Here is a 144,179-nt window from a genome sequence, read left to right as displayed (position 1 = left end):
AATGGTTTGGGTTGGAAGGGACCTTAATGATCATCCAGTTCCAATCCCTTCTGCCATGGGTGGAAACACCTTCCACTATCCCAGGTTGCTCCAAGCCCCATCCAACCCTGGACACTTCCAGGGATGGGGCAGCCATAGCTTCTCTGGGCAACCTGTGCCAGGGGCCTCACCACCTGCACAGGCAAGAATTTCTTCCCAATGTCCCATCTGTCCCTACCCTCTTTCAGTTTGAAGCTGTTCCACTGTGTCCTGTCACTGAGGACCTTATCAAAACTCTCTCTCCAGATGTCTTGGAGCCTCCTTCAGCACTGGAAGGGGCCATAAGCTCTCCCTGGAATTTTCTATTCTCCAGGCTGAACAGCCCCAGCTCTCTCATCTGCTTCTGTAAACACTTGCAAAGCTCTGCTTGCAGGAGGCAGTTAAAACACCAGTGTACCCACTTTGCCACCAGACGGTCCCCCTGAATGTCTTAGGATGCATCTTCTCTGCATAACCCCACTGCTGTTCAACCACAGGGACTGGACACTGCCTGGCAGATGCAGACTGGAGGCAGCCATAACAGGGCAATGCTTGTCCCGAGCCATGCTTTTTCACTTTCAATTTTGTTCTTTTTCTAACAGGCAACCACGTCCCATTGCAACAACCAGGTGAAAGGTGAGCTGGATGTGCTGGGAAGTGGACGGGCAGGATGGCACTTAGTGTGACTTTCCAGAGCATCCCCTGATTCCTAAGTGAGGTAAGCTGTCACAGCCTCTGTTCACCCCCATGACCCTGCAGCCTAGCACACTCTGGTGGGTCCAGCACAGGGTCACAGCATGGCAAAGCTGCTGTGAAACTGCATCAGCCTGAGGTTTGTGCTGAGGCCAAGATGTGGGAGGATGAGGAGGATGCCAGCCAGCAATGGCCTTTGAGCTGTGGTTAGAGTTTGTGTCCCTAGGACTTTCCACACTCATTATGAATATGTGACCAATTGTCCCTGAGAACAGCCCATGCTTATTTTAGCACATTGCCACAGAGACCACTAGTCTTGCCATTGGATTTTGACTTGCAAAGCATCATTATCTGTGTAGTTACTCTTACAAGCAAAATATCACCTACTGGACTCATATGCTATCTGCCTGCCCCAGCATCCCTTCTTTAACAGGAGTCAGGACCAGGCACTTCAGAAATTCCATAACAGGTCATTTACAAAATCCTGACTATAGATGAGGCTTTGTCTACACAGAAAACTAGAAAAGTCACAAGGCAACTTAAAAAAAACCTGCAAATGCCTATGTCCATGAAACTCTATTTTTCTTTTTTTTTTTGAGGGGGTTGATTTGTTATGTTTTGTATTGTTTTGTTTTGTTTTTCAGACAACAAGCTACATGAAATGCTGTGTGGTGCTGCCAGAGTATTCACCAAACTTTTGAAGGACTAGTCACAGAAAACATTTTGCAGCATTCATAGAGCTCTAATTACTTTTCAAGGGAATCCAAATAAAATGTAACTTCCCTGCTGATATTAAAGAGAAGATGCTGTGTGTGCAAGGTCAGTCCCAACTGCCTCACTTGCATCAGAGCTGTCCCAGTCCCACATACCACACTCTGCAACTTTAGAAATACACTGACTACATGCTTACTTTGGCCACTTCTCTTCTAGTATTTAACAGTTCTGAGGTCAGTCAGGTTGTTCCTGAACAGCATTCTTGGAGTGTTTTGTGGGTATTTTTTTATTAAATAATCTTTCTATGTTCCCTTACTTTAAAGTGATCTATTTTGTCTATGAGGGCATTGTGCTCACCTTCTGATCTTCATGCTCTCCATGTCTCTCTCCCACACACTGCAAAACTCAGCAGGAGATGACCTTTCTCCTCACCAGCTGTCAGACCTGGCTGGGGTTTCTGAACAGAGGAATTATTGCCTTGTGGGGCTTTTCATTTTTTCTTCCCCATTTATCTTAAAAATAAACATGGACCAAATGACAAAAATTCATACACTACCAGTCTGTGCTGCAGGCAGTTACACAGTTACAGAGACTGGAAAACACGTGGAGTGGGGATTGATTAAAATACAGTGGGCCAATGGCACTATGCACCTTATTTCTTTCACAGATGTAGTCCTAAAAGTATTCTAGGACAGGCTTGAGAACATGGTGATAATCTTTTATTTATAGTGATTAAATTGTTAACATGATGAAAATATATATTCTTGTTTCTGTGTGGTACTGCTTATTTCCAAAATCTCTCTTTTGGTCAGGAGATATTTTTATTACTAGCTTCACTTACAGTAGGATCAACACAGATGAAGTCTAATAGGCAATGCCAAGATACAAATTGGAATGGAAACAGGCAAAAAAACAAAAACAAAAACAAAAACAAAAACAAAAACAAACAAAAAAACCCCACACATATCTTTTAAGTGAGAAACTGAGGTATAGAGAAATCAGCTGTAGGTACCAACAACCTGAAAGCTCTCTCTCGAGTTAATTTAAAGAGTTCCACAAAATTTACTTAGAAAATATGCTGCAAAACAGTGAATTCAGCCTTGATTTTCAGAGTCTTAGATTCTTATATCAAGAAAAAATAATTCCATTTTTTAATGCAAAACAAAATTAAGAGAGAAGAACATTTTTACTGCCAATGGAAATACTTCTATAAATATGATATCATATAATGATGAACTAAACTCTGTCTAGATATGTTGGATAAAATCATGACACCGATTCAAAAATGTAGTAGAAGAAGATAGCAGACGCTTATGCTTATCACCTTATTCAATGTTCTTTCTGAGAATATGCTCTGGATCATGTTTTTAGCCGGTGGTTTTTGTGACACTGAGCTGGAAACTCTTCATAGGTTGGTGCTGTGTCTTGGTAAGCTGTGCCTCATGATGGCTTGCTGTTTGAGAAGGTAAGACTTTGAAACAAATCACAAAAACAGACAAGAGACTGAAAATAAAAGCCCAAGAGCATATTACCATCTCCACTCTGTGGAGTTGGATTTTTCCAGGTGATATACCCAACTTGTAGATCAGAATTTGTCTGCAGAGGAGAAGAGATACAGGCAGTGCTGGACTGCATGAAGTCAGTGGTCAATCTCATCCAGTATGTCATCTGGCAGAGACCAAGGAGGCATCAGAAGAAGGTTCAAGACCTTTCTCTCATGAGAGAACGTTCCTGCTTTCCCACAGAAGGTTAAGGTCTTCTCAGTCCTGGATGTATAAGGATTTATTTCCTTTCTCTTGCTCCTGTTGAAAGAAAACTGTTCTTTACCGTTTAGAGTATTCTGCAGACTATCTGGTGAATAAGGAGCTTTCATCACATAGACACAAAAATAGAGAGAGTTTTATGGGGTGTGTTTCATTCCTATTGGGTGCCCACCAGCCATGACTACTGCCCTTTGGGCCACACAATCAACCTCCTCACTCATGAAGATAAATGTCATATCAGCCCTGCAGTAAGCCATCATCTATTCTTGAGAAACAAAGAGAGTATATAGCATGACCTTCCTTGAAATATTGGATCTATTTACACGGGTTTGCGTGGACCACATTACTTATGAGTCACCAAGGGGAAACTGAGCTCCTTGTAGATAAAGCGATCAGTGCAAACCACTGTAAATAAATCTGAAATTTCGATGAAGGTCGCACTGTGTCTGATTTATACTTCAGCACCCTATGAAATAATGTTGACCAGGTAAGTGGTTTTCAATTATTTTTTTTATTCACATAAGAAAAGGAAAAACAAAACAAAACAAAGAACCCCACCTTTTTTGCAGGATAAGGGACTGCTCTATTTTAAAGTGCATCTGGTTAGAGAGATGACACATGCCTAGGAAGTAAGTTATTATCTGGCATTAGGCTAAATGTTCCTGGACCTGATTCTGCCACCCTAACTAACCAGGATGACTTGAATGGGCATACAGGGCAGAGAAACCCAGCAGCAGCCACAGATGATCCTTACACAGTTTGAAGCTCCATTTTCCTGATTAATCTGTACCTTTGTTTTCATTATTAATCCCAGCATAGGCCAAGCCTGAGTGAAACTTTTGCATCACTAAAGAAGGAGCCATGATAAGCATAGGCTTTTGGTCTTGCAAGGTAAGAAAATGATCAGAAGCCCTTTTATCAGAGTGGAAGTCAGGAATGTTGCTTCTCTCATTAATCTGCTTTGTGACCAGCTTCAATTTCCCTTCTAGCTTTCATCTGACCTGTCTGTTAAAGCAGACAAGCCCTTGGTATTGGAGGAGACTAACTGATGCAATTTAGGAGCAATAATATGAGGACTCTATTTTAGGTTCTGGGAAATTGATAGGTTTTCTACTTGCTGTCCATAATGTCACTGGAAGGTAAAAGTGGAATCTACTAAGTGAACTTAATCACGTTTTTTGTCCTTCTGAGCCTCAAAATGCATGTTTTAGTGTTCTAAACAGGGTGAAATAAAAATTATTTTAGAGCACCTAAGCTTAGCACAGGAGGAAAAATATGTTGAAAATTACAACAAAGTTGTACTTGCCTGGACTGTTACTCATTCTCACAGAAATAAGTTTTACTTAACACAATAGGAAGTCAATATTCAGGAAGACTGAGAGGGTCTTCAGAGACACTAAGCAGCCTCGGTGATCACACCAGATGAATTCAAATCTGACAAGGACAATGATGCTCTCTGGAAAAAAAGTTGGAGTTACTTCATGACTCTTCCATAATCTCTGGAAAACATGCTTTCTTTAAAATTTCCTGGAAAATATGCCCAGCACTCAAACTTCAGCCCAGTTTTTAAAGTTCTTAGTAAAATGATCTGAGTTAGAAGCTGATCTGAACAACAGTCTTTCAGGGAGTCTGGCTACAATAAGGTTTTTCTAAACCAGACTGAAATTTTAAAAACAACTTGGTTAATTTAAACCTGGCTGAGACCAGCCTTTTGCCAACCTCAGCAGTTCTGCCACACCTCAGGACCTTTTATCAAATCTATGCCTCAGCAAATTTAAATGCTAGTTTAACTGCTGTTGTTAGTTAAATGACAGTTAATTACATCCTTGTAGCTCAGTTTAATCGTTTTAGCAGACGAGTACCTTACACATTGGACAGGACGTATCTGAAATGTCTCCAGGAAAGCTGAGTCAGAGCAGCAGCTTTCCCTTCACTGTGAAACTACCTTTCTGCCCCACCAAGGGCAAACCTGAGGATCCATCAGCCCTCCAGTGCCATCCTCAGGCACAGGAGGTGTCAGCTGGGCTGGTCCCTGCCTTCTCAGGGAAAGGATTGAGAACAGCCTCATGGCACACTGGACTGGCCGAAGCACTGGAACAGGTTCTGTGAAGAGCCGGTGGATGCCACAGCCTTTGAAATGCTCAAGATAGGTTGGATGGAGCTCTGAGCAGCCTGATCTAGATGAAGATGTCCCTGATCTTTGCAGAGGTGTTGGACTAGATGACCTCTAAAAATCCCTTTCAACCTAAACAGTGCTGTGATTCTATAGGATTGGAGAATGAAAAAATTGTTGAAGTAGAATGATCACATTAAACAGGTGGGGGTTTTTGCTGTTATTAACACCATTATGATGATGTCAGTTCTTCTCACAAGCACCAGACAGGAAGAAACCCTAAGTTGTCCCAGCGCCTGTCCAAACTCCAATCTACATCCTAGAAAACTGCCACTTAAACTTTACAGTTAAATTAGATTGAGTAATTGCTTTTTAATTTGAGTGTAATGGCTTTCGAGTAATTGCACTGCAAAACCATCTATACAAAATATTAAATCACATTTTTATTTATTTCATGTGGCAGTTGATTTTACTGCCTTCTCTCCACCCAGTTTTATCAGTAGAGTGGTGACCCTCAAAGACAATTTGAGAAGTGGTACAGCCTTGGAAAGGGCTAAATCCTAGCAGAAGACTCTCGGAAACTCACTGTAAAGCTCTCCCATTCTGTTGCTCTACAGACCCTGCTTCACCATCTGCCTCATGAATTAGATTTTTTGTTGCTGTATTTCACAGATTTAAAAATATGGTTATTATGATCCATAAACCAGCTTTCACAGAGATTATTAATTAAGTCCCAAATATTGTACCGATGTGCTTCATGAAATATATCTCCAACGTCAGAGCACTGCTGCTGTTATGATCCATCTGCATAATATTATCTCAGAGTGCTTAAAGGCCCCAAGTTTTTCTGCTAGGGATGGGGGGGAGTTTTGTTATCCCTAGTAGCAGTTCAAGAAGTAAAACCTGGAGCCTTAAAGTCAGGTGGGTGAGATAAATTGAAACGGATCTTATTGCTCCCAAACACCCTCCTGGAAACAATGGCATCTTGACATTTTATCAGTCACTCATGCGGTCATTCTCAGCGGTATCAGCCAGAGCTTGAAGGATAGAGCCGTAAAGAAAGGATTGTCAGCCATAAACATTCCTCAAAACCATGAAAGCCACAAATGAAAGCTTAAGTAATGGAGGACGGAATACCCTTGATATTTCAACAATTACCTGCAACAACAGGCTTTGTTCAGAGCCCAGAAGATTTTTTTTTTTTTAAAAAAAGCCTTTAGTTGTCATGGCCAGAAAGGGGGGTGGGGGGGTGCGGGGGTTGGGAATTGGAGAAAATAAAAAGAAAGCATAAGATGGAGAAAAAGAGAAGGATCAAAAGCTCTGCTGTGAAAAGATAATCTTGAGCGGCTGCATATATGAGGAAGTTTATAGAAATTTTTCATTTTTAAAAAAATCAAGATTTACTGTCAGATATTAGAATTATTAGGCTGGTAGTGAGATTTTTTTTCTTTATTTTTTTTTCTCTGAGAGATCATTAGAAAGACATTCATGCTGCTGGGTTGTAATCTGTCGGTCATTTCTGATGTCAAATTACAAAAGAAAAAATTACACTTGCGACCACATGGCAGTTTGAAGGAGCTTCAGTAACAGGCAGAAGTGAGTGAATGAAAAAACAAAAGTGAATTCAACCTCACTACACTTCAAGAAAAATATGATATTTATGTGCAAAATTTAAAAAAAAAAAAAAAAAGAAATCTAGTTTAAAATAGTCTTTGCAACAGTATCTTTGCAATTTAGAGTTCACAGCAATAAAGTAAAATGTAGTGCTTGGTATCCAAGTCAAACCAAACTATGAAGGCAGCAAACATGAAAGGTTAAATGCTCTAGAAATTGCATTTGTAGAGTTTCTCAACTTAGGAGATTAATAGTTACTCAAAGCAATGGATAAATATTAGTAAAGGACCATTAGCAGGGAAAAACACATCAGTGAATCAGAGCTCTCCAGCTTATCAGATCAATTTTAAACAGGTTTATCTTGGACTTTTCCAGCACCTTAATGAGGAACAAATTGGTTTTTTACCCCCTTTTGTTTCCTGACATTTTGTTGATTTTTGTTGTTTAGTATATCCAACCATTAATACAAATGGGTCAGTAGTATAAGAGTGTTAATTCCCTCTCCTTGCAGGCTCCTGAATACCACAATTTTATGAAAGTTCCCTTTTATTATTCTGCTCATGGTCATCAAAAATTTAAGAACAAATTAGTTACTATTGTTTAATGTTTCCTACAAAGGAAGAAAAGACCAAGTAATGAATGTAAAAAAACCCGGAACCACGAGACTAGCTTTTTTTGCCATTTATATATATACATATATATACACAGACAAAAATAGGAACAGCTAAGCTGCAGTTTGTACACTAGCATGAGTAAACCTGCGGCCAGAAAAAAAACAAAAGAATCATACAGTGTGGTTGCAAGCAAATATTGAACAAGGCAATTGAATAGGAAAGTTCTATTTTAGCTTTTAGATCTCTGAGAGGTTTTAAAAAACAAAACAAAATTAAACCAAACCAAACAAACTAAAACCCACCAAAACAAGTTTAAAAAAAAAAAAAAAAGAGTGATGGAGAGTGATATTTAAAATACAGTCCTTGCTCAAGCAACAGAATGCACTCATTATACTTTATTAATGGTAGAGCAGAGAGCACAGGAAGCGCTCTCTGTTTTAACAGCCCACTTGCTCACGTAGAAACCTGAGTTCATTCAAAACACTCCAGGACATGCCTGTGGCCCCTCACTGTCATTCCAAAAAACTGCAGGTCCCCATAAATCTTAGACAATTTCTGACATGGTGATGTGGATCTCTTAACCACCAAAGATTGTCTCAGATGATTCAAAACACCCAGGGGAAAGAAAGTGGAATTATCTTGGAGAGCTAAACCATCCAAGACAGGCAGACATCTGCCTCTGGGCCAGGCATCTCGTTGACTATTGACTTCTGTGGGTTTCAAATGACATTTGGCACCTAAATGCTTCTATGGAGCTGACTACAGGATCTTTTTCCCTGGGGTACCTCTGTCTGGAGTTCATAACATTGCTCCGCAACCTGGGGGCTGGGTTTTGCTCCTGACCAGTTGAGTAAATCTTGATGATCCATTACCCACCTTTGTTTTCATTTGGCATTGTATGAGATTGGTGTATTTAAATCACTGCCTTCGAGGCTGAATTTCTCTATGCCACAGTAAACAGAGCCCAGACACCTTTGGACACTGTTAAAGGCTGAGGTAACAGATTAGTTTCCCCCGCCTTTGAACAGTTTGTCAATTTGGAAGGGTGCTGGAAGCTGTTTATACCCTGAGGCATCTCTGAGATGGAAAGTAGTTACCTTGTGGACCTGTAAAATCTGATGGAGAAATTTGTCCTCACCTCCATCAGCCCTTGTATGTCTCCTGGGGGAGAAACATCATGCAATCCCCTTCTACCCATGGACTTCACAGACCAGGGACAGCTGCTTGTTCTCCTTGGCCATATAAACATGCCAGGTATATATGCAAAAGTCTTAGTCTACATAAAACATAACTTTTCACCAAAAAATCCTAACAGGTTCTGACATTAGCAGGTTTTTTTATAAATTATTTTGACATTGAAGGTCTAACAGGATAATTCAGAAATCTGTTTATACCAATTGCAGCTGACAACCATATAAAGCTGCCCTATACATATTTCTTTTATAATCAGTATTGTCTAAGTTCTGCAAAGAATGATGTTAGGAAGTTTAGAAGTTTTCTAAACTGAATTTCTTTCAGATTCACGTATTCATCCCATTTTCATGATAAAAAAAAAAAAAAAAAAAAAAAAAAAAAAAAAAAGAGTTCTTTTTATGTGAATACTTCCTGTTTTATAGGGAAAAAGCCAGAGTTACCATGAGATTAAATATTGCAGTAGCAGTCTTAGCAAGTTGGAATACAAAGCAACACTTCTACTTCCTCCAATGAAATATGCATTTCATCTTCCACAAAGACTTGTTTCTTGCTAGTCTCTGTCAGCAGGAGACATCAACATAACAGTGTTTTGCTGACCTGTGAAAGAGCTTCTGGTAACCACTACTCAAGAGCTCCATTAGGATGGAATCATTTAAGCTGATTCTGTAACAATGTGAAACTTTTGTAAAATGAGGTTAGGAGGTTGATGCATTTTATATAACCAAATGCAACCATTTTGGGCCTGAACTTGTAAGCTGCTGAATAGTCTCATCTCCTGTTAATGTCACAGACATGCTCAGCATTTTATGAGATAAATATCAATGAAATCCAAAATCTTAAGATAATGTTTTAGTTACAGTAATAGCAGGGAAAGTGCATAGGAATTTGAAGGCATTTCGAAAATAAAACAAACAAAACTCATGGTATGTTTACTTGTTACTGATGACAGTTTATAGTTAAACATTTGCTTTGTTTTGCCTTGCGCTCCCTTACCTACCTTCCTCTTTAATCTGGACTACCTCATAGAATACATAGTAAAGCTAATCTAATTCATGACTTAATATATTTTTGACACTGTTCCTCAACCAATCACCAAGTATATTAATTTGTTAACAGTTACATGGGAAGTTTATAATTTAGTCACATATATAAATGTACTGAATACTGTTGCAAACTGTTGAGTTCAATTGCCTGTAACTGGAGGCAAGTTCCACAGCCATATTCCTTTACATAACATGTAAAAATTTTATCACCTTTTTCAGGCTAAATATATTAATGTCTAGTTTATCCCTATAAAAAAGATTGTGGTGATACCATTAATGCCTATGGCATCTGAACCCTTAGAGGTTTTAAGATTTTTTGGAAGATGTTCAAAATTGCCCATTCCCAGTGACTGCAGCAGGCCTGAACAGATCTACCAGGAAGATCAGAGTTAGGATACTTCCAAAAATTCTATCAGTGCAAGTAGAAACAGTACTGCCAAGAAGCAGGTAAAATTATAGTTTGTGGGAAGTTATAAACTATTTCCCAAAAATATCCTTTCATCTTGAAACTTCTAGTACTTGAACACAGAGATCCCTCCTCTTTCTCAGGCTATTTATCATTTTTAGAGGCTATAAATTATACACACCAAGCACCAATTTTATACACCAACAACCATAACAATGCAGTTGCAAAACAGAACACTCTGAAGGGTATGTTCCCCTTTCAAAAAGGATAAGGAAAAATAATAATGCAATGTCTAGGTCTGCAGTAATGTTTTCTGTTCAAGGATCTCAAACTGTTATAAGGGAGTCATTAACCTCATTAAACAAATGTGAGACAGGAATCTAGCCATTATCTTCACTGCTTTCCATGAAGAGGAAGACTGGGGAGGGTATCCTAACATTTGTGCACCTTAAGGGTAAGTTTTACAAATGTTTTCCACTCTTGCTATGACTGGTTCAACTCCATCAGTTTTAAGCAAATTCAGGAGCAATATATTGATTGTTCTGAGCCAAGACAGATTACATGATATATAACACGCTGACAACAATGCTAGATAGATCAGGCTCCTAACACCAACCAACCGACTGTTGTTAGTATTGACATGAAGTTAATTCATTGGGAGGAAAAGCAGTACTACAGAAATCAGAAGTGCACATCACCACCTTCTCTCAAGCCAGGGATTAACTGATGGAATTTGGGATCTTCCATCGCCTGGAAAGGAGTATGACTGTCTCAGGAGAGCTGGTCACAACTGGAAATGGGGAGTCACCTCAACTCCCTGCCAAGGGGGACATCCTGAGTGAAAAGGGCTGAGCAGCAAAGCCAGGGCAAGCAGGATGCTGCACCTCTTTTCCTGGATAGCTCTTAGCAATCACCATTTAGCTGAGTTCTGGATCACAGATCAGAGCTAACCTCCCTCTAGTCACTGAAGAATGACTGTGACCTAGGAAAGATCCACACTTTCACTCTTGTCTATCTGGAGAAGCCTAGAGCTGAGCTTGGCAGCTGAGCTTTTATTATATTCAGGAGCAACTCAGTCAGCAGCATATGGAGCACTATTCAACCCACCCAAAAGTGGGTATTGAAGTCTGAATGATGAGCTGAATCCTACCCTGTTTTACATTGCTGTTGTCAGGCATCCATTTTTTCAGATACTGAGATGCCAGAGCTGGTTGTCTCAATCTTTTCCCTGTGTATTTATAGTCTGTGTGACATTTTGACTCCTGTTTTTGCTTTATTAACAGTATTTTTTACAGGTTTTGAAACAGTATCATTTACAAAGTTTCCTGGAAAAACAGGCCTAGGGAAGAGCAACTGGTGCCTAGGGAGGCTCAACTGGTGCCTTGGGGTCATCAGCACAGAAACAGAATCTAAATAAGCTGTATCTTCTGCCCCCAGATCACCAGGCATCACCTCCACACACAGAAGAGTGTTTTCCACCAAGAGTTGGCTTATTTTCCAGATAAAGTCTTATCTGAAATGTCTCCATGGCTGTCACCAGTCACATGGTCTCCATTTGAAAATCATTCAGCTTCATTCTGACGCAGCCACTGCAACAAGGAGGTCTTGCTATATTGCTGTATTGCTTATCTTTCAACTTTGCTAACTTTTCTCTTTTTAATATTACATCTATATTCTTAGGAGATTACCGATGTTGTATATTCAAACAGAAATACAGAAACTAATAAGACATTTCCCAGATACCTGAACAACTAAGACATTTCAGATAGAACTCAGGAGGAAATGTCCACTTTTTGCTTTGCCTCTTAACAATTATAAAGGTCAGTCTTTGTTCACCCTTGCTACCAAATATATTTCATGAAAAATGCCAGAACTTCAGCTTATACAAAAAGTCTTTCACTTAACTATTTTCACTAGCTTTTAGTTCGATAGATGAGGTGAGGATATTTAGGGAGTCTGAGGTTGAGGGATGTGAGACATCAGTTCCCCAAACTCCAGCACAGCCATTGTGGTAAGAGCTGAACATGCCATGAGTCGGAGCATCCCTGAAGTGCTGAACAGGCAAGTGAGACAAAAGATGACTAAGGAAATGTCCACAGAGGCACCTGGCTAAAGTTATAGGAGAGGCCAAGGGGAGAATGAAACATGGATCACAAAGTTCTTGTCTCCTACTAAGTGCTCTTCCCACAAGGTGAAAAGGACTTGTGAATTTATCCATTCTATTTCAGTACCTGTCACCAGATGAGACTTTCCTACCTATTTTGCAGACTAATTATATAGTTTTAAAATTCTTGAGGTTTCATCTGGACTCTTAGAAGGCAGAATGAGATGCAAAACAAAATGAGTTATGAGCAGGAAAATCCAATTGCTTTACTCTTTCAACAGTGATGTTCACAGGAAACACATGTGTTGGCTGATAATTTTCTGGGGAAGGCTAAATCATAATTTTGCACCATGCTCTTAAACAAAAATCCTTCTCTCCTTCCCACCTTCCAAGTGCATATAAAACTCAGAAGTGTGTAGTCTTAGCTCTTTGTAAATATGCCTACCTGGGATATGAATTCAAGTTTGAGCATGTGCTTTGCTTGATCTGGAACTCACTTTGCCAAGAGGATGCAAACATTAACATGTAAGTGCTGACAGTTCTCCAATGCCATTTCCACAAATTCTCCTCCAGGGACAGTTAAATAATGAAATGACTGAATGGGAAACAACGCTAAAGCATCTCAGCTTACAGAACCACAGGATATGCACCATACATACATGGATGAATGCTGAAATGCTGAGAACATTTAGTAACACAGATCAGACTTTGGGAATCCTCATGCTTGTCTAGGCTAACTGAAGTGTAAATCTGGGGTAAATGGAGCAACAGTGATGCAAATTGTCATAAGAGATTGAGAAGCAGACTCGGAGTTCCTACCATCTACCTACATGATAGGAAAAAGTCTTCATCATCTCTATATCAAGGCATATTTCTTGATATTTCTCTTTTGAATGCCTACTCTGCTGTTTTAGTGGTGCAAAAATGCAAAATATTCATCTTACATTTTTCACAGCTGACTCCCATTCTGTTAATTCAGTTATGCAAGGCTTGACCCAAATGGTGCCTCTCTGGTTTGTTTGGGTTTATTTTATTACTTTGCTGATATTGGTAGGCAGTCTTTATGTCCAAGGCTGTCAGTGAACTGAGTTTGATCAGGCAAATCTTTACTCCCAAGACCATGCTGCTGAACTAGAACAGTGGAGTGTATTCGCCATTAAGTGCATTAAGCTAAAACAGCATAACAGTATGCAGCATTTTAGACTTGTAGCTTACAATTTCCCCTCCTACCCATATCAGGGAGATCTATTATCCTGCAAGCACAAGATTTTTCTTTTCAGTTCCTTTCCTGTTTATTGATAACATGCTATTAACCATTTCAGCGACTGCTAGGAGTTGAGCTGATGTTTGCAGAGGAGTATCTAAACTGATTTGAAGACTGTCTTCCTCATACTGTTAAATATTTCCTAAACTTCTTTATGGAATAGTGTGGGTTCTCCCTTATTTAGCAGGTAGATTTAGATCTCTCTAGCTATATGGGGACCATATACCACTAGGAATCCGTATATGAACTCTGGGTCTTCTCAGACACATCAGGGTCTCCAAGTTTGAGGAATTAATGCTTGTTATTTAAAAGACTTACTTCAGCTTTCTCTTCAGCAAAATACAACAGAAGGACCTAAAGCCTTGTGCTGCAGTCATTAGGCTGTGTCATCCTCCTCTCCTCACTTAAAAGCTCCTTGGTGTCTCCTCTCTTCTCAGCCAGAGAGTCGCTCTAATTCAAGAAAATTACATCAGTGGCCCGATTTTCTTCTCTGGGCTTTAGATATAACACATCTCTTTTAGTAACCCAGTACTACCTTTTTGCTATCAAGCAAGCCAAAATTTTCTTTCTAATATGATACACGTTGTTCTTTGGGAGGTTTTCTGATTTTTATGACAGACTGCCCACTTGGACCCACCTTTATCAACAAGAGGCATGAAAGGGTCTTAAACCCCTTGAAACCAGCTTAAAAGGGAAATGCTTTTCATACAGCAGCTCTTCAGTTTTCAAATGGTTCTTGCTCATTGTACTTTGATCCTATTGATGCTGAATACTCTCTTGCTATACCTCAGTGTGATATAATAGAAGGAACACCATGTGGTAGTCTGTAGAAAAGTCGATTAAACTAGCAGACATAAAACTGCAAACAGCTTTTACGCGTCACTAATGGACTGGGACCACTTGGCTTTCATGATAGCTCAGAAAACTTTACACACCTGAGGTGCTGTAAAAATGAGTAACAGTTAAAAACAGGAAGAAATGTAAAGGACAAGGTGCAAAGATAGATGGCTTTTGACATGAACTGTTCAACAGTGTCAGACTGTGGTCTGTTTACAGGTACAAACAAAATGAGCTCTTCTTCTCATGGGAGAACTGCCTTTATCCCAAACGTACCCTGGAAACTTGGTGATCAAAAATTTGACTATTAGCAGAATCCCTTTCCATCTGTTAAAAAAAGGCAATGTCTTTGGTCAACAGGGACATATAAATTGTAGGTTCAATGTTTGGCTAAGGATGAGACTTTGGACTTCTCTCAGACTTAGCAGGAACATTGGTCATTAAGTATGTCCCCACACCATGTTTAGCTCTGGCCAGTGCTGCCTATCTTTCATTTTCAAACCCTCAAGGCTTTTTGTCTTGTCACCCTGTTGTCACATGTAATGTCTACATGGTGCTGTCTCTCCTTTTAGGTCTCAGGACTCAGAAGGACAAAAGTTCTGCCAAGTCCTTTTCTCCTCCCCTCAACTGGCAGACACATGGGCTAATTCTCCAAGACAAACTTAACAAAGCAGTATCAGAGAAATGACAAATTTCTATAAATAATGCTGAATACTGCAAATGATATGCCTGAAAAATCACTTGATCATTAAACAAGAGAAGATGCCTTCTGTAAAATAAATAAATCATGAAAAGAGAAGGCAAACTTGCAATTTAATATTCATAAGGTCTGAACTGCTCAGGAAGTTCTTGGCCAAATGTGAAGACACTCTGTGTATCATGCACTTTTGACAGATGCTGTCCCCAAAGAAAAGCTGAAGCCAAGTCTGACACCTGACTCATACCAACAGGGAAGACAGAGAATCTCCAATGCTGGGTCAACTAGGCAGGAGACAGCAGGGTTTTTTATGGCAAAATCTTTTGACTGTCATAAATTTTCATGCTCTATACCTCAATACCATGATGAAAGGCGATGGATTAGATCCATTTGTCATTATTAAGATTCTTGCTCACAGTTGGAGGAAAAAAGTTAACTTGCAGACAGTATAGCTCAATTAAGTTGAAACCACACATCCTAAAGAAAACCAACCCTAATTGCAGAGCTTTAACCTAAAATGAATCAGATTTGGTCTTAACTGACTGAGCACCAAAATGTATATTCTATTATTTTTTATCTTGCTGTGGTAATTAATGTAAGAAATATTTCATGCCAAGTTAACTTCGCCTGTAATGTCCTCAGATTAAAGAAATTGGAAATAGCACCTCTGTCAGAGTGGTTGCACAGTGTTCTCATCCCCTGAAAGAAACCTAAGCTCTGCTGATTAAGAAGACTTCAACGTTTGATCATGAATTATTGGATATTGACCCATCATTTAGTCAGGGCTGCAGACTGACTGTCTTGAGCTGAAAGCCTTGGAATCAGATCACATACAGGGGGAACAGCTCTCCAAGCAAAACTTCTTTCTCATCTAAATCAAGTCTACAAATAGCAACTCACGTTTGTCAGACATTCATCAAATGTGACATGCTTCATGGAGCCAGGCCACAAAAACACAGAAATCTGTCATAATAACCTCATGCAAGACAGTAGATGGTCCTGATGCTGTATGACACGCCAGGGAGCAGATATCATGCTTCCCGAGCAGGTGAACGTAAAACTCAATCTTGTAGAAAGAGAAATTGTCACTCATAAATGGGGGGAGGTGGGAAAAAAAAAAAAAAAAAAAAAAGAGATTATCTGATCCAATTAAAGTGTATATTCGCTACAGGTTGCAGAAATGCTGACACACAAGGATTGATCCTGCTTGAAGGTGGTGCATGAAGCAGCAAGCCCCAAAACTGGGGGCTATTGTTCTTTCTGAACCCATGAGAAGTAGCTGCTAAGCCCAGGCACGAAAGTTCTCCAGAGATAGGTACCTCAGCCTATCTCTTAAAAAAACCAACCCAAGCCATTTTGTGATTCTATGAAAACTCTTTTGTTTTCATTATTGCCATCATTAGGGAAGAAACCCTAATGATTTGTTCCTTCTGAAAATGTGCTCTTTTTTAAGAGGAAATTTTGTCCCTTCACCATTCTTCCTTTATATCCCTTTCTATTTTCAACCTCCTACTATCCCATTTTTCCATAATGAAAACAGAGCTAAAATTAGGAAAAAAAAATTAGAGATTAACACTTTCAACAAAATTTTCACAACTAAAATCTCAAATAAGCAAATATTAATCTGTTTTGGAGAGACAAAATAGAATTTAAAAAAAATCTTACTTAAATAGATTTAATGGAAAAATCCTATAGCCAGAAACAAATTCATTTATTTTCTTGTCCTAAAAGAAAAGAAAGATGGATGGGTTTGGTTCACCCAGTGAGTGGTTCAAGAACCCATTGTGTCCAGTTGTGTCACACCCACACTCACGTGTGGATGTTTCTGTGCCTCAGACAGTATAAAATGATACCTACATTTATACTACTAAAACTGTATCCCCTTAGGTTAAATTACATCAATTTTCCTTGTGTCAGTTTATTCACCTTCAAAAAAGGAAACTAATATGTCTTGTGAATGCTTCCAAATTCCTATTTAATTCATTGACAAAATTATTGACTGAAAATATTAAAAGACAAAAACCTACCTATTTAATGTATTGATACATTTTCAATCAGTTGATGAAGCGATGCTATACACCAGAGAAATATTCCAACTGAGTGGCCAGAAAGAATGCAAATCACATGGAAGAAATCATGACTGCTGAACTTTGACTTATGCCCTTTAGCAAAATAGGTAACTGCTGAAGTAGGTAATAGCTTATGGCTGATTTTCTCATTAAAACAATAGTTTGCAGATAGAAAATATTTCCCTTTTGATGGTCAAGTTCTAAATTACTGTGACAGACATTTCATTGACAGCCTGTGATGGTCAGAGATGGTTTACTGCATCCAGTTTACGTCCTGGATGTTGCTGTCTGTGAGCTTGAACTTACAAAAATCTCCCAAAACTGCAAGGCACTCTGGAAAAATCTGCACATTGAACTTCACGCAGCCACATCCCTCTTCCTAACACAAGACTTATGAGATATTTTATACCATGACAAATAAGTGATACAAAACGCCCCCCTGGATGGTTGAGAATTTGTACCTGGAATGAGGTGCTTCATGATTAATGCCCTGTGAGGAAGATTTTATAAACAAAAGATTATTTTGTATTGCAAATAAATGGGTCTGCTAAGTGCTGTCTAATCCCCTCAGGTACCAGTGGTCCACAGCTCTGAGAAAAATGCATTTGTGGAGCACTTAGTGTCAAGAAACCCCATCTCTTGGTGCCAAAGGGTTAAGAGGCTCTCCAAATCAGAGACTCATTAAAATGGGCCATTACTGACAAAAGAAGAAGCCACAAGACTCCTTCCCCTCTTCTGAGCCAGGTTAGCAGGAGGAACCAAAGAGCATAATATAGGTTTGAGTGCACATAAAACAATAGTAAGCTCCATAAGGAATGAGGATTCTAAAGTAAATAGAATAGTGAAAGCCAGCAGAGGCAAAAGTTAACTTAATATAAAATACTTGACTCTCAGGTAAGGCATTAAGATGCTGTTTTGGCAGCCAGAACTAAAAGCAGGCTTGCTGAAAGGGTATTGGCTTCAGAAAGAAGACAAATACAATCCTAATCCCATTTTCCTGCCACACGCTGGAGACAAGTGAAACCCAAGGGGGAAATTCTTATTACAGCAAATAGGTGCAAGTCCACAGGAAAAAATTAAGGCAATTTGATGATTTTCCTTTCAAGCATGAAAGGTGGATGAAAACAGAAGGTTATTTTTAAATCCAAACCACAGTATTTTGTGTCTGTTAATATCATTGCCGAAGAATAAGGGACATAGGAAAAGAGTCCATAATGAACACAAGTTCATTTCACTGGCACAAAGCCAGGACAAAATAACTTTTGTTAGACAAGCAGTATTAGAAAGTCTAATGCCAGGAAGAGACATTTTTCCTTCTTCCCATCAGGGGCAGTGAGACCTGTCAGTTCATCCACAGCTTTCCAGGTGAAGATGCAAACCAAGGTAAAATCTGCTTATCCCTGACTTTGCTGGCTAAGGAATATACAGCACAATATTGCTCAGTTAAAAAAAAAAAAATCCTTTACTGTGTGTTTCACGTTCCTTCTGATTTATTCCCCTGCAGACAAAAGAGGATTAGGCATAATCAAAGTTTGCCATCAGCATGGTACAGCATACCTGTACCATTCCACAAATGAAAGACCTTGAGCTTTGTGGAAAATACCCATACTGTTAGGTGGGCATCTGCTTAACTCTTACAGACTTTTACATGTTTTGAAATGCTCAGGCATGCCAGGACCTAGCAGTATTAAATCTTGCTTTTGTAAGTGGAAAAAATTGCAATCCATGCCCTGTTACAGTGAATTGACTGTACAGATCAAATTATATCCTACCCAATACAGGGAGACAGATATGCTCCTGAATCTTGGGCTCAAATGCTCACAATTCCCTTCTGGCATCTGGCATGCTGCACTCCCACTGTTGATTTTGAGGATGGAAAATAAATACCACCCTCTCCAAATGCACTGTGGTTTGGGTGTACAGCAACACAGGCATGATGAAGTCAATGAAGATTGTACCTGGGGCAAAAATAGCAAGTTTGGGGATGAAATGGTAAATGTCAAAAATCACATCTTTCTTTGATGTTAGAAAAAGTGGTTTCTTGGCTTTTTTCCCCCCATTGTAGATCCAGATGTCTCTCCCTGTTGAGTGAGGAAATCAAAGCAGACTACTCTGTCCAAATTGCCGTATGAGCTCTAAACACATGTGGCTGCTACAAAAGCATGTTTGACAAGGAGAGAGGATCTGAGGACTAGACAGATGCTGGGGGAAAAGAAACTGCATCTCAGACACTGGAAGAAGGAATTTTACCCTTTTAGATGATAGAGGAGTCAAAGGGATGTAGTAGATGAGATGAGAGAATTGGTTTGGAAATTTGCTCTGTTGTTTCTCAGAGGTCACATGGGTGGGGAAACATGTCCAGTCCTAGGGGCAGACTGTGAATTTAAGGCTGAAGCTGTGCAGAGATAATTCGCTGGAGGAAAAATCAATTAAAATTCTGAAACAGAAAACATCACAGAAGTTCATAAACAGACAGCATTTAAGTGTCTCTGTCAGCAGATACTCTGGATTATCATTTGCTACCTCAGATAGCAAAAGAATTTACAGCCAATAAATACAACAAAAATGCCCTATCACAACAAAATGTTTATTCTTTTTGTAATATTGCTTTTCTTTGACAGCACCTAATTAGAGCACTGTTTGATGAGAGATCTATATGATTATCTGCATGCATATATAAACATTAATATAAATAAACATAAAAGTATCTATAGATAAATATATAAATATCTTTACTTGAAGGCATTTAAGCCAACATCAAAATATATCCTCTTCCCCAGCAGCGTCAACAAATAAGGTGCATATTTCTGAAATTTTAGTTGGTTTGGATATTAAGATTTTTTGTACAGATTTATCCTCATTAATTTTATTTATTTAGTTATTTGCTGAAAATTAGATCTTGGTCACCCTTGTATTTCTCTATAGGTGAAAGAGAGAAAGAGATTAAGTCTTCTTTCAGAAGGTGACTCTGCTCTCTTTTTGGGTTGAATCACCCTCTGGAGGTGCCTATTTCATCCCTGCCTAAGTCATCAATATTGGATTGCTTCTTACTTAGCATGCTGACTTAAAATTCTGAAATTAAATTTGATGCCTAATTCAAAATTCCTTGATCAGTCAAATAAAATAATGTTTCCTCTTATTAGAGGCAGATCAGTAGAAAGGTTTTTGAGGACAGTGAATTAAGCCTGGTTTGTTCAGTGGTTGACCTCACCTTGGGACAGGCATCTGGAACTGGTGATACCAATTCTAGAGGTGTCAGCCCAACATGACTGACCTTACACGGTTTTGTTACAACTTTTTGATAGCTGAAGTCATATGAGGTGCTCTTCTTGTTCTTCTTTTTATAAATATAGATATATTTCCTCTCATCTGGGTGAATCTCAGATTTCGTTGAAAAATGTCTTAAAATTCCAGCACAGCAAGGATAAAACATAGGTTTTGGTTGGTTTTGGTTTTTCTTTTCAATCTCTTGCGAGACAGTACCTATCATTTAGGACAGAAAATTATTTAAGTCTGGGCTCCATCACAGATAATAGAAAGAGGCAAACTGTTCAGAGGGCAATTAATGGGTTCAGGGTTGGCCTTAATTTTTGTAAACTGAAAGTAGTTTTGGGGTGAGTACGAATGGTAAGAATGTCTTGCAACAGTGACAAATAGGAGAGGTGTTATGAGACAAGAAGAGTGAAGGCAGCTGCTAGACATCTGAGCTAGGGGTGCACATGGAATTCATCTCATCCAACTTCATCCACTTAAAAGACTAGTGTCATGTCCAAGTTAATCTAGGCTGTTTTCTAGTTGATGGAGAGAGCATGACCAGAGGGCCCATCAGGTATCTCCAACACTGGCAATTGAAACACTCGTGGCATGTTCCAGCATTAGTCATCAACTTCAGCAAAACCTTGATAACCAGTTGCTAGGTGGCTTACTTTTAGTCACCTTTAATGAAGTGAGATGGATTCCATACCATATGGAGGATATCATATCTTCCCATGGAGGCAAATTTTCTTTATTTATAGGCTGAGTTGAGAACAGGACACAGCCCTCAAAAAGTTCTTCCGTGCTACCGGCTCAGGAAGTGCAAAGCCTGGAAGAAGACTATTAGCTCACCTAGTCTAACCACTTGGATATCATCAGCTATTAACTGCCCCACAATTATAGCTGCACTAAACCCAGTCAATGCTTTTGCTTAATCTGTACTTGGCTACATTTACTTTTCAGTGCTGGATTGAAGCCATCAAAAGCAAGAGAATTTCCCTCATCTCTTTAGTTTGTTCTGAGAGTTAATTCCCTTCCCCACTATAAATGTGCACCTTTTTTCCCCATTTGAATTTACCTGGCTTCTAGCCACTAACTCTTGTTAAGACTTTATCTTCAAGATTCAAGATCCTTTTACAACCCAGCATAGTTCCCTTAGGAGGCAACTTACACATAGTCACAGAGGAAATATATAACAGAGCAAGGAACCAAACCTTACACTCTGAAATCTCAGGATAACGCTAAGATCATCAGCTCATCCATGCTGCTGACAGCATTTTGGAGAGTGGGGATGGATAATGGTTATTAATGCAGGATGAAGAAAGGGTTTTTACAGGTGAGACTGTGTCAAAGGACAATGTTACCTCTGTCTTATCCAGTGATACACATTGCATGTGGCAGCTGGGGCACCACAGAAGAGACCTGGTTATACAGGACACAAATGTCTTAGGAACTCAGCAATGTATGGCTCTGACCTCTCATGAGACAGACTGTTTTCCACATTTCTGCTGTAACCTGTTTCAAACTTAATAGTAAATGTCTGCCTTGACTGTACTCTGACTTTCATGAACCAGACAATGCTCTCTGCAACACTGCAAGTAGCAGGTACCCCTGAGCCTGACATCCCTCATTCTCTCCCTCCAGCTTCCCCTCCTGGCATCCTGAGGTTATTGTGGCCAGGAAACATGAAAGGACACACAACTTTTATGGGAAGTGGCAAAATTCATATATGAGAAAGCACCTTCTTCCTCCCTGGAGTTTCACCTTGATGTTGTAAACTGAAGCTCTGCTCTCTGTCTGCTGTAGCCCCACATAAAAAGAAAATTGTTTCTCATAAATTACTTCAGAAATGCACATTGCATGTTAATTGTAAAATAAACAGTTTAAATTCATTTCATTGAGCACAACATCGGAAAGAAAATGAGCCAACTGCAGTAGATTATTTTTGTTGGATATGTTTCAATCATCTTTACTGATGCCCTTCATTCTTCTCCTGATTACCATCACTAAAAACCCCCATAGCAAATTTCATCTGAGTATCTAAAAATAGAGATATTTATAACTTAGCTGTTTTTGTGTCACAGTTCTCCTCCCCCTTTCCTCCTTGCATTTCTGATCAGACTTATTTCAGAAATATGTAAAACATCCATGCAATGACTATGTATGGAGGGGAATCTGGGGACATCAGCACCTTCTTTTTTATCTGTACCAAAGCTGACCAAAGGGGTGGGTTCAGCTTATTCCCATTTGCTCTGCCCAGTGTTGTCCCACGAGACTTTTTTCTCTCAGCTGCTCTCTCACTGCTATGAACAGTGCCTATTGACATTCTGATCCAGCCAGATTAGCAAAGAGTTCCTAATTAGACTGTTTAAACAAACCTAGTTTGCTTTGACCAAAAAAAAAAAAAAAGAGTGAAGCAGACAACACAAATAGTCCATCCCTCAGGCCAGCAGGAGCAGAAAGGAATAGATGGGGTAAGACAGAGAGCAGCATCTTCTTCTTCAGTGAGTTGCACTACATCCAGGAGATGAGTGATCAAGGCAAAAGCGCAAATTCTCATTTTGAATGAAAGTGTCATTGCTCTACTTAGCTCACACCAAGGAGGAGTCAGTTGATAAGCTGCATGTAAAACCAGAAAGTTTCACAAGTCTCAGATAAGTATGTCACCCTTCTGTATTTGATCTTTTGTTTGACATCCCCAAAATTATGCAATTCATATTGAAGTCAAAAGTCTACACGCTGAGCCTACATGACCACTCTGTAGGTTGCAAGTCATACCTTAAGGCACAAGATAACTTGAAGGTTAGCCCAGGATTGTTTAAAATTCAGTTCAGATTCATAGAACTACAAACCTCAGTTAACCTTGTGAACTTGGCTCAGTTTTAGGGTTTGAACACTCCAGGTCTAAACACATTTAAAATACTTTTTCTTTTTTACAAAAGCAGCCTGGGCAACAACTGAAAGCCTTGGGAAAAGTTCCTCTGCATAGGAAAACAGCTAATGCATCAAGTTATGGTTTCTTAATGGCATTCAATTAACACATCACCGTTGTTAGTTGATTAAAAATTAACTGTGAATACACATTTAACATTTAGTACTTACAAATGTTCCTTGATTTATTAAAATTGTCAGGAGTTAAGGAGTCTTGGGATAAGCCAGGAATATTTTCTTTGCCTATTTTGGTAACTCCATAATGAAGCAAGCAGCTTTTAATAGAGAATTCAGATTTGTTGAAAACTTTTCTGTAAAGCACGTTATAAATCATTCTTCAGATATTAAACACTCACTGTGCTCAGCTCATGCTGTTTGTGAAAGTGTGTATTGACTAGCTGCTGCTGCACTGGAAGAAACCCCCTACATCAGAATTGCAAAAGAAGGGACTGTTTTGGGGAAAAGTGCAGATGAATTTCGTCTCATATCATGTCAGCCAATGGGAAATCTCCACACTCACTTTTTGGGTTGCAGTATGGCAAAAAATGCCACCAGGGGCCTTTTGCTACATGGTATCCCAGTGCCACCGCTACATCAGCAAGGGAAGAGGTGACACACCCAACCCAGGGTACGAGTACACTGATGGAAATCCATGCTCAGGAGAAGCACAGCCAATGCCAGACATAAGGTGCATCCTTCACATGGAGGGTTTCCAGTGACCAGCAATCCCACCCCACCTCTGACTTACACAACCACTTCTGGAAGACCCATTGATGCAGCCAGCCTGTGTTCCCTGTCATCTCACGCCAGTGTAGTTCCTGCTATGTGGGATCTCCCTAAATTTGGATGTCGGTACTGATGGTGTATACTGGGCTGGCTCTGACTGCACATACAGTTACTGCAATCACATGTTCAAATAGACATTTAAGCCTCTGGAGAAATATTTGTACTCTCAGATGTGGCTAATGTGTTTATTGAACCAGGTCCAGGCAATGACAGGCATGAGGACACTGCGGAAATAGAAACAGTCCAACCAAGAAGCAGCAATAGCAGTGCAAAGAGCTCAACATTTCAGCTAAAAAAGTCAGGGAAAAGAAGGCTTTCTTCCTACCTGAGCACTGACATTTCAGTTCTGCCTGCTTTAGTCCATGATCATGCCTCTCTGATAAATTGACATATGGCTGCAGATCACAAAAACAAGACACCTACAATGTGAGCATTTGGTCACCCTGCTTGTGAGGTGCTGACAAAAATCTCTTAAAACGGAAGCTTGCTTCAAACACTAATTTTCTGTCTTTGCTCTTCCACGTTGCTCTACCCCCAGTATAAAGCAAATGAGGGAAAAAAAAAAAAAAGAAATGAAAAAAAAAGAAAAAAAATTTAAAAAGCAAGCTTGGGAACACTTTTTTTTTTGTCACATTCCCCTCTGACTCGTTCCTGAGGAACACAGCAGTTCTGAACCTAATGAAACTCTTGTCATGATGCAGGGATTAATCTGATTATTTATTATTTGCATTAGGATGATACCATCTGCCCTTCCTTCTCTCTTCTCTTCCTCCCTGAATGACTAGGGATCTGTTGTGTCGAGCGAGATGGGCACTGTGTGAAGAAAAGGCAGTTGTCCCTGTTTCAAAGAAGGGAAGTGAGGTGGGGAGAATTTAGTGATTTAGCTGGGTTTTGCTGAAGCACAGTCAAAAGCATCCTATCCATTTATGTGGGCTGTGTATCAGGCCCTAAGCATAAGCCTGCTCTGCATAAAACATCATTGTGAGATAGAGATTTAAATTGGCTCTGAAACAGTCGAATGTCTGCACTGCAGCATCACCACCTGAGGAGAGGCTAGTTCTGAATGCTCAAGCAGACTGGTCATCCCAGCTTGGTGCTGGTAAACTGAGGTCCTGCAGCCTCCTCACACAGAGCTGGCTCAATGTATAGCACTCCAGGCAGTATCAAACACAAATGCCCAGGATAACATACCTCAACTACCACAGGAGGCAGTAAAATGAGAAAATAATGTTTTCAGTTATAATAAGTACTTTACTACCATCCTGTCTCAAAGTGTATCTGCCACGCTGACAAAGCAAGGTTCAGGATGAATGGTAAATAGGAACACTGCTTTCAGATTTACCTGTCCTCAAGTATTCTGCTGTATTTATTGTGTCTCTTACCAGGTCTAAAATTCTAGTTTATGAGAGACACCTGAGAGGGGACCTCATCAATGTCTTTTAGTGTCTGGAGGGTCATGTCAGAGGATGGACCCAGCTTTGCTCAGTGGTGCTCAGCAATTGGACAATGGTCAATGGGGAGAAACTGATGCACAAGAAGTTTCACCTGAACATGAGGAAGATCTTTAATCTAAGCATCCTTGAAAATCTGTCATGTGTGCACTTAAAATTCAGTGTCTATGCATATCTGACACCCTTAACTGTTGAAGTATTTTGCTGCGATTACTTATATACAGATGCCCCATGAAAAATCTAGCACTAGTAACAACCCTTTTTGACCACTGAGGATAATGACTTTCACATGGTCCAAAGTCCATGAGCTGATGACCAGACCCCCACAGTCTCGCCAGACACACCCTACTCAGTAGACTGGTCTTGTCTTGCCACTCGCTTACATGAACCACATGCTGCTGTTAACAGAATTTAGTGCTTAAGTCTGAGCCTGACATTCTTCAAGGAAATGATGGGAAAGGGCTTGCTCACGTCAGTGCTCTTCATGTAACAAGTAAGAGCTTGTTATGAGCTTATATGCCTCAGAGACAAAGGAAGATCTACCCAGGAAACAAGAAAATTCTGTCAGAAAGCAGGTATTTGTCAGTCTGTGAAATAAAAGGCTCATATCCACACTTACAGAGAAGCCCAGAGCATAATAATGGTGAAGGAAGGGCACCCAAAGAACTTCAGGGAAGAAATGAGCCCCTGTCATGCCTCCTCCAACGGGTGTCCATAAAGATCATCACCCCACCCTGATGAATCACAGGAGATCCTCTCTGGAGCACATCAGGGACAGAGAGGGGTCAGTACCTGGGGGCAGATTATGAGGTGCACTAGAAAAGTGTTTTGGGATAGCATGAAACTCATGGAATATTTGGGAGAAGCAAGAAAACTAAAAAAAAAAAAGAGAAAGGGAGAATCAAAGTGGTTTGGGACAGCCAAATATGGGGAAAGCAAAGGAAAAGGGGATAAACTGGTCAGCTGTGTGCAAATACAACTGGCTAGTGCTCTTGTCTGGATCCTGTGTGTGTGTGTGTGTTTCTGATGGTGCGAGGTGTCTCTACAACCCTGAGCTGCAGCCTATGTCCAGGTGCCAACAACATGAGGGAGATTGTGATTCACATGTAGTTCCTGGTCAGACTGAGTGAGCCAAGCTACTGGTAGATCCACATTTTATCCATGTGTGTATATTTTGCACAGACTTTCACCCTGAGCAGCCAGAGAGGAGACATGATGGGCTGTGGGTGCTGACTGTGTATGTGCAGAGTGTCTTCAAGGAATGCAGATCTGGATGCATCTCTGTATAAATACATGCTTGTTTGTGTGCCTGTGTGCCTGCAGGGAATACACACTCTGTCTCCATACTCATACGACCTCTGGTGTGTATCTTGCAGTCTCAGCTCTTCCAGGCTGCTGAATTTGGTGTTTCCCCAGCAATATTTTCAAGCCACTAGAAATGCAGGTGTGCCATATGCAACAAATTCAGCTACCTCAGTATTCAGAGTCAGACTTTGGAGGCTTGGAGAGGCTACTGTATCGTAATGCTCTGTTTGATAAGCTTTGCCAGCCAGATCTGAGGAAAGGAAGGAGAAAAGTAGATACCTTTGGACAGTCCTGCCAGGCAGATGGATAGGGGAGATTTTCTTTTCAGTTGAATGATCCCAAGCACAATTGCAGGGAGCAGTTTATGGTGCAAAAGGAAAGATATTAAGAATATAATGTGGAGGAAATTTTCAGATTAACAACTGTCTTCTCGTTCTCTCCACAGGCTGATATTGCATGGTGCTTTCATTTTCTGTTACCCTTTACATCCAAGCAGACTGTGATCTCTCTTGATGAAGGCACTGAGACAAAGAGCAGTTGGGTGCCTAAATATCTCTGAATATCTCTATGGACATAGCTCTGAAGACCCTGAGCATTCAAAATTCAAAATGGGGTTAGATTCCTCCAGCTGCAGAACAATAACTTTTATAGCCTTTTTCCCCAGACAGTCTCAAAGCCTAGAGTTTGAGACTATAATGAGAAGTTTAGAGCAATTGAAGTCTCTTATTTCATATTCATCTGAATGAGGACAGCCTGGAACCTGGGATATCTCACTTTTTCGTTTAAATAGCTAGACCTTTTTTATCTATGAAAAAGTCCTTGAGTAAAGGAGGGCCTTGTGCTGAACTTGAAGACATCAGGGATAGTTCAAGTCACACCTATCAGATTCAGAGCCTTAACTTTGCTTAATTCCTGGATCTCACGGGGATTTAGGCAGGTGTTAGCCAACCCACTGTTCAAATTTAGGGCTGTCCAGGGTATGTTTCCGAGATAAAAACATAGAGATCAAGAGATTTATTATTCCCATGGATTAAACAGCTGAAAGGTGGTGTGGTTTAGATGACAATTTGAGAGCATCTTTGCCATCATCCTTATTTTAGAGTGCTCCTGAAAAGAATTTATGAGCAACAGAGCAATGGGCTTTGCATGCACTGTTTGCAATTGGAAAAGGTTTCATCTCACCTAGTTTTTCCCATTCCACTAGGTAGCACTGAACTTGGGGTCCTTCCAGTGACAAGGGTAAACAGAAGAGACTCCTTCTTCTACAAACTATGCAGCATTAATTGCCTTCTTCATTAATTTGTCTCTCTCCCTTTCTCCTATAAGAAGGAAATTGGATATTAGTCTTAAAATAAGAACAGGAAAGAAAAGATGGATCTTTCCTGGCACCATACTCTTCCTTCCAAAAGCCCTGTCCTAACTGTCACTAAGTTTAAACCACAGAAAACACTCTGGAAAACGACCATTCATTCCAAAATCTTATTCTACAATTGGAAGATGTTCACTAGCATGATGCAGCTTGTTAATTATGAAGCACTAAACATACCAGGCCAGATTTTGACATCTTGACAATGATGGCAATCTTGTATACAAATAGTCCTGCTGTAATAAATTGGACCATTTGTGTAAAGGGATCTACCCAAGGCTACAAGTGACTCTGTGAATCTAAATATGACACCTAATATTTATAACAGAGGGTTAGATGACTCAGGGCTTCGTAACAAAACACAGAGCTTTTCAGCCTCCGGCTACCTGTTTTAATCTCACCGCTGTCAACCATGACAAAAAGTCAGCACCACATGACAGCTGTTCAGAGACATCCTAATGAGCGGGTGATGTTGGAGGTCCCGGTGGACATCACCCTGGGAAGCAGGGCTGTGGCCCGGCCCCCACGCTGGCAGCCGCAGCGGAGGAGCGCTGACCCCCAGGTCAGGGTCGGAGCATGTCGGGTGGCACAAAGAAACCAGCACCGCTGCTGTCCTGCGGCATCTGCTCCAGGAGAAAGGCACGTCTCGGCACTCCAGGCACGGCAAGGACACAGCACCCCATCAGCATGCACTACTAAAAACAATCCCTCCCTTCCCAACAACTTTGGCTCACCAATGAGGCCCAAACCGTGTATTCTTCAGGGAGCGCAGCAAACCCGGAGACCATAATTAAAATATGTTAATCTACACTGGGCACTTACCCATGGATAAACACTTCCATTTGGCACAGTTTCCTGCAATCTTCTGAGATTTGTGACTGAGCTGAGAACCTGACTCCTTCCCCTTTTGGCATTTTTGGTCTTAAATTTGACCCCCAAAAAAGAGAAATAAATAAAAATAAATAAAATTTGAAGTGAAAGAGAGAGGGGGAGGGAAATGACACTTATTTCCTCATAAGCTTTGTAATTCCGGTTCGTCTTCACTGGGGGTGGGGGAATGCTGTCACTAAGCTATGTGTTCATTACAGCCAGGGGGAAAAAATGAGGTTGGCTCCCAGTTTTGCTTATGTTGTTAAAACAAGCCTCTGAAGCTGCAGTTCTGGAACAGGTCTCCTCTTTCTTTGAAAGCATGCTGTTTGATAGACTGTCATTTGTCCCCTCCTTTCAGAAGAGCCAGCTGGCAGCTAAGTGCTAAAGCCAGTGACTTGCATGTGTTTTTCTGACATTTAACAAATGGGAACAGCTTGCAAATCTGCATTAACTCACTCTGTCTCACAAATAATCATCGGCTACGCGGTGTAGACATTCGAGCATTAGCGCAAACACAAAAGGGAGCAGGAGTCTGTGGGAAAAACAAGTTGGCAAATAAAAGATGTTTCACTAAGGGACAGATAAAGCTTTTTGGTTCAGATGGAGGGTTCCTGAATATGGGGGGTGGGTGGAGGTATGAGAAGAGCATGGTGAAGGGAACAAATCCTTTCCCTCGATCCATAGTAAGTTACTGGATTTGCACCTGAAATTATACTGTCTTTCCCCACCATTCACAAGTGTTTATCACTGGAGCATTTTAATTCTGCAGTTTCCACCTGAGACAGTCTGAGGAAAATACAGAAAGTGCACCCAGCGCCAAGCTGTTTCCTCATCAGTGTTTCTGTGTAGGAGCTTATGGACGTCTCCAGTTGTTTCTCTTTGTAAATTAACACAAGAGTCTGCTACTAGCATGACAAATGCTATGGGATTGTTCAGGTAACAAAGGAACTGATCAAAACATGATCGGTTCTAAGGCTAAAATATAGCACGCAAAACATTTACTTTCCAGGCTTATGTCAGAGATTTGGGTTTTTCACTTGAAAAAGAAATATATACTTAATTCCTTTACCGTCTCTGAAAACTATAGCCACAGCTTTCAGGGAGTGAAAGACAAATCCAACTGTTACTTCATCTTAACCTCTTTTTATTTCCCCCTCCTGGAGACTGAATAGGCTCATGCCCAAATAACAACGTGGACATTTTCCCCAGGTGTAAGAATACCCCTTTTCTTTGTTGGTAAACACCTTTACAGGCAATGGGGACAAATGAAGCTCATGTAAAATTATGGGAGAACCTCACATACAGACCATATGAGTTTATGGTGATCATTTTCCTTTGAACTAACACTCAAGCCAGGACTCCAGCATTTAGACCAAAACACCTCTCTTACTGAACCTAAATTCTGTGCCTGGAAGTCATCGCAGACTCATGGCACCTGCAGATACATGTCTCAAGGCTGTGAGTAGTGAGTTGCAGTACAGAACTGATCCCCTTCTTGGGCAAGAGAAAATCCCCACAGCAATGGCACAATTATGAGTTCTAGAAAGTACCTGACAGCTTTTAGTACAATTATAAATTGTTTTGCCAGTGGAGCCAAAATGCTTTGCACTACTGGTAGCTGGGAAGGAAGCATACCTTGGCTGCCTCATCTAGCACACCAACATTTTACAAAATGTTGGTGTTCAGAAAAAGGGTGACTGAACCTGCATTTCTGACATAATTTAACCAAGATGATATAAACTATATACTGGACCACTTTGTCCCTGAATTCTCCTACCCCGTGCTACTTGCAGTTTAAAATATGGATTACATGTAAATCTTTTACTAATCTCGCTAATACCAAGAAAAAGAAGCTCAGGATCAAATCTTGTGCCAGCTTTTCCACTAGGTAAAATTCAGCAGCCTGTAAGACCCTGTGAGGACACAGCCTTTCTGGAATCTGCCTGGTCTGTAGGTAAAGTTTTAGTGTACTCAGGACACTGTAGACAGCTGAACCTCTCTTCCACTGGGAGCAAAAGCAGCCCCATAATTTCCTAGGTGTGCAAAGCCTGTCCCAGAAGGACCAGCAGAGCCAAAAGTGCTAGATGGCTGTGTCTTCCCCCACCTCAACGTCTGCAGGCAAGTTTTCTTGGGAATTAAAGATTCAGGTTTCATTGAATCAGCAACCAGCCTAGTGAGTAGCATCCCGGCTTACGCCAGTAAACTGAGATTAGATACTCTCTAAGGTCCTTTCCAACCCAAACCATTGTATGATTCTAGGCAAATAAAGAGTTAGTATTTGTGCTTAGCTATGTTCCTCCTTTTCCTCCACTGCCCCCAAATATATGATCTACTAGTAAGAAATCATCTGGTCATTCCAATCAGCTGCAGGAAGTTCAAGACTGTGACTGATAAATTATATGCACCATCCCTAATTACTCTGTCATCTGTTTTCGCTCAAGTATTGGGCAATTTCAATGAAGCCTTAAGCAGGGAACTCAAGTCATACTTCCTTGTCACAGACACACTGTATTTTGTTAGCCTCTCTGAAATATAAGCACTGTCATTTTTCCTGTAGCATTCATATTTCTTTTCACTACTTCCCTCTACATCCTTCTCTCTCTCGTTTCTTCTCTCTCTCACAACACTTCGCAACACTTTATTCCTGAAAAAAATGTCCATCTGTAAAAAATAAACAGAACAATAACACCTTGTAGGCATGATGTAAGTGTTGCTTGGGTTTTATTTTTGTACTGATACTCACATATTTAATTAAACACAGTCCTGGCAGCTTTGTAATTGCTTAAGAGTAATTCTAACAAAAGTCTAACTGCTGAAGTGGGCAGAACTGCATATTCCTTCATTTTTCTTGCTCTCCTTTAGCACATTCTGTGCAGTGCAGCAGTGAGTGTATGATTTACTATTGTCCTGGAACAATCTCTGCAGAACCCTACTTCTTATTCCCCTCCCCACCTCTGCCTGTTCATACACACATCTACACATTTTCTGTCTGGAGTGGTCCCAAGGGAAGGTCTGATTCACCTTGTACAACTACCTGAAGTTAGTGGAGTTTCACTCCATCATGGATGAGTTTGGCCCCTTCAAGCAAAGCTCTGTAGTGGTTACAAAATACATATGAAACAACCTAAAAGGTATTCTCTTCCAGATTATGAAACAGCAGATCAGGCAGACAGATGGAGCAGTAGGCAGACAGGAACAGATAGTATTTTCTCTCAGAAAAAGAAATGGCAAATACTTCCATGGCTGAGCTCAGAGCAGTATAGCTTTGGAACAAATATTTGAAAGGAATTTCAGGGGCTTGGAAGCAAGTTGCAACTAAAAAACCAGATGTTACCAACTGCAAGAAAGAGGAAAGTGTTCTTAGGCATGCTTGTGCTAGGTTCAGCTCCTTGACCGTATTGCTGCTATAGGGCACAACTGGCCAACAGATACCACCATTGTGGGACTTCTGAAGATCCTGGGGTGTATCTTTATAAAATACCATGGAATAAAATAAAAACTAACCGGAAGTTTACTTCTGAGCAACCTTCATCCTAGAAAATAAGTAATTCTCAGACAATAGCTGATCAGAATCAGGAACTGTAGAGCAAAGCTCACATTCAAAAGTTTGATACATGGTCTCATTACCAAAGCCAAACCTTTTGGTGCAAAGCTATTATGCAAGAGCAAATCTCAGTGACGAGATCAATGCTAGAGTTATTCCTGAAACTTTGTTTTTGTGAAAAATGTTCCTGCTCACAGCAGCTGCCATGAAACTAATGAATGGACTTTGTCCTCTGGGAAAACTTGTCCTGTGCTCAAGGAGCTTCAGATCAGGCCCAAAGCTGTTGGTTTTCTGTGATGACACTTGCCATGGAAAAGCAAAGAAATATGAAGAAGCAGACTGAGACTGACCTTTCCTAAGGAAAAGTTAGACCTACGTAACAAAGTCATTCCCTACTAACTCTCTGGATCATTTCAAACTTTATAACATTTTCAGGTGCACATTTCAAACCTTAATGTCATTCATGGTTGTTTCTATAAAGATATCACAGGAGTGTTTAGGTTTGATTTTGTTATTGTTGTTGGGGCTTTTTTTGGTTGTTTGTTTGGTATGGTTTTGGGTTTTGTTGTTGGATAATCAGAGACACTTAACAAATATTTGGAGGGTTTAGATCTCAATGACACAGAATACCTTAGAGACAAATCGTTTTAGATACTTTTAGAAAAGACCTAGTGGCTTATTTTTTTAGAGAGTAAGAATCAACCTAACCTTTTCATGTACATTGAGCAAGAGTATCGATCCACAAACCTCCAGGGACAGCTTATAGGCAGAAGAGGTCAGGAACAAATGCTCCCTGTTGCACAGCAGAGTGTTCATTGGGAGGAACCATGGAGAGACATTTGTTATTCACAATTTCCTGGAAAATCTCACTGACCTCTCCAGTGCTCCTCTTGGCTGTAAAAAATTTATGTGGGGAATAAAGCCAAACCAAAGCACCAGATCATACTACTGAGCCTGGGACCAAATGCGAGGTTACCCAGCCCAAATAGAACAACAGGTTTCAGCTCATGCTAGAAAGTCAGACTGAAAGTCCAAAATCTGCAGCCAAGTACACTTTTAAATTTCCAGGTAGCCCCTGCTATATCATTCTTATGGATGGAAATTCCTCTCCTAGTTATTTTTGAAAATAGATTGTTGTTTTTGAAAACTAGAACGGGGAAAAGAGAGCTGCTTCAATTGAGCTGTGGCTTCTTTAGTCCTGCTCCCTTATGTTTTCTAGCCTTTCCTCCAGAAAATGTAAAAATTGCTAAAAAAGATCAAAAAGTAATATGCAGGCATTTATGGCTGTGCAAGCGTGTGTTTGCATGTATGTGAAAGAGACAGATGGAGAGAGGATTCCTGACCCAGAAGTGTGATTAAATCCACAGCAGGTTGATAAAGGATCTACTGTAGTAGGATGTATTAAAGAAGAGAGTTATTGTATCTTCTGAACTGATCAAGGTGATAAAGTAACTGATCACACAGAAGAACTGCTGGAACTGCACCCAATTCTACTCTATGAGTAAACAGAGTCCTGTGGCTCATTCAAGAGGTTATAAATTTAAGCTTAGTATTTCAGGTCTATATCTAAAGAGTGACAGAACCTCATATCTCCTGATTCATCCAGAAAGAATGCATCATCTTTTTGTACCAATCTAATCAGAAACACTTTTGCCATGTCCATTTTTCTTTTTTAAGCCAAAAAAAGGCACAGAAGAGATTTAGTTTTGGGTTTTCTTTCCCCCCTCCCCTTCCTCCTGGATATGAAAAAAATAAAATCAACCTCGACTTTGCTAAGCCTGTAACAGAGATACCCTCACTACACATCTCTCAGCAGAGAAACTCATTCCAATCCTATGCTTTAACTACCATCTAGTGGTTACAAACATACTTGCATTTCTGTTGTTGGAGGGTCTTTGGATTCAGATTTCCACATCTTTTAAGAGATTAACTAGCCTTTCTGAAAATAAATAAAAAGAAACATTTTTCTATTTATTCTTTCTCATTTTTGAAAGGAAACCTTCATGTCTTTTCACTTACATCATCTCAGTTCCATTGCAATATTTATCAACTTCAGAGAAAAGAAGGCTCAAGCAAAATGTGATGGTCTTTTCTTTTCTTTTCTTTTCTTTTCTTTTCTTTTCTTTTCTTTTCTTTTCTTTTCTTTTCTTTTCTTTTCTTTTCTTTTCTTTTCTTTTCTTTTCTTTTCTTTTCTTTTCTTTTCTTTTCTTTTCTTTTCTTTTCTTTTCTTTTCTTTACAGAGAGGAAATAAATGATCCTGCATTAACTTTTATTTTTTAACGATTTTTCCATTAAGAGTTCAACACATATTTCTGAATATGCATTTGAGAATTGGCCTTCAGTTTGAGCCATTTACTATTTTTGAAAGTACTGCTCCATCTATCTGCCTATCTTATATTAGTATCTCTCTTTGTGTGTTCTCCTTTCCATATTGCCTGCCATCTGTTACATGATCACTGAGAGATAAGCCTGGTTCACTTGTTTGATCAGTTATCTTGCTTTCTATGTCAGTGGACATTGGTTAAACGTACCTATTGTGTTGCTCTCCTGATATCAGGAAAGTTACACTGCTAACAGGGAGAGGTGAGCTCTTCTTTTCCACCAAATCTATGGGATTCTCTTCCAGCACAAGGCTCCAAATGTCAGTTAAATAATCACATTCAGTCCCCTTTAAACAATGGTTTGGGAGAAATTAGATTTTGTGTCATTCTAGAATAGACATTTATGGCAGAAAATGAAAATGTTTAAGACACCTGTCTTTTGCCTGATTACAAAGGTTGCTCATCGATACAGATCAGGTTCCTTGCCATCAACCTCCAGTGATGGTCAAACTCCTCAAAATAGTGCCTTCAGGAGACTCTCCTCTGCCTGACTGGCAGCCCAGGGCAGGAGGGTACCACAGCAGCTCAAAGGGCCTGAAATCAGGAAGGGTGAGCAGAGTCCTCGCATGCTTTGGCTCTGCTGATGTGCTGTGAGAGCCATCAGTCAGTGCAGCTCATGGGGTTGAGGGAATGATGCTGCTCCAGGCTCCAGGACTGCTCCAACAGCTCTCCAGGAGCCACAGGCAGTGCTGTAAGGACAGCCTAAACATCAACCTGGGCATAAACATCTGTAGGTATCTAAATTCAAGTGTTTTATTTACAGACAATATCCCACTCAATACTTCAGTCAGCTAAAATCTAACAGGACAAACTCCACCACAGAAGATTACTAATTTCACCTTGTAAGTCTAACTGGCAAGTGATATGAGAAAAATAAAGACAATAAAACATTTATCATGCTCACACTGCCTCAGCACGGGTTATTACCCTCTCTGAGTTTGTTCCCACAAACATTCAATTCGGTGTTTGTCACAAGTGATGGAGCAGGATCCCATAAAGAAGGTCCTGCTGCTGATGGAAAATGTTTGTGTCTCTGGTTCTCAGTCCCAGGGCTTATGCCCTCTCCCCTAAAACGTAGATTTCCAGCCATATTTGCATATAGCTATAGTCTAACTGGAGCTATCAAGAATATGTGCATGGGGAGACTTCTTAGTTGACAGTTAAAAAAGTCCGTTAAGTTCCTAACTGAGAAAAGCACCCTTTAATACTTTCCATTTGACAAAATTTAGAGATTCCCTCTTTTCCTGCTAGAATACTGCTCATGCTGCTTGTATCATACATCATAAATTGCTGCCTAATGTTGAGCTGTGAATTTTCATCCTAGAAGTTCTACTGGAGACATTTTGACATGAGCACAAGATTTATTCCTGGGCAGCCAGTAGATCTGACATCTGTGATGACAGATATTCTTTTTTCAAATGAATATAATGACACCGGAAAGAACAAGATCAAACTTAATGTCCCTGAAGTATTTTTTTGTGAGTCGCAGATGTACCTGCATGCAGATTTCTGAGGAATCCCCATCAGAAGCAGGGGCATCACATAAGGTTTTGGAAGCAAGAATGTGCACATTTGTTTCATCAGGCAAATGCATCTTGCTCACAGGGGTGCAGAGGGTTGGAAGGTGGAATGTGGAGACCTGGACTGCAGCTAATGATGAGATCCTGCTCTTACAGGGAAAGATACGGCACATCTGGGGGCTACAGCACATTTCTGTTACATTATCCAGAGCGAATAGTTTATTACGTATCATTACCTCCAAACAACAGATAATCAATTTGGATGTGTCCTTATTTACCTGGACAAACACTGAAAGGCTTTGCAATTTAATGGCCTAACTGTTTGTTAGAACAAATAGACCTATTCAATTCTGAGATCACAGTCAATCTGACGGTTTATAGCTGGTTGGTTTCTGCTTTCGAACTGTGAAACCCTGATTTGTTTTCAAGGTGTAAAATTAGCAGTAACATTTTCACATGCTAACGGAGATGTATCTTATTGAAACATATGACTGCACTTGCTCGCTGCAGAGCGAAAATAGCCTTGCTCAAAAACCCACCACAAAGCCTGTGGCTGCCTGAATTTCACACAAGCCCTGAAGTGATACCAGGTGTGAACCAGCCCAGGCACCAGCTGTCTGCTCAAGAGTAAATTTCAACTATTAATTTACAGGTTGGAGCAGAAGGTTTTCCACTCATTATTAAATTATATTATTTGTATACAACTCTGCAGAGTAGCAATGGAGCGCTTGAACCAAGCATGGGCATTTAAAACAGTTATTCTCTGAAATTATTAGCCTTGGTAAACACCCTGAGAAGGGATGTTAAATCATCTTCCATTGGTTTAATAATACATTCCACCTTGTAAGCACATTAATGTAAATAAGCACAAGCTTAAAAAATGACGAAATACCTGAACATAAACCTCTGCCTGGAGATCTTTGAAGCCAAAGGAGTGAGAAAAGCACACAAGGAAATGAAAAGCAGCAAAAGGCTAAAACGCATTTCACCATCTTAAAGCATCAGTTATTTTCTTCTGTTTAGTTGCATAGGTCAAACTAAATTCTCTGAATCAGAGAGCCAAGATACATTTTGAAAATATCAAACCAGACTTCGGTGAGAAAGTTGAAGACAGAGAAAAAAAAAGTCTGGCAAATTAAATGTCCTGTAAATCCTGTAAACATCCTGTAAACAGCCAGTGTGGAATGAGTTGGTTTCCAGTGCAAACACCATGTTATTGAGCAATATCTCGGCATTAATCTACTTGAGAGATCTGATGGAGTTCAGACTTACAATAAAGACATCTAAGACTTATAATAAAGACATCTATTAGTATGTACTGTGTGGGAATGCCACGGCCAGAAAATTCTCAAGATCTTGTGCATGCAAGCCCAAAAAAAAAAAAAAAAAAAAAAAAAAAAAGAATATAGGGTTCAATCTGAGACCTTGGAAAAGGCTTCCAAGTTTAGAGACCATAAATAAAAATGTGAGTTTGTAGTTTAGATAGAAACATATTAAACTAAGTAGTGCAAAGTTTTAACATTTATAAGTTTGGATATGGAAGTAGTTACACGTGGTGACAATTAGTCTGAATTTAGGCTTTAGGCCCCTCCAGTGTCTGTGTGAAAGGCAGGCGAGCAACTTTCTCATTCTCACCTGAGAAAATCTTAAGGAGGAATTCAAACAAACCTTGGGAAGTGAGAAACCATCTGCAGGTGGTGTTTTTCCAACATGTTTACTGGCAAAGTTGTTAACAAAGGGTGTAGACTCTAATAACCAATCATGTTCTTGGTACGAAACTACTCTATAAAAGTAGAATTTAGAAGAATAAAGTTTTCTCTCATTTTCACCATCATACTGAGAGACATGTTGTTATTTCTGTGTGGTCCAAAAATCATAACAACAGTTACAGAAATAGTAAAGAAGTTCTAAAGTGTAGCAGGCAGTTTCTGTGTCAGTATATGATTGGATAAGAACGCTAGCATTATGGCAAGCCTGTGAGACAGTTCAATTAACTACTGGTGTGAAGACATGAACAAACTTTGTGGCAGTAGTTTATTGGCTAGTTAACCTTTAAAAGACCTTGCAACTTGTGGTCTTGTGACCACTGACCACAGACTTTCAACATACGATGAAGACGGTGAAGACGTTCTCACCCTTCAATGAGACTGCAGCAATAAATACCGTTTTAAAATGTCTTGATGTGGTCCTGTCTCTCTTAAAGACCTGATAGCACTGAAAAATATACATGGAGTGTATGTGATAAAGGAGATACTATAAATACACAGTGACATTCAAAGAGGATGCTTCAAAGTGGCAAGCGGGTGTTCCCAGCACTCGCTGCCCAGAGGACAGCTGCACCCAGATACGCAACTTATCTGCATCTATCTGCATTTTTCATTGTTTTTCTTTAACTGGAATACCATTTGATCCCATAAGGAAAGATAATTATACAGTGATAATATTACTCCCCTGCCTTGCTCTTGCCCCTTTTATTTTAAAGTCCAGTCTCTTTTAAAGTCTCCATGTAAAATAGGTTCTGTATTCCCATTAATTTTAATAGTCCTTCTCTGTAGCCACTCCATTTTGGATTTGTCTTTTTGTAGCCATTAGCATCCATAAGCTCCTGTTAGACTTTTTGTATTTGCCTTTCCTGTAGTTGCATCACAGAAATCATTCACAGACATCACACATCTTCTATGAAGCATAGGTTTTTCCCCTTCCTCAATAATATCTGATTACCTCTCTTTTTAAATCACCAATGCCTAAGTTACAATTCCTCCTAAGCTCATGAATGATACCACAGAACTGGTTCAAAAGGAATCCTACCAGCAACCTGAAGGAAAGTCCACATCTGACACAATGTTTTTATCAAGGCCATTTACATTTTGGCTATCTCATCCTTGGCCATGCTGAGATGGATTATTCTTTATTTAATAAATATTCCCTTAAATCACACTTAAGTCATATAAATTGCATATAAAAATTTTCTGAATTGTGTGTTAGTTAATCACCAACCTACAAACAGCATTAATGGATACATCACAACTACCTCAAGGAGGTGAAGTTTGTGAGAAGTGAAACCACACACAACACACAGAACACAACTGCGCTGTCAGCTATAACTCATAGGTGGGTATCCATGGATATGGGTTTTTCACCACCATATTCAATTCCCAGTGATACCATTAACTTCTCTGTTTAAAGACTGATTACCTAATAGTAAATCTAACACAACAACCACTTAGATTTCCCCATCAAAGAGCTTCTAAAGCTTTAGATTTGTTTGTTTCCAGCTCTTCACATAAGTGGTATTTTTCAGTATTTTACTGCATTTTCAACTGAAGGTTCTCATAAAATGGAAGAAAAAAAAAAAAAAAGATACAGTGAATCCTTTTCTTTACTACAATTAACACTAATCCTATCATTGTCATTATCTAATACAAAAATGAGTTCTTCAGCTTTTTACTAAAGCTTCCTGCCTCTGTATATCTACGAATGGCATAGGACATATGGCATAGGAATAGGCTTTTATTGGAGGTCCTGAATAAACTTAGAGAAACATTTTTGGACCAGGATTCCAGGAACATTTATTCAGTGATTTCTAGGAACCATCTTTAACAGTGTCTTTATAGTACTAAAATTCTGCCTTTGCATTACTGACATAGCTTAATTGCTTGACAATCAGGGAAAAAAATAGAAATAGGAAGAAAGAAAAAAGAAAAGCAAAAAATACCTGTCTGACTCAACCACATTAAGCAGCATGGTGCAGAATATGACTTAACAGTCCAGTGAACTGTCAGTGGCAAAAGTAATTGGAAATTGGTGGGATAGTTCTCTATGTGATGGGGATAGGAGTTTTTCATGCCTGTTTTTAATGTGCAAATAGCTCTCAGGGCAGCTTCATATTCTGTCATTAATTTGTAAAGATCCTTTATAAAGTAGAAAAGTTAAGATAGCAAAAAAACAAAAAATCCAATTACATGTTTAATGACTTGGCATTTGTGGTAATGCTATCTAGCACTAATTCACCTGTTAGAAAACAGTCTATCTTTTAGTCCCTGGGGTTAATAGAGTGCAAAAGCCTAGTCTTATCTGAGGGTGGGAAAAAAGTGAGTAATTTCTTTCTACAAATAAGAAAGAAAAGCAATGACAAAACTGATCATGAATTTTCAACTTGCTTTTTTGAGCTTAGCACTTCTATTTATTATAAAACACTTTTTAAAAGAATATAACAGGTTTCTAATTGCTGGTGTCTGACTGTTCCCCAGGATTTTGCAGAGGCATGTGGGACTTTTTTCCCTTTGTAGCCAACATAAGCACCCACCCATAAGTGAGGCATATACCCATATCATGTCACAGGGCTGCAGAGTCAATGCTGCAGAGCACGCCCTTGAGATCAAGGCCTGTTTCACTTCCACATAGAAATGGCATCCATAATAAACTGGGTTTGATCACTCAATAGATAGACAGAAGGATTTATCCTGGCTTCAGCTGCATGCTCATAACGACATTGAAATCAGCAGCGGATGCTTAAACGAGACTAAGAGCAGAATTTGTTCCACAGCAGCAAAGAAATACAGCTTATGCAAACATACATATTCATTTTCATGTCTCCCTTTATCAGTCACTGCTTTATTTGCATCTCACCCTGAATAAAAGGTTAGAGAAGGCATTTGTAATGAATGCTCTCATTTTAAAACATTTAAATAGTCTGCAGTATAAATTGCATATTCTAACTGACTGCTCTGGTGTGAATTTCTGAGTCCACTGAAAGGAAGAGAGGCAGCATTTGCTGTGTTTATGCAACAACTTCTTTGCTTAATACCAGATTTGTCTGTGTCACAGCTAAACCAGGATTAGCAGCAGAAATGCTAAATTACTTTAGAATTCACGCACTTCATCTAGCCCATGTAAAACATGGAAATACTGTAGTGTCAAACAAACAAACAAACAAACAAAACCCCCAACTGTCATCAGTCCAGTGCCTAAAACTAGGAGTTTAAAGATAAGTTCTATGTAACGCTGGAACACAAGCCCTGAAATCAAGACTTAACATCCCTGTTCCTAGCTCAGCTTGTGGTTTGTCTGGCTGGAGATCGCTAATGAAGGCTGAATACTAAGTATCCAGACTAATGAAACCCAGTGAATTCTGTACCTTTGGGTTTTCTGAGCAGGGACCCCCACAACTTGTACCTGAACACTTGAGGGTCAGTTATGGTTTTGTCCTTAATATTGGTTGGAAAAGAAAACATTGAGTTTCATATTCCCAGTTCCTGAGCTTTCCTCTGTGGCACAGAAGATGCAAAATCCAACACACCCTGAAAGATTTGTACATGTCTGGTGCTTGGAGAAATAACACTTCCAATGTGCCCTTCAGTTATGTGGATGTTATAGAGAAAATACATAAATCTCAGCTCAAAGAGGGGATTCACCCCATTTAATATTAGCTTATACATGCAAAGTTTAATACAAGTATGTCATCTAGGTTCCCTTTGCAAGCTCTCTGAGAAAAACAGAACTGCAAATGGTGGAACATCCTGACCTCACACAATTACTGAAGGTGAGCGTGACTGTATTGCTCTTGAATATTACTGTCTCCTTCCCTTGACTCTAATCCAAGGGGAGACTAGTCCAGACTAGGGAAAGTCGCAAGAGATTGGCACCTGTGATTGAAAAATACCTGCAACATGGTTTAAGAGTGCAATGTGAGTCCAAATTCAACAGCCCAATTTTAGCTGTTAAGAAAGAAGATGGTAAGAGTTTTCAATTAGTACAAGATTTAAGAACAATTAATAAAATTACTGAGGACATACACCCAGTGGTAGCCAATGCCTACACCTCTTGACCACACTGACAGACGAATTAATGTGGTTTACTGTTGCAGACCTGAAGGATGCCCTTTTCTGCATTTCTGTGCATAAAAACAGCCAGAAGCTCTTTGCTTTTGAGTGAGAAAATTCCGAGAATGTCCCGAGATATTGAGTGAGACAAATCCCGATACTTACGTACCCCAATCAAACAACTTAATTTTAAAGAAAATAATAATCTTTTGTTTATGGCCTGAATCCTTTTTTGGATTTGGATGCTATGAAAATGAGAGTCTTCTGTAACTGGATGGATGGATGGATGGATGAATAGATGGACTTAATTTTTCTTTACTGTATGGTCAAAACCTATGTTTGTAGGTTCTAAGTTTCAGGGGTTTTTTTAAGTTGTTATTAATGTTCTAAAAGAGATGTTCAGCTACTTTGGGGAAGCATGGGGTGCAGAGTCAAACTTGTTTTCCCTGAGTTAGTAGAAAGTGATGTGCCCTTATTCCCATGGCAAAAATTATTTCTTTTAGCAGCTGACAAGTTTTTCAAGGTGTTTCTGCACATCCTGTAGGGAAAGCAAATTGTCATCAAAATTGAAAATTCAGAATATGTTTTTTTTGTGTTGTTTTTGGTTTTTTTTTCCCTGAAGGTCCTTAGGGCTCTTGAAATGCTAGTAGAAAACTGAGCACAATGCATATGGAGGAGATTTTCATATTTTAAAAGTCAGACAGAGTGTCAGCCGGCAGACACAGCAACTCCAACAATCTTCAAAAAGGCAGAAGCAGAAAAGTTTACTGCTTGTTTGGCGGACAAAATATTTTAGCCTGTGTACTGCAGATTGAGAGGCAGATTGCCTAGGGTCAGAGGGTGACCCTGCCCTGCAGCATGAGCATTATTCCTTTTTTTTTTTTAAGTGAAAATTTACATTTGGCTGCAACCTGCCTCCTTAATGATGGATCAGCTTTTTGTGCAGGTATAAACTCTGATTGATGGGGCATGGGGATAGGAGAGGAGAATGGAGAAAACAAGTTTATAAATTTGACACAAGATCTGAATCGCAGCAGGAACTCTGCCAGTCTCCTTAGGCATAAAATTGGACTGGCTGGAGATATGTACTGCATGTGTGATGTTTCAGCCCTTATTGCTTTCATTATATTTTTACTTACTCAGTTAACAGGCTACTGAACTTGCAAAATCTAGCAGACTGATTTTTTTTTTAAACAAATTTTATGATGGGGGCTGGGGAGAAAGAACTGAAAAAATTAAATTAAGTAACTACATGGTAGTAGACTTGATCAGAGGTAATTGAACATAATTTACTTGATTTCACTGAACTTAACTTATACTGACTTTATCTAGGTGATGACCTGACTCAGTATTCTGGTTAGGTTGTAGGTTTTTCCTTGTTGTATTTTGGTTGGTTGGTTTTTGGTTTGGTTTTTTTTTCCTTTCCGAATAGGCTGTGTTGACATTTCATGTTTCCTATTATTATCATTCCTTCCCCTTATTATATATTTTGGGAATTATATTTTTTATAATTATTATTTTTTATAATTATCGTTTGGGGTTTTTGGCTAAACAGCCAATTAGAAATTAGAAAACTAAAGTTAATGGGCCGAACTCTTCCATACTGCTACCTTATTCAGTCCAAGTTATATAGAGATGAATGAGTTCAGGGACTCCTCCAAAGAGAGTTATTTCAGAGGCTTACTGTAGAACAAAAGGGAAGTCCAAAGCTTTGTTGTCATTTCAATGGATATTAAATATTTTAAAAGTCCAGTGTTTCCTATTCAACTGATGTGATGAACCTGAGTGTACTGAGCACAAAAAGGTAAAATCATACCTTGTTTTAATGGATTAGAACAAATATTTCACTATGATCAAGAATTCATTTAATAATACTCTTGTTTTTGTCAACCTATTCTCTGGAGAACTCAAGTTGTAAGCATAACCCAAGTGCCCATCTCCTCCACCATTTTGTCATTTTTGAAGGAATTTTAAAAGACATGGAGATGTGTTACATGGGGACACAGGTTAGGTGAAAGTTTAGCAGTGCTGGTTAATGGTTGGACTTGATGATCTCAAAGACGGTTCTATGATTTTTAAATTCTATCAATGGCAACTGAGGGCAGGGCTGACTGAGTAGTATGACAAATGTCCCAGGAGCAAGGTAAGACTGTGAGGATCAGGTTCCTAAAATTATCAAAAATGTACTAATCTGGATTGGGCTCAAAGAAAACAGACTTCTATAGCTGTGTCAAAATTTAAAAGGTTGTTTCTTAACGGAAGTTAGCACACCCATCTTGTGGTCTTAGGGGAGCTTGTAAAGTGGAACTTGATGAGACAAACTTAACAGCTGGTGCTGGTAACAATAAATGATGGGACTGAGTGGGTGAAGAGATAAGAGATGCTGGCCAGTCCTGGGTTCATTTGAGCACAAGGAACGATTTAGGACAGAAGGCTGAGGAAACAAGAACTTAAAGAGTTTGTTTACTCATAAGGTTACTTAATGAGAATAGGCTGGGTGTACAGTAGACGGTACTACTTAGCCATGAAAAAAGAGAAAAAATTAAAATCAGATGGAAAGTGAACCTTGTTAGGTAAAACTCCACAAATCAAAGCAATTGGTGCTCTGAGTATTCAAATAGAACTTTATGCATTGCTTTGTGCTTTCTGGATCAGGATCCATGAGCCGGCATTTTGAGAGCCTCAGCTCTCTGCAGTGGTACATACTGCTGGCTGACCACTCTGGTAGACCTCAGAAATCTACTCCCCAGTTTCTACCATCCCCTACATCTGCATTTTTTCTGAGCACATTACAAGGAAAGCTTTGCTCCAGGGCTAGAACTGTGAGAAAAATTAGTTTTTGGACCTAAGTGATAAAACTGTGAATTTAACTCAATAAGAGGTGTTTCTTATGGACAATTAAAATCATTCAGCATCTACAGTATCAGAATCAATTATCTTTTAATGTACTTTCACAGAACTGCAAAACAAAAAGGGGAAGTTCAGGGAAGTTAAGGGAAGTTCAGGGAAGGGAAGTTCAGGGAAGTTCAGGGAAGTTCAGGGAAGTTCAGGGAAGTTCAGGGAAGGGAAGTTCAGGGAAGTTCAGGGAAGTTCAGGGAAGGGAAGTTCAGGGAAGTTCAGGGAAGTTCAGGGAAGTTCAGGGAAGTTCAGGGAAGTTCAGGGAAGGGAAGTTCAGGGAAGTTCAGGGAAGGGAAGTTCAGGGAAGGGAAGTTCAGGGAAGGGAAGTTCAGGGAAGGGAAGTTCAGGGAAGTTCAGGGAAGTTCAGGGAAGTTCAGGGAAGTTCAGGGAAGGGAAGTTCAGGGAAGTTCAGGGAAGTTCAGGGAAGTTCAGGGAAGTTCAGGGAAGGGAAGTTCAGGGAAGGGAAGGGAAGGGAAGTTCAGGGAAGGGAAGGGAAGGGAAGTTCAGGGAAGGGAAGTTCAGGGAAGGGAAGTTCAGGGAAGGGAAGTTCAGGGAAGGGAAGTTCAGGGAAGGGAAGGGAAGGGAAGTTCAGGGAAGGGAAGGGAAGTTCAGGGAAGGGAAGGGAAGGGAAGTTCAGGGAAGGGAAGTTCAGGGAAGGGAAGTTCAGGGAAGGGAAGTTCAGGGAAGGGAAGGGAAGGGAAGTTCAGGGAAGGGAAGGGAAGGGAAGGGAAGGGAAGGGAAGGGAAGGGAAGGGAAGGGAAGGGAAGGGAAGGGAAGGGAAGGGAAGGGAAGGGGAGGGAAGGGGAGGGAAGGGGAGGGGAGGGGAGGGGAGGGGAGGGGAGGGGAGGGGAGGGGAGGGAAGGGAAGGGAAGGGAAGGGAAGGGAAGGGAAGGGAAGGGAAGGGAAGGGAAGGGAAGGGAAGGGAAGGGAAGGGAAGGGAAGGGAAGGGAAGGGAAGGGAAGGGAAGGGAAGGGAAGGGAAGGGAAGGGAAGGGAAGGGAAGGGAAGGGAAGGGAAGGGAAGGGAAGGGAAGGGAAGGGAAGGGAAGGGAAGGGAAGGGAAGGGAAGGGAAGGGAAGGGAAGGGAAGGGAAGGGAAGGGAAGGGAAGGGAAGGGAAGGGAAGGGAAGGGAAGGGAAGGGAAGGGAAGGGAAGGGAAGGGAAGGGAAGGGAAGGGAAGGTGCGGGAAGGGAAGGGAAGGTGCGGGAAGGGAAGGTGCGGGAAGGGAAGGTGCGGGAAGGGAAGGTGCGGGAAGGGAAGGTGCGGGAAGGGAAGGGAAGGGAAGGGAAGGGAAGGGAAGGGAAGGGAAGGGAAGGGAAGGGAAGGGAAGGGAAGGGAAGGGAAGGGAAGGGAAGGGAAGGGAAGGGAAGGGAAGGGAAGGGAAGGGAAGGGAAGGGAAGGGAAGGGAAGGGAAGGGAAGGTGCGGGAAGGGAAGGTGCGGGAAGGGAAGGTGCGGGAAGGGAAGGTGCGGGAAGGGAAGGTGCGGGAAGGGAAGGTGCGGGAAGGTGCGGGAAGGGAAGGGAAGGGAAGGGAAGGGAAGGTGCGGGAAGGGAAGGTGCGGGAAGGTGCGGGAAGGGAAGGGAAGGGAAGGTGCGGGAAGGGAAGGGAAGGGAAGGGAAGGGAAGGGAAGGGAAGGGAAGGGAAGGGAAGGGAAGGGAAGGGAAGGGAAGGGAAGGGAAGGGAAGGGAAGGGAAGGGAAGGGAAGGGAAGGGAAGGGAAGGGAAGGGAAGGGAAGGGAAGGGAAGGGAAGGGAAGGGAAGGGAAGGGAAGGGAAGGGAAGGGAAGGGAAGGGAAGGGAAGGGAAGGGAAGGGAAGGGAAGGGAAGGGAAGGGAAGGGAAGGGAAGGGAAGGGAAGGGAAGGGAAGGTGCGGGAAGGGAAGGTGCGGGAAGGGAAGGTGCGGGAAGGGAAGGTGCGGGAAGGGAAGGGAAGGTGCGGGAAGGGAAGGGAAGGTGCGGGAAGGGAAGGTGCGGGAAGGGAAGGGAAGGGAAGGGAAGGTGCGGGAAGGGAAGGGAAGGGAAGGGAAGGGAAGGGAAGGGAAGGGAAGGGAAGGGAAGGGAAGGGAAGGGAAGGGAAGGGAAGGGAAGGGAAGGGAAGGGAAGGGAAGGGAAGGGAAGGGAAGGGAAGGGAAGGGAAGGGAAGGGAAGGGAAGGGAAGGGAAGGGAAGGGAAGGGAAGGGAAGGGAAGGGAAGGGAAGGGAAGGGAAGGGAAGGGAAGGGAAGGGAAGGGAAGGGAAGGGAAGGGAAGGGAAGGGAAGGGAAGGGAAGGGAAGGGAAGGGAAGGGAAGGGATAATATTTCCTAAAACTCCATTCTTATCCATTTTTAAAGGAAATACAGTAACTAAGTGCTAACCACCTATCCACTGTGGTTCTGAAAACCTGACCACCACTGTGGTATTTGAATAGCAGAAAGTCTCTCCTTTACATTTAGCATGTCAAGTCTTTCTGAGGATGCTATTAGATGGAAAACGGCAGTTGCCAAGTCGGTTCTGTTCCAGTTCATTAGTGAGTGAAAGTCATTATCGTCTAATAGATGCACTAACGGTTATGTATAGTTCCTAGATATCTCAGTCCAGTTTTTAGTGGACAGATGTGCACATTCAGGAAAGATAAAACATGTCTGACAACACAGCTACTTTCAACAACTTTGCTGAAAATCTCTACAAGCCGTGTGGGTCATGGCTGGACATCTGATCAGTCTTCTTCCCTATTGTGGTAGTCCCACCAGCAGAAAATAAATGGTGTATGAGGAATCAGTGTTGTTTTCTGGCAGATGGCTTATATTACCTGGTGGGATTGAGAGGTTCCATATTTTTCTGTGCCTATCAGTAGAATGTGAACTGCAAGTTACACTTCTGCTTCAAAACAAGAAAAATAGCTCCATTCCTTCCAAACAGAATTGTGTCAGTAGCAGACCTCTCTATCGCTCCCACTGTTTTCTCAGTGCTTCACCTCATCAGACTTCTGGGAGCTGACAAACTATCAGGCTGAAAAACAGAAGAGGGGTAGGGGAGATTCTAATGCATGAGCAGAGCAATGAAGAGTGCAATCTCATGCTTGCTATATTTTTTCCAATGACAAGAATAGCATAATATCAGCAAGTAACTAAATCTAGGTGTAGCTAGTCAGTTACTTATAGTCTTCATGAGAAAAAAAAATGTATTTCTCTTGGTGTACTTTTTTCCAAAGAAATTTTAAACACTTACATATGCAAAGTTAAATTGGTGTTTCAAATACTCAGGTAAATGTTAGAGCACTACAAAAACATGTTCCTGGGCTGTCCTGGGGCAGAAAGCCAGGCACTTTCCCACTGCAGAAAGAAGGGATGACTTGCAGTGCTACCCAGGCAGATTCAGACTGGGGTATCAGGCACTTCTGTGGGGATGGAACATTAGTTTAAGAGTGGGAATTGGCTCAGTGGAGTCTATGGCTGGGTGAGGCAGAGCTGTGGTGGAGCAGGAGACTGATTTCTATGACACTACTTGGACACAGAACTCCCTGAAATGGGGTCATGGGCCTTAAGCAGGAGGGACTCGCCACCAGTAAATCCCAATAGTCCCTCATGTCACTCTCAGCTTCACCTCAAGGCTAGAAGGGACAGATGCCCCTTCTTCTGCTGGCATAATGGAAGTCAGAATTTGCTTCACAATGCACTTGGAGCTTCACAAATCTTAACACTCTGGCTTGCTTTCAGAACATGCTACTGCTATCAACATATATGTAATTGCACACTAGTTCACTTCCGGGCTCCTTTGTGGCATATATTAGCCTTCTTAAGGAAGAAACCCAAACAAAGTTTCTAGGAGAGTTTGCTTATCAGCAGATCAACAACAGAACAGATGAGCCTCGTACGAAATGCAACACTTGGAATAATCCTGCCTTTCTTCAAGAGGCCAAAACTAGAAACATGCACCCACCACAAAGTGCTCTCAAGACATGCCCTAGGTGTCACACTACAAAAACCTTCCTGTAAAACAACCCTTACATCGTATGATCATAGAACCACAGAATGATTTGGATTGGAAAGGATCTTAAGGATCCTCTTGTTCCAACCTCCTCCTCCTCCTCTGCCATGGGAGGGACACCTTCCACTATATCAGATTGCTTCAAGCTCCATCCAACTTGGCCTTGAACATTTCCAGGGATAGGGCAACCAAAACTTCTCTGGGAAACCTGAGCCAGCACACTCTGCTACTGCATCAGGTACTTTGAGCTGGAAAACACACACATAAATGATCATATCTTTTGGCCACAGGAGTGGCCAAAACTTAGGAGAGAGGAGAGATGGAGCAGTTGCGATATGGATGGACCATATCTGCAGGGGCCAGATCAAGAGAGGGTAGCTGTGGGTCATATGAACTACTTGACTCAGGGCCAACAGCCCATGGTGGTTGCTTTTATCATTTAGTAGAGATGTTGCCACAAATGTCAAGTGCCCCAAAGGACACACAGAAGTAGCAGCAGAGAATAAAAGAGGAAAATGTCCTTATCTACCTCTGCATCTGCTCTACGGGGAAAGGCCCCATTCAGCCTTACCAGCTGTAGGTGTGTGGCAGTATAGATACCTGTCACCTCCAGCTAGAACCATGTCAGAGCAGCAGCAATGGTCCTGGATGTTTATCACTGCCTCTTCCAAGTACTTCAGAACTCTTCAAGGTGAAAAATATTCTTCCTCTCTGCCTCTGTGACAGTATCTGAGAACATAGAAAAGTAAGGTTATTAATACAAGAAAGTGGTATAAACTGACATTTCTGATTGAAATGGCATCTTTCTTCAATTTTATTGTCAAAAATGTCTCTCCTAAACATTTTTCTCTTCTTTTGCCTCATCTTATCTACCTAACTAGTTAGACATACTGAAATCTGAAAAAGTTGGGAGATAAACCACTTCAAAAAGTTTTTTTAATGTCTTTTTCAGAGGCTTTCTGTAATTTCTTTCTCCTTAGCTTTTTTGTTTTCTTTTTGTTTTTTAAACAAAGCTTCAAAAATTATCTAAAAATGCCTGTAGTGGTGCAACAGACTGAAGATTATTAAACTGATACCACTAATTTCATTAATTGAGAAAGAATCTAATTTTTCCTGATAAAAAAATCATACCAAAACAAGCACACACATATGAATGTACTTATTGTTTCTGCACAGAGACATATATTGCTTAACTTTAAAACAGTGAGATTTATTTGTCTTTTAATTTTTTGCAGGTTATGTTTTATTTTTTCTTCACACCCAAGGAGAAAAGTATGTTTGTTTATTCCTGTTATGGAAAGCAGAAATTTTATGAAAAAAAAAAATCAGGGATGGAAGCAAAGTAACAAACAGAAGTTATCAAAAATTATGAGGCAGGCAACAAATGGCAGCTGCCAAGACTGTTGAAACTGTAAAAGGGATGAGAAAGTGGGGATTTCAGATAGAAAAGATGGATAAAACATACCTTTACTGTCCAGAGAAATTTGGCACTTAATTATACTTATGTTTTGCCCTCCTGATACAGGCGAGCATGGTAGTGCTGGAAAGCAAAGACTTCATTGTAATGACATAGATTCTAGATTATGGACTTCTCTAATTTCCTGTTTGTTTTGGAGAAAAAGGAAGGAAAGACCTTCTGGTCACAGTACTTGAGGGAGAAGAAAAAGTGTTGAGGTGAAAAAGTCCTCCTTCTCTCAAAATAAGTCTTGCTCCCCTGCTTTGGCCTCTTTCCCTCATAGCTGCTGACTTGCAGGAGAAGAGGACTAGTTGATATGTCCTTCCACATCCACCTGTTAAACCTGTCCTGCTGTGAAAATAGAAGAGAAAATACTGCTTCCAGGTGACAATTATCTCAATTATCTTTTTTTTTTTTTTTTTTTTTTTTTTTTTTTTTTTTTTTTAGTCTGAGCTGTGCTGTGAGGGAGCATCTGTCTGGATGCTTCCTTAGGACCAACAATGTTCTAAGTACAGTGAGCTAGAGCAAAATAACATTTTTTATACTTTTGCAGTATAAAAAGCAGTCCTGAGAAGTTCAGCAGCTATAGAGGATCATAAAACACAAAACTTCTGTTTGTCAGTGGTGGCAACTTTGCCTACATAGAGAGAATAAGTCTAGAAAAACAATGACTGTATGCGTATAGTATCTGCATTTTTATCACTTAAAGGTGCTCACAATCTGTGTTAATTCGCAAAACACTGGGGGTTTTGGGTGGGTTTTTTTGGTTTTTTTTTTTTGTTTGTTTGTTAGTTTGTGGTGGTTTTGTTTGGGTTTTTTTTGTTTGTTTGTTTGTTTGGTTGGTTGGTTTTTTTGTGTGTGTTTTTTCCTAATCATATATTAATTTACAGTATTTTAGTTGTGGGTAGTTTCTGGCTGCCTGTGCCAGATGTAGAATCATTGTGTGACCCCTGGCCTGGTGAAAACTATTTCCTTGAACTAAGATTATTTAACTTATATGAAAACTACTTAATTAATCATAAAAGAGGGGCTTTGCTGGAAAAGTTATTAACTCTGTATAAATAATGGTGTGGTTGGATGGGGCTCTGAACTCTGGGGGGAGCCCTGGTCTAGAGATAGGTGTCCCTGTCCATGACAGGTGGTTGGAAATAAAAAGGCTTTAAGTTCCCTTCCAAGCCAAACTATTCTATGAGGGTCCAAAGGAGGGCACGAGAATTGTGAAAGGTCTGGTGGTGAATCCTTAAGAGCAGTAGCAGAGGTGACTTAGTTTGTTAAGCCTGGAGAAGACTGAGGGGACAATTGTGGTCTTAGAGATCCTTATGAGAGGAAGAGGAAGGGCAGGTACTGATCTTTTCATTCTTGCAACTAGCAATAGCATCTGAAGGAGTGGCATGAAGCTGAGTTACGGGAGGTTTAGGTTAGATTTCAGGAAAAGGTTTAACTTCCAGAGGGTGGCTGGGTACCGGAACAGACTGTCAGGGATGTGTCACAGCACCAAGCCTGAGTTTAGGAAGCCCTTGGGCAATGCTCTCAGTCACATAGTTCCTAGCATTTGGCTGGGACATCCTGTGCAGGGCCAGGAGCTGGACTCGATGGTCTTTGTGGGTCCCTTCAAATTCAGGATACTCTGCGATTCTGTGAGGCTGCTGCCAGGCGCCAATCCCTCTTAGCCCCCAGGGCCAGAGAAGCCATCTGGCCGCCGCGCTGCCGCCTCCCCGCCGCGCCGCGCATCCACGGCGCGGGCCGGGGCGGAAGAGGGGACGCGCTGGCGGCCGCGGTCCGGCGGCCATTTTGGTCAAGGGCCGGCAGCGCTCCTTCCTCCCTTACTCAAGATGGCGGTGGCGGCGCATGCTCGGAGCGCGGCAGGGGAGGCCGGCGCTGCTGCCCGCGGCCGCTGAAGGGGCGGGCGGGGAGTAGCGGCGGCGGCCATGGGCGAGACCGAGAGGCTCTATTATGTGTACAGCTGCGACCTGGACATCAACGTGCAGCTGAAGATGTGAGTGAGCGGCGTCGGGGCTCAGTGGGAAGCGGTTGCTGCCGCCCTGGGGTCGTACCGGGCTGTCCGCCCCTCGGCGGTGTGCGCTAGTGCCACAGCCCGGGGGTGCCCGTGGGCAGGCGGTGCTGGCTCAGCTCAGGGTGCTGCTTCCTTGCCAGCGTCCCGGCCCGCGGGGAGGCGACGGGACGGGGCGGGCGAGAGGCCGGGCTGAAGCTGTGCTGCGAACGCGTCTCAGGTGTGCCACGTCCCCAAGTGCTCCAAGGCAGCGATTGTCAGTGCAGGCTCCCATAGCCTCTCACCTGTCATGAAATCACAGATTGGTTTGCGTTACAAGGGACCTTTAAGGCCTATCCTGTTACACCCCCTGACATGGTCAGGGTCACCTTCCACTTCCCCAGGTTGGTCTCAGCCCCGTCCAACCTGGCCTTTAACGCTTCCCAGGCATGGGGCAGCCATAGCTTCTCTGGGCAACGTGTGGCAGTGCATCACCATCCTCACAGTAAACATTTTTTTTTCCTTGAGCTACTCTGTCTGAAGCCTCCCTCCCCACCCGCCCCCCCCCGCCTCCCCGCCCTGTCACTACATGTTTTTGAAAATAGTCTTGCCCATTCTTTCGTGTAAGTTCCCTTCAGGAACTGGAGGGCCACCACTGTGTCACAGCTCACTCCTGAATGTTAAGGGAAGGAGATAAAACAGATTACACTCTTCCTGCTTGTTTCCATGCCGCTATGAAAGCACGGTGCTCTTAGTGGGGTGTTTTACTGTAGGAAGATCCAGGTGCTGCAGCATGTAAATATATTCCTAGCTTAGCATGTGGAAGCACTTTTGTTGAAGCTGGCATTACTATACAGTGATGTAATTATTGGTTTGTTTTTAAATTACTTTTCTTCATCACAGCAATGAGAAGTGTGGCTGATTCTCAAATGTAGAGTACCCAATGGTGGTGCATTAAAATACTTTACACTTTTCTAGCAAACTAACTTGGAGAAGCTTATTAAGGGTTGTTTAACTTCTGAAAAGATGATGGTAGTGGAAAGTGGCCTTGCGCATGACAAGAGTTGGAACTGAATGAACTTTAAGGTCTCTGCCAGCCTACACTATTCTGTGCTATCAGGAGTCAGATTCATGTGACCTCTTTGACAGTTCATTACACCAAACAAAATTAAAACTGGCTTTGTTTGTTTGCTTTAGCACACAGAAGTGTATGTCATCCTTAGACTGTGCAGTGCCAGTTCTATGCAAGTGACATGTTCATTTACTCTGAAATGGTATTCTGGAAGCAAATAGATTTTTTGTTTGGTGAAGGATTGATCTTACATGTTTTCCTATCACCACCACTTCAATTCTTTTTTTTTTTTTTTTTTTTTTTGGTTTAACTTGTGAGTCGACAGCCATATCTAATGTGCATGACTGTTTTCATTGTAGTATAGCTGAAGCCTGAGAAATTCCATCAATTCCTCTTAACAGTAACATTGTGCAGAGTGCTGCAAGACTTCAACCAAATTTTATTTTAACAGTCTGTTTAAGTGAACTTTATTTTGTTCTGGATTTGAGAGATGATTGGCTTCCAAAACTAGTAATACATTTAATAGATCTTAAAAATTAAGATTTACTTATCATAGTTCTTTTGGGTTTTATTTTTCCAAATAGTATCTGATGTTTCTTTTGTCTTTTTTAATAATAGCAGCATATGTCTTCTCATTTATTGTAGCCCTACTTAAAGTCTGCCTGAGAATCCACAGGTTGTACTAGAAGAAGTTACCTCATTTTGAAAGACAAACAAGTAATTCTTGCCTTCCCTGCTCTTCCCCCCACCCTGCCTAAATCGGTACAGCAATACATTCTGTGTTTGCTCAGCATTTCACATCCTGAGTTCCTCCCTGGTGTTTGAGTTTCACTACAGGCAAGTAATGCAAAGTGAGAATAGCCTTAATACTGGGTAATCTAAATATAAGCTATGGAAAGGCAATAGGATTTCAACTATGGATAGAATAAATTCTGGTTTATTAATGTTTTCTCCTTTTCCTCCTCCCCTACTCTCTCCCCTGTAGAGGAAGTCTGGAAGGGAAAAGAGAACAGAAAAGCTACAAAGCGCTCTTGGAAGATCCTATGCTGAAGTTCTCGGGACTGTACCAAGACACTTGCTCTGACTTGTATGTAACTTGTCAGGTGTTTGCAGAAGGGAAGCCTCTTGCTCTTCCAGTTAGAACTTCCTACAAGGCTTTTAGCACTAGATGGAAGTAAGTGGCTTGCCTTTTCTTTCATATTCCTCATAGTTAGTGGCATCCTGTATTTGTTTCTGTCAGAAAGATTTGTTTTCTGTTGTAGTCTTCAAAATGGCTTATGTTTCTTCAAGTGTCCTTACAGTTAGTGTTATCCAGCCAGCACAAAACCAACCTTTTTGTGTAGAGGGGAAGCGATAAAATTGGTTTTTGTGTCTTTGGGCATGTCTTGCTACTTAAGTAACTTCTGGTGCCTGGAGTGATACATTTTCACTCTGTTCCTCACAGCCTGATCCTTGCTACTCAGTGGTCAAGCCAGAATATTTTTTCTTTTGGTCTGTAGCGTTTTGGTCACGCTTCAGACATGTCTTTGAATGATTAAAGCCCATAGGAAAATAGTCCATCTGCCCTAAGAAATTTTTATTCTGAGGAGGATCTGGGTTGTGTAAACTAATAGAGAGTAACTTGAATTGTGAAGCTTTATGACTAATAAGTAGTGTTTCTCTGCAGCTGGAACGAATGGCTGAAACTGCCTGTGAAGTATCCAGACTTGCCTCGAAATGCTCAGGTGGCTCTGACCATCTGGGATGTGTACGGACCTGGTAAAGCTGTTCCTGTGGGAGGAACAACAGTCTCACTCTTCGGAAAATATGGGTATACTGCTTTTTCTTCTCTGGTGCACATCTGAAGCTCATCTGTGAATAGTGACGTAGCATGGGCTGTGAGAGAAGTTTTAAAATATTTTCTAAACTAGGCTAACAATTCCATGTTTGAAAAATCAGATACATAGGTGATTTGCTCCACTTATTCCTAAGTATAATTTCACACTTGCTGCAGTGTTGTATAAAAGAAGTCTTTTGTACAACATCTCTTTTTTTCTTCTTTTCTTTTTTTCTTTTTTTTTTAATCTACAAGCTTGGATTTTAATATGGCAAATGCTGAGATCACTTTGCATCTACACCCTTGAAATGCATGGATGCCAGTACTGATTACTTTAAAAAAAATTTAATTGGCTTGCAATTAGGCTGTGAATGTACTGTTATTTATAGGGAGTAAAATCTCACTCAGTAAATCAGCTCTTTTCAAAGCTGTTATGCTAAGATCCAGTATAAGATGTGTTCAGTAAATTTGTAGATGGTGAGACTAAGGTTGGAAGGATCACAAGCGTGCTAGAAGGATCTTACCCAAGGGCAGAGAAGACTGAAAAAAATAGGTTGTGGTCCAAGGAAGATCATGAGGCACAGGTACTCTTTCGCAGTTGATTGTTATCACCTACAGAGTAGGGAGCAGCTGCCCAGGAAAGCAGAGGAACAGGCTTGTAATTTTATTGAGTCTTAAATTTTGTGTGTTTCCATGTCGTGGTGCTCTTGTAAAATGGGTAGACAACATTGACTACATAAATGGTTTACAAGTATGTGCATCACAGACACTGCTGTACGCTTTGGCTTTCCTGTTCTTATCCTTTCCTTTTTCACTCAGCTGGGATGTGTTCTATTCTTTCGAACCAACTTCGGACAAATTTCACTCAATATGGGAGTCTGTATCATTGAATGTCTAGTCAATAGGTGTGGTGGAGGAAGTGTTATGCTTAGTCAGGCTGAAAAAAAAGAATGTAGTAACATTTTTCTAGTGTGTACATACCGCTGGAAAATGGGGAAAAATAGTCTGTTTTGTCTTGCCAGTGAATGAGAAGTAATAAGGTAAGACTGAAGTGCAGGAAAAGTTTAGATTATCATTAGGAAAGGTGTTCTAATGATGCTTGAATGCAGAAAAGTGACTGTAGAGAGGTAGGTTGTATCTCTCTTATTGAGGATACTGCTTTAACAAAAGAAGAATTGCATTGCCCTAAGGCAAAAATTTGAACTTGATCAATTGCACTGTGCTTCAAAGACTGCTGGTAGCTGTTAAAACATTAAAACACAGTACCTGGAAAAAGATAAAAATAAATTTCATCTATAAGTCTTATTTTCAGCATGTGGAACTTGGGTGAGTAGATAGAGAGAAACCAACAAAAAAGTTTTGAATTTTGTAGTTTTTAAATGAAAACCCTTGTAGTAGTATTCCACAAAGTGATGTGTAAATTGAAGGTCAGATGGTCTTTCTAATTGTTTTTTCTCATTTTTAATGGTTCATTTATAAAATGTTCCTGTCAGTTGCGTTTACCTGAAGTTGTTAGAATTAAGTGATCAGCTCGTACTGGCAAAAGTAATGCACTTGATTCCTTAGGACATCTTTTATGGGTGGATCAGCAAATATGCAAGGTATGCAAGGTTTTGCAGAGAAAAGATGTGGTCAGTTATGCTGCTAAGTTCTGTTCACTGCATACTTTCAATTACCAATTCAATTTCAAGCACTGACAGAGAAAGGGATGTTTGGAGAGTTGTGGTATTTTTTGCTTGGTGTGTTGGTTTTTTTTATTTGGCAGCTCAGAAGGCTGCTTTATGTCGATTGACCTTCAAATACAACTTATATAGCTTTTTAGTTGATTTTTTTTATACTGGCGGACCTAGGGTTGCTGTTATAATTTGCAAATCAAGAGGGATGCTTTCTGCTTCATTACAAGTAATAAAACTATGAAGGTCGAACGTTTGCCTCAGTTTGTGCTTGTACCACCCCACTGACTTTGGGAATTACCCATTTTTCTTCCACTTGCTGAATAAGTTATCTCTGACTTCCCAATTTTCCTCTAAACTCCATGTGCCAGTAAAATAAAGGCTATAGAGAGCACAAGGTAGAAGGTGCTTTTGCAATAGAGTTCAATTATGCAATTTTGTTATTTCAGCAAAGGAAGCCACTTCATTTTCTTGCAGCTGTTGCTGAACTTTGATTTCTGACAGCTGTATTATTTTGAATTTACTGAAGTGATTCTACATTTTTCCCTGTAGTATGTTTCGACAAGGAATGCATGACTTGAAAGTCTGGCCCAATGTAGAAGCTGATGGCTCTGAGCCCACCAAAACTCCTGGGAGAACCAGCAGTACAGTCTCTGAAGATCAAATGAGCCGCTTGGCAAAGGTAATGGAATAGCAAGTAACCTTTAAAATGTATATGACAAGCACGCACTTTACTGGAGAGAAATTAGGACACCTTCCTGTGCTGTTTTGTCGTGTGAGAGCTCTCTTCCTTTGGTTATTTAGGTGTTTCATAGGATTTATACAAAGAAGTTAATTGCTTCTGAATTTTTTATTTTTTTGGAAAGCCTTCTAATACACATAGCATTCTGTTGGAACAACTTAAAATCTAAATTCTTTGTAAAGAATGGAAACATGAATATGCCTTAAGGATGCTTAAAGGCAAAATTCCATCAGATTTAATAAGAGCATCTCCAAACACTGACTTGTGGGGACAGTCTGGTTTCTTTCAGAAGCCATTCGTTAGCTTTGAGGCTGTGTGGTGTAGTGTTCAGAAGTGTATGACATACCTCTACATTAGAAAGAACTTGAGTAGAACTGCAAAAATTAACCCAAGTTTCATTCATTTAAACTCATGAATATGTATATTAGTATTTTCGCCTCTGAGCTTTTGATGGCAGAGTATATTCTTGCCATCAAAACTACTGGAATTGATCAGCTGTTTTACTAGGTGATCTCTGATTATTCAGGAAAACTTACCTCAAACTTTCCAAACTGCTCAGTCCACTTACTCAGTGAGCTTTCCTCTTGATCTTGGTCTCCCAGGTTTTATACAGACCTTCATGAGACTCTCAGTGAAAGATAGAACCGTTTTCTCATCTAGGGATTTATGACAGTGATAAATTAACTTCATTTAAGGGTCAAAATTTTACTAGTGCCGTTTGCACAGAGTTTATAATGAAAAGCTCATTTAAAGCCAGTGGTGCCCCGTTTCTTGCTCATAGTAGAATAAATGCCCTCTGGCCTAAGGAATCTCTGTAGTGAGACACTAAATATCAAGTCTTATTTCCAGTTCTGCACATGGTTAAATGATAGATGCAGTGGGTTTCTAAGAAAAGTATAGAGTGTTGGCCATCCCTTTCATCTTAGTTCTGTTATGCAAACATTACCATTCACTCTTTCTAGCTCAGCTTTCTCCACAGTTGTAGTTAGTGGCTAGTAGAAAACTAGTACCATCGCTGCCCTTATTCTCTTCTGAAAGCTGTTTTAGGAGATGCTAATTTCTGAAAGAGGAGTGTTTTCACTGATATTTTGTTGTGGTCCTTTTTATAAAACCGTTTTACCATCAGATGCTAGGGAAATTAGTAGGGTTTCTAGGTAGTGTGTCTATGGGAGCTTTCACTCACACAGCTGTTTACACAGGAGAAGAGGTTCTTGTGATGTGTCACTCCTAAACAGCCATTGTTCAAACACAATCAGTTTTTCTGTGACTTATTCATCAGTTTCTGAATGCCTCTTCATGCTACTCTGTCTGAAGTTATATTTAAATGTAGGCAAAAGGACTATACCTTAGGTACATACTTGGCAAGTTTGTGTGGACTTTGTTCTTGTGGTGTTGTTTGTTGTTGTTGTTTTTCTGTTTAGTGAACAGACTTGTTAAATAAACAGAAAAAATAATGTTGTGCTATTGATTGATATCTGGTACCAGAGCCCAAACTAGAGTCCTCCAGATAACAGGTAACTTTGGAGAAGAGCATGTGGAGGATCTTTTCTCCATCTGAAAGATAACTTTTCTTGACGTGCTTCTGAGTTTATGTCTGTATGTGTTTTTTGTTGTTATATGGAATTTGTATAAAACCAGTGACTAGGGGGTCAAGGAGTTGCATCCTTTTACCTTAAATAATTGATACTGTGGCAAGTCTCCCCTTTCATGTTGAGGTGCCATATGGTTATGCTCTCATGAAGCACATTAATGGTGCTAGTAAAAGTGGTACTGATGAAAAAAACATGGCTTTTTGCATTTTGGAGGCATTGTGAATGCAGATTTTTTGTGTACTAAGGAATATTAATGAGAAGAGTGTGGAATATTTTAGCATGCTCAAACATGATTGACAGAAGATGTTTCTCTCATGAGTAATGTGTTAATTTATTCTACTTAAAGTACTCTTAAGTTCTTTTTGATCCATTTATTTCCCTCACACCTTCTTTAGCTGAATGAAATTAGATAATAATAATAATATTGAGATACTATCTAAAGGGATGCATCTTACTTAGTATCAGATGATGAATGCTTCTTTCTCTGAAGGGGATACACTAGTTCTCTCTTATTTTAAACTTCAAATATTAATTCAAGACAACAGTTCTTCATGTGTTTTCGTATGCTCACGGTTCTTACAGGTCTTGTATACAGACCTAATTAATTGCTGTATTACAACTTTTTTCCTCTATTGGGGGGTTAAAAGGTTTAAAATATTAATAATTATCTTCTGAAACACACAAAATAACTTTTATTTTCTTTGTTGTCTAGTGCAGTGAACAAGAAAATTAACTAAGAATTTGTGACCAAGTGTTTTTCCCCAAGACTTTGATTAGACAGACTTTAGCCCAACATCATTGTGCCTGTACTATTAGACATCAGTTTAGTCAGGATTTGAGAGAGAATAATGAAACAGTACAATTGGTGCAAACTCTTTATTTCTCTGTCTTCATAGTCACTTTTATTTTCAGTTTATCTGTAGTGCTAAGCTATGGAAGGTCTAGGGCATATCTGACAGACTGTGCAACCTGGACAGTGTATCCCAAGTCTTAAATCTTTTGTGTTGTTTTTTTGTACTGATACCATCTCCAGTTCTGTATGAAAGCAGCAGGCTGCTGTTATGTTGTCAAGCATCCAGTCCTTTTATCCTGCTGTCCTAGGTCTCTGTATATTATCTGTGCTCTGGCTGGGCAAGAAGTGACAGTTGCTGTCACTGTATGGCCTGTTCACATTCAGATGCTCATGGGTGAGCAGGCTGACCACAGAACAAAGTCAGTGAAATAGTGTTTGTAACCTTTCCCCTAATAGGAATAATTTTGAGGGGTCTCTTTGCTAGCCATTTTCTAGACAGATACGAATTTCTTTGAGAGATGAAGGAACTTCATGTTTTCTAGTCCTTCTGCATCTCTTGCATTCTGCAATACTTATTGATTTTTTTTAAGAACACTTGTCATTTCTTAGCAGCCGAAAAGGCAATCTTCATATTTGTGCGGTCTGCTGCTGGATGTTTCATAAACAATTGTGTTAGTGTATCTGAAACTACAAGTACTATATTCTCATCTTATCTTCCATTCTTAATGAATCCCTTAAACAACGTTCTTGCTATTGCTACAGCAACTTGTAAACATAGGAATAAAACTTGAGCTACTTACCTGATGACTGAGAGAGAAAGCAAGCGGTCTATGACTTTAAGATCTCCAGTTGATCCAGTTATAGTCCCAGTCTGGAAACCTGTTTAGGTAAGGCTGACACAGGCAGAATTATACAGTATGGCTAGTTTTTGAAATACTTTATTTTTGTTTGGCTTGATGAGTTTTACTATATGAAACATAATACAAAAAATGGAATGTGTGTGTTACGTGACTTTAATTAAGAAATAGGTTCTGGTTTTTGCTATGTTAAAAATGGTGGAAAGGTGATGTGCTTGGATAATTATTATGGTCTTTGCTAGTATTGGTATTTAAGATGGTAGACTTATTTTTGTGGCATGGTTTGGCTGTTTACCAGGTGTGTACTATGTTACTATGTGTATGCTGTACAAGATGATTTTTTTCAGCTCCTTTATTCGTTTTCCTCTGATATCGTATTAGTATCTCTGTTATAACTGGTGTTCTTTTTCTTGCTCTGAGCAATTGAAATGTTATTGTGTTTTTTTCATGCAGCTCACCAAGTCTCATCGGCAAGGTCACATGGTGAAAGTGGATTGGCTGGACAGACTCACCTTTAGAGAAATAGAAATGATCAATGAGGTGAGTTATTGTACATTGTATTTGGAATTTTGGGGAGTTTTATCATGCTAATATGAACCTTCACTTGTTTAGGAGACTTAACTCTTAACTTCTTGGGTTTCTTTTCTTCAACTGCGAGTGCCTATTGTTATAAATGCCAGGTAAATTTATACAGCTTTATAATTTTCCAATTTACCATAAGAACATGAATTAATCATCTCACGTTTTTCACACTATGGTAAAAGAAAAAGTAATTCCTTTGGAAGCTTAAAGTTAATTTTAGTGTAGCAATAACGAGAATCACAGAACAGATTGGTTTGCAAGGGATCTTTAAAGGCCATCTAGTCCAACTCCTCTGCAATGAGCAGGGATATCTTCATTTGGATCGAGATGCTCTGTCAAGGCTGACCTTGAATATTTTTGGGAATGAGGTTTCTACAATCTCTCTGGACAACCTGTGCCAGTGTCTCAGCATTCTCACAGTAAAGTCCTCTTTATTCCTTGACTAAAGTGCCTCTCCAGCTCTCCTGCAGGTCCCCTTTAGGCACTGGAAGGGCCTCTAAAGGCCCTGGAGCCTCCTTTTCTCTGGGCTGAGCAGCCCCAGTTCTCACAGCCTGTCTCCAGAGCAGAAGTACTCCCTCCCCTGGGGCATCTTAGTGGCCTCCTAGATTCCCTCCATCAGGTCCAGATCTTTTTCGTATTGAGGTCCCAGAGGTGCATGCAGCTCTGCAGGTGAGGTCTCACAGCGCAGAGAGGCGGGGTCCCCTCCTGTGACCTGCTGCCCACCCTGCTGAGGAGCACCTCAGCACAGAGTTGGTTTTGGGGCAGCCAGTGCACATGCCAAGTTATGTCCAGTGTTTCATCCACCATGGTACACTGCTGTCTTAGCTGTTTTCAGCTCCAAGTGAACCTGATCATGGAAGACAGACTTTATTAATAATTTGGAACAGCTTGGAACAAACACTATTAGGCATGACTAACTTAGCTCTAGGATATAGGTTGTGATGGAAAGCTTTTTAGACATATGACCTGTTCCTTGGCTTCAGACCTGTTCAACTTTATTTTTTTTCACTTTGGGTGCTGAGAAAAAACATTTGTAAGCTTTGAATGAATATTTTTTAAAAAGAGAATAATCTGGTAGTTTAATGCCTAAATGAGATTTTAACCCTCATTGAGAAAAATCAGCTCAAACCGTTTGTTATACTCATCTTGCACCAAAGAACTCTATTTTGTCCTGTGCCCTGAGATTTTTTGTTGTCTTATTTGTAACTAGAGCTTTGAAAGTCTGTATTTTTATAAGCCTCTGTAAGTATTTTGATTTTTTTAGAAATTAGTCTATCATCTTTTTTATTCCCATTTCTTTCTTTCATTTTTTCCTCTTCACTGACAGTAAAAGTACAGTGAAATAAAACTTTCTAGACCTGTGGTTTAAACAGAGAATCACTTTGTTTATGGTGGAAAGTCAAGCCATTATGAATGCATTAAATGAACTAAAATTACTTATTGTTATACTTCTTTCTTGTTTCCCACCCAGATTTTAAAGTTCTAAGCAATTTTTCTAGGTAAAGCATTTAAAAATGCATTCATGAGCAAATCTTCTTCTGAAGATGAATCAGCTACAAATCTAATCTTGTAGTCCAAGTTTATTTTGTCTCTTTTATGTGTTGGTTTAAAAAAATGATTTATTTTTTCTGTATCTTCTGTTTTTTTCATTGATGTGCATAATTATAGGTAATGATCTAGAAAAAAAAAAAGCAAACACTAACTACCCAGAGATCATCTGATTATTCTTTATTGCATTTTTTTATACGTTTAGCCCACAGCTGGAAGCTCCTGATGAAAACAGGTTTTCATCTATTAAGTATGAATGTGTATCATGATGTGGAAATGTGAGGTAGCAAGAATGTCAGGAAGGAGATGGTATGGTCTAAAATAGTTCTATGAAATGATTAACTAAATAATTGCTACAACAGCTGATAACCTAATTAATCAGTTACAGCACAAAGGAAGTAGGATAATTGCTGTACTGAGAATGCTGACGATTGATGCCCTGCAACAAATGATACACATCTGTGCTGGCTCTTTCCTCAGAGAGAAAAACGAAGCTCCAATTTTATGTACCTGATGATTGAATTCCGTTGCGTCAAGTGCGATGATAAAGAATATGGAATAGTTTACTACGAAAAGGTATGTGCCCTGCAGGCTTTATAGTTGTCTTTAAAAAGCAGCATATGCACCTAAAATGAATGGGTTTTTCTGCTGAGATGAAATATTCTGCTACAGTGAAGCAGCAGACAGCTGTCAGTGGCAACTGTTTATGTATGTATAAATCAAATAGTATAGATGCAACAAGATTGCAGATGTCAGTGATTTGTGTAATAGAGTTCAAGATTATGGAATTTAACAAGTGTGAGTGATTAAAAACTTTCTGATTTATTGTTCCTTCAGTCATCCAGCAGTACTTTCCAAGTAGATGTATGTAAAATTATGACTTAGATCTGGAGGAAATGTACCTGTATTGAGTGGTATAACTTTATATAAGATGAGTTATTAAAACTTAGCACTGAGCTCTGCTGGTGAACATTTTCTGTAAAATAAACAAATATAGAAGTTTAGTCTTCAGTACTGAAAATGCTGTGGAGTAATTAAGTAAAAGACTTCTGGATTGGAATGTCTTGCATCTTTTCTTGCTATTTATGAAACAGATCTGCAAAGCAATGCCTTCATATTTTTCTCAAGTTAAAATTTAATGGGATGAAAGATTAACAGTGAGCTTAACAGACATCATGTGGTATTGGAAGGCATTATCACTCTTAAGGTCCTATGTATTGTGGAAAGACTCACTGAGATGGAAAAAGCAGTGTATCTACAATCTGGTTTCAAGTAAAATTGTTTCTTAGGTTTTTCATCATGTTTAGATTCATAAAAAGTCAGAAAGTTACTGAAAAATGCAGCTTTATTGGAAAGAAGGCAGAAGGAGATGGAGTGCTCTTGAGACCAGAGGCACTAACTTTAAGTTGCACTTATTCTGAAAATTTTAAAAAGCTTAATTCAGTACACAAAACGTTAACATTATGGAAAATGGATTACAAGTATTTCTGTGCAGATGACTATTACTGGTTGACCTGGACCAAAAGAGCTGTGATCTAACTAAAAATTCTTGAATAGGTCAGTGAAAAATACAGCAATAAAAATACAGAATAAATAGAAAAAATCAGGTTTAAAAAAAAAAGAAGACAAATCAGAATATGCTTCAACTATTTGATATATTGTCAGTTAAGACTTGGGATTTATTGGCTTTCAGGAGTCTTTTCTGAGTGTACTGTTTAGTTGGAGCTTTTTTGTGGGTGGGGACAGTTGTTTTGATTTTTTTTTGTGTGACTTTGTTTTACTTTAGTTTCTTGGTGAATTTTGGTAATATAGGTGAAAGTGTGCCTTAGGCAGCTGTGTCTAGGTTAGCTGCTTAGCATTTCTTTTTGGGGACTGTAGTTGACAGTGAGACCTCTCCACACGTTTCAAATCTTTTTGCCTTTAGAATAGCTTTTTTCATAGTGTGTCTGTACCCTTTTCCTAGAATCAGCAATTGTAAGGGACTGTGCTGTTGCAGAACTATTTTGTATTACAATTCGCAATGAAACCTACAATGTTTCCCCATGAACAAAGAAAAGTTATTTACTTCTATGGAAATAAAGGAAATACTTGTCTGGAGAGCATAACAGAATATGATTAATCAAAACATTGAAACGTTTTACTAACAGCTAGCTCTTTACATGGGAACATGTTATACCTTTCACAGATGCAAATATATAACCATGTGGCTTTGTGTCCTCTTGGCTCGTTTGTTTTTATGAATGAACATGGCATTCCTGAAAATGACTTTTCTCCCTTACCTCCAGCAACCTGCCATTATAGATGAATCGTTCCTGATTTATACCCATGATTTTTTTTTTCCATCATTGTGGTTTTATAGATTTGCATGATACAGGAAACAAGATTCAGACTCTGAGCATGCATCTTTCTTTTAACAGATGTTTCAGAAGCACATTAAAAGTGCATGGAACAGAATAACTATGAGTTGGTTGCTCTTGCGGAAATGAAGTAATTGAATGTGTAATAGTACATATTAGAGCTATAACTAACTGCAGTTTGAGGGATTTGTTGTTACAAAGTAGCTTTCCAACAAGTTCTTGACCCTTTTCTGGCAGCTGTAGGAAACGGTACATAAATTAGTGCCCATTTTCTCAGTTTTGTCATGCTTCCAATTACAGTCTGCAATCTATGTATTGGGCATCACCAATCCAGTGCACTAAATGTAATGAAAGAAGGTTGTGTTGTCACCTGCCTGTGACCGATAGTCAAAGTGGAGATTACTTGTCACAGTTTTGTTGATGTATTTGTTTTCAAGTGTTTAGGAAGAACTAGCCTCTTAAACAGCGACTGATAGGATTTGAGGTTCTTGATTTGACATTCAGTTACAATGAAGTGAGGTGGCAGTGTCTCTTGCCATTTTCTGTGTTAACTTCATTTAAATACAGCATGCAAGACGTGAGGGATAGGGTCTGCTAGTAATGACAGCATCACTTTTGATTCTTCATTTAGGCAGAAATTCTGTCGGCTTACCAGGTACAGATAACATCAGCATGTATCACTGATGTATTTTTGTGCAGGTTTCAAGTGAAACGTGTCTTTGGGTAAATGATTGCACTGCTGCATCCAGTTTATTAAAAAAGATAAATAAATTTGATTATCAGAGATATTTTCATGGACTTAAAGAAAGAAGTAGTGTCTATACCACTGGTCTGGTTGTCTCTCCTTTTTTTTTTTTTTTTTTTTTTTTTTTTTTTTTTTTTTTTTTTTTGTGTGTGTGTGTGTGTGGGGGAGATACTGGTTTGCATTGATGTTACTTTAAATGGTATTTTGGTTAAAGAATAAGATAAATAGAACCTCCTTAATTATTTATGCTTTAAAACTGATTTTTGGGCAAATGCAGAGGAATGTTGCTGGTTTGGAAAATTCTGCAAATTTTGTGGACTGTCTTAAATGGACTCTAGTATTTGTATAAAGGACACACACTGACCTTATTGTAGTGAAATACCTGCAGAGCTCTGTAACACAGCAGTTTAAAGAAAGTTAGTGCTGTTTAGTATTGATGCTGCTTTTGTTCCTGGTGGCAAAATAGCAGATCATCTCAGATTCTGCCAGGGCTAGGAAGTGTTGCAGCCAAGAGGAGCTGATTCACTGAGGGAAGAGGCTACTGAAAGCCTAGTGTCTGCACTGCATTCTTGTGATCTGGTCTGTCTTTCATCACAACCACGTGGTTGTTGGCAGTTAGAGGATGTCAGGGATTTCTGAGATTTCCATGACATGAACTAAAGCTGTCTACGTGGACATGATCAGAAAAGACACTTCAAAAAAATACACTTGGCCAAATTCAAGAACTAATTTAGGCACTGGTTTGGTTTACTAAATTTGTGTAGCCAGGGTTGTGGTGCTGCACATGTTACTCTCAAGGTATAATGTAGAATTACAGAAGGGTAGTTAAACAGCCAACATCCTTCACAGGGCAGCTAATGTCATTGTGCCTTTTTGAGTATTTAATTAAACAGTCTGTTTCAAAATGTTTGCTCCTGACACCATAACTTGTCTCATGAATGCTTGGAAAAACTTGATTTCATGGCAGATTTTGCTTGAGCTTAAGGCTTTATTCTGTCGTGCAGTAAACACTGGGAATGGTTGTCCTGGTGCTTGAACTGAATAGCTAGAACTTGTCAGCTTCACTCTACAACATGACCTGACTGCATTCAAAGAGTTTTAAATAAATAGTCATTATCATGATTCTTTTGAAATGTTCCAAAGAGAGTTGCCAGCAATGAGTATACAAATGATTCTTTTAACATTAGTCTTGGAAAAAAACTCCTTAACCTTCATTTATAAACATTTTGACATGACACACTGGAAGGCTTTGCTTTTTTTTTTGTTTTGTTTTGTTTTTGGTTTTGTTTTGTTTGTTTGGGGTTTTTTGGGTTTGTTGTTGTTGTTGTTTTGTTTTGTTTTTGTTTTGTAAGTAAGCAAACTTTAGACAATAGTGCTTTTGTCATTCTCATCCTAATGAGTTTTGAATTTTTAATTCAAAAAGTGCTCCACTTTTACCAGTATGAAACCTTTCCTTTTCCAGTTAATGTATCTGATATTTTTTATTATTTATTTATTTATTTTGTCACTGAGGGAAAGATACAGGAATGGGTGTTACTACTGCCTAGAGAATCCTCATGGGACCTGTATACCATAAAGAGTATTTGAATACTTGTTAGTAGCAAGTTAGTAGCTTGTTGCTACTGAATCCCCTTCTGTGTCAAGTTTTTAATACAGGGTTTTCACATGAATGTCCTAAACAGAGTGGAGATTTGTTAGTAGGACATTGGAATATTTTGTTTTTGTAAAAGAAAGGTCAGATAGCAGCCTTACAGTTTGGAATTGGAAGATAAAGCATTGGTAGATAGAAATCTGTCTGTCATCAGATGTGTTTATGAAAAGAAAGATTTCTCTCACGTGCAACAATTTCATATTTTTTATATAATTTAACTACTGTGACATGATCTGAGAGATGAGATGAGGTGAGATGGCAGAGGCTTAGTACAATGTGAATGCTGATCTGTCACTGTGACTCCAGCCCAGTTCAGTCTACTTTTAGTGATGCAGCATATTTTGTTATTATGGAAATACTTCCATGCTATTATTTCTGTGCAGTGAGGTCAGAGCTAAGTTCATTATTTAGGCAATATGCTTTTAGAGTAGAGACATTGTAAGCAAATGTGCCTCTTCAATGTTTGCATGCATACTTTTTAAAAAAGACTAATGAGAAAAGGAACCTGCTCATGTTCTGGGACCATCACCAGCCACAGGCAGACTGTATGTTTATTTTCCTTAACTAGAAAGGATATGTGTGTTCTTACTGCTTTTACTTTGACTTTTATCAAAATTGTTACTTCAGAAAGGCATAGGACACTAGTAAATGCAATTAAAAGTGTCTTTCTGAAAAGGCATTTTAAAAATAAGAGATATTTTACTGTAGCCAGCAACATAAAATTTGTGTAGTAGGAAAAAAAGATGTTTCTCCTGGGAAGTTAATGGCAATTTTAATACATGTATCTTGTTAGTGACAAATGATTATCTCCCTTGAAACAACTTCTCCTTTGAAAGTTACCTCTGAAAAGTATAAAAGTAAAGCTATCCCAAAGGGCATATTTGATTGCAAGAGTAGGAGAAAAACAGGTTTCTCTCAGAAAGAAACCTGAGCAAGTTACCTTAAAACTTAGTTACTGGGGAAATGTTGCTATGTCAAAAAATTTTATTCTGATCTCAAATTTACAGCAAAATAATTGAAAACAGACTAAGTATAAATAAAGCAGAGCACATGTTATGCTGAGCTTGTTTTGTTCTAAGTTTGATTGTTTTATTCTGTATTTTAAATTAATGTCCTTTCATAGCTTTTATTAGTGCTTAGTTACCCTCTAGAGATTATGAAGCACAAAACCACGCTGCTGTGTGTCTGGAAGACAGAGTTGCTGCTTTTGTAATGTGGGGGCAGGCTTTTAGCTTCTTTTTTCTTGTGTCTGTTTCAAACAGGAGTCTTTTAGCTTCTCCCTTCCTTATTTAGGCAGCACACATTAGACTCTAAGCATGTAGAACCTCTGATGGAAAGCAAGACATATATCGTGCTATATTTGTCTGTGTTGAACTTTTAGGAGATATTTTCTGCAACATGATGTTTTTTTCTAGAAAACTGTTTGGGTTTGGTGGAAATACAGAGCTTGTTTTTGTTTCTCTTCATGCTTCCAGAGGACACAGGACAGTAGTGGCAAATTTCTCTACTCACCTGTGTGTCAGCGTAGTAGTGAGCTGTCAGGCTGCGTCTGCTCTGGTGAGCTTCATCTGTCTTGCCACATCATTTGTCATCTGGGAAAAAGACAAACTAGAAAAGTAATCTGTTTATTATTATTTCTTTTCCCCTTAAAACTGTCAGCAATTGAATCATTCTTCGGCTGGAGGAGAGTTCATAATGCATTAATATGCTATATTTTCTTGCTAAAACTTGAGATGTTTAATATGCTTTCAACTTTTTGTCATTCAGGATGGTGATGAGTCATCTCCAATTTTAACAAGTCCTGAAATTGTTAAGATTCCAGATCCCCAGATGTCTATGGTAAGCATGCTCTATGTAATGCCATCTGTATTAGAATTACTGTTGAACTTTTCATAAATGTAGATGAAAGCTTGTCATCTTAAATATTTTAAAATTTCATTGGAATGATATATTTAACCAATTGAGAAATATCAGTGGGTTTGAATTATATATATATATATATATTTCTATTTCTGCTGCTGCTAGATTGAAACACAAAGATTGTTTTAATGCTTATGTTCACTCCTCCTTTCCATGCCTAATGTGTTTGCTTTTGAGGTGTAAGAAAGCAGAGAAGGGGGGTTGTTGTCAAAAGAGGTCAGAGGGTGGGAAGATAAGAGGGAGCTGAAGAGGAATGTAGAATTTAGAGACTGGTGCAGTAACTCCTGGTCACTTCCTCTGTTAAAGTATTTTCTCCCTACACTCTCTTGTATGTTGTCTTTCATGTAGACAGTGCCTAAGTACAGTTCTAGAAAAGATTTCCATTATTGTGGATGCCAATTCAGTGGGACTGGTATTGGCAGCTTTGGGAACCTTAATGTAAGTGGGCTTGTACTGGCAACACTGTTTGAGCACTGTGTAATCTAACACTGCAATAGCAAGTCTGACAATGCTGGAAACTGCCTTGGCTGCTGAAAACTTGTTGGCACTGTGGCTCCAATTGTGGCTCCTACTGTTCTAACATGGTATTAACAGTGGGACAAGTTTTTGAGATGTTTTTTCTTGCATACAAAGCTTTATGCAGCAAACATCATCCTAAAGAAAGTGTTTATGAAGTACCTAGCACGTTTGAGGGCTGTCAATCACGGATGTGTTGACTGAAACGCTTACATTTTGCAGCAATTCACCGAAGGGCAAGGTAGGGTTTGTTAAGTCATAAACTGAAACAGACCCTCAAAACCCCCAACAACCCTCCACATTTTATTAAAGGATTTTTTTTGTAAAATAATCAAATAAATAAAAGCCAGAAGATGCTGTACTTTCAGATTTGAACATTCATTGCCATGCATTTTTCAAGAGACTGGTGAGTCTTTGCTGGATGGTTTTGTTTCAATAGTAATTTTCTCTGAAATTTAGTGTTTATAAATACTGACTTACCCTCTGCGTTTAGGAGAACTTAGTAGAAAGCAAACATCACAAACTTGCTCGAAGTTTAAGAAGTGGACCTTCTGATCATGACCTGAAGCCTAACGCAACTACACGAGACCAGCTTAATGTAAGTCAGTTGTATGATGGATAAGTTCAATTTTATTAGGTAGGTTAGTAATAATGTATGGTGACGGTTCAAGGAAAAATGCAGTTAATTTCAGTTTATAGAAAATCATGAATGAAATGTTTCAGAATGCATAGCTAGAACAGCCCAACTCAGGAAGGAACACAAGGTGCTTATTCATTTTTTTTAACCATTTAGTGAGGTTAAGAATATGTATTTTGTGCATGTCATGTTGGTGTGAGTGGTACACTTAAAGCAACTGTGTTTGCCTGCACTGTCAGTTCAAGCAAGCATCTAAGTGAGGAGTATCACCATGATGCCATAGCTTTGTGTTGTTGGAAAGCTTTTATCTTTCTCTAGCTATTTCTATGTTGTCAATGTTGTGCTTTCTCACAGTATACTTTGTTAACTTGTTGATTATGCCTGTTCACGTTTTTAAACTCATTTTCTGACTGTGTATCAAATAGATCATAGTGAGTTATCCACCAACAAAGCAACTAACATACGAGGAACAGGATTTGGTGTGGAAATTCAGATATTACCTCACACATCAGGAGAAGGTAAGTTGAGTTTTTGAATGGTTTGGGCTGGAAGGGACCTTGTCATTTATATCAGTAAGCTTTTCCAGGTCTGTGCTTATGTAAACATCATCTGAATCTGGTTTTATCTTTGTGTGAGACGTTAATTTTTGAAATAATTTCTTTGGGTTAGCTTTTTACTGATGAATTTTCCAATCTCTTATTTAGGCCTTGACAAAGTTCCTGAAGTGTGTCAACTGGGATCTACCACAAGAGGCAAAGCAAGCACTGGAGCTGCTGGGCAAATGGAAGCCCATGGATGTGGAAGACTCTCTGGAACTTCTGTCATCTCACTTCACCAACCCAACGGTGCGGCGCTATGCTGTTGCCAGGCTTCAGCAAGCTGATGATGAGGTATTCACTGGTCTGTGGGTACACGGAAAAATCAGCTAATCTCAGGATTTTTAGTCTCATTGACTCCTTGAAATGTTTGCTACTTTTTATGATATTGTAATGAATATTGGTAAAGGAAAACAAAAGATAATTCACTGTGTTGCTATTTATTGTAAGGTTTTTAGGGAGCAATCTTCACATTATTAAGTGTCACACATTGATAATTGTCTCAGCATGAACAGCCAGTAGTAGCTGGTTTTGTTAAACAAAATAAAACAGCAGTATGCCCTCACCAAAAAACAGTGATAAATTTTGAATGTTAACCTGCAGAAGTGCTCTGAATTTAAATAGTCAACAGAAGAATTTTCAGCAGATCCATCTGGTGAATTGAAGCAGTATATCATCATACTCTTTTGCTAAAGAAAATGAGTAGAAGATTATCTGTGGAAATGAGGGCTTTCTAATTCTGATTAGAATGTGATGAGCTGTAGTTATGAATAGAACTCACTTAATAGAATCTAATATATTAAATATCAGTCATTTATATATTTTACTTTGATAGTTTAAAAAAAAAGCAAACCCAGGTTTGAATGTATTACCATAATTCTTGAATCTTTGGCAATCGATAGAATTTAAAATAAGGAGCATAAATATATTTTTTCAAGCCTACTTCAGTAGCCTAGGTCATACTGCTTTGACATTAAAAATGCACCTTTTGCAAAGTACTGGAAGGTAAGTAAACAGAACAAGTTGAACAGTAACTGCAACAAATTGATCTTAAACAGCAAGTGCTTAAAATTCTGTTCTTCAATCTAAAGCAGATTAGATTCTCTTAGATCCCCAGCTAGACAAAGGATAAAAGAAATAGTCCATAAGAGAAGAATCTCCAATCTTGATACCATAATCAAGATTTTATACTTGAATTTTCAGTTTTCTTTTTGTGAGACACAAATTGAAAGCTGTATTCTGGATGCTGGAAGCAATTAGGGCAGCTTCACTAAAGAGAATTTTAAACTAATAATTGCACTTGAATAGTCACTGAATTAGCACTTACTGTCTTTGAGTAACAAAGAATAGTAGAATTGCAATTCAGTATCTTTTGGGAGTCAAACTGCATCTAACAGCAGTGTAGCTATTGTATATTGCTTGTTTAGGGAGACCTCAGTTTCTGTGGTTCTTGATTCTGGGTTGTTAGAAGTTGCTAAATCCTGACGATGTTTATTTGTAAATAACAATTTTTTAAACAGAAGAAGTTCTAGTTTGCTTTGACTGACACTCTTATTGCACTTGGATTTTTTCATCCTCCATAAGGATTTGCTGATGTACCTGCTACAGTTAGTCCAAGCATTGAAATACGAGAACTTTGATGACATAAAGAATGGCCTGGAGCCTAGCAAGAGGGACAGTCAAGGTTCCATGTCAGAAACTATGACAACATCTGGATCTAATGCTCCAGAAATAGACAGGTAAGAAGCTTAGACTTTGAGCAGAAAGGTAGAAACATGTAAAATTCTAAGCCATCAATTTTTTTTTCTCTTTTTAGGGGAGCATTGCATGTTCAACGTGTTATTTTATAATCTGAACATTAAAAAAAAAATCCCAAGAATAAGAGCAAACCCAACAAATCCTGAACAATCATTAAATGTGTTTCCTGATTACACATAGTTTACAGAGCAAACAATGTTAAAGTTGTGGCCTTTGATCTTACTGTACAAAAGGAAGAAAACTTCTGTAGAGCAGGAAAAACACAGCCCTTGCTTCCTTCTGTATTTGCAAAAGTTAAGATGTCTTCACTGAAGTTTTATGAGGTTCCACTTCCCATTTTCATCAGAGAATGTGGTTCTAAAGTCCAATCACTTTGAAGTGGGAAGAAATTTCATCCTGCTTCTGCAAAAGACAGTGTAGGAGGAGACCTGTGGAAGCATACTTCTTATACCTGCAGTAATCCAAAAAGAACAACTGAGGTAGCTAATAAAGTATTAAGCAAAGTGCAAACAAACTTGATAACCAAACTCTTCTGTGAATGTTTGGTACAGATTTTCAGGATTTTCAGTCTTAAGCTTCTAATGACTTGTAATATGAGGGTGTACTTTCTATGTTATTATTCTACAGCTTTTCATTGATCTTTCTGCAAAGCTATAAAAGTGGGTGTGGTGAGAAAGATGGTGTATTTTGAGGCTGCAATGGTACTTAGGAGAGCTATTTAATTACTCTTTCAGGTAAATTTATCATCTGAAAACTTCTCCTTGCAAATAAGCATTTGTCTACTCTGTTGTATGTAGTTGCATTCCAAAGACTAGTGCTTGCAGGTGTTGTGTATTAGCATTTGCATGTAAGAAAATTTGAGCAAGCTCCTGAAAATGCAGATTTCCCTAATTTCTGTCTATGTCTGCTTATTTTGTATGGAAGATGTAATAAAATGCAAAGTTTGTTTAAGTGAATGTCCTTCACAGGCATAAACTGTATAGCTCTCCAGGCACAGATTTTAGCTGTTTTCAGGAACTGCAGCTGTCAAAGTTGCTGTTCATGCAGTTTGTTCTGAAACAGGGTTGGGATGCTACCTTCAAAGATACTTCTCTTCCAGTTTTCTGAATTTATTATCCTGTGGAAGTGAAATTCATTGTGATTTCCATATATGCTCCCTGACCCCTAAGCAAGAATTTTGAATCATGCTAATTATGTGCTTTCCTTTGTGCAGTGCCCAGATTATGAGTCCTGTTCCACCTGTTTCCTCTCCACCGCTTACTTCTAAGACAAAAGAGCTTGCAGAAAATGAAAACCTTGATGTAAGTCACATAATTTACTTTGTATTTATTGTACTTTTCCAGTGACATGGTACTGTTACTTGCTTTTGTTTGAATATTTGGATCCTCTGGGTGTATCCTACTGAATATTTAAAGTGCCCAAAGAATATAGGTTTGAAGTAAATGCTAAGAAAATAGCAATAGCTTAACTGAGGTTTTTTACAGGTCATCTATTTATGTACGTGATCACAGTATCCAAAATTGGGGGACTGGAAATAGAATTCTTCATGAAATCAAAGTACTTTGTAAGGGAGAAAATTATTATGTGATAGCAAAAGCTATCACATACTGATTAGACACTGACAACTGCATGCATTCGAGGTGTTCTAAAACAGTCTTTTAGGAGAAATAGTTATCCAAATAATTCAGTCTCTGAAAGCTGTTCTTCCTGTAGCTGTATTCTTTGGCACATCATCTTTTTTAAACCTAGGTGAGACACTGTGTTGATTTACTTCTGACAAGGTCTATATGCAGTTTATGCCAGAAATAGACAAGTAATAGGAATGGGACTAGAGGAAGGGAAAGATTGAAAGTAAAGACATTTTGAAGGAATCTGATTTTAATGTGATACGCTGATTAATTGGTCTTTGAACTAGATCCATTCCTTGTTACAAATTGTCCTATTTGAGTCTTAATACTGCATAGAAAATAAGCCTCAAATTGAGCATATCAGTAAAGATACACAGATTTCTTGTTACCTGGACTATTAAACCTGAAAGCAGCAGCTGAATGCTGTGTAGTCCATATAAATTTATTGTATGCTCTGAATACAGAGTGAGAAATCTCTTTGGGGGTTGAATGTTATGGCATTTACTGCAAGATGTAAATCCATAGGAGGAAGTAGTAACATAATATGAATAGAAATTACATTAAAAGTTTCTTTTTGGAGAACTTCATGTAGTTTTTTTATGTGGGTAAATATATTACTGGAGTAGCAGACCTTTTACTTTTGGTTGTGTTGCTGAATTTAAAGGAATATTAGTGTGATTTAAATATTAAGTTTGGATTGGATTCAGATTTTAGAAGGGAATATCTCTCTCACAACTCTTATATTTACTTGGTGTTTTTCCTTAACTTTATCTCTCTCTCAGATGCTTAGATTTCTTTATAATTTTTTTCTCTTTTTTTATTTCTTCCTAAATCCCTTCCAGCAAGACCTTTGCACGTTCTTGATATCACGGGCATGCAAAAATTCCACGTTGGCAAACTACTTGTACTGGTATGTTAGAAACTGTTTATTTATACTGTATCAAAATGTAATTGAAATCAAAGCTATAATTCCCAGAAGGATGCTTACCAAAAGATGATGTGTCTTAAGAGCTTCAGAATCTCAAATTTTCTTAGGGTAAAGTAGTAGATTTTAAAACAATATGCATTTGAAGATAGTAATTTTTAAATGAAGGCTTATAAAATGCAGAAATATGTTTTACTGTTAAGACAAAAGAAGGTGATGTCTAGGACATTAGGTACAGTGTCACAAGAAGCAGCTCAGCTATGTCATAAGTTGTCATTTAAGTTATTTATGTATTGGGGAGGATATTTAAGTTCACCTTTGCTCTACTTTGCTGTCTGTGTGGTTGTAATTTTTGTGCTTATAATGTTCAACAATGTTGGTTAGAATACTGAAGTTATGTACTTAAATATTACTCAAAACATGTATGTCATGAAGATTCATAAAGCAGTATTTTTTTGTTGTAACCTAATTTTAGTTTTGTTCCATTTATGGTTATGAGCACAAACAAAATGTGATTAGAGATATGTGCATTCTTAAGGGGGAATTTTAGTTGTAAACATTGGTTCATCTGTACCATAGAGAGGTAGGATTGCTTAGGATCTTGTCTCAGCTCAGTGGCTTAAGAGTAAAATTAGACTCCTAAAATAGTAATCTGCAAGCCTTCTGAACAAGAATTTGCAGATAGGAATTTTCTCATTTGAAGCAAGCTCAGATGAGTAGACCTGTACTGTGTGAAAGTATTTGTCTATGTGTGTGTTAATGTACAAGCCTCTGTATATGCACAACACTCACAGCTATTTACTTGTATATACACATGTATTTTAAAAGCAAGACCTTAGTTGCCTTTTACATGGCTAAAGCTAAGTCATATGATTCTCACTCATAACCTTTATAGCTGCATCAAATAAATAATACTGCTAATGCATATGATCATATTTTAGTGTGCGGAGCATTAACCTCAGATAAGTTGTGAATTGGGAACTAAGTGTGATATGTAACGTAAACATAGCAAACTGTTTTTATAAAATTCCTGCAAGAAACCTATAAATTATGCTGAGAGATTCCACTTATAATTTCCTAAGTTTTATTGTGTAATTATTTTTAGTAGGTTGAATTTTAAGATAGTTAACTGAATGACTTAAATACATTTGCAAGCAGTAGTTAATTCTGTTGCAGAGGCCAAAGATAATGATTGACTTCATTAAAAATTATTATTAAATGTAAATGATTAAGATAATTGCAGGCTGAGTTGGTTTGAGTAGAAACCAAGTGCTTGACCTAATTGAATATTCTTCATTAAGATAAGTGTTGGTAGCTTACCTTATTTCTATCAGATTGATAGAAGCTGTTCTCTTACATTTCAACAACATCTCAAACACTCAGTCTACAGAAAGTTCAAATGTCCATAACTCCATGAATTTTTTGACTTAGGACTTATAAAAAATAAATTCAACAAAACAAATAAGAAAAGTCCACCAAGCCAAAAACCCTAGTCAATTTATTCTCTGTTTTCTTTCCAGACATCTTAATTTCTCCCTGACAAAATACAAATGTTGCAGCCACAGTTTGAGCTGACGTAGCCATAAATCCTTATGGCTGCTGATCAATTGTATGTTTCAACTATCCAGACACAGCATGCAGCTAAAATAATCAATGGAAAAAGTACAATAACCCTTGAAAATGAAACCTTCTGCTCAGTCACTTGTCTTGTAAAGCTATCCTGTCCTTTAGCAGTGACCTCACAAGTCAGTGCTACTGCTTTTTTTGTCTCCTCTTTGAACAGATGAGACATCTATCCAAATATGAAGCATTACTCTTACTCTTTGTTTCAAGATAGCTTTGAGAAACTGTTGAGGGCTTCTTAATAAATGGAAAATAGCACATTTTCAATTAGTTGTTTCCCCTGTTCCTTCAAGTTTAGGTGCACAGACTTTGGACTTCTATGCAGACATTTGTGAGAGAACAGTCTATAACGCTGCATTAGCTAGGCGCTAGAAGGAATCTTTAGTTACAGGTTTCATTGGGTTGTACACATGGAATAAGTTACATATGCCTTACTCAAGTGGATGTAATATATTGTGTATTTATAAATAAGACTGCTAAAATCTGATCAGCTGCAAATGACAGACCTCTAGTCGTCTCACAATTGTTCCCTCACAAAGAGATTCTTTGTAATGTCAACGAGAATGTCTTGAATTAGTCACTTCTGAATCCAGATGCAGTGTTTGAAAATTTACTGAGATGCTAATTCTTTCCTTTTTTTAATAGTGTTTATTATATGTTTTTAATTTATTGTATATTTATTGCATGTTTTTGCTGGGTAGTACTAGGAGATACATTGACCAACAGAAAGAAGATATGTACATAGCTTTCAATAAAAAGCTACTTTTTGCTTGTCAGTTCTGCAAATAGAAATTTAGACAAAAGCATTCCAAATGACTGCTTAACATCAAAATAAATTTTCAGTGTAAGTGTTCCAGATTGTACTATTAAGTTTTGTATCTAGTTCATAGTTTTAGAAAAGGAAACTCTGGCATGTAGACTCTCTGGATCTGCTTTAGGACCAGTACCTTTCCTTCCACCATTTCTAATGGTAAAATAGGGTGGATGAGATTCTCCTTGTATTGTAGGTGATCTTGAATAGCAAGTTTGCAGCCACTAAATTATATAGCAGGTGGTATCGCAGTCCAAAACGTTCTTGGTTGTACTTCTTGGACAGAGTGTTCATATGATTAGGATTTCAAGTGTGTCCTCTTTGAGTGATGACCCTTCACTGTAAGTGAAAAACCACAGACACTTTGATAGACTCTCCTGATCCAAATCAAATTGGGGACTATGCAATTTAAAGAGTTCATCTGTGGGTTGAGCTAAAGATCTCAAAGTTCATCTTCATTTTTAGTTCCAAGCCTGTAATACAAGGCTAAAGTGTTACATTCAAATCATGCAGCTCCAAGAGCAAGAGTATGGTATAACTTGGTTTGTTTTTATGCTGCAGGTATGTAATAGTGGAGTGTGAAGACCAAGATACTCAGCAGAGGGACCCAAAGACTCACGAAATGTACTTAAACGTGATGAGAAGATTCAGTCAGGCTTTGCTGAAGGTAATGCCTCTGTGTGAGGAAGTCCGTTATAATTTGGGATAATCTTTCCTTAAAAAAGATGCAGGTGTCTAAGAGGATGAGTTGGGATTTTTTGTGTATGTATGTCATGCGCGTTAAAATTTTATAAAAGCTTCCACTTCTGCTCGAATTCTGAATTTGTAGTAAGCTGAAGAAACTGCCAAAAAGGAAAAACACATACAGAGAAAACTCTTTTTTCTCTTTTGTTGCTTGCTTCTGTTAGTAACATACTGATTCTAAAATACTCTGCCTTACACTGTGTCTAAAACCTTCTAAAAGCGTTGTGTAATCAATGTGATTTATTTACTATTTATTTATTGTAAACTCATGTCTTTGAATTGCAAGTGGAGAGACTGATCTGGAACTCTGAAACGGCACTTGCTGTTCTGCCTGTCGGCAGCAGAGGGTGCTGGTGCAGCAGGGAAAAAAACCCTAAAACAGTAGAAAAAACGTCTGTGAATTGGTAGTTTTACTGTATAGCAGATATGCAGTCTTTCCATATTTTCATGTATCTCACACTTATTATTATTTCAAATTTTAGTGTGGGGTTACTTGAATCTGACTCTTGTGTTTCATAAGAGTGTTTCACAGCTTTCCTTACTAACTTTGGCTGTGTGAATTGGTTTGTCATGCATGACTGTTCACCACTGAAATTGTTGAAGCAAATTGAAGTGCACTGTTAGGTCAGATAATTGATTGCCAGCTACAGTGACTGTGATTGTGTTTTACAGAAAATACCTTTTGAATTGACGGGAAATTGATCATTATTCACTTAACCTCTTAAAAGCCCATAGGTCTAAGAACAAAGGAATGATTTCTAGATAAAATAGTTAGAGAATGAGGAATTAATTCTGTTTCTTTTCATTCTCTTAGGGTGATAAGTCTGTCAGAGTTATGCGCTCACTTTTGGCAGCCCAGCAGACATTTGTAGATCGGTTGGTTCATGTAATGAAGGCAGTGCAGCGTGAAAGTGGCAATCGCAAGAAAAAGGTAACTAAAGGATTGGAAAGCCTGTCTGTGGCTTAAATTTGACAATGAGTGGGAATGTTAGCCTTTCATTAAAGTCTGTAGCACTAAGATCTATAACAGATATCCATCCTTCTGTAATAATTTTTGTTAACTGTGAACAAACTTTGAAAAAGTTTTGATAGTTCCAAAGAGTGTTCAAAGTTTGTAGCTAGAAAACAGAAGATACCCTTGAGAAACAGCTGTGAGGTGTTTTGGCCAAAGAGAGATATAAGAATAATTAAATAGTTGATAATATAACCGAACATGTTGTGGGGTATGTGAGAGAATATCAGGTTATTGTCATGTTAGTGATATGCCAGGATAGATAGTGAAAATCAGTTAGCAGTAAGGTTTAATTTGTTCCAAGAGCAACAAAGCTGTTCTTCTATAAGACAGGTGTTTATCAGAACTGTGCTTTCTGTTGGGTCTGGAGGAAAAGGCTTTCTGTTACATGTTTTAAGAAGCTTTCTCCTTCTTACCTAAAGTGTTTAAAGTGCACCTGACAGGCAGGTATGGGAAAGAAAATAGAAATGGCACAGGGATTTCTGTTTGTGTATAACCTTTTCCTTTGAGATACATCAGTATTTTTAGTCATGGGTTTTTCAGTGTGATGGTTTCTTTAAATGTGTGGGGTATATTTATGCAGAAAAATAAAGCACTTATTAACAAAAGGTGAGGCAACTTGTTCTGTGTATCAGTAACAAAGGCTAAAAGAAGAGGAGAATTTTTCAATTTTTAAGATTCTATTTCCTGCTTGTGCACTGGTAGTGTTCAGTTACATATTCTTTAAGGAAATTTCTGTAAAACCAAGAAATACATGGGTTTTACTTTTAGATTGCAATTCTAGCACCAATTAACCGCTAGAACTATTTCTAACAGTTGTGGGCCTCCTTGGTGTCTGTGTCTGTCATATTCAACAAGGGAAAAGCCTAGAGACTTTAATGTATTCGACCATTAGGATGTAGTGCACCAAGTGTAAAGTACTCAAAAATTGATGAGTTTTGTGTTTCTGATAACTACAGATGTAGGAATGTTGACCAAGTCTGGAATTCAGATCAGTGCAAGCTGTTCGCCATTTAGTTCCTTGGTGGTAGGGAATTCCTTGGTGGAATTGAGGGATATAAAGTTTCTGAGTTGGATTTGACTCAATTTCTGAAACATAACTAGCATTCAGTTTTGGTATGGGAAACAAATCATCCTGTGCTTTGTGCAGGCAATTCAGAAATTTGGGGTTTAAGACTGTTATATCTGGAACTTAGAAAATTGCTTGACTATACTAACACTTGGTGGAATATCTCCTTTATTATTCAGAGAGAGAATTACTGCAGATAGAGAGTTTTTATTTTCCTGGATTGTATGAGTGAAACCCTGATGCTTTGTATGGATAAAGAATTGAATAAATTGAGTATTTGTTAGTAATGCATCCTTTGTTTATGGACTTCATATATACCTAGTATGTGTTTTATGTTTTGTGGTTTTTTTTCTTAAACAAATTTTTGTTCTTTTAGAATGAGCGGCTTCAGGCATTGTTAGCTGATAATGAAAAGATGAACTTAGCAGATATGGAACTTATTCCACTTCCTCTGGAACCTCAGGTGAAAATTAAAGGAATAATCCCTGAAAAAGCCACACTCTTCAAGGTAAACAAGAGCATCTGAATAGCTGAAATACAAACAAGTCTTGGAGTCCTAAACTTAGAAACATCAGTTGAAAGATTTAAAGGGACAGACATAGTCAAGGCAAAATGCAACTGTAGCGTGCTCTTAAAGTGGTTAAACAACTCTTTTTTGTTGTTGTTTGTTTTTTGACGTAAATTTTTAAACTTTAAAGCAGCTTTCATAAGAGCAATACAGGTTATGAATTTCAGAATTTCCCAGAATTTTGTTCCTGTGTTCAACAGGAGTACCACTTTAAGATCAAAATCATGTAAATGAAGGCAGTTGTGCTGTGTCTCATTTAGATCTGTGGGTGCATTCCATTGCTTAATAAAGCTTAAGTTCATAGAGAGTCGAAAGCACTGTGGTGGTCCATTTCATGCAGTTGACAGTCAGCTGAGGTAAATCTTATATCCCTATGGTAGATAATTTCTGAAACCAAACTGTAGCAGCTGCTTGTGACCATAACACAGCTGATATACTGTTAAAAGGGCTGGGGTTATTTTGCTATTTTATTGTTTGAAATGTAAGTTAATGCTTGCAGTGTAAATTATTACCTGTGCTCAGTGATGTTGGACCATTTTATAAATTTGCTTTCAGTTCCTTTAGGTGACTACAGTCTAATTTTAGGATGACCAAAATTTGCTGTACAATTCGGTCCTATGTCCAGGAGGCCTTTGTCTTCTGGTGAAAAAATTCATGCAGCCAGTGTTAAATCTGTCATCTCAAATAGGTCCTAGATTTATTATGCACAGTAGTTTCATCAGACTCCTGGTTGACTGTGTTGTAATTTGAGTTTACCTAATGTCATGGGTTGGCACTGGACCAGATGCCAGTGCACCCATGAGTATATGTTTTTCCTAACGAACTACTGTGAGATGTGGTCAGGAACAGAGCAGAGCAGGCCCAAAACTTGGAAAGACAAAGAAAACTTTATTAAACTACATAAGAACAAAAATAGAAGAGAAAAATCTAAACACACAAAAAACAGAAATGGAAACTTCCTAGAACATTTCTTCTTCTCCCCCAATTTCCACCCTTCTACGCTCAAACCTTTACACTTACATGTTCCCTTCCATATCACTTGCTCAAACAAAACCTTGGGTTCTCAATCAAAACAATCACCACTCAAAAAAAAGAGAACAGAGCTTCAATTCAGCAAGGGAGAGAGGAGTCTTTCTTGCACCACAGACCCCCCACAGGCAACACAGGTCCATCCTCCCGTGTTCCCATGTCACCCATGGCACCACCTGGAGAATTCTACCAGGGTGACAGCCTCCTTTCCATGTCCAGTGCTCTCACCACCGTCCATGGGCCAAAACGACTTATAGGGCTCTTTTAAGGCTGTTTGGCCAAGTACCAAAAACCAGCCCTCTTCTCATATTGGGAAAAGCAGTCCCCCCCACATTTACACCTGGGGCCAAGGGTTCCAAGAACAGAGATCTTCATCCCTGAAGGCAGAGGGCACCACCACACCCTCTTCCTCTCTTCTCTGTTCGCTCCACTCCTGCAGTGGCAGTCACTGCCACAAAGTCTTTGGCTCGAGCCAACTGCATCCACCCAAATACAGTCCTTGTGTTCAGGAGGATTCAGGTTCAGTCTATGCCTAACATTATGCAAGAAAAGCCTAGCCCAAAAAGCCACTCCTCTTCATCTCTGCCCACCTGGAATTCCTTTCATCTTCCTTTGACATCTCAGTCCCAGGCTGTCTCTCTCTCTTCTCTCAAACCACCAGCCACGAGAATCAATGTCTGGAAAAAGTTTTCTTCTGCCTAAGAAAGAGTTAAAAGTCTCTGGCTCCCGGCAGGGCCGCAGGCTCAGCACTCCCCCATGCAGCCGGCACCTTTCCCCTCCTTGCTCTTTCTCCGCCGCCTGCTGCTGCCAATATCAATTCCGAAGCGGCAATCTCTCCCTGGTGGGGGAGGGAGGGGAAGAGAGGGGAATGGGGATGGAAGGCACCTCCACAGTTCTCCACCCTTCCATCTTGAAGAGGCTCCGCATGGCTCTTCCCCTCCCCTCCCCCACCCAGCCCTACGAGCTGGGCAGGGATGGGGGGGATGTGTGCTCACCCTGCCACTGGAACCAAAGAGGCAATCCCTCTGGAAGTCCTTGCTTTTAACCCCTTATGTTCTCAGAGGCGTGTCCAACCTCTCAGTGGCTATTCCAGGTGCCAGCATAAAACCTGACCACTGATTGGTTTGACCACAACTTCCTGGAAAACTCACTTCCCCCTCAAATCAGGACACCTAAAGTCAGAAATGAGTACTTTTTGCATAGTTTTCTATCAGTTTTAGCTTGTTGCTTTCTGTATCAAGTTAATTCCTTTGAAGTGTAGGCTTCTGCAGTTGCATGCTTGTGCACCTTTGGATGAAGGAAAGATTGGAAAGATTTTGTCAGTAATGCAATCTTTTGCAAACTCAAATCATCATTTTGTGTGAGTATAATTTAAAAGTTGGAGAAAGAATGTGGAGAAGAAGGTTGCTGGAACAGCAACTAAATGTTTTCTATCAATAATAATAGCTGAAGTACTTCAGGACAAACTCAAGGAAGTTTTTTACATATTGGCCGTCTCTAGCTATGCAAAAAATGTAGGACTAAAAATGTGAGACGTAACTTGTTTCAAAATCAGATTTTTTTTTTTCTCCTAATTCTGACAGCTCACATATTTCCATTTAATAATCTCATTGTGGATTGTGGGATAAAAAACTAAACTACTTAAAAAAGGAAGAATTACTCATTTTTGGTTCCCTTGGACATCACATTAGCGTTTGTAGGATTACGTAAAGAATAATTTTGCATCTACTTGTGGAACTTAATAATTTTGCAGTATTAATTTGAAAATCTAATCTTACTGGTCAAGATTAAACTCCATACCTTGAATATTTTTTTTTGGTTTGCTGTGGAGGGAAGTGACTTGGTCAGTTGCAATAGATTATATCATTTATGTAGGTAATTGATCCCCTTTGACCCATTTTACATGAAAAAATTGCAAACAATTAAATGAGCTTTCTCAAACAATAATGTAAAAAGGCACTTTTGCTTTTGCTAAATAGATCAAGAAAGTAATTAATTGTTTAAGATGACTTGCCCTTAGGAATTCTTTGTTGCTTATCCTATAATGCGTTGCTTTTTGATCCGATCAAATTAAATTTGTTTAGTTGTGACCTTTTGCATAGTGCTTCTTTGTTGATTGGAATTACATGCACGCAGAAAAAAAATTGAATACTTCTGTCCTTTTCTGCTGCTGTGGGGTGCAGGGAGGGAGAATGTATCCTTGGTGAAAAAGGAGGGAAAGCATTAAGGTACTTTTCTTTTTAAAATACAGTCACACTTTTGGTAATTGGAAGTGGTACACTCTAAGCCATTGAGGCAATGCAAATATAATGCAAAGATTGTATTTTTGAGCTCCATTGTAGCAATGTGTTAATATGAGCACTGCTGTGAACCAGCTTAGTAGAATATTTCCTTTTCCAGAGTGCCTTAATGCCTGCTCAGTTATTCTTCAAGACAGAAGATGGAGGCAAATATCCTGTAATTTTTAAGCATGGCGATGATTTACGTCAAGATCAACTTATTCTTCAGATTATTTCACTCATGGATAAGGTGAGAATTATTAATCTACATCCTTGTCTCTCTGTTTTCTTGATTTTCCTTGTCAAAAGCTAGACTGTTAAACATTGTTAATGCAGCTTATATTGCTAATAATCCCAGAGTTCTCAAATCTCTAGGTGGCCTTTTTTTCTTTTTTATATAGATGTGCAATTAGCCCATGTAGATTGAGGGGAAAAAAAAAACAAAAGAATTGCCAAACAGGCTTTCACTCATTATCAGTTTCAGTGAAGAACAGTGGAGATCAATGTCCAATACACATTCTTTTAGTAATAGAATGTGCCTTTCTGTTACATTCATCTTTGCTTTTGTATATTTTTTTCCAGCTGTTAAGGAAAGAGAATCTGGATTTGAAGCTGACACCCTATAAAGTGCTGGCAACTAGTACAAAACATGGTACGAATAAGTTTGTTTCCTAAAAATACAGTATGGAGAAGAATCTCATCCCTTGTGTTCTTAGTGTGTAAGAAGGTCTTGTTAGAGTGTAAGCCATGGAATTGAACAATCTGAGTCACCACAGTGTTCCATAGGTGGCTCAAATATATTCATAAAAGAAGCCTGGTCTGGATTTAGTAGTATGTGAAAATCAGCGGTTCCCAATCTTTGATGCTGGCTTGCAGTGTGATCATGACTAAATAACTTAACACTCCTATTTAGAGATCTTTGCATGAAATGGTGGAGAAAACAAAAAAATTTATCAACATACTTTCATCTTGAAAACTTGCAAAAACACACCTTTTGTAAGTTAATTTGGTGTTGATGGCAAGGTGTTTTAAAAGTATTAAGATAGGAGATTGGAAAATGGGGAAAAAAATGGGGTTTTTTTCCCTGTGAGAAGCAGTTGAATGACTGTGTATTAGTTCTGTCTGTTCATAAACATGTATTACAGAGTAGCTTGAAAATTCTGTGCATTGGAGATTTTCTCTTTTGGCTATTTTCTGTCTTAGGCTTCATGCAGTTTATTCCATCAGTGCCAGTTGCAGAAGTTCTTGCTACTGAGGAAACTATACAGGTATGTGATGGGGAAGTCGTAAATTGTCTTCTATTCAGACAGTGTAAGCTGAAGGCTTAGATCTTGTGCAAAATTCTCTTAGTCTCTCAGCTGATTTCTTTATCTGTTAGAAGACAAATTACAGCTGGAAACATTTGGGGTTATTACAGCAGATGTTTAAAAAGGTAGCATATGTATATATATAAAATATACCTTTCTGGTATACCTATATATATTTATATATTAATATATATATACCTATATATATTCATAAATATGTATAAATGGCCATTTGAGTACCTCAGGTTCTAAAAGTAACACTATTTAAATAAATTACAGTGGAGTTTAGTTATGATATTGAAATCCTGGCTTTGCTGGATGATGAATAGAAGATACCTGACACTTTTTGCTGGATGTTTTGTTTCAGAGTGTTTGTCTTTCATTAATTTGACCTTGCCAAAATATTTTTTATTAGTTCTCTTCTTTCTTCGGTGAAACAACTAAATAATTCGTTCATATAATTTCGGAAGCCTGTTTCCCCTCAATAGTGGATGTATAGGTACTGTAACTTGGTTTTGCTAGCAGATTTTCTTAATTCTCATGGATTTAAGTGGGAACATAAAACTGAACAGTTGGACACAAGACTCATACTGGTTTCAAGCATAGCACACAAGCTAGGTAGCAGAGCTCACCTGGTTGAGATAAATATAGCTGGATAAAAACATACCAAATTGCTATATGAGATGAGTAGCTAATAGGTCTTTTCAATGAAAATAGAGCATATTTATTTGGAATTGATTTGTTATGGTAGCTTTGTTCCTTTTTTGTAGATAATACTGAAGTTTGCAATTTATGTAGCTCAGTAACTGTGAGCTGAAGCAAACTTGCTCTCATCTCCTATAAACTACCTATGTTAAAAATATGAATATTTAAATTTTGTATCATTTTTCATTATCATTTGCTTACTAAATAAGCTTACCAAATACTTATCACATCTAAAAAATGCTTATCACTAATCAGTGACCTGCATCAAGTTACATAAGTTGTTTTGTGGTTTTTTTTTTTGCTTTCCATTCCACAGAGGTTATGATAAGGTATATCTGCACAGTCAATAATTTTACAGTTTATAAAGTGCTTTCTTGACAATCCTTTGTAATCTTGGAAGTGTACCATTCATAATTTAGTCTATTACATGTTTTTATAAAATAATATATTTAGAAATGCCTAGGAAACTGTTATTTTTCAATTACTTACAACATCATATTATGACTGGAATTAGGTGCCCTATTGTTTCAATTGCTATGCAGACATAAGGAGCAATTATTCCTGTGAAGAATGATTAATCGAAATAGTGCACCTGTGTTGAGACATGATAAAACAGTTGGGCATCATAGGTCAAGGAAATAAAGAGTAATTGAACACTTTTAGGTGTTGTGTACGTTCAGTTTACTCTTTGAAAATGTTCACTTTGGATTTCACAGCTGTTCTAATAAAGAGGAGCACTGTATCAAACTACTATATTAACTACTGAAAAGACTAAAAGCCAGTAAATCAGTGCTACCTGGTGAAACACAGATCTGCAGGAAAGATGTTTTGGGGTTTCAGTGTTACTTACCTTCTACCAACAATCTCAAAATTACAGTTCATGTCTTAGAAGTTCATTTACTAAAGTGTTTTAGTTTTTCATTATGATTTTAGTAACTTGCATGCCATGCAGGGGACTGCCACGCTCCTCTTTCGATGCTTCCTTAGCCTGTGCTTACTGGAAGAGACTTTGCTTAGATTTGGATATAAGAAAGTTTTCTCTTACTCAAGACGATTAAGGGTTTTCTTCTGGCTGATGGAAGGATTGTTTGGCCCTGTCCACATTTCACAGGAAATTTGAATTTTCCATTTTTAAACTCAATTGCAACAGTTGGTTTTAATGAGGAATAGGGACACATATAAGGATGATAAACCTTGTAAGAGCATGTTTCCCAAGTACAGTTATAAAGCAGGACTGTTAATCCTGTTCTAGTTTTTGTCGGTATGACCTAAACAGTTTGCACTGGAAGTGTGGTCACTCATAGTTACTGATTAGTAAATTTTGAGGGCATAGTTAATTTTCTGAAACATCTAATAAAGGACACTGCTTTTCAATTTTTCTGTTGAGTGTAAAAATGTGATGATTGAGACAATATAAACAAAAAATATTAAATTAGATCTTATGAGGTGTTTTGGGAGTGGTTGTTAGTTTAACAGATGGTAATGGTGGCCATGTGTGGTCTTGATTTAAGTATCATTTTTTCATAAAGATCCAATTTCATATCAAGTGGAATAACTAAATATCTTCATGGCTTTCTCTCCAGAACTTCTTCAGGAAGCATGCCCCTAGTGAGACTGGCCCTCATGGAATCAGCGCAGAGGTGATGGACACATATGTTAAAAGCTGTGGTGAGTTACAGTCTAACAGAGCTGGTAACTTCTTAGATTAGGGCTGAAGGGTGTGGTGGATGAGGTAAGGTAAGATAGTTTAGGTGGCTTCAAACAGGGCACTGTCCATGTACTTGCTGTCAGAAATGTGATGAAAAGAATCATTTTAAGTTTGGCATGTCACACACAAGTCCGCTCTTGGTGGTTCTTAAAGGAGAATATGAGTTAAATACTCTTTCCAGCAATAATCTTAGCTCTGCCCTCTCTGTATTGTGAGTTGGGGCCTTCCTAAAGCAGGAACATGTAAAGGATTATATAATGATAAATCATCTGTATCAAAATTCTAATTAGTTTCAAAAACATTAGACATTTGGGTGGCTGTGGTTATATTTGTGTGACAAGAAAAAGTGGTAGTGTAGTTCATTTTCAGTGAATTGATGACCATGTTAAAATACCACATTTGCTGTCTATAAAGTTAAAAAAATCCCTTCATTCTAGCAAAAGAAAAAAAAAGGCATTCAAGCATGACTCCACAGTATCTTCTCCTTTGCCCTTCTCTTTCTGATGGTGCAGTCTTTACAACTGCTTCAAACTGTTCTGCTTAAGGGGTGAAAGCAAGAATTAAAACACTTTGCTCTTTATCACTGCGATGTTGTGAATGCTGCTGACATGGATATCCAGGCTCATATCAATGTCTATTACTTGTTTACAGTGGTCTTGAAACAGCTTCAGTTCAAAACATGTACATTCACTTTGAATAATTCACTTTTGAAATAGTCAAAATATTTCAGCTTCTTTTGAAGTACTTTTATCCCAATATTGAACTAAGTTAGTCTTTTAGGATTAGGCATGTAATTGTATAGTGAGAAATTAAAATCTCAGTAGTACTGAATAAGTTCTAGAGTTTTAGTACTTCAAATGTTCTTCATAGTGCTGATAATCTTGATTATTCTTCACCATCACTGCTCCTGGCCCAAGTCTCTGTGGTATATTTATTGCTAGTGAACTAGAGCTAAGATAATGTAATATACTGTTGTTAATTGTGTGGAACTTGTTGCTCTCCAGGAAAGGTACTCATACTGATGTTTGCAATTTCCTTTTTACAGCTGGTTATTGTGTGATTACTTACATCCTTGGAGTTGGAGATAGACATCTGGATAATCTGTTGCTAACAAAAACAGGTAATTCATTTTAGCAGTATAATTTTATAGCAACGTTTGTTTAATTTCTAATGTGTTGGTACATTTTTGTTTCATTTTCCTTGTGAATATAACCCTCTGAGTATTCCAGAGTAGATTATATTTTAAAATGTGAGTTATATTGTCTCATTTAAGGTAATATTTACTCTAGTGTATAATAAGAAGATGATTTCTTCACTAGAGGAAATTAAGGATTTGAAAATAAAGCTACTTCAACTATTATAATCACTGCTTTGGGATAGAGGAAATTTCATTTTTTTTCATTTAAAATTAGTTCATGTGTAGCTGCATGAGCTACACAAAGCTTTGACAAATAGCATTTCATATAGGGGACCGTCTTTCTGAATTTTTGTTTCGTTCATTTTTACTTGCTTGCTTACTTTTGAACTACAGCTTCCCTAGGAGTTCTGATTGCTTGGATACCTTCATTACATAGTGGTAGAGAATTAAGAATTGTGGTTAAGTGTTTATTATGAGGTGAAAAGCTTATTGAATGAGAAAGTTTAAATGAAAATTGCTATTTGGAAAAAGAGACCCATCCATGTGGAAGGCTTGTTAGTTACAGGTAAATTTGAAGCATATACTGCTTTTAACCATTATAGTCTGTCTGAAGGAGTAGAAGATTAACAATTGGCTTTGATTAGGGTTAAAAATCTTATGTAAGCTCATGGGGGAACAACTAAAGCAAGTGTATTTTACCTTATCTGTTTGAAAATATCCAAACAGTAATTTAAAGATCTGTCTTGAGAGGTCTCTCATTTATCTGTGCAGGTGGGTATAAATCTTTCCATAACAGGCTCTGCTTGCATGCTGAGAACATTAATAATTTAGTGTTTTGATTTGGGGTAAAGGGCATCTTACCTGTCTATGTTAAGTACAGCACGGTGGCTTTACTGGAAGAATTTGGGGAGTACACCAGAGGGCAGTGCACATCCATCGTACATTCTGATTTTGAAAACTCATGGTCTGCCACAAACTGAGAGCTTTTGTGAGCTATCAAGAGAAATCTTTATGTTCCGCATCTTCTAACTACAACAAAGACTTGCTACCAAGGCTTGTTTCTTCCTACTGAGGTTCCCTTAGCCTTAAGCTGGGAAAAGCTAATCTTATTCTCTTGAAGAATGCATACTCCAAGTACCTCCTTCAAAATCATATGACTCTATATGCCTCCTTATTTGATGGTATTTATTTAATGAATTGAAGGTTTCCAGTAGGGTAAGAATGCTGGGTACCAGCTGTGTGTTTACATATTTCTTATATATTGTTACTTTTTTTTGGCTCACTCCTTCAGTTTGGTGAATATAGCCAGATCTGTTAGTCCCCTTCCAATAGAACTGGTGCATCATCTTGGAACACACAGATGTCTATGCTTATAATAGATACACTAGATATTAAGCACTAGATACAGAAGTTCATAAAAACATAATCATTTTCTACACATTAGAAATGTGGTTTTTTGCATAAGATGTCAGTTATCTAATAAAATAATTTCTGTTGTCTTTCATGACTCTTGTATGCCTATAGTTCTAGAAATAGTGGCCTTTTTGTAGTAGTAGTATTGAACAAGACATCTGTATTTTCAGGTTCTGAATTGCTATAACATTATACTTCAAGGACAGCTGTAGAAGTGTGTTTAGAAGGAGATGTGGGGAACCTTCAGTCAAAACATCCTTATCTATCTCTAATGTCAAAAATTACAAAAAGGCTTACATCAGTTTCATAAGTGTGTCTTGGTTGGTAACCCCAAGGTCATATTATATACTCAGTATTACGTGACAGGGATATTTATTTTCTCTGAAAATGTTGAACTTTTTACTTCTCATGGAGACAAAATGCATTTTCAATTGCTCTATGTTTTAACATCTTGTTTCTAAGTCGTTAGCAGATATTAGTGTAATTTGTAGATAACAGGACACTGTTTTTCAGCTGAATGCCCAGATTTAGGCAACATCAGTGCCTCATTTTAGGGTTACAGACTGATTTATATATTGAAGCATCTGATTTAACAGCCAGCGTTCCTTTTGTTGCCTTAGAAGGAAGATCTGGGTGGTTGTGAAGCTGGATTATGAGATACGAGGTGTAGCATATTCAGTTAACTTCCATGGAATATGCACTAGGCTAGTATATTGCAATTATGCTGTGCCTTCCTCTGAGAACACTTTGTTCTGCAGTTCTTACACTCTCTGATTTGATTGTAGTCAGGATCTAGGTACTAATAAAATATCCAGATATGGATGTCTTCATATATGAAAGGCAGTCAGTACAGTCATAAGGAGAGTTAGAAATTATTTTAGCTTTCATAGACAAGTGAAGTCTCCTGTCCCATTCGAAGTATCTCAGTAATTTCAACTTGCTTTATAGACATGCAGAGATTTCACAAAGGTCAGGCTATGTGTAGATATTGTAGGATATCCTAGACATTCAAATGGCTTTCTTGATAGCACTGCTTATGTATGTGTCTGACCAGCTTACTCTCACCCTAGTATTGGACAGCTTATCTTTCAGTAACCTCTGGTCACATGCATGAAAATGCAAGTTCCCAGTATGAACTCCTAAAGTACAGGGGCTTTGACCTGAGCCACACACTTGAAATTGCTCTGTAGCAGGAGGGAAAGTTGCTATGGGGATAAAATTATTAATATACAAGAGCAGGTCAAAGACTGGGTGCTCAGAACCTTAAAATCACATTTGCTTTTGGCATTATATGTAAATAGATGAAAGAACTGGGCTGTCTTCTCATTTAATGTTTAGAGGTAGAACTGCCGTCACCAACTGACACCACATTTATTCTTCAGTCTTGGTTAGAAAGGGTTGCCAGGAAAGATAGCCAGGACCTGAACAGATTCATATATAAAATTACTTCCTGTGTTTTTCAGTCAGAAAAATTATCCCAGAGCAGGTCTGAGATGGTAGAAATGGAAAACTTGCAGGATTCAAACATTCACTCTATATCAGTACTTAGACAAGTACATTGTTAAATACATTCATTAATGTTGCAAAATACTGTAGCATGTAAAATACAATTTTTAAAGATGTTTTTAAATATTACTGGTCTTGAGAGAGGGACATCCTTTATTTTTTTTTCTTTATTAATAACTAATGCATACATTTGTCCTTTAGATTTCTCTCTGGAAATCCATTTTCTGTGGTGCTTATTGCAAAAAGAATGTAACCTTTTAGCTTTTGATCTGCTAAAACACTTTCTCTTCGAGGTACCTTGAACAGCATTTGTCATCTAGTTATAAACATCAGACGTATTCTTTTCTTATAATGTACCTGTATGGAATGTATTTTGAGAATGGACAGCTTGGGGGAGGGAGGTGAGTTATAATGCTTAAGACAAGCTGGGCTCTTACCAGTTACATGGGTGACAGTGTTAAACTTTATCTCCATCTGTTGCTGCATCTGACTTCAAAACCTATATCCTGAATAAGTTTGTAAAAATTCATATTACTTTCATTGTTGTGTAGTCCTGAAAAAGTTGTAAAATGATGCTGATAAAAATTATTACAATAAATTAGACTTTCTGGTTTTCTTCATCATGGCAATGATCTGTTAGCAAAAGAGAAATTTTGAGAGTAACATCAGAATTTGCTGGGAAAGACAGAAAAACACCCCATCCATCCAGTCATTTTCATCAGAGGGATTTTTATCCCACTGTTTCAAATTTAAAATAGGAATTCAGCTAAAAGAATCACTAAATTGTACATTTTTATATGGGCCAAGTTAAAATAATAGTGGTGCTCGAGGGTTACGAAGAAATAATGAATATTTGAGATGTTTTGGTTGTTTGTTTTTTTTTCTTCCCCAACAATGTGAATAGAGTAGTTTGAAATAATTTGCATTTTTACTGTTAAGAGACAATTGCCATCAGACTTACTTTATTTCAGTAATTGCATCTAATTTGCTCCGTCCTCTGCATTTTGTAAGGTTTTCAGAGTTCTGTCTGGTTTTCAGTGTTTTTTCGTAGCAAAATGTAATGATTTCTGTGCTGCTCCATAGGAACTTTCTCCTGTATTAAAGTTCTAAGTATGCAGTGAGAGTGATGGACAGTTCACCCTCTCCAGTTAGGTGTTACTGGCTATTGCAAGCACCAGGTATAGATTTGTATTCTCTACAGGTCCATGCTTGACTTAATCAAAGATCACTCTTAAGGCTGAAAGGAAGTCAGATGGACTTTGAAATCCCTGATGCCCTGACTGGTAGTCAGGGTAACTTCCATGTTTTGTGCCATATCCTTGAAGTGGCCTGTCCTCTTTATTCCATATGGTAGAATACCAGATGTTGAGTGGAAAAAAGTAGTCAACTCATGGAATAAAAGAAGTAACAAAACAAAACAAAAGCTCGAAAGTACCCAACAGTATCAGCTTTTTAGATTCTGAGTTAAATAATTTTTTATGTGCATGCTGCTTACTCCTGGAAGCGTCTCATCTTCTTCCAGTCAGTAAATGCCTTGTGTCTTGCTTTTTCTACAGTAAAATAAATGGGGAGGGCAGGGTGATTTCTAGCGCACTAGTTTTGAAGAGGAGATCTGTTTCACCTGCTGTCTTAAGTAACTCCTGGTTTTAGTTTAAATCATGACTGAAACAAGCAAACCCCTTACCTTTACGATTTAGCACTTGTTTGGGAACAGTAGTAGACCAAAGTAGAGGTCCAGTTTTGTCTGTAATTTATATGCATGTCTAAAGATTAGGACCCTTTAAACTAAGACATAATAAATCAGAAGAAGTTGGATCATGGTAAAACATGGTGGTGTAAAAGATAGAAGTGTATATGTTGACACACTGTATATTGAAGGAAGGACACAATTGCCTTGTAAAACATGGTAGTTCGAAGGGTTTAGAAAAAGTTGTGTTGCAACAAGTTCACGTAAAGGCTGGATTACTGGGAGAATAGGTGATTACTATGTGTAAGTATCATGATATGAGCTGTATGAACTCTTACAGGGAAATGACTGATACAGGTTGTCGAGAGACCATCCCTGGGGATACTCAGAAGCTGTCTGGACATGGCCCTGGCTAAGGCACCTGGCACTGGGTGTCTCAGCTCAACCAGGGAGTTGGACCAGATGTCCTCCAGAGGTCCCCTTATTCTTGCAATTGGAGTTATGCTGAGTGAAAATTGACACATTTATTAATATAATGAAAGCTGAATATTCAGTGTTACGCCCTGATATAAATGTCACTTGGGATGATCACTTGAGATACTTGCAACCTTTTTGTCTTGGTATTAAAAGATTTGAAATAATTGAGTTTTTTAACTTGATAAATTTATTATTTATTAACTTAAATAAGAATATGAACATCACCTATTTTCAGTATTAAATATATAGCATATTTAATTTGTCCAAAGCAGGCTTATTCTTCACTTGTTCATTGTTAAGTCCTGGAGGGTAACACAAGTCAGGTTCCACTGTAGAAATCTCTAGACCTTCAGTGCTCCCTCATGCTGCTCCTGGTGTTGCACCTTTGTGCAGGCATCAGGGAGAGCCTTTTGTCTGTGGTAACATGGTGTGCTGGTTTAACTGATCTTGCAAGAGCTGAATTAAAATTAGTCAAGTCTGTGTTTAGTAGACAGGTTTGAAAGGTTGTAAATATATTTATTTAAATATAAGCTTGTACATACATTTTAAGTCAGCCTAAAACTCAAATGAATTTTGAAGTACAGCTAGGAAACCTATAATGTTAATGCAGGATGGTCTCATCTCACTTTCTAAGTGTCTATCACTCAATTATTGAAATATTTTTGAATGTTTTAGATGCCTTTGTTGCCAGTGTAAATTATTAATTATCATATTTTATTTCTTAACTCCAGAGCAAATAGAAAAAATATTTACTGCTACAAAAGTTACTGTTTTATTCAAAATGTTGTCTCTTGACTCTTCAAGGTGACAGGTTTGAATAAGTGAACAGAAAGCAAGTTCCGAAAACTTTTTAGTTAAACATTTTTTCTAGCTTAGTGATTGAAGAGTTCTGTATGTGGTTGCTTCAAAAATCTGGTGTACAAAAATGAGCTCTAAAAGAATTTTCTGTACCAGCCCAGAAAGAATGTATTGACAGAAGGCTTTTTTAATAGCATAATTAGTTATGCAAAATGTAATGGTTGTGGCATTTATCAGTCAGCAAACATTTTGCTTCTTGTTCAGGATACTTGTGATCTCTCTTTGAAATTAGACTGTCATGGATTTGTTTCTTGAATTGAAGAAGAATGCTTATGACAGATCTCAAAAAGCCTTTTCTATTGATACTACATTGTTATTCAATGGAACAGTCAAAGACAGGTGATTAACGGAAAAATATGACTGCTCCATTTTTTTTTCCAAGACCACTGAGAACCTAATCTTATGAAATCTTAAAATGAATACAGATGCTAAAGGTTAAAATACGCCATAGCAAGTACACCCCTGTCTGTAATGCTGCTCAGTTCCATAATTCTGAAGCAAGACTCTATCTTCTGTGCTGTGTTTGTCTAGATAATAATCATGCTAATAATTTTCTGCCTTCTTGTTTAAAAGATCTCCTATCTTGTATCTGCTTGGATATCTGCAATTCCACCATCTTTTTGTACTGTAGCTGTGGTTTGGCTCGTGTCATTGCTTAAATTACACATTCCAAATTGAAAATACATTTGCAGAACACATTCAGGGACATTTTTTTGGTTAACATGGACAGTATTTAACTGAGTCAAGGTTATTCCTAAAAAACAGCTACCTAAGAATCACAAATTGTTTTATTTCTATTAACATAGTTTTTTGTGTATTTATAAAATATTTATTCTTCAGTTAACCTAAATATTTTAGGTCTTTTGGAGTTGCTGGTAAACTGAAGTTTATCAAGGGAAGTTCAGTTGTTCATTTTGCCACCAATAACATCTCATTCATAGTTCAATTATATTGGAAGGGAACACTGAATTCTGCCCCTGGTAATGTGTGTGCGTTATAGTAGCACAGCAGGCTCTTGAAAGGAAGGGCAGTTGCCTTGTGCATTTGAAGAGAGGAGGCATATACAAGTTTTTGTCGAGTTAATGCTGCTGAAGTGTTCTGAATGCAGCCAGTGAAACTGAGAAGGGAAAGGTAGCAATCAAGTGATGCAATTCATTTTAGTACTGAAAAAGAGTATGACAAATTTTTTGGTGGATTTGAAATCCAATTTCAAATTCAATGTTGTAGTGATGTTTCTTCAGTGTATTTCAAAACCATTGATAATTTTTCACCCTACCTGAGCAATTCAAAAGACTTTTGAAACAGTATTGAACTCTTCTTTGGTGTTCAATGGCTTTAAAAGGTTGTTTATAGGATTGTGAGTCTTACTTTCTCTTTGTTATATTAGCTGTATGTTGAATTTACCATATTTCATGCCAGGAACCAAATGCAAAACACACATTGCACACATATTTAAGTATTAATATTTAAATCTTCTAACAAATTGTAAAGAAGGTCCAAAGAATAAGCAGTATCTGTTATGTAAACTGCATTTTAGATCTACTGACCAGTTTCAGTGTTGGTTCAGTCTTTGTGAATATACTCCACATGTTTAAAAATCAAAAAAGGCAGGAAAACTGATCTTGTTAGTACTCTTAATGATTTTGAAATCAGCTTTGCTTCTTTAAAACCATCATTTCCAGTTAATAGCTGAATATAAAAAATATATTCCTATAAACCTTACAGAAAACTTTCTGGGAGCTCCTTACTATCTTCATAATGATTCCATTTTTCTAAGTTTTGCACCAAGAACTTATATTATGTGAAGTATTTGCTTCTCCTTCTTCTACAGGTAAACTGTTTCACATTGACTTTGGTTATATTTTGGGCCGGGACCCCAAGCCCCTTCCTCCCCCGATGAAGCTGAACAAGGAGATGGTGGAAGGCATGGGAGGAACCCAGAGTGAGCAGTACCAGGAGTTCCGTAAGCAGTGCTACACAGCCTTTCTCCACCTCCGCAGGTAACAGCACCGGGTTATGCCAAAACTCATTAGAGATACTCTAAAGCAGGGGAGGAGACGAGTAAATGAATTCCTGACATGTTTCTGTTGAAAATATAAAGCTTCTTTAAACACGAACACAAGAATTCACATGAAACACAGGAATGAAAACATAACAGTGTTGGTGTAATGTGGAGGGTGAATGTAGTTCAAGTTAAAGCCCCCAATTTTGCTTGTTTAATAACTTCAATAGCTTCATTTCATAACTCAAGTGGGATATTAAATTGTATTTCTTTGGGGGTATGTTTTTGCCCTTAAGCTTCTTTTCCTCTGATTATTGATGATCAAGGAACTGTCATTTTAATTTAAGTCATTACTCATTTGCTGCTTTATCCTCCTCTAGTTTAAATTAGTGATGATCAAATTCTTTGGCTTGGAGATGACATGCACATATGCTTAGTTCAGTTCAGCTCCTGTGGGACAAAAATTAGCGACTTGTAGTGACAATCAAGCTTGTTAGAAATTTCTTTAAATACCCAGAATTGTGGCAGCTAAATACTCTTTAGATTCTGGTGTCTTTGAACCAACAGATCTTTCTTTTAAATTTGGAATCAGCTTCATTCTTTTGCTTGACTCTATTACTTACCTATCAACTTTCTGAACCAAGTAGCTCATTTTTGTTCCGTTTGAACAGAGCACAGGTGATCACTCCTGGTCTGTCCACGGACCTGATTTAGCACATCTTCAAAGAAGGAGAAAGATTTTAATTTTAATTTCAAAGGTTACCTAATGGAAACCTTCAAATATATGTAAGAAATTGGTAATATGGTAAACTTTTGTGAAAAGTATCCAGAATGTGAAAAGCAGATAGTGGTAAGAAATAAAATGCTGCATTTAGTTCTTCAGTTGATAAACGGAGGAAGACTAAAGAGTTGGTCTAGGAACTGACATTATTAATAGGTTAAAAAGCCATTCAACAATTTGAAAAAAGAGTGGCATGTTACCAGCAAGCAATATTTGTGGCTTCAGAGAACAGTCCAACTTCTGAACTTTGCTTAAAGCTGTTTTGTAATGCTGTATTTCTTATTGGTCATATATTTGAGTTGTTTTCATTGTTTAAATCTAACTGTTTCAGTGGAAAGGTCTGTTGTGTCAGTGGAAGATTATTCATTGAATTAGTTTATGTAATGATTTGCTACAAAGATCATCATTAACTGTAGTATAGTGGTAATTTGGGTATACAACTAAACTGTAAATCAAGATGGTTTCATTTTTAATGTCTGGAATTGTAGTTGTAATTATAGTATCGCCAATATTTGCTCACTTTATTGGAAAATATTTTTAAATGGTTGTGGATAAATATCCTTAAGGCTTTCAACAACAATACTGTATGATAATATTAGAATTATCATAACTATTGCTTTAGGCAGCTAGAACTAAAAATAATTAAGATTATTTGTTAAAAAAGAATAATTGGATATGGAGTACTAACAGTTCTGCATATTGACAGAAACCCACTCACAGAGACATCTTTCAGCCAAGTAGTGTGAAATCATAACCTCTGATAGCTGAGACAAAATGCAAACTGTTATCTCCATCTGATTGTGCTTTATTTTAGTTCTTTATTTCCCTGGGGAGTAACCAGTTCTCCACATATTTCAAGTACTGTATCTTAGTGTATCAGGATTCCTGGTGGAATGGATGTTGCATACTGAAAAAATGTAATGATTTTTAAAGTTAAAAGTGAAATAATTGTTTTGTCCCTTGTTTCTGCATGTAAGCAGTTTGGCATATGATCATTACTGTATGTTCTTTAGTTAGTTTGGGGGATTTTCTTGGGGAGTAGGAATAAGGAGATACTTTCTACTTTTTTTCAGCTTCAGTAATCAGTCCTGTATGTTTGTCAGCAGTGCTGTAGTGAAAGTGCAGCTGCTGCATTCTGAATGTGTTGTAGGGCAAATTGTGGCTGTCAGCAGGACTTGCATCTCCACTAGGTCTGTAGCAGTCTTTTATGCTTTCATTTTACATGTTGAGCCTGTTTAAAGATGTTTAAATCCTACTACATATCAGCATTTCCCTTCCACCAAGAATTTCCTGCTTACACATCTTCAGCAGGTTACATAGTATCACAAAATGGATCATTTGTCCCACCTCCCTGCTCAAGGAGGGTCATCCCAGCACACATGGCACAGGGTTGTGTTGAGAATGTTTTGGAATATTGCCACTAAGGAGGACTCTACACCCTCTCTTGGCCATTCGTGGCAGCAAAGAATCCAGTCAGAACATTCAGACTTTTTTTTTTCCAGAGTGAGGCTCTAGATTGTTTTGTTCCTTCCAAGTAAGGGTTTCTCCTGCGTTACTCCTGTGAGAAGCTTGCTGTTCAGTTTGAATTAATGGGCATAGGTAAGGACAAAGGAAGAGGAGGTAAGTAGGAGTAGGGACAGAAGCTGTAGTTTAGGTTTTTTTTCTCTGTACGGGTGTGGTTGTCCAGCCGGCTGGAAGAGTTTTTCCCCAGTCTATTCTCAGATTAGTGACTGAGGGTGCTGTGGAGATCTGAATGGAAACACTGTGCATAACCAGTGGAAAGCTGTGATGGCCCTTGGGAAGAAGTGCTGCTCATTTGGAAAGATTGTGGCTAGGCAGTGCAGGGTCTGGATAGTGTTCTAAAAACTGGGATCAGATGGTGAAAAGAGAAGAGTGAAAGTGAAGCTGAGTGGGATCAAGTCCATATTCACTGGACTGGGGGGAGATACCTTGGGAAGAATAAATGTTGTAATTTACTATAGCTAACTGTGACATGACAATGATTAGGGAGTATTCATACTCCTGAGAAGAGAATTGAGTTGTAGGGGATTCCGTATTCCACTGAAAGAAAGGGAGTATCCTTAAGGCATTTTAAACATAGAAATTTTGAGTTGGACTAAGTAAGCAGGGCCTTAATTTGGGACTGCAGATAACTGTATACCTTCCTGTCCATGTCTTTATAATGGATGTTTGTAGCTTCAAATTTGGTAGAGTATTGCAAAGTCGACACCCTAAATATTTGATTGGTTTAGGACATCTATATGCAAAGGATCTGGTACATATTGAAAAAATAAATAAAGGAATGCTTAGGATCAAGCAGGTATTTGAGATTAACTACTTGAAAACAAAAATTGCTGTTCCCAGAAAACAGCAATGAGAATTTGACCTTTTGTCTGATATGTGTTTCTTTCTTGATATATGAGACCTCTTGTATGTAGAAGTAGTGCTTTTTTGTTGAATTTCTTTAAAAGTACTTCAAACCAGAAATCAGTCAACCTTCAGTGCAGCTGAGTCTTCATTTATTTTGTGAGTTAATTTGTAATTAATTCTGTGAGTTGGAAGAAAGCAAAGGATGATGTGAGAAGGATTTAGGTTTTGGTTTAGGTACTCCATTAAATCTCATTAAAACTAAGACAACCTGGCTCACAGGTTGCTCTGGCTGTGGATGGATGTCAGCCATTCCAGAGGCCTTTCTAGTGTAGATGTTAAAGATGAATGATATCCCTTCCTTGACAAAGGTGTTTGTTTTTTTACAACTTAGGCCTCTAACTCAGGTGACTCAACAAAATTTCTCCTCTCAGATGAGTTTGGGCTGTTAATTCTCCAGCTGTAAAGCCTCATGGCATATTTGCCAAAGATGTTTCCTGTATGAAGGATGGCAGTTGATTACTGAGTTATAGAAATGTTGGGGTGAGATGCAGAGGACAGACCTGCAGCTAGTCCAGTGAGAAATTCTTCCTTAATTTTTAGGGTTTTTTCTATTCCACACTCCCCCCAAATTCAGCTTTTCTTGATTTTTTTTTCCTAAATGAGTTTCTTCAGGTAAGCTTATTCTTCAAGAATCAGAAGACTTTACTGTATGGAACAGAACCATCTTTTAACTTGCATCTAACAATGATGCCTAGACCTTTAAAATCTTTTTTTACAAGCCTCCATCACATAAATAGCTCCAATAACCTGTAGTGCTTGTAAGCTTTTATCCTTTATACAGTCGAAGAGCAAAAGGGACTCTGAGACATTGGATTCTATATCAGTTCGATGGGAATACTACTGACAGAAGGTACCAGTAGGCTAGGAAGAGACTTGAGAGCATGTACCTGTAACATGTTGTAAGCATGTTTAAAAAGAAATTTGCTAGTTTCAGGCAAGTAGAAGAAAAAATTATTAAAATCTGTGGTGTCTGTTCCTAGCAGCAGAGCAACCTGACTGCCAGATTCCTTAGGTGGACCTGAAACAAAATGGTAGAGTTAACTTCTTTTCTTTCAATTTGTCATAAAAGTAATTTTCCTGATTCCAGCCCCCTGCCCCTGGAGAAGTGAAGTAAAACTGCTGAAAGAAATAAAGTGCTGAAGATTTCTAGCCAAACAGTTGATTTTAATGCTTTTCTTATAATATCTTAGAGCTTATATTGGAATGTGTTAGGTAGTGTTAGTTCCAGATAATACTAAAGTGTCAAGAGTTTTTGTTCAAATTAAGTTTTTCTAGAGAGATGCCTGTCTTGGGTTGCAGTGCAAGATGTAACCAAAATCATGTATTCTATTCCCAGTTGGTTGAAACCAGTTGAAGAGGTGTTTTGTCTTTTATCTCATATCTCCGGGGAGGGGGAAGGGAAAGGGGCCAGTGTCTTCTGTTAATGGGCCAGCTGTTAAAACCAGGTGGGGCAGTGTTTCTTTATCTCTTACACAACCCATCCTCCCTCCAGGGGGATATCTGCTGCTAATGGGCCGTTAAGTCTTACCCCATGACTGATGCAATCACATCATCCCATTGTGAGATGCTCCACTCAGTGGGAGGAGCCAAGCATTCCTACTTGGATAAAAGCTGAGATTCAGAACACCAAGGGAGCTGGTTTTCCACTGGATTCCCAGAGGAAGACCAGATCTATCTTGCCACCACTGGTAGTCCAATAGAAACACATCTGCCATTCCAGGAGGATTTATTTGGACTGCTTCCAACACCCTGACTAACAGGGTGTCAGGTCTTTTTCTGACTCCGTCAGTATTTCTAGGATTTTTGTTTGTTTGTGTGCTTGTTCTTTTGTACTACTACGTTTGTATTTTTAATGTTACTAGTAAAGAACTGTTATTTCTATTCCCTTCTTGCCTGAAGGCCCCCTTAATTGCAAAATTAAAATAATTTGGAGGGACGTAGTTTACATTCTTCATTCCGAGGAAAGCTCCAGCTTTCCCTGGCAGACTCCTGTTTTTCCAAACCAAGACAATGTCTTTTTGAGCAATATTTACTTTGTAAAATTAAATTTTATGCGGCTATGAAGCAGACCTTTTGTTTAGTTGAAATACTTTGTATTCCTTTCAATTGCTAGCTGATCTATATTCAGCAGCTTCCTAATAAACAAGTTTTGCTGCTAAGAATTCATTTTCTATCATCTGTGAGGCTCCTGGTTCTCTTAGCAAAGCAGTATTTCAAATGGTGAAGTCAGTAAAATATTTTGTTTCTTAAAGGGAACTAGATCTTTTTGCAGAGAGACTCTCAGTTTGTGTTGAACAGCTTGAAAAATATCCTTTGATAAAGAAGATGATAGCTAATTTTTTGCAAGGGCAAAATGTTGTTCTTTAAAAAAAAATGTCATGAGTGCTTCCAACACCATTTTAAAGCTGAAAAGTTTTGTCTCTTAATGGCTTAAAGCTTTTATATCTTTTAATGGTCATAGATTACATTTGTAATTCCTAAGTGTACTGTGCTACCACTATTACTGGAGCTTAACTGAGCAGCTGAACACTTGGATCTGGTTAAATATTTAACTCATTTCGTCAAAAGCCCTTGCACTGATTGGAAAAATAATTTTTATAGCTATGAAGACTTCAGCTCTTTGAATATATATCATGCTGCTGTATCCCTTCTTAATAAAAAATAACCTTTGAATCAGTATTCTAGCAAATGTTTGTCCTACCAGAGGTAGAAAATGTCATTAAAACTTAAAATATATGAAATCATAGTTTATATTTGATGTGTCTCTGAGTAAATGTTCTTACAATTTTAGAAAGTTGTAACAAAATCAGAGCATTTTATTCAGTTTGGCAGTTTGAGAGATTTTGAAGATTAAAACATCTTGTGTTTTTTAACACAAATACTTTCAATTAGTATTAAAAATGGGTCTCTGAAGCATTAGCAGTTCTTTGGAAGATAATGATGATTTCTTAAATTAAGTTGTTTACAAAATGTCTATTGTACCATTTACAAAGAGTTTTATAAAAATTTCTCTTCTGCTTAGGTATTCCAACTTGATCTTGAATTTATTTTCCCTCATGGTGGATGCCAACATTCCAGATATTGCTCTTGAACCTGACAAGACTGTGAAAAAGGTAACCTTGAATCTTTCATTGTCTTTCAGTAGCCCAGGATATCTCATTATGAAATTCTCCGTCACTTGTGATGATGACTTACTTTTGTCTCACCTGAAAATACTTGTTCCTGTTTCATAAGATTTGAGCAATATCTAGAAACATTGAAGTTAAAGATAGGAGAATGTACTTGGAGAGCACTTAGCACGTGTGCCCATGAATACAGAATGGCTTTTATCATCCATGCAATGCTACTTACTCTGCTCTAGTACTCTGTTCCACTGGGTATTTTAGCTAAAAACAGTGTTTCCACCTTATCAAACTTAGGAAAAGTGAAGCAGTCAACAATGACTGTGTCATTGAAGATCATTCTATCTGGTCTAGAAACCTTTAAGTCATGGATGGTTTTATAAAACTAGTCTTCTTCTTATTATAAAACAGTCTACTGAAGATTTAAACCAGTAGGCTGGTATATCTTCACCAACAACAAATTTTGTTTATTGTGAAAGCAGACTTGTGTCCCATAATTCTAACCTTATCCTTTGTAGCAGCTTAAGTCATTCTTCTCCATTTGGTGTTTGAGCAATAGTTGGCATGAAAAATACTGGATACATCTCCATCTAGATTTTATTACACTTACATTTTAGACAAATGTTGGGGGTTTTATAACCTGATTTATAGCGAAAGTCTATCTGTTTTAATTCCTCAAAAGACTTTGTGGAGCCTACCTATCCAATGGAAATTAGTTTTGTGTAATTTTTGTTCAAGTGGTGGATTGTCTCATACAGGCTGTTCTTTGCTGTTTTAATAAACTATGATAGCAGAGATTCAGGATCTTCAAATAAATATTTCATGTTCTAATATAATTTCCTTAAAGAAAACTAAGTTGTGACTTGCATGAATTTTTTCTTTTCTTTTCAAGGATCTAAGCATTTCTGTTTAGAGTTTCTTGGTTTCAAATCGATACAAAGAGTTCTTGCAGCTGTTCAGTTTCATATCCAGGAAGCTCAGCTAGTCCCAAGTGCTGTGTTTTGTGGTAAAGATGACAATCGTCCTTCCACTCAAATGCTTTTCTGAGAAGATGACAGCAAATTGTTTTTTCTTATCAATACTTGAACTTCACCTCTGTCCCTAAATGCCCTACAGATTGAGTAGGTTACTTACATAGGACATAGGAGATAAAAGACTAAAGTAGGCAACTGAAATGGTTCAATACCTGCCAAGTTCTGGAAGTAACTGCACTTTTGTAGAGACATGTTCTTTTCATGGAAGAGACTTTCCCAACAGTACGCAAGTCCTATCTTAAGAATTTCATCTTTATAAAGAAGACACATTTGGTTATGTTTACTCATTGGAAACATGAGTGATACAGTAAGGAGGGGTAAGATCTTTTAGATTGCAAAGTCTACTAATAAATGCACCATAAATCCTAGTAAAATTTGAAGTATGCATCAACAGATAGAGCAGGGGTTAATTTGGGGCAAGTTCGTGCTTGACTGAAACAGTCATCAGAAGCTAAAACCAGTGTTTTGTTGTATGTCAGAAGTGCTGGTTCTTTAATGTTTGCACCAATAAGTTCAAGACTTAGGAGTCATTTTAATCTTACTCATTACTGGTTCAGGGTTCCCTGTCATTTGATCACAGAATCCCAGAGTGCCTGGGGCTGGAGGGGATTTTAAAGATGGTTTCATTCCATTTCCCTGCCATGGGCCACTTCCACTAGGCCAGGTTGTTTGTGTGACAGTGTTGTTCATCCTTGCCTTTAATGTATTCTTGTGAGCTCTAATATTTTTTCCAAGAGTCTTCTGATACTAACTGCTAATTAACATGCAATATTCTTGTTTCTTACTACTTTCTTGGCAGTGCATTTTATGGTGGAAAACTCCCTAGAAATGCTGTCCAAGGGTATATGCTTTCAGTGATTAATGATAATAGGATGTTGGATTCTGTAAAGTATTTCTAAAGAATGGTTTAATATAGCAATAGTTGAGTATTTCACACACTTCTAAAATTCTTTTATTGTCTGCAACTTTCTAATATAATTTTACTGACTTGAAAAATCAAGATACAGAATTGAAAGCCAGGAAGTCTTTTCTACAGCTGAGAAGAGTTGAACTCAGGGTCTCTATTACGTGGAAGCTGGAACAGAGCAACGCACGATACAACCAATATGGTCAAAACATACATTCTCCCCTTTATTCTTGAAATGGCTGGTTTTATACAGTGCAAAATAATTTACAGTTGCAGGTGCATTTTTATTGGCATTCAGCGTGAACAAATAAGTAAACTATCTCAGTTTAAGGCAGCTACCGTGATTCTACTCTAATTGTCCCATCCAGTCTATACACACACCTTAGCCTAATTTCTGACTGCGCTACAAGCTTACCTACTTCTACACGGGCCCAAATCTGAGGGCTAGCAGGCCCAAATCTGAGGCCCAGTTTGGGATAGCTCAAATCTCATTCCACAGCACATCATGCCCACGATCTCTAAGAAATCTAGTTACAAAGAGTGTTACAGTTCACTTTTGTACAATAATTAAAAATCAAAATTCTGTAAAGCATGACAGTATTGCATATATTTGGAAATCATGAAAGGCAGGAAAATCTAAAAGGAATTCAGAATCACAGAATATTCTGAGTTGGAAAGGACCCACAAGGATCATTAAATCCAGTTCTTAAATGAGTGGACCATGTGGGATCAAACCCACAACTGTGGCATTACCAGCACACACTCTGACCACCTGAATTCTGAATTAGATCCACATGGTTACTTCTAAATTCCATTACAAAATAGAAATAAAGCTGCTTTCATTGCATGAAAAGAACACAAGCTTAGTTGTTACATGACAGATCACCATTAGATCAAATTCGGCAATTAGTTATTGGGATCTTGAGCTCTGACAGTGCTACAGCTTGGTGGACTCCCACTTTTATCCTCATGGGAGATTCCAGGCTGTCCATTCACAGAGGCTTTAAAATGTGAAAGCACATAGAACTGAAGCAGTAAGGCAGGTGTTTCTGATAAGGAATGCAAATCACTTTGAGAGGGAAAGATCCTATTTCTCCAGGTACTTTTCTGTTAATTAGAGTGTGCTTGTTCCTTTAAAAAACAAAACCCGCACAATGAAGTATTGTCAGGAAGATAGCCCAATTGTTCAGCTCTCTAAAGTTTTGTTATCTTATATAAACTTTTTTTTTCCTGACAGCTCAGCTGTTTCTGACCCCTATTGATAGTTTGGTCTTTTTGCTTCAAAGTTATCCTTTAAATATATTCCTTAAATTTGTGCAAAAATAATACATCATCCTGGGATCTCTAAGAGTGGGTAAGCAAAGGAGCTTTCCATAAAGCAGTTGTTGATATTATGATCTACTGGATGCTTATGATAATGTTCAAAGCTCCTGTGAAAGTAATTGTTTTCTTTAGTTCTCGATTTTTCATTTTACTATTTTACTTATAAGAGATAAACCAGAAAATAGCTTTCAATGGTCAAGGATCAGAATCATCCTAATCTGTTATATAACAGTGAATAGATCATTGTTATTTGAGTTTTGTTGGTTTTTTTTAATAATGTGCTAGAAAACTTGTTTGGGGTATTAAATACCCATTAGCCCATCTGAAACCAGTTATAAGCTTTGTTAGAACTAATAAAAAAAAGGAACAAGGTGCCTTGCCTCTCTTGGGGTGAGTGGCAAATTGATGCAGTCATTTAACAAGGTAATACTGTACCTTGTTGTAGAAAAATTGAATAAATGCTTTCAGCATCTCAATTGATTTTTATTTTTTTCCTTAAAGCTTTAACAAAAAATCCATATATATTTCAACAGATTCAAATTAGGTAAAGATCAATTTTGGACTGACCTGCAAAATTAAATTACCTTTGATGTGTGAGACCAGTCAATAGCCATTTCAACTAGGTTATCACTTTCACAGAAGACACAGGTGGAGATTTACAAATGTTCCTGTATCTAAGAATGTGTCCTGGTGAAGAGCAGAGGTGAAGTTCATAGTCAGCTTTTTCCTTCTTGGTGCTGTAGTGGTAGCACTCATGCTCACTTTTCTGTAGGGCCCTTCTTTTGCACTAGGGGCCTGGAGCCAATCAGGTTCTGGGCTTACACGCAACAAGATTGGTTACCTTTATCTCAATTTGGAGATTACTGAGAATACGAGTTTGATGTTTAAACTGCAAGGAGAGTATTTTCCTCTTTTTAAATTTCCTAAAACAAAGGAATGCTTACTGAAGTAGAGTATATATATTACATATCTTACAATGCCTATTGAAATACTATACTGCAATTATTTTGTCTAACAATTTGTTTGGCATAAAGATCTTTTATACTGGAACTTTTCAGTAAGTGTAGCTATACTGCTGTTACGAAATAGGTATGAATTATTCTAAAGGTTATTGCTAAAGAATTACTTTTCTTTAATGGCCACAGTTTTACTTCCTCAAACTGAAAGCATTGTTAGATGTGTGAAAGCATTGTTAGATGGTAGCTGAACTCCCAGCCTAATCTTTGTCTTCACAAAGGGACATCCTGTGCCAGCAGTGAGCAGGAAGGTGCTTTGCAGGAAGTGACTGCCTGCTGGTTACAGTAAGGTGTAAAGACTGCATTCAGAAATAATTTTTGTGTTCTAAACTTGCAGCAAATAATCTGTTGTGGTCCTAGAGTCAGAATGTTTGATTTTAGTAATCGTACACGTATTCTAAATAAAAATAAAATTTGCATCTACCATATGGTAGTGATGGCTAGAATAAAATAAGTTGAAATAAAATAAATAACATTACTTTGATTTTCCATGTCTTGATTTGTTGTATTGTCTCTTGTAATTTCCTGTAGTGTATAGGTATTTGATAATGGGATTATCACTAGTTAGAGTAGTTAAGAGAAGATGTTGGAAGGACTTTCTTACTTTTAGTCATAGAAGAAAACCAAGTAAGATCATAAGGAAACTTCAATGAAACATGTGCTCTTCTGTGAGGCCTTGTGATTACTTTTTTTTTAAGAATTTCATACTGATATGTTAAATGAGATCTTCTGGAAAAATCTGAATGCAGAAAATATTCTTGAAGACTGTAACTACTAACCTGAGGAACAAAGGCAGACTGTTCTGGGTTTTTTTTTCTGAGTTGTCCTCTGCCATTTAGTAACAGTGGGACATCCCAGGGAGCTCACTGACAGAATGCAATTGTATAATCAAGCTTAAAATCTAACAGAAGGCCTATTGTCCAAGTGTTGTTTCTGTCCAAAAGTTGTAAAATGTCTTGGGAGAAACAGATTGAGTAAAGGCAAAATAGGAAAAGTAGCTTATGTCATGTACAATGTTCTGTAAAATAAGTATAGATTGCACCTCTTTGAAATGGTTTATTGGCACAGGATGGTCTAAGCACGTCTGGATGCTCTGTTCCTGTCCTCCCTGAAGGAACTTTCACAATCTTCTCATTCAAAAGAGAGCAAACTACACAAACTATTTTATTTATCAGAGAGAGATGGCAATGGGGATCATTTTTTCCTGCTAGCACGAAGAGAAACAGAAATTCCCTGTGGCTTCACTAAAAATACAGATTTGAGGCACATCAGAATTTGGCAGTACCTGCTTACTTGCTTTGCGTAACATTTGTTTTCAGAAATTAAGTCAGTGCCGACTTCAACCGTGCATTCCCACAGCTAAAATTGGACTGCAAATAAGTAAGGATGGACCTGAAAATAAACAAAGCTCTGTTTGAAGTCTCACAATTATTCTTGAAGAGTATATGGAAAACTGATTTTCAGCTGTCTGCTTGCAGTGGGTATACACGATATCACTCAGTGAGTTTACCCAGTATTTATGGAAAAGTAGGCTAGTACTTTTCCTGTTGCAAGAAATCCTTGTTGTACTGACTCACCTCACTCCATTTTTGGTCACTATATTCTCCATAGGAAAACCCGGAAAACAGGGATTACCAATTGCAGAAAATTGTCTCCATCCTCAAACCTGGAAAAACCCTTTTCAGGTTCTTGGTGTTTACTTTTATAATAAAAAGCTTTTCAGTTTTTGACCAAGAAAAATGAACTGCAAAGCTTAAAATTAGTTGTCTTTTTGATCCTTTCATGTCCTTTTGTCCTCTTCATACTGTTTATAAAGAAAGCTGTCAGTATATTGTGTTTCATCACATGGTTCATGACACGATCTCTGATTTATGCTTTTCTGAAAACCTGTCTCAAAAATGTGACAAAATGGAATTAAATTGAGAAGTAGCAGAGGATTCTCCTCAGTTTGTGTTTCCTTTTCTTTGGCCTCTGAAATAATTGCCTTTAAATTTTCCACTCTTCATATATGCTTTTCCATTTCTAAGATTTCAGGAAAAAAAACTGGGCTGAAATCATTTTACTGACTTGTCAATGCATAATTGATAATACAATGAAGATACCATTACACTCCCTTTTTTTCTGCCATTGCTCCTTGCTTTTCCATTTCCAGCACAGCTGCAATGTTAATTGCTAATTGTTGGGCTTTGTAAAATTAGCCAATGTTATAAATTCTAAGTAGTAATGACTAAAATCTGGAGTCAATTATGTAGCCAGTTTTGCGTAAGGAAGAGGTGCACCATCACTCTTCAGATGAAGCTAATGGATTCAGCATTGTCACCTCCTAACAAAAAAAGCTTTTTATTTTTCTGCAGGAAAGCTAGATGGTTTCTATCTGTCCTTCATAGCAGATTTGACCTTTAAATGAGAAATCATCAGGGACCGGTGATTCATTGGCAAACAAAGGATTCAGCAGGCATTAAAGGACAGTGTCTTAATTGACTGAGCTGTGTTTCAGATGTCCATTGATTAAAGAAGGTGCTGCAAAGATGCTGTGTTATAGGCAAGGTTATTGTGAGCACAGATACCCGGCTCCCATAAGCAGGAGCTTAACTGCTACTTGTGAAAGTAGCCCCATTCATTTTGGTACCACCTTTGGATAGACACAAAAAAGGATAAAATCAAACTGTCCAGAAGAGAGGAAAGTCATCTGACTGTGGGCTGTAATACTGAGAGCATTCTCAGTGTTTCCAAGGCTGTGTGAATGCTGACGGCTGTAACTTTTTGGAAACTAGCAAAAAGAGAGAGAAGACATGTTTTGGGTTTTTTTAAAACATTAAATATGTCAAAGTAAAATTATTTTCATTCTGTAAGTATAAAAGCTGAAGCAGAGATATGGCTGGTGGTACAGAGAGCTTCTGAGCTTCCTTGTTTCTAAATCTGAGCTAATTTGTCCAGTTTTTTTTTTAATCTGGCTCGTAGTGAAACTCACACTTCTTTCCCACTCTGCTGTGCTCTCCAGCCAAGGGATGATTGAGAATTGAGTTCCCAAGTTAGTGAAATGGAAAGGACTTTCTAAGTTGGAGCTTGATAAGACTTTTTAGGCATCTGTCCTTTTTTACCTGACAAGAAAGAGCAGTATTTCTTAGAAGGTGATGCTAGGAAATCTTCCTGAGATTTATTAATGCCAGTAGGAAATCTACAGCAGAAGTAAAGTCACTTTTGCTGGATTAGAATCTGTTTGTTTCAGTAGTATTTTCTTGCTGCACCAGCTTTGTAAAAGTGTCACATTGCCACGGAGCTTATTTTGCTTTGACAGATGTTCATCTCTCTGTCCATTTGGGTAATGACACTGCAGCTGCACACCCAGCTTTTTTGTTTCTAGGCTGTTGATTTTTCATGCATATTAATTCATTTCAAAATACTGAAAAAATACAGAAGTTGGAGTAAACACCAAAACATGAACCAGGTGTGAAAACACTCTTGTGCTCCTGTTGGTTTGTATCACAGTCTGTAGCTGATTGTAAGTTTTTGGCCAGTATGATGAAATTCTAAGCTGGAACAGTGTCATCTTTAAGTACCATAGTGGCTGAAACCCCAATTCTCACAGGAGTTCAATTTAGAGATGTTCAGTAACATCTTTGTTGTCTTTTATTAAAAAAAATTACAAAACAGAAATGCCTACATGAGCTTGTTTAGAAACCACATTTTGTTCAAATTGAGCCCTTGGAAACAAAGACTATTGTCAGAGTATCTCAGATGAAGTTGTTCATGCAAATAAAGCATCTGAATAGTTTGTGGTGTGAGTTGTTTGGACTGCAAGCAACAGGGATAGCAGGGAAGTATTTAGTGAAAAAGATGAAGTGTGACAAGGTTTAGGCCAAACACTTCATGCAGATTTCTGCCACATGAATATTGATGCTGACTACTGTATTAATTACAAGGCAAAACAGTAAAAATAATAATGAATAAATATTGTTTCTTTCCTTTTTTTGCTGTTAATTGATCTTTGTCTTGTTTCAGTAGAGCTTGCATCCAGTGTATGTTGTGACCCACTGGAAAAAGACACTAAAGTTTCTCTTTAAAGCAGCCGAAGTTTCAATGAGCAATCCTGTACTAGTGTGATAAAATTGTATAAAACATAAGCAGTGTTGTTTAATGTTGCTGGAAGAATAAATACTAAAGCACTCACCAGTGTTCAGAATGTCTGACTTGCAATTTGTCTGAAAATTAACAGGATTAACTTTCATATATACATCATATATGTCACCTTAAAATGCATTACTACAATCAGTACTTCTGAAAAACAGAGCTACGAGTATCCTTGAAATACGGATTTGGGGGCTGCCCTGAAGACTATAAAAGTTTCCACATAATTTCCAAAGTTTGTGATAACCTTGATTATTAAGTACCTAATCCATTTCAGGTAATGTTTTACAAGTGAAAAGATGCTTGCTAGTGAAAAATTCCTGAGTTTAATACAGTAACTGTGGTCCACATTGTACAGTAGGTCTGATTTGAGGACAAAAGAAGTCCATACAAATCTGTTCTTTGGTGGAAAGTAGAGGGCAGTCTTGTGCTTTGGGAACAAAAGGCCCAAGTGAAAATCTTAGAACTCTGCAGGGAAGTGCACTCACCCACAGTAGTACTACTCCCAACTATGTTTTCATATGATTTCTCAATCCTAAGCCTGTCACACTTCCAAAATACAAAATAGCCAAAGACAAAAGGTTGAACTTGGAGATTCACTTAACTGAATGAAGACACTGGCCTGCCCGTTTTCTCAGATCTTTAATTACCATTCTTAATAAGATTAGTGTTTTCTTGAATATTTCATCTCCTCTTTTTGTCATCCCTTTTTTTGTACTGTACAAAGTTCTGTGGAGCATACTGTGAGTTTTTTGAGTTTTCTGTGAAATCAGCTTCATAGGATATCTTTGATGGCATTTCCAAATAATACTCATTTTAGTTCTCCTTGAAGACACTTCGAAGGAAAGAATGGAGTCTGAGTTTACCATCAGTTAACATTGCCTGTTATTCTGGTAGATGTTGTGCTTTCCCCCTCTGAGTTAGATTTTTGGGAAGATCTTGGTGTTCCTTTTTGTTCCTGTAAAATATTTTTTCCCCTTTTTTGACTAGTTACCTTTCTTCGTTTCCATCTTCTGTGATTGTGCTGCAAGTAATGATCACCTTTTTTCATCATCAACAGTTACGCCACAAGTAAATTACACTTAAATACTTATGTATTTTCTTCTGAACTGTCCTTGATGTCCTTTTCCCCTTTCAATTTTTGTCTTTTGAAAAACAAGCAGTATCAGGTTAACTGAGAGAACTTCCTTACAAAGTGCTTTAATTTTAACTGAAGTATAGCAAAATTTCTAGTCAAACACTTCCATACAACTATTCAATCCTTTTGTACACTTTGATACTAAACTATCCTCTGTTCAGGGAGATAGGAAGTGGATGACTCCAATTTAGTTTCCAGTTGAATGTCGGTATCTTGACAGACTATTCTTACTTATTCAGCCTCTTCATCCTTGGAACATTCAAGTTCTGCTGTTGAGATTTAATGTTTCAGAAGAGTATTTGTATATTGAACAGGGTTTAATGTTTCCTTTTCTGGAAACAAAGCAAAAGTTCAACTAGATCATCAAGTTTATTTTTTCTCTGTTTTACAAATCCTGAATTATAACAATGTACTTGATTTCAGTATCAAAGAGGGAGCTCTAACTAAGTGTTCAGATGGGATGCCTTTGACGCCTTCATGGTAGTCATCATTCATAAGTGTGTAGAATGAGGTAATTGTATATTTCATCAGGATTTCACCCTCAAATTCACCTCTATTTTTAACACCATGCAAAAATCTCTTCCTGTTGACTTCATCTGTGAGAAACTATCAGCTTTTAGAACTCATCCCACATTGGAACTCAAGATATTTCAAATAAGAATTACTGTGTTGTGGCCGAGTTTCTCAGGTATCGTGGGCATGATATGCTCACAGATACCATTTGAGCTATTCCAAACTAGGCCAAACTAGGCCTCAGGCCTGGGTCTAGTAGGCCGCAAAACGTTCAGCATACGTAGTAGCAGATAAACTTATCTCCTACTAGGTATGTGTTAAGGTATGGACGCTCGCAGCATAGAGGTAATGGCACTAAATCTCCGTAGCTACCTTAACCCTAGATTGCTTACATACTTTTGTATGTTCACCGCCTATCACAGTGCACCTGCTAACTGTAAACTATTCGTTCTGTACTTAACCGGCCATCTCGCGGAATAAAGCGGAGTTCGTGCTGGAAACCATACTGGTTGGTCTCACGTTACTCTAGTCCCCGGTCTTACCAGAGCTCGGCTACACCTGGCACCCGAATATTAGAGACTGAGCACTGGATGAATAGTGAAATATAAGGCTTCAATGCTGTGAGATATAAGGCTTCAATGCTGTGAGATATAAGGCTTCAATGCTGGATTTTAAGGCTTAAACGCGGAAAAGACCCTGCTTGATTTGATTTAGAACGTGTGTGTGCCGCTTGCGGACTACTGTTCTGAATTCGCGGGGCAGGCCGGGGAGCGTCGGCTGATTGGATTGATCAGAAGGCGACAGTGCCACCTGCTGTCGGCGGAGAGAAGGTAAGAGCAGCCACGCGGATGGATTTATCAATGGAACGTGACTTCATGGCTGCTACGCAGCTTTTAGCGTCCATTGTCTCGAAACGGGGCGAAAAACTTAGAGACTCTGATATTACTCAGCTGGCCCAATGGGCTAAAAAGAAAGGGAAATTATATCAGCCCTCACTTTTGTTTAGCGAGGAAGAGTGGAGAGAAATCGGAGACTTACTGTGGGATTCGGTGGTCTCACAAGGGAAAGACGCGAAACTCTGCTCGGAGTTAGGCGTAACGTGGAAAAAAATTATAACCACGTTGCAAACCTTTGCCGCGGAGCGCAGAGCTGCCCAAGCCGCGATTTCCGCTTTGGAAAGAACGACTCTTTGCTCTCCTGATCCGGGAGCTGCCCCCCCCCAAGCGAAGGAGCAAAGAAAAGTATCCAGGGTAGCGAGATGTTTCGGGATCAATTCCACGCAGCCGGTGAAAGGGAACGCGGCCCCTCTCTGTTCCTCCCTCCGTGACGTGGTAGATGTGGCCAGCCATGCGGTTGAGAGACCGGGCGAAAAGCCGGAAATGCCCTTGCCGCGGTTCGGAGAGAGTGGCGTGGAGGAGGGGACGAGCCAGCCGCCAGACCCCAGGGGCGTGGAGAAAGAGGAGGAGATAGGCGGAGCCGGCAGCGGCGCAGGGCGGGCACAGGTGACGCAGCAAGGAGGCGAACTTAGAGGCGGTGCCACCGACGGAGCGGAGCCAAACCCCCCCCGCCGGAACCGGAGCTGACATCAGCTGCCCACCTGACCAAAACAAAAACAGAGAACATGGCGGCGCCCATGGCCGGATCAGACAACGCGAGTTCAATTCAGTCCGAGACCCCTGTGGTCTCGCAGCCTGCATCGGCGGGACCCGCCACCCACCCACAGGCGTCCCGATGTCCTCTGCCAGAATCTGATTCGGATGATGAAGTTTTGGAACCGGACGGCCGTTGTGCGGCACAATCGGCGGAAAAGCCGCAGAGATCGACGGAGCTGCAGCAAATTATAGCCGAGCTTGCTAAGCTCTCCAACCGGCAAAATCAACTGGAACAAAGGACGATGGAGCTGTCTCAAGCATTCCCACAGAAAACATGTAACGTGCAACCTTTGTCAACTATACATAGCAAGCAGACACTGCCATCCAATGCCCAGCAGATGGCGCTGCCTGTCAACCAGCCTGATCCACTTCTTAACCGCTGGGCAGACGTAAAAAAGAATGCCATCCTAGATAAGGACTTTGAAGCGGCCAATGTTATAGCTTGCCCTGTGGTGATTGAGCAGAACGTTGCCAAATGGCAACCGCATGAATGGAAAGTACTGCAATCTGCAAAGCAGACAGTTAGCCAGTATGGAATTCGTGCGGAAGCTTCTAAAAGTATTATCCAATACATCTTCACTGCTGACCTCTTGTGCCCTGCTGACAGTTCTAATATTGCAGCACTTCTGCTCACGCCATCCCAATTTCTCATCTTCGAAAGAGAGTGGAGACGGCTGGCAACTGAGGAATCTAATAGGCATCAAACAGTGGGAGATCCATTTTACGGGATTCAGACAGATATGCTCACGGGCCAAGGAGCTTATGCTACGACGAATGTACAGCTGACTTTTCCTATTGAAATTCATCAGCTGTCCCAGTCACTGGCCTACAGAGCTTTGCTGTTGGTGCCAGACAAAAAGAAGCCTCCATCCTATGCTAACATCAAGCAAGGAGCCACGGAATCGTTGGCACAGTTCATTGATCGTCTTTCCACAGCTTTGAGAGATGCTCCAGATTTGCCTGATGAGGTGCGAGACCATATGTTCCGCTCCCTTGCGTTTGAGAATGCAAATGCGCGCACGAAAACTATATTAGCCTCCCTTCCCCAAGGCTGTGGTGTGGACGAAATGCTGGTTAGAGCAGCGAGAGCAGAGCAGACTAACCAGACAGCAGCTTTCACAGCAGCAATGCAGAATGCAGTGCAGCAACAGGGGCACGTTATCGCAGCTGCATTGACAGGGAAGCCCTTTAATCGTTGTACTAACGGCAAAAAACCGCCAACGAACTTCCCTTGCAACCGATGCGGGGAACTGGGTCATTTTAAGCGAACCTGCCGGAAGCCTGTTTGGTGTCACAGATGCAATGTGGACACTCATGCTACAGAGGTCTGCAGAAAACAGGGAAACTTCACGGCCAGCGCGTCGAGGCACCGCGCCAAGACACAAGTCAATGCCTCAGCCCACCAGACTCCAAAAACGACTCCTTGAACCAAAACAGACCTGCTGTGTGGAGAAGTGTTGGTATAGACATAACAGCAGCAGAAGAAGTCACTTTGCAAGATAAGGAAGTAACCTTAATCCCCACTGATGTCTCTGAACCCATCTATAATACAATTTCTTCAGCTGGAGGTTTGATATTAGGAGGAGCCTCCACGAGCAAACAGGGTATTATGGTGGTGCCAGGAGTCATCAATGCAGATTACACTGGACAGTTAAAAGTAATGGTTTATGCCCTGCAGCCTCCTGTGACAATCCCAAAGGGGAGCGGATTGCTCAGATCATCCCCTTTGAGAACATCCTGCCACGTCGTCAGTCCCAAAAGCAGCCTGCGGAAACCGAAGGTGGAGCTAGGAGCTTTGGATCTATGGGACACAATGTTTTCCTTACAGTGGATTTACACGAGCGGCCACGGATTGCAGTGAAACTGCAACGAGGCGATGAAATTACTGGCATGGAACCACTTCCAGACACCGGCGCAGACATATCTTTAATTAATAAATTACATTGGCCTTCTCATTGGCCTTTGAAATCCCCCTATACCCGCGTTGTGGGCGTAGGAGGCCTGACTGTTCCCTCAATAAGTGCAGATCCTATTCGGACCATCTTTGAAGATGGACAAGTGGTTGTGGCTCATCTATATGTTGTGCCAATGCATGAAGAGATTCTGGGGCTGCTAGGAAGAGACGTGCTTTCCCAAATAGGGATGGTTTTGACTACTGACCGGCATTTTCCTTAGTGGCCACTGCAGAGCAGCCACCCATTTTAAAAATCACCTGGTTAACTGATACCCCTGTGTGGGTTGAGCAGTGGCCAATGACAGAGAAGAGGCTGCGAATTACCAAGCAATTGGTGCAGGAACAACTAGAAGCAGGTCACATTCGACCCTCAGTGAGTCCATGGAACACACCGATTTTTGTCATTCCTAAAAAATCAGGGAAATGGAGACTATTGCATGACCTTCGCAAGGTCAACGAGCAGATGCAAGCAATGGGTGCTCTGCAACCAGGCTTGCCAGCACCGACCATGATTCCTCAAGGGTGGGACATTGTGATCGTCGATTTGAAGGACTGTTTTTTCACGATCCCACTCCATCCTCAAGATACTCAGCGCTTTGCCTTCACTGTACCATCTATTAACAGAGCAGCTCCAGCACAACGGTATGAATGGGTGACTCTTCCTCAGGGAAGTCGTACCTCACCTACCATGTGCCAGATTTTCGTCAATTGGGCTTTGCAGCCAATTCGTCAGCGTTTTTCCAATGCAATAATTTATCATTATGTTGATGATATCCTCATTGCTACTAAAGAGCCTCTGCTCACAGAGGAATTAACCTGGCTGATCACACAATTAAAACACCGTGGTCTGACTGTGGCCCCGGAAAAAATACAACGATCAGCTCCGTGGAAATACTTAGGATGGTTGATCACAAGCGCACAGATCCGGCCACAGAAAATTACTTTACATACCAACATTTCTACATTATATGATGCTCAGAGACTTTTTGGAGACCTGCAATGGGTTCGCACCATTGTAGGAATCACCAATGATGACTTGCAACCGCTTCTGCCATGGCTACACGGTAATGATGCCAGTAGCCCTCGACAATGCACCCCTGAACAACAACGAGCCTTAATAAAGGTGTCAGAAAAGCTACAACGTGGTTGGAGCATTTGCCGTATAGAACACCTCCCACTGTCACTGTTCCTCTCCAACACAGATGCCTGTCCGTTTGCCATTATCTTTCAATGGCAAAAGAAAAAGGGGGAACACCAGTCTAGGTTACAGTCGACAGCTGGTGTGATTGAATGGGTGTTCTTGCCGGTGCAGCCGAAGAGTCGTGTTTTGACAAGAACAGAAGCCCTTGCCATGCTCATCAGGAAAGGGAGAGATAGGATTTTAGAGATCGATGGGGAAGAACCGGCAGATATCAGCGTTCCGATCAGAAATGAAGATCTGGACTGGAAGCTGAGACATTCTGTGGAGCTGCAAGAAGCATTGTTAGGTTTTACAGGTGTGGTTCACAACCGACAGCCAAAGGGTCCGATGTGGACTCTGATTGTACGCCATCAGTGGCTGGAGAAGCCTCTGTGTTCCATGACACCTGTGGAAGGCAGAACAGTTTATACAGATGCTGGCCGAAAGACACAAAGAGCTGTGTGTGTGTGGAAACAGCAAGGAGAATGGAAGCAGCATTTAATCCACAGTGAAGCCGGAGACAGCTTGCAGACCCTGCAACTGGGAGCAGTGTGTTGGGCTTCGCAAACCTGGAATAAGGAACCTCTTAATGTGGTGTCAGATTCTTTGTATGTGGTTGGAGTGGTACAGAGAATCGAAGATGCACTCATTAAGACCACTCAGAATCAGCGCCTCGGAGAACTATTTCTACGACTGAGGAGTATACTCAGACAGCGTCAGCATGCCTTCTGCGTGATGCACATTCGTAGTCATCAGTGCAGCAATGGTTTGGGAGAAGGCAATGCACGGGCAGATGCTGCAGTCAGTTGCGTTGCCCATGTCCCTCCTGAAAGCAAATTTGTAAGAGCTCGCAACAGCCACGAGAATTTCCATCAGAATGCTAGAGCTTTGCGTCGTCAATTTCAAATATCTATGAACGATGCACAGGGGATTGTGCGTGCCTGCCCTCAATGCAGTCATCACGGGCCAGGTCTTGGCCTAGGCACGAATCCTCGAGGAATGAAAGCCCTGGAACTGTGGCAAGTGGATGTAACACACATCCCAGAGTTTGGAAGGTTGAAATATGTTCATGTCACTATTGACACCTACTCCAAATTCATTTGGGCCACAGCACAAACTGGGGAAAGAGCTCTGCACGTTGAGAGACATTTGACTGTTTGCTTTTCAGTGATGGGAGTGCCTGCAGAAATCAAAACTGACAATGGTCCAGCTTATGCGGGACAATGAGTTGCTAGGTTTCTGCAAAAGTGGGGGGTCAAACATACTACCGGGATTCCTCACTCTCCTACTGGCCAAGCCATTGTGGAACGGGCTCATCGGACGCTGAAAGAGTATCTCACAAAACAGAAGCAAAGCAATGACCTAGATGTGACCAATCGTTTATCTAAAGTACTGTTCACTTTAAATTACTTATGCCTAGCAGAAGGGCGAGAAGAGCCTGCAGTTGTCATCCACCACCAGGCTGTGAAAGAAGGGAGACCACAAGCAATTCCAGGACTTTACGTATATCATAGGGACATGCGAACGGGTGAATGGCAGGGACCCAGTCCAGTCTTGTTTAATGGTCGCGGTTATATGTGTGTTTCTGCAGGAGAAGCAGGACCTGTCTGGGTGCCGAGTCGCTTTACCCGTGCATGTCCACAAGAAAAGATACCAACCGGCGGTGACACTCCTAGAGACACTCACAGAGACAGCGACGACTTATCTGAAGCACCTCAAGAAGACGCGGAGAGTGCTGAAAATTGACTGTTTTAATAATAATCTATCATTGCACTAGCTTGACACTTAGAGACACAATAAGTTATTGGTTAAGGTTAATAGCCTGCGTGCTACACTGTGTGCTTTTCACAATGGGTGAAATGTTAAGCATGAGGGTGTTGGTTTTGATCAGTGTGGTAGTAAAAACAAGAGCAGGGATGTTTAACATTGACACAAGGGAGAACATGTGGGTTACTTGGGCCAAACAAACTAAACAGGATTCCTTTTGTTTATCTCTAGCGACGCCATCCAATCCTTTTAGAACCTGCTTGATTGGAGTTCCACTGACCTCCATGGCAGAGTTCAAGTCTTTAACCCCTGTCAGCATTGACCCAAAAGGTGCTTTAAGACCACAAGCTGCTGCCATAGCGCGAAACCTTAGAACTGCTGGTCCAGAGCCTCAGGAGCTTGATCTTTTAGGTTCTGTGCCAGGAAACTATTGTCTTGTCTTTGGGCGCTTTGCAGTAAATTCAAGTCTATTAATCATAGATGAGCAGCAATTGAAAGGCCACGCTACGTGGCTATCCCCTCATTCACCATTGTATTACAATTACATTGAGTATTGGGTCAGATCTGTCACGCAATTGACAACAGCTACTAAGAGATTGCCACCAGGAATCTTTTTAGTTTGTGGAGATAGAGCATGGTCCACAGTACCTCCAAACAGTGTCGGAGGACCGTGTTATTTTGGTAAACTAACTCTGTTCGCACCTAGTATTCACCAGGTTCTAGGCTTGCCAAGAAAGGCTCAATGAGTCAAGCGCAGTATGTTTCAACTAGGTCCCAACTGCAGAGATCAAGTTAAGTTATGGCAGCCTGCAGCCGTGATCTCAGCATCCGTTTTTGCCCCAGGAGTTGCTTCAGCACAAGCCCTCACACAACTGAAACATTTAGCCTGCTGGACAGGGAAACAGATTAACATAACGACGAAGTTGTTGAGTGAGCTTGCTGAAGATGTTAGTGGCATTCATCATTCAGTGCTCCAGAACCGAGCCGCGATTGACTTCCTTCTTTTGGCTCAGGGGCATGGATGCGAAGAGTTTGAAGGCATGTGCTGCATGAATTTATCAGACCACTCACGGTCGATACATCAGCAGTTAGCGCAGTTGAGGGACAACATGAAACACCTTGTAGTTGAAAACACTCCGTTTGACAATTGGCTGAAATCTTGGAATCTCACCGGGTGGATTGTGGATTTAATTCGTTTTGGTATAATGATCTTTATTGCTGTCATAGTAGTTTTGACAATAGTGCCTTGCTTGATACAATGCATGCGCAAATTAGCCGACCGTGCCTTAACGTCAGTTTGGATAGCCCAAAAAGAAAAAGGGGGAACTGTGGCCGAGTTTCTCAGGTATCGTGGGCATGATATGCTCACAGATACCATTTGAGCTATTCCAAACTAGGCCAAACTAGGCCTCAGGCCTGGGTCTAGTAGGCTGCAAAACGTTCAGCATACGTAGTAGCAGATAAACTTATCTCCTACTAGGTATGTGTTAAGGTATGGACGCTCGCAGCATAGAGGTAATGGCACTAAATCTCCGTAGCTACCTTAACCCTAGATTGCTTACATACTTTTGTATGTTCACCGCCTATCACAGTGCACCTGCTAACTGTAAACTATTCGTTCTGTACTTAACCGGCCATCTCGCGGAATAAAGCGGAGTTCGTGCTGGAAACCATACTGGTTGGTCTCACGTTACTCTAGTCCCCAGTCTTACCAGAGCTCGGCTACACTGTGTCTTTCCTACGGGAGCTATAAGTCAGTATGCATTAATCTTGTTGCTGCTGTTGCAGCTCAAGAGGTAATTTGTAATTTTGTCTTGTTTCTTCTCATCTGAGTTTTAGCAATCAGTTTTAATGCAGGGCTGAAAAACTTTCATGCAAAGATCTAATACTGGGCATAATTTCATCCTTCTGTTAATTGTGAACTGATTACAAGATCTAACCATGGGTGAATTTCTGTGCACAGCTATCAGTGTGCCCAGTGTGTTTTGTGGGAAGTTTGTTTAATTAGTCATTAATTCCATAGAATGAAGTTGCGTCTTAATATAACTAACTTCAAAAATTCTGAGGCGGTCTTCTGTGAACAAATTAGAAGACTAGCAAAGTGTTTGATTACTAAAGTTGTGTAAAAGAGTGCAATGGGGTTTTTTTCCTTTTTTTTTTTTTTGAAACTGGAGTTAGTGATTTTGCTGAATTCTCATTAACATCACCTTTTCTGTGAGCACTAAATTAGATCTGAAAGAAATCTCTGCTGTAATTCGGGGATGTATTTAGGCTTTGGCATAATTGCAAGCATGTGAATAGTCCATTAATTTCCGTTGGATTCTGCTGTGTGCGTCATTCACTGTCTAAAACTTCTGAAGTGAGAGTTAATAAACTTCCTTCTCATTCTGTTTGTTATGAAGATGAAAGTTCTTCATAACAAGAACTTATTCGAATAATCTGCTGAGTCTCTTACTGGTAACATGCTTCATTGAAAGTTTGAACTTTTTTGGCTTAATCCATTCTTTCATACTGATCAAACGTCTTTTTGAGAGAAAGCTGAGGAAAAACTCACTTTGTGCATCCTTCAAGCATATCAGCCACAGTGTTATAATGGTTATTTTGTATGAAGGAACTTAGTGATTATAGAACTCTTTTCCAACCTAAAGAATTCTGTAATTCTATAATCTTTCCATACTGTGCTGGCTAACTTAGGTTTTTTATTACAGTGCTGAAGGGCACTATTTTGGAATATGTTGCCTTTGAAGGGAACACAGAGTTATACTAAACCGAAATCAGCTAACACTCAACTGAAATCTTGGAGCATTTTTGCTGTCACTAAGATGGTGGTTGAGTATGTGATATCCTTGGTGCATAGAAAGCATACAAAATATGACATGAAGGTAGGATCACCTCACAAATTCAATGTTATTATGAAAACTGTTGAAATAACTTGGGTCACATTTTTGTCAATGGCAAAAAAATAGTGAATTCATGGAAGAAGTTCAGAAAAGACTTGACTCTTACAGTCACAGCCACAAAAAGGTTAAGAAACAAATTGTTTGATATTTGCCTACATGAGAGAGATTTCTGATTGACAGCTCTTTAATATAAAAAGTTTTAATGGCCTCAATTGTTTGAGATGGAAATTGGACAAATTCAGATAGCAAATAAGTCACAGTTGTTAAACAGGACAATTAATCATTGAAACAATTTACCTAGGATGTGAAACATTCAGAGTTAGCAAAAAGATAGGGTAAAGAGATTGTTTGATACCATTTTATCTAGTTCATTATAAAAGAGGCTGAAATACTTGAATATGATGGTCTCCACAAGAGCTTGAATTGTTTGAGATTTATCTTTTTGAGAATAAAGCTTGTGACTATATGGCAGCAATATATCTTCTACAACTAATGTGAATTTTCTGGGCAATTTGCATACTGTTACCAGCACTACTTTGCAAGGTAACTAGTACATTAAATGATGGCCATAGTATTGCTTAGACTGTGCTAGGATCTAGGTTCATCAGAAGAGATTTCAAGGGGGAAAAGGATAAAACCAGGCTCGGTGGAGTTAGGGCTAGGCTCCACCATGTTAAGGAAATATGCCATCTTGATCAGTTCTGAATGATTTTCTTGGAATTAGTTGGAAGTCACAGAAAGGCATCTACTGCCCATTCCTAAATTCCTGGCATTGCCAAGATGGAAATAGGAAAATACAGGTATTGCTAATTATTGTGCATTTAGCCTTTTACTCATGTACAAGTTTCAAGTACGAAGCAGAATGTGTTATTGGTACAATGTTGCTCGTACTAAAAAAACACTTAAGGGGTAGCAGTGTCTCCAAGCAACTGTTCATGGACAGTGGATACAATCAGAGGTAATGAACTTCACACTCACACATACCACACAAAGTTCAGTTGTGACAGAGTTGATTTGCTCACATTTTCCTCCTATTCTGTATTCTTTATTTAACTTCCTCACAATTTCTGAAAGACAAACGTTACCTGAAACTAATGACAAGGTTAGAGTAATGAAGTGTTACATCCTTTCCAAAATTATTAGGATCATCCAGACTCTTCTAAATTTGTATTTAATATGCAAAGTTCTCTGTTTTTTCTCAAGTGGCTTTTAATTCTCTAGTGAATGTTGAATGTTATCTCTTTTTCTCACAGCATTTCCATCCTTGGAACTTAAACTTGTCTTTAAACTTGTCCTTCATCCTTAAACTTCATCCTTAAACTTGTCTTTCCAAGTACTTCCTTGACTTTTTCATCTTGAGCTTTGAAATCACTAGTTTGAATTAGGGAACTGTTTCTACCTTATTTAAATACTATTTTTTATTAAAGTATTTGAAGTAGGTGTTTTAAATAACACTGTACATTTCCAACAATCTGCTGTAGGTTAGAAGAGAGAGATTCTCCACTAAACAGCCAAAATCACTCTGCTTCTGTTTATATTGATAAAATAATGCATGCTTTTAACCATTGAACTTTAGCCATTTCCTCTCCCATTCCAGGTGCAGGACAAGTTTCGTTTGGACCTGTCTGATGAAGAAGCTGTGCATTATATGCAGAGTCTAATTGATGAAAGTGTCCATGCCCTCTTTGCAGCTGTTGTGGAGCAGATACACAAATTTGCACAGGTGAGATATTTTCTTCTCAGTTGCTGGTCTCTGTGATAGCTGAGTAAGGCAAGAGGTAGTAAGTGGTAGGTTTAAGGCATAACTTCAATGTGTGATGTTTTAGTTCATTTTACTACAAGATGAAACTGTGTTTTAGTTGTAAGAACTGGAGAACAAGCGTGTAGAAGTCCTGCAAAATTTTTTGAACACCTTAGCAATCATGCAAGGTGTTCATCTGGGGCAAGGCAACTTCTGACGCCTATCCAGGCTGGGGAATGAACAGACCTAGAGCAGCTGTGCTGACAGAGGCTTAGAGGTGCTGGTGGGTAAGAGGCTGGACATGCCCCGGCCGTGGCACTCACAGCCCAGAGAGCCAAACGTGTCCTGGGCTGCAGCCAGAGCCCCGTGGGCAGCAGGGGAAGGAGGGGATTCTGCCCCTCTGCTCTGCTCTGCTCTGCTCTGCTCTGGTGAGACCCAGCTGGAGCTCTGCATCCAGAGCTGGGGTCCCAGCATGTGAAGGACAGGGACCTGTTGGAGCAAGTCCAGAGAGCTACAAAAGTTATCAGAGGGCTGGAGCACCTCTGCTAGGGAGACAGCTTGAGAGAGCTGGGATTGCTCAGACTGGAGAAGAGAAAGCTCCAAGAAGACCTTACAGCAGCCTTCTTGCTGATGATCTGTGTGGACAACAGATTACTGCCTCTGTTATTTTTGTTATTACAATATACCCTGCAGGAAGAATGAAGTCATCTTACTCTGTGCTGTCTTACTACAATACACTGTAAGACAATAAAATACTTGATTCCCATGTTAAATAAAACTATGTTCACAAAAGCATTTCTGCTTTGAATTTCCAATGTTTTGGGTTTTTTTCTTAAAACTATCTGACATTTGGTTTGTGTTTATGGAGGATTTAAGATGTTACACTGTTTGCCTTAAGTATTAGACCATGACAAGAAATGCAATTAAGAGGAAAAATTAAACTGCTCTGAAAAGTCAGTCATTATCCTGGTTTTCAGTTGATACTTTCTTCAAAAGGCTAGTCAAAATCTGATATGAATTAAGGAGAACTATTGCAATGGCTGTCTATTCTGCTAAAAAGCATCTGTTCTTTTCTTCAAACTTAGTTTTTATTTTGAAGTATTGCACTGTAGTGCAAGATTAGAAGAAACAATGTCATTTCTATCTACGTATATATTTAATAAAGGTGATGTTTTATGAGATGTGAAAAAAGAAAGTGTAATTATATGGAAATGATGCAAAATTTGTTGTCATTCACTATGGATTACTTTGAACTTCGGATGGAGGATGGTAATTTCATGAGACAAAGTGAAAAATGCCTGGCATCTGCCTTCAGCTTCAAATAAAAAAAAAATTAAAAAAGCTATTAGAAATTTTCAAGACTGAAGTTTTAAGTTTGTCCAGTATATGTGTAGACCTTTCTTTTCATCACATACCGACAGTCACTTTTTTAAAGACATGTCTTTTTACTTCATTGGCCTTAGGTGACTGCCACACTCTCCCAGATAATTGTTATTGCGTTTGTGAAAGTGTATTAGTAAGTCAGAGTTTACAGATTTGATTCAGGTGACCTTTTCTTTTTTCATTCAGGCTTGTTTTTGCTTGATCTTTCTTTAGTTCTTAACTCTGCTTTTAAAATCACAGGACAGATTTGCTCAGAATATTTAAAACCACCGAAGAATGTTACTCCAGGTTTCTGTAGGATGGGGCTCTGAGCAACTTGGTCTAGTGGAGGGTGTTCCTGCCTATAGCAGATCGGTTGGGATTAGTTGACCTTTAAGGTCCCTTCCAACCAAACCATTCTGTGATTCTGGCTCCCAGGAATGGTGGTGTAAGCAAAAAGCTGATACACATTCCAGCAGGCACAGATTGCATCTTTCTTTCATATTTTTGGGAGTTAATATGCAAGCCCACCGGTGTATTACACTTTGGATACCAAATAATCAGATGTAACAGCCACTAATATGGGCCTGATAGAGTTACCTTATTCTGGGATTTTTACTTCTCCAGCTGACCCATGCTGAATTTCAGCACAGAGATGTTTTTCTGAGGCTCTGTGCAATTTTTGTGCACTGCTGCAGAGTGTGTTTTTAGCTTTCCTTTCTGCTTTGGGCATCTGGTGCCTGGAATGAAAACAAGCGTCTTAATTTGTAAGTGCTCAAGGCATCTCATGACTCCATGTGATGCTAGTTTTGGAGATCGAGTTACTGGCTTTATTCAGACTCTAAAAAAATTAGGCTTGCAGACTTTCTCTTGCAAAGATACTGAATTGCAAGTGTGAGGAGGATGCAAAAAGAATAGACACAGATTAATCGGCAGTTGACAATTCTTAAGAATCTGTGCTCTATTAATGTATTTTTAAAAAACCCAAAACTTCAAAAAAAACCAATGAAAAGTAAGTGTAATTAATGTCTATTCTCTTTATAATTTGAGTGAAACAGGATGGTTCTTAGCGATATTTATTACTTCATCAGTCAAAATCATTATCTTTCCTTTTTGTCTGAGGCAGTCTTAAGAATTTGCTGCTGTAGTCTTCATGGAGTCTGCAAATCATTAAACAAACGAACAATTAATGAGTCATGAATTTGCCATAAAGGGGTCATCTCGCTCAATGGCCAGCTGAAGCTTTTGAAATGTTAATCTATAATTCTGCATTGAACTGCCAGTGGCCTTGTTCTTCATAAGTTGTTGGAAAAAACTCCAGCGCTACACAGGTGTTATGACACAAGTGTAAACAGCAGATTTGGCCTAATGCCACACAATATTTCATTTAAAATGCTGTTCAACACATTTTTTTATTTATCAGTAGGTATTTATTCTTTTACTGCCTCCAAAATAGGCCCTAGAGGAATCTGTGCAGTCTATTGCAGCACTTAAGAGCTTTTTAACAAGGTTGGTTTACTATAGTAACCATGGTGTTTCAGTATTCTGTATGTCACTCTGCAGTAAGTAAAGCTCTTGGATAAAGTACTCTGGATGTTTTGGAATCAGCTCAGTATTGTTCTTTTATAACAATATTCTAAATTGTGCTCAGTTTACAGCTGTGTTATGAAGCCTTTAGTTTCTAATGTATCTCTAATCTGTTATTTTGTCAGATATTTTACAGACCTTTTCCTGCACTGACTGTCTCCTTAATTGTTATCAAAAAAAGTTGTCTCAAAAGAAAATAAATTCAGCATTTAGAATAAGCTAATGGTGTTGCACCATAGTTCTCAAAAGGAGGAAAAGGTGCATACTAATTCTAGTTGATACTAACGAAGACTGGATAGCCATTTCTCCCTAGAGAGTAATTTTCATTTTATTCATTTTAATAATTTTCATTATTTATTTTTTCAAAGGAAGGAAAAAATCTACACTTTGAAGTGTCTAATTTCATGTTTTATTTCCCTTGTAGATTTACAAATAAAGTTGGTTGCATTCAGGGCTGAAATGGTACCCAGTGATTAGAAAAGTGAAAGCTTGTGGGATGCGGGGTGTCTCACCTAAAGTGTAACTGTACAGTTTTGTGGGTTTATTAATGCTTGGCTGATAACCATTTAGGAGCAAACTCAGTTTCAGCTGTAGAAGTTGCATGGATTTAGAATATCTCCAGGCTGTAACCCCAGTGCTTCTGCATCACAGAGCGCAGACACCTCAGCACAGGGCTTCTGTTTTCTTTTGTACTGGATGCTAAAGTAAGACAGGGCATGTCTACCAGCAGGACTGTGTTTATTGGATGAAATAAGTTGTCAAGGGGCATAAATTTGGCTTCCATGTTGCATTTTCCCTTTAAAGGCTGTGAAAATCATCTACCTGTAGGCATTTCACCATGTTTTTAAACACAGAGTTCAACTTACGCATAGCATTTGTTCTTTGAGAGTAAACTAGATCAAGTTATCTCTGCTGTTGTGTTTTTTTCTTTTCTTTCAGTATTGGAGAAAATAAAATTTTGCCTGCTCATGGTGGAAACAAGCAAGTGCTGAAAACAGAGACTTTCTCAAGCCCTTGTGGACTTCACCAAACAGCTTTGGAAGGCAAAAGCTGTAGATTTAATAGTGTGAAGAACTGAAAACTCAGAAGGTAGAAAAGCTTTTTGAGTCTCTGTTCATTAAAGGTTTAAAACAAACCATTTTTTAAAGGAAGATCACTGTTTGTACCATCCTTGGGAGCCTCAAAAGTTGAAGTAAGCAACTTCCTCTCAAGCCAAAGATAACTGGAAGAGGTTGGATTTAATGATGAATTCTTGTATGTGTTAATATATTTCCTTATTTAAAATAGAAATACGTAAAAAGCTAAAGCAGGAAAATTACAGTTTCCTAGTGCAGAAAAACCCCTCACAAAACCACGGCAATCCCCTCTCATCCCTCCCCACCCACTTTGTTCCCTGAGTAAGTTTTAAATATAATTCATATGACCCTTTATTTCCACCTTGGGCAATGTTATCTTTTAGAAAGGACAATCATTTCTTGCCTGCTTACAAAAGTGTTTTTAAGTGCTGATAAGTTACCCCAGCTGTAGGCAGCCAATTAAATGATCATTAACAGGCTCAGCAAAGGGAATGCACAGTGAGCAGTTCAGTATTTCATGCTTTAACTCTAAATGTTTTCTGTACAGTGATTATATATTCTTCACTCTAATAAAAACCTTTGTTGTTGCAGTCTTGAGGTGTTCTGTTTTGTCTTTTTAATCTTACCTGCTGAGACATAGCACACTAGAGGATTATGTTTGTAACTACTTCTTTTTGCAAGGATTTTCACTTCTCAGTTTACTTGATGGCTGGAATAAGGCCACTTATGAAATAACTTTTGTGCCACATGTTGAGTTCATAATGAATCTGGTTTGTATGATCAATAATGTAATTAGCGCTTCATAAATGTGTGGCTCTCTTCAAAGGGTGCTCTAATAGTCCTGTATTTTTTTAAACAACATTTTAAGTCAGGAAGAAATCCTTCCCAATTATAACGATAAGAGGGACTGATTTGAATGTGAATCTGACTGGTATTTTTGAGTCAATTTTGCTTTGTACTTTTGTGTCTTTTTTTCCCCTCTATGGGACTTAAGAACTGCATTACCCTAGCTGTTTAGTGCTCATGTTGTCTGGCGACACACAGTGCCATACAGGAGCCACAGTAGTACCTCTCTTGTCTTTAGCTCACTCTTCTTTGGAGAAGTAGTAATTATCATTTTCCTGTGTTTTGTTTTTTGGGATTTTTTCTGTCAGACTTACATATTCCTCTACTGCCTCTGTTTTGCGTGAACTTGTTCTACAGACAGTGCTTTGTGGCATCTCCCAAGTATAATTCTGAGAGCCTGGACTTCTCAGATGTTCAGAGAGAAATCTAAGAAAAAAAAGGTCTTTTTTGTTCTTCTATTATGTTTCGAATATGCATCCTATGTGCTCAGACAACTTTTGATCTTTATGAAGGAACCACACTTTATTTGATTTGAGTTCTTGTCTCTGAGCCCTCAGCCCTTTCAACTGTACATATTGGAGGATTTTTTATCTATTTCTTTTGAAGAAAACTTCCTGTTCCTCCTCAAGTCTAATTATGAAGGATATGGGCATGACCCACTGTGTACCAGTTGACCAGACAGGCCAAGGTTGTCTCCTTATTAAAACCCAAAAAACATCATCAACTTGACCGTACAACATATTTCACTTTGCAGAGATGTTTATAATCTGTTAAATATTGACCTTTATAAACATATTATATATTAATGCATGGTTGTTCATTATGTCTTGTGTTTTAGAATTATCCTGTTCATATAGTGGACTATGCAACAGCCTATTAAAAATGTACTCTTAAGTTATAAATGTTAGCATGTGAACCCAAGTGGAATGTGATTGCAGTAGGTAAGGCTTAGAAAGAGCCAGACATCACTGTAGTTCACGGTCCACTTTTTAAATGGAGAATATCAGGCACAGAAGCAGAAAAGCTTGGCAGAATCAGTGCAAAATAGTCCAACCAGTATGTTCATCTGTGTTTCATGTTGAGTGACTCTGCATACATTTTTAGTGTATTTTCTAAAGAATTTTGTAAAAGAGTGGGCACTGACAAACTAACTGGATATGTCTCTCATCCAGCTAGTGGCTTTTTTTAGGCTGATGTGCATATTCTGTTCATAGCTCTCAGGAACCCTTATAGAATGAAGAACAGGACAGCACCAAGGCTGCTACAACCTACTAGACGTAAGTAGATTTATACGTTAAGGCTTGTCCTCTAAATACCAAGTATTGTTGAAAACTGAAAAACATCAATAGGTGTTTCTTTTAATTTAAAAGTCTTATACAAAGTTCTAACTTTATTTTGTAAAATCTCTTTGCACTTCATGTGGCATCATTGCATCATTTATTTAAAGTAAAACAGTTGAAAAACAGGCTGGATTGCTGAGGGGAAATAAGTTACTTTGTTTAATTTTTTTTTTTTTTTTTTTTTTTTTTTTTAATGTTGTTGTTACCTTTGACTTACTGGAGTAAGTGTAATGTTATCTATCTAAAGTATGTGTAATAAGTTATCTGTCATGGCTTGGTATCACTGTATAATACCATGAGTGTATTATATGTCTGTTGTCTCTAATATATTCTGAATCCCTTGAATAACTATAAAATTCTCTCTTTAGGAGTACAATTCTTAAAGGTGAAATCCTTGTGTATTGCACAAAGGTAGAACCCCAGTCAGGTGAAGGCCCCCACAGGAATGTCAGACAGGAGTTTTACCTGCACTTGTCGTTGTGTGAGTACATAAGCAAGGGGTAAATACACACACACTCACAGCTCTGCGTGGAGTGAGGCAGCGAGCTCATGTGTATTGGAGCATGGAGCAGTGTGTGGTAGGTAAGCAGGCTGAACCAGCTGTGTCACAGAGTAACTTGTCAAAACTCACCCTGTTAATTCTCTCCAGGAAGTATTACAGAGCAAAAGAAATAAAAGGCAGTAGTTTTGCCATGGACTTATTTTTGACCACCAGTTGTATTTTATATGACTAAAAAGTAAAATAAAAGATAAAAAGCACAATAAAACTACCCTGTGGGTCCTTTATTTGCCTTTCAGCATTCATCTTGGTGTCATACCTATCTTTTTCTGTTAGAGAATCTGTACTGATTCTTTAGGATTCAGGTGGGAGAAGCAAATGAAATAATTTCATTTTTCCTTCCCTACTGTAGACTGTAATTGGTTGTTTTCAAATGCCAGTGCATCAGGAGCAGAAAGTGCCATAATAGGCTTTTCTTTCAGGGGTAAAGAAGCAATAATCATGTAATGGTTTCACATTCACCTGTTTCTGTTTGCCAAATTCCGTGCAGTGGTCTCAGTGTTTACTCTTTTCCCTCTGTGAGACAGGATTAGAAGAAAAAGCAAAGCAGGCTCAAAATTAAAGGGTACAAAGAGATTTATTAACACACACTAAAAGAAGAACATAAAAATCAAGATAAAATTTTCAAAACACGCCTCCTCCCCCACCAGCGTCTTTTCTTTCTCACTATATATAAAGATAGAACTTGGAACTCTAGGTCAGTACCACTTATAAAATAGTCTTCCATCAGTCCTTTTAGAGAGAAGAGTCTCTCTTATTTGTTGTGGTAACTTTCCACAAGAAAGAACAGTATTATGGCTTTTAACTTTCACAAGCAGCCACCTGGGGGAAAAATCTGCAGTTGTGAACCTCCCATATCACATAGCCTTTCCTGTGGCTACATATGGGCCATGGACTCATGCATACTGGGGTATGATTTTAAAAGTGAACAATTCAAATGTGAAATATATTCTTCATCCCATGGAACAGAGATTTCTTTTCACTTCTTCACTGGCACAGAGGGCTTCTTATCTCTCTCTGTTCAGACATCTCATGGGCTCACAGGATCACAGCTACTAATTTGATATTTGATACTCAGTCAGTTACAGATACCGTTACTCAAATCTACAAATCTGAACAATCATTTTCCCAATTCATATTTACTGCAATTTAAAGGGATATTCTAGCATATTACAGTCTGTTACCACAGCTCATAGCAGATTTTCAGCCTGGGACCAAGGCATCTTCTCATCTCTTCCACCTCAGGGGTCACTCTTCCTTTACTGACTCTAGTTATCTTCATATTGTCCCCAGTTTGGCCTTTTCTCTCACTTACAGAAGCGTTAGGGCTCTGGAAGTTTCATCTGTGCAAGGAAGGAGTTCATGTCTTGCCCAGGGCCTGTGGTGGTGACGTGATCTCTGCTGGGCAGCAGCCGCTGGGATTTCAAAGCCGTGGGGATGGGGGAAGAGAACTCCTGCCGAGGGGTCTCAGAGGGCCGGGGCTGGTGGATGCCTCCTGCCCACCCCAATCGGGGGTGACAATCGGGGCAGGCCCGGCCCTGCCCAGGCTTGGGGTGCTCCCCTGGGCCCAGGGTGGTGGGGAGACATCTCTGCCTCAGCCCAGGCCGGCAGCAGGGCAAGCTTTGAAATTGGCTGGGTGTGAGGAGCTGCAGCCTCCCCTTCCCCTGCCAGCAGCTGATGGGGCCAGGGGCACCGCCAGGGCAGGGCTGCCTCAGACACAGCTTTATATGGGTATTCACAAAGTCACATCCAGCTTCCTCAGTGGTTAAACAATATGTCTAAAAATTGGCCTCTAATAGGTCCCTGTCCTTTCCACAGGAAATTAACAAGTCCTTACAGGGTTACAGGGAACTGTTTCTCCTTTCACTAAAAACCAAGCTGTGTTAACCCATGACAATTGCCAAAGTAGTATTTGGGGGAAGGCAGGTAGAGGAATAAGAAAGATGAGATATGCTCTGGGCTTTTAATACAAAAGGCCTCTATCCTTTTGGCAAGAAACATCCCTGTTCTTATAGACAGTTACCTTTAGTTTTGTTGCTCTTGTATGCAATTTAAAGTAAGAAGTTCTTTTGTGAGGCTTTACAGGAATAATGACTTTGGAAAAGCGAAGACGGAACAGCAAATGGGAGTCTTAACACTCCCTTGCAGAGTGGAGATAGCAGAAAGAGAGGTAGTCTAAATGGCCTGCGTTTTGTAGTCAGGAGAGGTTTTACTCACAACACCTGTATCATCAGCACATCGTAAAATACTGTGGTTATTATAAAGTATCTGAAGCACCTACATTTAAGGAGTCCTAAGGGAGTAATTGGAAACAGATTGCAGTTGGATTGTGTTAAAATAGATTTTTGTAACCACTTGAGCTGATGTGATGATTCTTTGTAATGGTGAGGCTACTTGAAGTGTGATATTGGTGCCCTCCTGTCCTTCTGTCATTTAGGCTGCACCCTGCAAGTGGGAAAGAAACTTCATTTTGGAGGATAAAATGCCCAACCCCAGTTGCTTCCTGAGTAGTAACAGTGAAGTAGTTCATCAGCCTGGGTTCAAACCCGAAACAGCAAGAACACTGCCTGGGAAAGAATTCATAGCTCATCTACAAACAGGAATTAATCACTTCAGCTGTATGTGGGTGTCTTGGTTTGAAAGACAGATATCTGCTAGGAAGGGGCAGGACCTCCCTAGAGATGGAGAATTCAAATCCCCTCCCTCCAAATTATTCCAATTAAAAGGAAAATTAAAGGAGCTTTCAGGCAGAGGTATGGGGGTAGGAATAACAGTTCTTTACTAGTATATATGACAAAACGACAAACAAACAACAACTACAGCATCAATAATAAACAGAACCAAGAACCTTGAGGGCTTTCTTTTACAAAAGCCCAGAGCAGTTTGATCTGGGTGCCCCTGCAGGGCTCCGAGAGGCCGAACTGGAAGGAAGGAAAAGTCCCGGGCTGGTGGATGAGATGAGGTCTGCGCTGGCAGCTGGAACAGCAGGGGTGTCCCGGCAGGGCTGGGCAGTGCAGGGCTACAGAGTAGCAGGAGAGCCTCAAAGGTCCGAAGAAGCAGCGGCGGTGGGGGGGAGAGGCTGGAGAAAGCAAGTTCAGGATTCCCGGGTACAGGAGCAGATGACGATAGATTTCTCAGGACGAGGCAGAGGCAGAGGGCAGCCTGACTGTCCTCCTCGGCGCTGAGAGCAAGAGTGCCTCCCCCTCCCCCAGATCTGTCTTTTTGCCTTTCCCCAAAGCTAATCATCTTCCCGTCTGAGGGACACTCCCAGGGACTCAAAAACAATAGGTGTAGCTTCGTGCTGCTATATCCCTCAAGCACTCTTTTTGTCCTGACTAAGTAGTCATTAAGGCTTCTTGGAAACTTATGGGAAAAAATTCTGTGATAAGAGGAAAAAAAAAACAAAACCAAATCTAACCCCCAACATCATCCACCCCGAATTTTTTTCCATACCAACCTATTACATTGTATTTAAACCTTCAAAATATATATATATATATATATATACACATGCATGTCCTAAATTATATAGATCTATACATACAGATATGGGTACAGACACATGATGTGGGTAGTTCATCCTAAAACAAGGTCTCCTTGAGGTATGCATCGGGTCTCTCCATCCCTTTGCATCACCCACCAGGTGCATCCTGGTCCCTGAGCGAAGACAACCCCACGGGTGGGATTGTCTTTGCTGGAGGCAGAATTAATCCAAACAGTTTTTCCCAGCATACCTCTCATGTGTACTACTGGAATCTTATCTCCATCTGTTGTTCTCAGGGACTCAGATTGGGCAGGGCCTGCTCGGTTGGTGGAACCTCGAGTGTTCACTAACCATGTGGCCTTTGCTAAATTAATCTCCCAGTTTTTGAAAGTCCCCCCACCCAATGCCTTCAAGGTGGTTTTAAGCAGGCCATTGCACCGTTCAACTTTCCCGGCTGCTGGTGCGTGATAAGGAATATGGTACACCCACTCAACGCCATGTTCCCTAGCCCAGGCTGCTATAAGGCTGTTCTTGAAATGGGTCCCATTGTCTGACTCGATTCTCTCAGGGGTGCCATGTCTCCACAGGACTTGCTTTTCCAGGCCCAGGATGGTGTTCCTGGCAGTAGCGTGAGGCACAGGGTAGGTTTCCAGCCATCCAGTGGTGGCTTCCACCATGGTCAGCACGTAGCGCTTGCCTTGGCGGGTTTGGGGAAGGGTGATGTAGTCAATCTGCCAGGCTTCCCCATACCTGTATTTGGACCACCGCCCGCCATACCATAGGGGCTTCACTCGCTTAGCCTGCTTGATTGCAGCACATGTCTCACAGTCATGGATAACCTGAGAAATGCTGTCCATGGTTAGATCCACCCCTCGGTCTCGTGCCCACTTATAGGTGGCATCTCTGCCCTGATGACCTGAGGTGTCGTGGGCCCATCGAGCTAGGAACAACTCTCCCTTGTGTTGCCAATCTAGGTCTATCTTTGACACTTCTATCTTGGCGGCTTGATCTACTTGCTCGTTGTTTCGGTGCTCCTCATTAGCCCGACTCTTGGGGACATGGGCGTCTACATGGCGGACTTTTACAGGTAGCTTGATTACCCGAGCAGCAATGTCTTTCCACTCATCAGCAGCCCAGATTGGTTTTCCCCCACGCTGCCAGTTGGCCTTTTTCCACCTTTCCAGCCCACCCCACAGAGCATTGGCTACCATCCATGAATCAGTGTAGAGGTAGAGCTTTGGCCACTTCTCTCTTTCAGCAATGTCCAGGGCCAACTGAACAGCCTTGAGTTCTGCAAGTTGACTTGATCCACCTTCTCCTTCAGTGGCTTGTGCAACTTGTCGTGTGGGGCTCCATACGGCTGCTTTCCACTTGCGGTTCATCCCTATGATGCGACAGGAACCGTCAGTGAAAAGAGCGTAGCACGTTTCTTCTGCTGGCAGCTGATTATACGGTGGAGCTTCTTCGGCACGTGTCACTTGCTCTTGTTCCTCTCCATCTGTGAGATCAAAGTTTTCACTTTCTGGCCAGTTTGTGATTATCTCCAAAATCCCAGGGCGATTTGGGTTTCCGATACGGGCGCGCTGAGTGATGAGGGCAGTCCATTTGCTCCATGTGGCATCGGTGGCATGGTGGGTAGAGGGAACCTTTCCTTTGAACATCCACCCCAGCACAGGTAGTCGGGGTGCCAGGAGGAGTTGGGCTTCTGTGCCAATCACTTCTGAGGCAGCCTGGACTCCTTCATAGGCAGCCAAGATTTCTTTCTCTGTTGGGGTGTAGTTGGCTTCAGACCCTCTGTAGCTCCGACTCCAGAATCCCAGTGGTCAACCCCGAGTCTCACCAGGCACCTTCTGCCAAAGGCTCCAGGACAGGCCATGGTTCCCGGCTGCAGAGTAGAGCACGTTCTTCACTTCTGGTCCTGTCCTGACTGGGCCAAGGGCCACTGCATGAGCGATCTCCTGCTTGATCTGGGCAAAGGCTTGCTGCTGTTCAGGGCCCCAGTGGAAATCGTTCTTCTTGCGGGTTACCCGGTAGAGAGGGCTCACAATCTGGCTGTACTCGGGAATGTGCATTCTCCAAAAGCCTATGGCGCCTAGGAAAGCTTGCGTTTCCTTCTTGCTGGTCGGTGGAGACATCGCAGTGATCTTATTGATGACCTCAATGGGAATCTGACGCCGCCCATCTTCCCACTTTACTCCCAGGAACTGGATCTCCTTGGCAGGTCCCTTGACTTTGCTCTTTTTGATGGCAAAACCAGCTTCCAGGAGAATCTGGATGATCTTCTCTCCTTTCTCAAACACTTCCCTTGCCGTGTTCCCCCACACAATGATGTCATCAATGTACTGTAGGTGTTCTGGAGCTTCACCCTTTTCCAGTGCAGCCTGGATCAGTCCATGGCAGATGGTGGGACTGTGCTTCCACCCCTGGGGCAGTCGGTTCCAGGTGTACTGCACGCCCCTCCAGGTGAAAGCAAACTGAGGCCTACATTCTGCAGCCAGAGGAATGGAGAAAAACGCATTAGCAATGTCGATTGTGGCGTACCACTTCGCTGCTTTGGACTCCAGCTCGTACTGAAGTTCCAGCATGTCCGGCACAGCGGCGCTCAGCGGTGGAGTCACTTCATTCAAGCCACGATAGTCCACAGTCAGTCTCCATTCCCCGTCAGACTTGCGCACAGGCCAAATGGGGCTGTTGAAGGGTGAGTGGGTTTTACTGACCACCCCTTGGCTCTCCAGCTCTCGGATCATCTTGTGAATGGGGATCACAGCATCTCGATTCGTCCGATACTGCCGGCGATGCACTGTCGAGGTGGCAACAGGTACTCGTTGCTCTTCTACCTTCAGGAGTCCTACTGCAGATGGGTTCTCTGATAATCCAGGCAAGGTGTTCAATTTCTTAATGCCCTCTGCCTCCACAGCAGCTATTCCAAAAGCCCATCTGAACCCCTTAGGGTCTTTGTAATAGCCATTCCTGAGATAGTCTATGCCCAGAATACTCGGAGCCTCTGGGCCAGTCACAACCGGATGTTTCTGCCACTCCTTCCCGGTCAGGCTCACCTCGGCTTCTAACTGAGTCAATTCTTGTGATCCCCCTGTCACCCCGGCAATGGAAATAGGTTCTGCTCCCTCATGTTCTGACGGCATTAGGGTACACTGAGAACCGGTGTCAACCAAAGATTTATATTTCTGTGGCTCTGATGTGCCAGGCCATAGAACCCACACAGTCCAAAAGACTCGGTTTTCCCGTGCCTCTTCCTGGCTAGAGGCAGGGCCCCTCTAGCACCGGTTACTACTCTCTTCCTGTGTATACATAGTAGAGGTTCCTTCAAGGGGGTCTGACAGAGCATCCTCATTTCTGTAATACCTGACAGCCTGGTCATGGGAGGCTGAGGCTACCTTCATTCTAGTGGAACCCCCCCGGTTAGTGTTTCTCTCTTTGAGCTCACGCACCCGTGCTGCTAGGGCAGAAGTGGGTTTCCCATCCCACCTTCCCATGTCTTCCCCATGGTCACGCAGGAAGGACCACAGGTCAGCTCTTGGGATGTACTCTCTCTCTCTAGCTGAAGGACATTGGGTTCTGACTCTGGGGCCTGTGGCTCGCACCGGTGCCACATGGGAACTGTTCCTCCTCATCTCCTCCCTCACCTCCCTTATCTCCTCTTGGAGTTCTTTAACCACGGCAGAGACCTGAGTCTGTATTGGGCCACTGATCATACTGTCAAAATTTCTAAGCTTGCTGGCTACAGAACCTACAGTCACTCGGCTGGTATCAGCATTAATCATTGACATGAATGTTTTATATTCAGATGGCCCTTTAGTTGCTAGATTCCACAACATTTGCCCTGTGCACCTGACGTTGTCAGGGTCATTGTTATGCTGTCCATCCCTCCCAAAAACCACCTCCAGTATTGCCACTTCTCTCAGCTGTTGGATCCCTTCCTCAACAGTCTTCCAGCGCATGCTAAGGTGGTGCTCCTGCATTCTGTCTCTGTGGACAAACCTCTCCCTTACACTCATTAAAAGCCGGTCCCAAAGGTGAAGGGGTCCTTGCTCTTTTACAAATACCCGATTCACACCTGAGTCTTGGGTCAAGGGTCCCATATTCCTTGCCTCACCACCATCCAGTTGCACACCTCTACCCATAAGGTCCCAGACCCTGAGTAACCAGGCTGTATAAGGCTCACGTCCCCGTCGTGCAACATCTTTTTGCAGAGTACGGAGATTTTCATATGACAGGGACTCGGTGATGATCTCAACTTCTGGCTCCCCTGTGGGTTGTGAGGGCCTTCCTTTTTTATCCTTATCACTTGGGTGCTCTGATTTCACCTTATATTTCTTCCTTTCCACAGGGGCAACTGCTGCTGGCTGTGACTGCCCCTGTGGTTCAGCTGGAACCTGGACAGTTGTAACGTCTGTGGGTTCCACTGCTGCACCTTCAGACTCTTCCTCTTCAGGGCAGGGGGAGGGTTTGCCAGCAGCTGGGGCTAATGAGGCCACCACTAGGGAAGTGTGCTCCTTCAGCATCTTGCCCATCTCCTTCACCAGAACTCCCACCCAATCTGGGTGGTTCATTCCTGAGGTGGGCTTTATGTCAGGGTCAGGTGGTGGGGCAGCATCCCCAGTCTCTAGGGCAGTGTCAGGCTCCATGGCAGCACTCTCAGTCTCTAGGGTAGTATCTTTATTCTCTGGGGTAGGTATCAGGGTGGTTATCCAGGCCAATCTCCCCTTATCTCGGAATATTAAATAGAATAGGCCTGTGAGCAATACTAGCCATTGTATGATATCATTAGCATTCAGAGAGGATTTAAACCCTTCAAAAACTGGTGGAATAGACCCAAAGAGCTGAGTAAAGGGTTGGGAAAAAATTTCCCCTGGTGTCATTTCCTCACAATAGGTACCATTTTTAAAGTAACCCCACAAACAAACACTTAGAGTGTGATAGCCATGTATCCATGTGCCTGCCTTCCAGAGGAAGTTAAAAATCCATGAATTCCTCACCTTATTAACCCATAGTGCAAACTGGATAACAGCCACAGTAGCCTTAGTTATAGGGCCCATGTTTAAATAAGGGCCTGCAAATGGGAGAAACACAGCCACAACCACATGCCACCCAAACCAAGGTAAGCTAGACCACATGATGCTATTTAGGGAGGTTTCTATACCCAGTGCACAAGGTCACTTAAGAACTGTTATTCCTTTTCCTCTCAATGCCCTCAAGCCCCACGTTGGGCACCAATAGTCTGTCTTGGTTTGAAAGACAGATATCTGCTAGGAAGGGGCAGGACCTCCCTAGAGATGGAGAATTCAAATCCCCTCCCTCCAAATTATTCCAATTAAAAGGAAAATTAAAGGAGCTTTCAGGCAGAGGTATGGGGGTAGGAATAACAGTTCTTTACTAGTATATATGACAAAACGACAAACAAACAACAACTACAGCATCAATAATAAACAGAACCAAGAACCTTGAGGGCTTTCTTTTACAAAAGCCCAGAGCAGTTTGATCTGGGTGCCCCTGCAGGGCTCCGAGAGGCCGAACTGGAAGGAAGGAAAAGTCCCGGGCTGGTGGATGAGATGAGGTCTGCGCTGGCAGCTGGAACAGCAGGGGTGTCCCGGCAGGGCTGGGCAGTGCAGGGCTACAGAGTAGCAGGAGAGCCTCAAAGGTCCAAAGAAGCAGCGGCGGTGGGGGGAGAGGCTGGAGAAAGCGAGCTCAGGATTCCCGGGTACACAGCAGATGATTGTAGATTTCCCAGGACGAGGCAGAGGCAGAGGGCAGCCTGACCGTCCTCCTCGGCGCTGAGAGCAAGAGTGCCTCCCCCTCCCCCAGATTTGTCTTTTTGCCTTTCCCCAAAGCTAATCATCTTCCCGTCTGAGGAACACTCCCAGGGACTCAAAAACAATAGGTGTAGCTTCGTGCTGCTATATCCCTCAAGCACTCTTTTTGTCCTGACTAAGTAGTCATTAAGGCTTCTTGGAAACTTATGGGAAAAAATTCTGTGAGAAGAGGAAAAAAAAAACAAAACCAAATCTAACCCCCAACAGTGGGACACCTGAATTCTTCCCTTTCCACAGGGAGGTACCCCAGGGAGGTACTTAAATTCCAAATGAAACGCCTCTGCAATTAGAAGCTGTGCAAAATTTAACAGAACCGTTTGGAATTCCCTCCTTTGATAGAAGAGTGTCCTGTTCATCAGTCATGAGGGATCAGAAGGTGGCAGTTTATGACAGTCAATTTTCATAACCTGCAGTGTATGTGAAAGTGTGGCTGAACCAATGTGGGCACTCTGGGTAGCTCTGGAATCCTTTCTTCCGTGGTCACACAACTCACTTTGGTCCAGCCTATAATCCTCACAGTGACAGTCAGATAATTTCACTTTCCTTGTTTTGCGCTGTGTCTAGATGTTGATTGGATTATGCTACAGGTAAATCATACAGATAAACATCCCAAAGTGACAAACAAACTGCTTTGTCTCTACTTCATCTACAAAGTGGAAGATAATTTGTCACAGTCATTTTTTTTGGTGTGTCTTCTTTCACTGTCTTCTTTCAGAATATAAAGATAATTGTAACCAAAGTCTAATTTAACATCTCTCAGTGATTACAGACTGAAAAACTCATGGCACAATTTTTTTTTAAGTAAGTTTATTTTCTTGCACAGACATACATGAACAGTTTTCTAGCTGAGAAGATAGAAAGTAATTAGGTGGAATCTCTGCTTTTAACAAACCATCCACAAACTTCTTCCCTGTGAAGTTCAGGTGAGGTAACCTAAGTTCCATATCTGAGTGCATGTATAGAGAGATGGCTGTGCATCTTGCCTGCCTGCTGGTGTAGAATCTTGTCCTGTGTCCTCAGGGCGGGGACAGAGCTTTTTTTCTTTTCCAATAAACACTGGATTGAGGTTTTTCCCCTTATCTGTTGATGTCAGTTGTACTTATTCAGTGCATTCAGCTGTCCTGTCATTTTTCTAATGTTATATTTCCATTAACTGACATACAAGTTAGAGTTTTTCTGATGAATGCACAGTGGTCTAGTAGCAGTGTCTATTCCTTGAAGTAGGCAGCTTCTATTTCAGCTTAAACTTGGAATTTTTCTCCCTTTGTCTATCCCTGCTGGGAGCCATTCTTATGTAGATAACTTCCCTGATCCTGCAGTGACAGACTCAGGTGCTGAGTTTCCTGACACTGCTGGTGAAGGAGAGATGTTGGTGCAGTGATGGTTGTCTGAGTCATTCACCAACCTCAGGGAGGAGAACATTGCTGACATGGCAGGAAGCTCTTTAAAGAAATGATTCAGCTGAGTTCTCTGGTCAGGTTCTGCTTTTCCAAGGGAAAGCACAGTTGCAAACCTTGGGACAGTGAATGAGGTTGTCTTAAAAGCAAACTACATGGCAGACACCTGGCTATGGAGACCTGTAGGACTTGTACTTGTGGAAATCCTCAATATGGGAAAAAAATGTGGTTACATAGTTCAGAGGTGTTTTGTGTAGTTAATCCACAAAATCTACTAAAACCTGTAGGTGGTATGTTTTCAAGGATCTTGAATCATATTGCACTTACCTTTTCCAAGTAACAAGGTGCTGTGTGGCATTTTACTCTGCAAATGAGGAGGTGACAGGTCTCAGCTCCTGTTCTGCTTCTAACTTGACAAATGCTACCTTTGAAATAGGAACTGAGAGGCTCTGTGTTACAATCATGGCATGTTGTCCATTGGCCTTGATTTTTTTGCTTCTTGAACTTTCATTTCCCTCCCAGCTCTGTAAACTCAGTGGTGCAGAACCCATTTTTAACTTTTTGTATGGGGTACTCATACAAAAAGTACCACAGCTTGGGGCTTTAATTTGAGATGGATATGGCAAGTGCCACTATAACTTGCCAAACAGCAGTGTGTTTTGATTGCACGTAGTGTTCAGACTTGGTTCATTGGCTTTTGTTTGTTCCATACCTTAGCGCTCAAAGGTGCCTGAAGATATGTATTTGCTGGAACTCCTGTTCCTGTCAAACAGTATCCTGGCAGTTCTCAACACACTTCTGTCTTAGAAAGCTCTAGTAAAAATAGGGAAAATGAGTATCTGTGCTTTCATTAATTAATTAATCCTACAGTTCTGTATATGCACAAGTAATGTTGGAATACAGCAGTTTTTGAGCTTAAGCAAGCAATAGCCACAATACACATTGCCAGGCCTTTTTATCCGTGTCCATGTTTCCTGCATCCATGTCATCCAGCTTAGAGTGTACCTGATCCTGATTTAATATGTTGTAACAGCTAAATTATTTAATTCAGGGAAGAGATACAGCCAGAAGGATAGCTAAAAGCTGTGT

At 39.6% G+C, this 144,179-nt stretch overlaps 1 protein-coding gene across 4 annotated transcripts; it reads left to right on the top strand.

Annotated features, from left to right (window-relative positions):
* Window positions 1-52,516: 52,516 nt before the first annotated feature.
* PIK3C3 (phosphatidylinositol 3-kinase catalytic subunit type 3) lies at window positions 52,517-130,226 on the top strand. 4 transcript variants are annotated; one of them, XM_063422479.1, is made up of 26 exons: window positions 52,521-52,684; window positions 54,736-54,924; window positions 55,417-55,560; window positions 57,792-57,921; window positions 61,677-61,763; window positions 63,834-63,929; window positions 69,874-69,945; window positions 70,375-70,464; window positions 71,036-71,140; window positions 71,605-71,697; window positions 71,884-72,069; window positions 73,360-73,514; window positions 74,747-74,834; window positions 76,004-76,071; window positions 79,082-79,187; window positions 80,079-80,195; window positions 81,722-81,853; window positions 85,343-85,471; window positions 85,804-85,873; window positions 86,425-86,489; window positions 88,817-88,901; window positions 89,987-90,061; window positions 97,852-98,020; window positions 104,256-104,346; window positions 125,465-125,590; window positions 129,497-130,226. In XM_063422479.1, the coding sequence occupies exons 1-26, from the start codon at window positions 52,617-52,619 to the stop codon at window positions 129,509-129,511; spliced, it is 2,751 nt and encodes a 916-aa protein (XP_063278549.1). In that variant the 5' UTR covers window positions 52,521-52,616; the 3' UTR covers window positions 129,512-130,226. The 4 variants fall into 4 exon arrangements, with proteins under 4 accessions (XP_063278548.1, XP_063278550.1, XP_063278549.1 ...); XM_063422478.1 differs by lacking the exons at window positions 125,465-125,590; window positions 129,497-130,226 and adding an exon at window positions 120,792-122,666 and having other exon boundaries at window positions 52,517-52,684; XM_063422481.1 differs by lacking the exon at window positions 70,375-70,464 and having other exon boundaries at window positions 52,524-52,684.
* Window positions 130,227-144,179: the final 13,953 nt, after the last annotated feature.

This window comes from Prinia subflava, chromosome Z (genome assembly GCF_021018805.1).
Source record: "Prinia subflava isolate CZ2003 ecotype Zambia chromosome Z, Cam_Psub_1.2, whole genome shotgun sequence".
NCBI classification, from domain to species: Eukaryota; Metazoa; Chordata; class Aves; order Passeriformes; family Cisticolidae; genus Prinia; species Prinia subflava.
Note: the sequence above shows the minus strand (reverse complement) of the source record. Positions and strands in the feature narration are given on the sequence as shown.

Coding starts and splice junctions, on each gene's coding strand:
- PIK3C3 (XM_063422478.1), top strand. CDS start 52,617: ATGGGCGAGACCGAGAGGCTCTATTATGTGTACAGCTGCGACCTGGAC. Junction 54,925..55,416: donor GCTTTTAGCACTAGATGGAA/GTAAGTGGCTTG, acceptor GTTTCTCTGCAG/CTGGAACGAATGGCTGAAAC. Junction 85,874..86,424: donor GGCAACTAGTACAAAACATG/GTACGAATAAGT, acceptor TTTCTGTCTTAG/GCTTCATGCAGTTTATTCCA.